Source organism: Aptenodytes patagonicus, chromosome 10 (genome assembly GCF_965638725.1).
Source record: "Aptenodytes patagonicus chromosome 10, bAptPat1.pri.cur, whole genome shotgun sequence".
In the NCBI taxonomy this organism is placed as follows: domain Eukaryota; kingdom Metazoa; phylum Chordata; class Aves; order Sphenisciformes; family Spheniscidae; genus Aptenodytes; species Aptenodytes patagonicus.
The window spans coordinates 16,373,253-16,513,668 of NC_134958.1; the positions used below are offsets into that span (position 1 = coordinate 16,373,253).

At 40.1% G+C, this 140,416-nt stretch overlaps 2 protein-coding genes across 7 annotated transcripts; one reads left to right on the top strand and one right to left on the bottom strand.

Annotated features, from left to right (window-relative positions):
- Positions 1 to 6,569: 6,569 nt before the first annotated feature.
- Positions 6,570 to 65,557, bottom strand: ALDH1A2 (aldehyde dehydrogenase 1 family member A2). Of its 5 annotated transcripts, none has more exons than XM_076348278.1 (13): positions 65,553 to 65,557; positions 39,697 to 39,801; positions 39,359 to 39,499; positions 37,651 to 37,780; positions 31,690 to 31,751; positions 28,817 to 28,945; positions 28,571 to 28,684; positions 19,105 to 19,207; positions 15,988 to 16,172; positions 15,091 to 15,255; positions 14,487 to 14,644; positions 13,602 to 13,676; positions 6,570 to 8,920 (listed from the first exon to the last, which is right to left on the bottom strand). In XM_076348278.1, the coding sequence occupies exons 3-13, from the start codon at positions 39,431 to 39,433 to the stop codon at positions 8,848 to 8,850; spliced, it is 1,269 nt and encodes a 422-aa protein (XP_076204393.1). In that variant the 5' UTR covers positions 39,434 to 39,499; positions 39,697 to 39,801; positions 65,553 to 65,557; the 3' UTR covers positions 6,570 to 8,847. The 5 variants fall into 5 exon arrangements, with proteins under 5 accessions (XP_076204393.1, XP_076204392.1, XP_076204389.1 ...); XM_076348277.1 differs by lacking the exon at positions 65,553 to 65,557 and adding an exon at positions 65,374 to 65,393; XM_076348274.1 differs by lacking the exon at positions 65,553 to 65,557 and adding an exon at positions 64,086 to 64,386.
- Positions 65,558 to 76,546: 10,989 nt separating this feature from the next.
- AQP9 (aquaporin 9) lies at positions 76,547 to 110,069 on the top strand. 2 transcript variants are annotated; one of them, XM_076348279.1, is made up of 7 exons: positions 76,547 to 76,725; positions 77,010 to 77,138; positions 89,779 to 89,905; positions 93,482 to 93,619; positions 96,222 to 96,340; positions 97,992 to 98,209; positions 106,390 to 110,069. In XM_076348279.1, the coding sequence occupies exons 2-7, from the start codon at positions 77,037 to 77,039 to the stop codon at positions 106,550 to 106,552; spliced, it is 867 nt and encodes a 288-aa protein (XP_076204394.1). In that variant the 5' UTR covers positions 76,547 to 76,725; positions 77,010 to 77,036; the 3' UTR covers positions 106,553 to 110,069. The 2 variants fall into 2 exon arrangements, with proteins under 2 accessions (XP_076204394.1, XP_076204395.1); XM_076348280.1 differs by lacking the exons at positions 76,547 to 76,725; positions 77,010 to 77,138 and adding an exon at positions 77,158 to 77,289.
- Positions 110,070 to 140,416: the final 30,347 nt, after the last annotated feature.

Here is a 140,416-nt window from a genome sequence, read left to right on the forward strand (position 1 = left end):
TCCATAAATTTCATCCTGGTTTATCAATTTTTCTCTCTGCTCAGCAGCGTCTGCAGTTGCTCAGATACTAATTTGCCTGTGATTGCAAAGGGAGATGGTTTGTGACTCAAGCTAAAGTAAGCAAGCATGCCTTCCAGAGCTTTAATAACATTCAAAGCAGGGAAAGACTCAACTATGGATAGAAACCTAGCAAGTCTTTGTGAGTGTTTATTTTTTATTTTAAAGGTTATAAAACATATTGAGTTCTGAACATACAGTAACTTTACTGCTGCTTAATTTCCTGATAAAAATAGATTACAAAATTATTTGCTGTAAAGGTTGATGCCTATAATTGGAAAAGAGGCATGTTGGACTGGTTCAGTTCTTCTGGTGCAGATGAGACTAATAATGACTTACTGAACACTGGCTGCCGTGACTGAGTCTGGAAAGTCAGTTATATTTGCTGCCTTGGTTCTGCAGTCTAAATCACCCAGGAACATAGTCTAATGAGGAGCTGCTGCCCGGCCTGCCCAGTGTTTAATGGCAGAGCTGGAAAATACTAGCAGAGACTATATGCACAGTAAAGTTAAACATTCAGTGCTTTGCCTCAGCCAGAACCTTTAGAGAGGCACCATTAACTCCAAGAGGAGTAGGAATTAAGAAGGGAGAAAGAAGGCCGTTAGGGAGAATAATGAGGTAGAAAAGTTGATTGTCCTGAAACTTTGTATAAAAAGAAGACAAATTGGAAGAAGCCCATCAATTTGGTTTGCTTTGTCAGGCAGAATCTGATGGTGGCTCAACACACTGCACTGCTCTGTGCAACATGGTCATTGCTGCTTAACACAGCTTTCACAAATAATGCATGAAATCTACCTTCGTTCTTCTGAGCTTTGTGTACAAAACAGCTGAGAACAGCATTTGCAGTGACTTTGGTTTGGTGACTATTACTACCCCAAAGAGACAAATAGTAATACAGAGGAAAGCATGGTTTTTTCATATGTAATTTTTCAAAATTCTAGAAGCAGCATGAAATCTCTTGGCCAGCCCATAATCCTAAAGCTTTTAGAAACTTTCAGCAAAATGCCCCCACCCAGACAGATTCTGCAGTCCATAGTATGAATTTTGCCTGAAAAAGAATGGGGCCCCAAATGTTTGAAACTGCACGCTAGAAGGCTAGCTGGTAATTAGTCTTCCCAGAGAGGACATTGTAAAAACAAATCATTGAGCCATTTGTTGCTGTTCTACCTAAGAGTGCAGTTAGTTAAAAGAGCCTTTTTGCCAAAACCCTGAGAAAGAGCTCAGGATGTTCTATGTGTTTTTAAAATAGAAATCAACCAGAAACCCTGTCTTTTAGCAGAGCTTTGCACCAGCCCTTCTATAATACATGCGCAGTTCACTACAGGGAAGAAAACAGGTTTGGCATTTTCGTAGGAAAGAGCTGCAAGGTGATTTGAAACACTGAGAAACAGTATCTGCAGTGATTTTGTCATCGTGGTTTTTTATGTCTGTTATAATGGAATATGAAATTAACTGAAAACATTTGTCCCAGAGCCTTGGCTATAAAGTTGCTACAGATGCAGGAGATGAGAGCATCTTTCTGGGTCTTTTTGAAAGGCATTGGGCAGCTGGAGTCTACTGTCATTTTCCCACTAGAGCAATCTGAAATAGTGGCACCAGAGAGGTTCACAAAGGGGAATCTAATGGGAATTGTGGAGAGGGTCAAATGTTCTGCATTCCCTAAGGAAACTCCTGTAAAAGTCTGTTGTACCAGTGGCATTTCCTGGGCATTTTTTCCCATAAATGTCTGGCAAATTGTGTTTGTCCTTGGAAGGCAAATGCTGCAAGGGGAAGACTGCTGGAGAGGCAGGGCTGCAGCAAAGACAGAGCAGGAATTGCTCTGGGTTTTGCTGCAGTTTCAGTTATGGGAGTAGGTGGTTCTGTATATATGTTGATGTGGTCAGAGGCCTGGCCAACTTACCAGTCCCCAGGAGCTCTCTAGCAATGGCTTCCCATAGCTTAAGGTGTGCAGTACATGCTGTGGAGATACATGGGACAGATTCTCAGAAAAGAGTCCGTTGCTCCAGTTTAGTTTCATGCCAGGACAGAAGGGGCATAATGCTCTCAGCAGCTTCAGTAGACTTACCTCCTCCCCTACATCGGATGAGGCAGCCCCTGTGATAAGGCAATGCTGGTGCAATGCAACATCGTAGTGTAGGAGCTTTCCTTGTACTGCTCAGGAGCTCCTGGCTATTCAGGAACCACAGATTGGTAGCTCTATGAATGCCCATTTCTTTGGAGACAATTCTTAATTTCACAGCCAGGTTGTATTTAAAAGAGAATATGCATGTGATGCTGGAAGAATAAGGCTGAAGAGTATCTGGTGACTTTTCTGGACTTTTTGGAATGCTTGATTTGAATAAAGGCTTAGTCCCCATAGCTGTACAACCTGGGGATAGGGCATCTCACTAGCCAGCTCTGAGTGAGAGCCACACTCTTGTGAATGAATGAGCTGGGAGTTCTGACTAGTGGCAGAACCATCAGATGTAAGGGGAATGCTTTAGCTGTCGTCCTTAATCTGCAGCTTCTTGGTGGGAGCGAGGAGTACCTTTCCATTCAGCGTCCTTCCCAGAAGCCTGAGTGTTTGTGAAGTTCAAAATTAAAAACTAAAAGGAGGCCTCTCTTGCCAGGCACTGACTGTGCTTGGAGATTGGATATCAAGTGCCAAAGACTCTGGGAGAGGTTTTGGACCAATAGAAAGCAGGAAATAGCAGAAACTTCAACACGAGATCCAGATCTATGTCCCATCTTGTGGTCCCAGGTGAGTGTGAGAAAACCAGTGGACCATGAGCTGGAGCCCTTTTGCCAGGGGAAGCAGTGCAAACACATTTTCTTTATGTTTGGCAGCAGGAGTGAGCTGCACACAAATGTCTTGCTAATTAAGCTGCTGTAGGAAATGAGAACTCAGCCAAGCGTACAAAGAGCAGGGAAAAACCCCAAAATGAACCGAGTTAATATTAGCACAAGTTACACCAACCTCATCATGAGGAACCATAAGGGAGAAGGAGAGGGGCTAAGCAAGGTCATGAAAAATTATCAAATTGTGTGTGAGTGCATATGCACAAACGCATGAATACTTCAACAAAAGCTAGTGGTGGATTGTTGAGAGGCCAATGCAGCTAAGTTCCTGCTTTGTTACATAGATAAATTGCCAAAGGAAACATTATCCAAACAGTTCTACTTCAAAGGCAAAACGACAAGCTTTGGGGAACTTGTGGTACTTTCAGTCTGGCCAATAACCAAGTGTAAAGTGTAAAATATACATGTTTAGGAAGTAGGACACATGCCGTTCAAGACAGGCCTTTCCCATGCTCTCAGACCAGTGCAGCTTCATTTGATGTGCAAATGCATGATGTGTGATCTGTCCTGGCAACGTGCTGCCTGCCAGCAGCACAAACATTTCACAAGCACCCTTTTGGGTTACTTCAGCCTGCTGTGTGCACAGCCTCCTTGGCAACCTCTGCAGCTGGAGCTTTTCTTACAGTCTATTGCTGTTGTGGTTGCACAATCCAGGTTTATTTAGCAGGTCTCGTCAAGAGACTCCAGGCAGATAAAAACACCTAAAAACCCAGCCTGGAATTGCAGGATTTGATGTTAAGATACTAGGATTAAATGACAGTACAAGGAATGGTTACAGTAATGCACTGGGGAACATACCAGTAATGCAGACTTCATCGATTCTTAGGGCAAATTGTCCCGGCAGATGTCCCAGCCTTTCTGAGCGTTGGAGACTTCAGGGCATTACAGCTGGTGGCAAGGGCCCTCCATAATGTGTTTATAAATGTCACCTGAAATCGGGTGAAATAATGTTCCCCGGAGTGCTTCCTGGCACTGCAGGCACAGCCAAAAATGTATGTACTGTGCACAGTACAGGACAGCCTCTGCTGTTTGATGAAACTCATCCTATAAACCCGTGAAAAGTAACAGTGCAAGTGCTCACCATATAGAAGCAGTGGATCATGGGTGCAGTCCCTCTTTTCAGTAGTGGCTTGAGTGGATTTAAATTTGTTGATAGCAGAAAAAAATATTGTGGTCTTTACGGTGCAACTGGGCTCTAGAGTACCTGTGCTAGGGGGATGAGGTTGGCTTTTAGTGAGGGTTCAGGATTTAAACTCAGCTGGCTGAACTGTTTTAGAATTAACCGTTCTTATGAACCAGGGGCGTGTAGATGTGCTTTTTCTCCCCCTCTAACAGTAAGCTAAGGGAATTAGGGAGATTATGCAACAGATCTGGTGACTTATCCCAGTTGTACCAAGAGGCAAGTCACCCTTGTGCCTCTACTCACTGTCTTTGTGACAAGATTCTCAGTCATACGTGCGTGCACAGCCTCTAGGCCTCAATCTTAGATAACCAAGCACTTGGCGCTGAGCACTACCCCAGTGTAGCAGCTGTGGCTACACAGACAGCTTAACCTGCTCTTCACCACTAAAATGACTGAACTTGCACTGCAGCCAGCTGTAATAATCTGTTGCTTGTATTAACCTTGAATTCCAGTGTGTCAGTTCCGGTCCTCTGAGAAAAATTAGGCAAGTGCTTATTGAAACCAGCATCCCAGCACTCCACATTGTGCTGTGTGGAAGAGGAAAGTGGGACCCCAAGCCCTAGTAGTAGCATATTCTAGCCACGCTTTAGTCTCATGAAATTATACCACTACTCTCACATCAGCCTAATCTATCCTTATAAATGGCCAAACTTCATGCTGAAGTCCCCCACTTTGCTTCAGAAGTTCCTGAGCTTTCTGGGAGAGCCACACATAGTTCCCAGATATCTGCGCGCTGTCAGTGGACACGGAAGATACAGTGAAGATACAGAAAGAATTAATCAACTATGTGTTTAACAAGGATGAAGAAGAAAGTCTAATGTGCCGAGAGAAGTCTGTTTGAATGGGTTGGGAATGCTGATGGCATCTAATAGCCACAGAGGCTTTTCCTGCTTCCTGATAGATATAGCACTGTATCAGTCATTGTGGTATGAAGTTGTTATGAGAAAAATAACTTCCTGTGTTGATGGACTTAGCATGCGGTAAACGGAGATGTATGGATGCAAATGTAAGGTGGTTGTTAATGTAGCTCTCCAGAGCTCTAGGTGTGACCATGCAGAGAGCCATAAGTAAACAGTACGGTGTATTGCTTGTTTTTTGACTTCCTCTCTAGCTAAATTGGTGCCCTGAATTCAGTGTTACTATGGGTTCTCTTTTTTTCCAGGACAGAACTGAGAAATAAGAGGGCACTGTAACACAGTGCCTCTGCATATGCAAGGCACGCTTTTTCATCCTGGCCTCTGTGGGGAGGAAGAGAAAGAGCATTCTTTGTAACATGGCACCAATATATGTGTGAATGCTATTCAGGTAGTATCAATATCCATTGCTTTGTCTAAAGGCCACAGAACTGAAATTCTTTTTGCCTTTCTTCACATCCTTTTCCCAGAAGAAATGCACAATTATTTCCAAACTCTCCCTTTACTACGCCCGTATACGCATTTATTGATACATTTACTTTCACTGGCTGGGGCTCCACAGAGTGGTTATTTACTATGGACTGAACTTTGCTCATTTCATCAGATGACAACACTCCTTGTTTTCAGTGGGTTCCAGAACAACCTTCCTTCATTCACTTTGCTTTCAGAAAAGCACTCCATTGCTTGTACCTATGTGACTGCTTGGAGTGGTGAGACAGGTTGCAAACAGGTCAGAGAGATGGGGAATATGAAGAGTGCTAATTGTCCACTCACAATCCCATGACAGTGTTGTCCATGCCACTAGTTAAATAGAAATGAAACTCTGCTTAATATATTCCTGATATCCCAGACTTTCAGGAACAGTACTCTTTTTTGAGAATGCAATTTCACTCCTATTATTAAGTGTTATTCTCTTTTATCCCATCTGTTTTAGTCAAGTTACTTTATCTATTGTGATTGCCTGTAGAGTGTTGATTAAACCAACAGTAGTATTCTGTGACACTGAGGTATAACCATTGCTTGCCATACAATGACGTAGCTTGGCCTTATTAACTGAGTAGTTACTTTAGCTAAATATGCACCATTTCAAAAGAGGAATGCTGTTCCTGGCAATGAAAGTAACCCTGGAATAAAGGGATTGCTTGAGGGAGAGTTGTATAGTACCTGGCCATGTGAATTTTACTGGCTGTCAAATAACATTGTCCTTTTCCCCTGTTTTAGCATTTTGAAATTAAAGACAAGTAGAATATCACTCTATAAAAGATCTGAGTGTTAATTTAATCATCTCTGTGACTCATCTACTAGAGAAAGAAAAGGCATCATGATTTTTGTCAAACATTATCCAAAACTCAAGCTGTGATGCAGCAGTTTGCAAGGGTGCCCCACTGGTTCTGATGATTTCAGACCTTCCCCAATAGCTAAACTTTATGACCATGAGGGTGAGGATGAACTTTGGCTATGACCTAGATCTGCAATTCACAAGTGTTTTTCATACAGCTGCAATAATATTCCAGAAAATGTAATTGGCCTTTTACTTCATTCACTTTTGCAAATGAAAATAAAGCTACTGTGAGAGCAGATCTTTTGCTAAGAAAATATTTTTTTTAATATTTTTATAGCTCTGTCAACAATAAAGGAGTCTCACAGTCTAAAGTCTTTCTCTAAGCCTTTTTAATGGAAAAAACTTCATAGAAAATATCCTTTTACTTTTTTAATAACATATAACTATATACATGATTAAAAACTGTAACAAAAAGCTGCAGGGACTGGAAAAATGTTTTGTTGGATCCATGCAGATGGTACATTTAAAAAAGGATTTCACAAATCCATGTACATCAAATGGAGCTGCAGTGACAGGGTTGAAAAAAATGGCGACTCTATATTATTTACCTGAATGTACTGGGAATAAAGCACAGACGTACAAAATACACAAAAAGAATACAAAAGAGTACATGGTGTAAATGCTGTTAGCACAGGAAGTTTCTTTTTTAAGTAAATAGGAGAAAAGAAGTAAAATCTCCTTTTTCACATTTTATATTGCAGTTTAAAAGATAACTAATCTCTTATTTGCTGTATTTTGTTTTTCTTCTCTCTGACATACGCTACAGTAGAAGTATATGGCAATTGCGTTTAACAACTCAGGAATATTTTGATTCATCTCCATGTCTGTGAATGTACTGGCATTTCTGAATAACATCATGTATACATATTGCTTTAAAAACACATACAGAGTTTGACATGAGTTAGAAATACAAAATATTGAGGGCCACCACGCTACAAAGTGCTGGATTCTCTTGTCCTGATCCAGCAGTATGTTTAAGGACACACACAACTTCAAATCTAAGAGGAATTCCTCAGAGAGTAAATGAAGTTAAGAACGTGCAGAAATGATTTGCTGATCAGGTCTGGAGTTTTCAACAGTTCGTAGTACAGACTCTGCAGCTAGGAAAACTGTTACACCTGAGGCCATAATTCTGTCCTTACACCCCAGATAATGTAGCTACACAGTGTAGATGATTTACTGTACTTTTAAAATAAATTTTCTTAATTCTAAGTTAAAACATAAAACCTCTTTTAAAAAAGTCTGGGGAATCGATGAGCTTTGCAGCTGGAAAGAACAAAGAGATGGTGTTTAGTTTGTTAGTTACAAGTTGGAAGAGATTCTGTAGGCAGCAGGCAATAATGTGACAGGTTTTAAACACCTCATTTCTAAAAGAACTTGCTCATATTTTTGTCCTGGGCCAAAAAAAGAACAGACGTAATTGAAAAGTCAGTACCAGCCAGTAAGCTCACCTGAGGCTCACAAGCATGGTGAAGATGGCAAATAAGAAACTAAAGTCAAGCTTACTTCTTGTCAGGTGGGCTTTTGCTGGGTTCTTCCTGCTGTAACAAATACTTAATAATTCCCAGTGTAATCACAGGCAGTTTAAGAGCAGACAAATAAATGGAGTCTGTGTGTGCATACACTTGTTTAAAAAAAGAAAAAAAGGTGAAAACAACAACAGTAACAACAACAACAAAACTAGACAAGCAGTGAAAGCTGAAATACTCTGTGAAGCCTTGGGATCTGTTCCTGTTCTCCTTAACACAGTCCCACCCTGTCTGGCCATGCTCTTTTGGCAGGCAGGTAAAACCTTTCAAGTTCCTGTAAGTGAGGGAGAATTTTTGCTTATAGCAAGACATAAAGTAATTATGAAAATAAGCTTTGAAAACCAAATCGCTGTGGGTCATGAAAGCCAAATCTCACTGATAAGTATTTGGATTTCATTGTCCATAATAATGGTTTGATTCCCTCCCCAGTTTGACCTCTTTATGTGAGCATGCTAATTGGAAAATTGCCAATATACCAGTTTGTGGCTCATTACTGTTCAGAGTCTTTTATTTTTTAAGAACATCAATGATACTTGTTTATGTTGTTCATTGCTAGCATTTTGGGTAGAATCTGGCTTGTAAAGCCCTGATTGAAACTAGAATGTCAATACAAGGCAGGTGTGTTCGAGAAGGCAACCTGAAAGCAGTAAGACTTATTTTGTTTCTTTAAAGAAGAGATAAATGTGTATGTGCATGCATTTGCATTTATCAGTTTTATAGCTAGAACCGTTATTAAATGATGCCCAATAGCAATTTTATCTCTTGTTATGATTTGTTTTATAAAGATGTAACGATTCTCAGGAGAGTTTTATGAAAACATGCAGAGTTGGTTTGCATTAGGTATGCAGTTATGTGCCCAGTATATAGGTTGCAACTTAACTTCTTAAATACATATCGTGTAACACTTTTTATTTCCTGAGTGCTGGTCTCCATAAGGAATAGAGAGGGTGGCATCATGTGCTCTTCTGCACGTGGTCCGTCATTTTAGGAGTTCTTCTGAGGGATCTTTATTGTCACAGTTTTAACTTCAGAATATTCTCTCAGTCCACATTCACCCCTAAAAAACAAATTGCAGCATCAGCTTACATCAGACATTAATTCTTTATTGAGCAAAAAACTGCAAAGTGATTCCTTGATAAAGATACAACGTAAACTTCTTGGCATAGGTTTCTGTTGTACTGTGATTTTGTACAGGTTTTCCTTTCATGCCATCTTTCAGAAAACCTGAAGATGAAGTTTCAGTTTATGTCAAAAGAACAATGGATGGCTCCAGCATTTGATAAGGAGATACAGAACGACATTAAACCCAGAAATACTCACTGTCCACTGATGGAACTGTTGGGAGTGAATTGATGTCCTCTGTCCTTTCCTTGAAAATGTCCAAACACCAAGACCTGCACCACCGGCCAGTGAAATTACTGCTTATATTTGCACTCAAGAAAGAGAAGGTCCAAACTGAGTACTATGGAAATTGAACTACTCGCAACCCTGGATAAAGATGAACTTGACTCCTAACCCCCTGATCTTTTTTCCCTGACAAAATATCCAGCAGCAGAAATCAGCATTTGCATGTACTGTGGAAGAGCGTTCAGCTTGCTCAGATTTCCACTAGATTTATGTAGAAGACCTCTTTTTGTCCTGGCAAGGCATCTTACATAAGATCCTCTATACTGCTAGAAGCTAGCCACTTGGTCCCAGTCATCTGACACATGGTTCTGAGGAGCACGTGTTCTGCTCTGGATAAATTATGCTTAAGAAATGGGCATTTCTGAATGCTATTTAGATTTTGTTGTAGTCAGCTCCAACCTGGCTCATCTCTTAGGCAACTCTGCTGAGGTTTAGAGTGGGTATTGTGTGGCTTCTTGGGAGTTATGCCTGTCTTCTCTGAAGTATAGGTATTTGCATTTTGCTGTGCATATTTTGAGTAATGGAGAAGTGTTCTAGTCAAGTCCTTAGTTAAATTCTAATACATCTGCCGAATGCTGTGTATGTAAAGCAAACAATGTCCCCACCTCTGAACACAGGTACAGTCCCAGTCTGGAAGTAGAGTATCTCCTCTATATGAACTCATATGAGGATTCTTTTGCACAGGCTCTTACAGACATTTGTTTCTTGATTAAATTCTTATCCCCACTCCTAAAACACACACAATACTGCTCCCTTACTTATATTAAAATCTAAAAAGTGCTGACATGCACATCAGTGTTTGACACTGCCTTCCCTCTGGATCCTTTTGTGCAGAATTTAATGCCGACTGCACCATAAAGAGTATTTCAGGGGAATTCCTCAGAACCTCCTTCTAATAAGTGTTGCTTTCAGAATGGAGTGAGGGGCCACTGTTCAGAGCAATTAAACCCCTCTGTATGCCCCCAGTGTTGCATAGCCTACTTTGTATTTACCTCTACCTTGTAAATTTTACACAAAATATAACATTGGGGGAGGAACTCCTTTAACCTTCCTTGGAAAGTTAATTCATTTGGGCAGAAATATCAGTATTTACCAGCCCATTTCACTCCACCTGCAGTTTTGAAAACTTTCTGATGTGCCTGTTGGCTTAGTAAGCCTTACATGTGATACAGTGGTTGATATTTAACTCAGACTGATGATTCAGTAGGCATTTTAAGATTTACCAGAGTCTAAGTACATGCCAGGAAATATATTAGTAAAGATTTTTTGACATGTGAAAGGTTCTCATTGATTTGGACCACCCCACCCCCAGCTTTCAGTAGAAAGTGGTAGATTTGTCTCCAAAGAATGACCAAAAATTTTAGCTGTTTATCAGACTCAGCTGAGCCCCAGAACCACTCCCTTATGGCTCAGTGGAAGCTGTCACTGGTAGCCGCATGGAGCCCAATAACTAATGCTAGTAAGTCTCTCTGTGTGAAAGTTTCTGCTTGACTCAGTAGGGCTGCGGCTTGGCTCCAGACACCTGTCGGACACATTTTTGCAAGTCAATAGATAACCTAGCCAACAGAGTACCCAGTGCCTTTATGTATGTTCCAACTGCCAGCTGATTTCTTATCTTGGCCTGGCAAACAAAATTAGATGTATTTATTGTCTGTTTCTTCACCTCAAGTCTTCAGGGCCTTACACGTTTTGTTTTCTGGCCAAAAGTTTGGAAGTGGACAACTCTGATGAATTCTAAGGCAAGTATTTTTCAAAAGTTAAGAAGTTGCTCATGCTGAATAGGAAGATGGGTTATTCCAGACATTCAGAGCAGAAGAGTCAGTGTGTGTTCAATTAAAAGGCTTGCTTGTCCCCACAGCCTAATACAGGGAAATAGGGAGCAAGAACATCCTGTTCTATGGCCACTTTGGGTCTTCTTGGATTGCAGTTCGGTATCAGGGTGAGAACAAGGGTTGTGTCTGTGAAAAGGAAGGAGCCCACAGGTCAAGTTTGCATGATGCTATCCCTTGGTTGTGTAGGTGTGAGGGAAGGGGAACAAATCACTCTCCAAAAATGAATATTACATACTCTCTTCCCTCCCTCAGTCTAAGAGAAAAAATATAAGGAGAAGAATTACAACTCCAAGTCGGTCTCCTGCTTGCACTTCTTTTTGGGAATGCAACTATGCACTGCTGTATCTCAGAGCTATCCAAACAATAATAATTCCTATGACATTAAAGGACAGTTCTGAAGTAGAATGGCACCTCCTTCCCTTGAAGACATTTGGACAGAGACTATAATTTTGGGGGACTCTAACATAAAATGGCCACATGTGGCTATCTGGGATGAATCACCTGATTTTTAGTTACAGAGGTTAAATTTTACACCACTCAGGTAGTGATAAGAAGCTTTAAAGAAGTGTAAATGTAAAAAAAAATCCCTCATTTAGACTCCTTTAAGAATACAAGAATATTGTAAGTAGCCTTAATGTAAACAGAAATCAGCTGTATTGTGTACATGAGTTCTGGATCTGTACTAGTATGCACATATCCTGCTACATTTTGTGGGAGTGTAAAATGAGTATAGCAGATCTCAACTTTCTGCGTTCATTTTTTTCCCCATGTGTGATAAAAATCTGTAAATTTAAATGTAGGAACAAAACAAGTCTCAGATAATACAGTGCTAGCACAGACAGCAAAGTGGCACAATTATGATCTGGCTGTAACATAGTATTAGCTTAGCAACGACACACATCTGTATGGACACTTTCTCTTCTTTTTTTTTTTTTTTGTTTGTTTGTTCATTAATTGCCTGACTCAACATTATTTATGCTGTAAAATGTATCCCTTAAAAACAGGGATCTAAGAAACTGTGGCATTTTAATAAAAAGTATGCAGATATTAATGCAGGGGGGAGCAGGTGAATTAGAAGGTGATATCTGATCAAAGAGGTTCTGAAAGGAGTAGAATAATTACTCATAAGTAGGTTTTCAGGCATCTTTGTGAGATAGAGATTATTGCCATTCCAAACATTTATTGTTTATGATGAATATTTTCAAAGCTGTAGATGGGAATCAAATGTACAACTACGGTAGATTTTTCCATGGGAGCTGGGGTGCTGCCTGGTTTCCCCCCCTTTCAAAAAATTTACAATATCAATATGTGAATATTTTGCTTGCACAATTAACCTCCCTGAAGTCAACGGGGTCACTCTTCGGTGTCAAGTTACTCATGTGCTCTATCGAGCTTAGTAGTTTTAGAATATTTTCACAATGATAAGAGTTAGATGAACTGACATATTTATGCCAGTGTGAGATCACCTCATAACTCATGAATGTGGAGAATAGTATGAATGTGTTATTCAAAGTACTCCCTAATGAGGGAAAATATTTCAGACTACATAGAGCTTATTTTATAGATCAAGTTGTATACTTCAACGTATTTAAAGTTTTAAAGAGTTTGACCTTACTTTAGTTTTACTGCAGAGTTTGCCATTAGCCATAAGCTATTTTGAAAGCTTAGGTGAGACATATCTGGTATACATGCCTCCTGCACAGAAATTAATTGAATCCTTTGTATGCGTAACCAATCTCGGGCTGATGCAGTTGCTAAACTTCCTTGTGATTGTAATGAGAATTAAAAACTGGTAAGACTTTAAATTAGGTGCATGGGACAGTATTTGAGTGTGGAGCTCCATTTCAAAATATTTGGCACTTAGTTCTAAATGGAATAAGAAAAGACAGAAAGCTTTCTAATGGAAGGTGATTTTTTGAAGGGGATGTAAACACATTTGCCTATCCTTCTCTAGGCCTGATTTCATTTAACATTGTTTATAAATCTGGAAGAGATAGATAGCATTTTAATAAAATTCAGATGCACCTATATTAATAAATGTAGGAAAAAGTAAAGAAAGGAAAAAATAGCAAGAGAAGCAAAATATATATGGCAAAACAACTTTGAAACAAGTACACCAAACCAGTCAACAAGCACACAGCAGTACCAAAAAGACAATCTTTCTGCAAAAGAGCTGGTTAATATGGCTAAGAAAAACTCTCAGAAAACACAGGTTACAAGTTCAGAAAAACACTCAGAAATTTTCAGTTCCTTTCAGAATAAGAAGGGAGTTCCAGTAATTTATTCTATGTCAAAAAAAAAAAAAAGGGGGAAAAGAAAATGGTCTTACCATGTAAATCAATTGCATTTAGAACTGGCAATGATTATCAGTCATCTTATATTATGCCCTGATCCTCAGATGGCAATATTTCCTGATCTTAATTTGCATGGAAGGATTCATTAATGTTTATTAAGCTGTAGAGCTGAAAACAGTTTAGAAGACAGCAGTGTAATACTTACATCTCTCTCCCATTGCCAGACATTTTGAATCCTCCAAAAGGACTTTGGGCATTTAAGGCATTGTAGCAATTTATCCTGAAACAGGAAGAGGCATTAAGTCCATCTGCGCTGTTAGAAAGACCTTTGGACAACTCAGGGAGAGGCTGAAACTTGTGGAGCTAAGGACACTGTATACCTCTTAGTAATAACAAACTTGTCTCGTGTTGAAAAGAAATGAGGGATTTATGCCACGAAAACAACATTCTGCTCCTTACTCATAAGGAGAATGGGATTTGGCCTGTGAGGAATGGAGGAGGGCACCGAAAACTTGGATGCAGCTTCAGTAATGAACTGTTAGTCTGCTGACAAACCTCAGTCCCAGTTTATAACACAGAGCTATTAGATTTGAATTTATCCTTTTTCTCCCTGATTTCTTGTGGATCTTTAGTTTATCCAGGCTTGACATACCAAATTGCAAGCTATTAAACTCTAGAAGTGGCATTACCTATTCCTAAGGTCTAGAGAGAAGAGGTGTCCCCTCAGTTCCTTAATGTTGTAGACAGTACATGATTCTTTGTGCCTTTAGCAGAAACCTCACAGGATTCCTCTGCTCCACAGAAAGGATCGTTTATACTCTGCTTTGTTTGTTTTCAGTAATGCCGTTCAGCAGTGTGGCTGCCATGCTAATGGGAAGCAAAGCGCTTTCCAGTTTTCAATAGCATTCACCCGCAGTGAGCAGAGTCACAACACCTCCCTACAGCTGTTCCATATCTTGGTTAGTGATTCACCACTAGGATGGTCTAGAAAAACATTTTTCAGACAAAGGGTGCAAAACTGAGGTGCCGTAACGATAGCGAGTCAAGCTCATTATCTCCAAGAGCAGGAGTGTGATAACTTCTGCCTTACCAGACTGTCCCAGCCTGCATTGCTGAAGAGACTGTCAGGGCCTTGTTTATGTCATTTGTAAAGACAGCAGCTACCAGCCCAAAATCAGAATTGTTGGCTCTCTCTATAACTTCATCCATGGTTTTAAATCTCAGTATTTCTTGAACAGGCCCAAAAATCTGCAACAAAGATTAATCATTAATTAATAAACCAGCCCACTCAGAGGCAGTTTATTCCTGTTTTATTCTGCTTTTTTAATTGTCTTCTCTCTCCTGTTGTACTCTTTATAAATTCCCATAGCAACATTTAATTGTGATAATAGCTGTCTGTAAAACGACATGAATTTCCCAAAGCAGTTGCCTCAGTGGAACTCATCCATTCTTCCCTTATCTTTTTGAGGTCTGAGACTTTACAGCCAATGACAAAAATTGAGCTTCTTTACCCAACTGATGTTGTCAGTTGCTGTGTGCATAAGGAGTTCTGAAAAGATTTTACTCTTTTTTTTCTTTTTTTTTTAAATATAGTGGTAATTTTCACTCTAAAGCTTTTGTTTCAGGAAGTAAACAAAAGAAAAAAAATCATTTTTAGGACATTCTAAAATGATCTTGCCCGTGTGTGTGAATACCTCCTCCTTGGCAATCCGCATGTCATCTGTTACATTGGAAAACACCGTAGGTTCAATGAAGAAGCCCTTTCTTCCTAGCCCTTTACCCCCACATTCAAGTTTTGCTCCTTCAGTAATGCCACTTTGAATCAGTTCCAAGATCTTGTTGTATTGTTTTTTATCAATCTGAAAGAGAGAAGAAGCCATTTGACTTGCAGACCGTGCACTTGACAATCAAGTCAAAATTGGTTTTTAGGCAAGTCATGTCCCAGTGAGTAGACTCATGCTTATATTCACTTCTCTTTGAGCTGGAGATGCCAAAGATCTACAAATAGCTGCTGACTGTAACCTAGGGCTCAGTCTTCTTAAGGATGTGTCCCCTATGTATGTGGCTCAACCCACATTCTTGCTAAGCGATTTGGTTTATAAGCACAAACAAAACAGATCATTATTTTTTGTCCCAGGTTAACTTCCTGAAAATGGTAAGCCCAGCTGGTTATTAGTGGCAGGAACATCTTCTAAAGACCTATTTCTAATTCTGCCCATCTTTTGCTTAGAACGCCTAGTGGTCTACAAGCACAGTTACGGTTGTAGACAATTCTTGAAAGTAAGCGCTCACAGATATTTTGAGAGCTGCTCACAATTTACAGCTGTATCTTGGGGGCTGAAGATCAGAATCTTGCTGTTAAAGCTGTGAGGCAAACTTATTGATATTTAAGATGAGAGTTTTTACTTAACAAGAAACACCTCTGAGCTGCACAGATTATCTGCTCCATTAGAATTTTAATTTTTAAAACTTTTATCATGTCAGCTACCCTGGACTGTGAGTGCGTATGCACTGACTGACCTCTGTCCTAGTAGAGTTTAAACGCTTCCAGGCACCTTCTGGGCCGTAGAGCCAAAGCACTGTTCCTTTACCTGTGGACCTTGTTCCGTAGTTGGGTCAAAAGGACTCCCCACAACTCTCCTCTTTGCACGTTCTACGCTTCTTCTAACAAACTCTTCATAGATTGATTCTTCCACATAAATCCGTGAGCCTGCAGTGCAGCATTGACCTTGATTGAAGAAGACCCCTTGGTGAGCTTGTTCCACAGCATAGTCCACTAAAAAACCAAGACAGCATATGTTGCTCTGAAACATCATAGACACATCTGCTGTTACATCAGTGTCATGTGTATTGCATAGTGCCACATTCCGAAAACTTAGAAGTAGGATTTGGTTAAAAAAACCAAAACAGTGACCAAATCAAAACATACTATTGTGTGTTGGGTCATAAATGAAGATGATTCATTTCATTTTGTGTCATAATCCCTGTGAAAATACAGAGTTTTTAAACATGTCTAAAGTTGATTTTTTCCCCATTTATTCCACCCTGGACATAGCTATACCAGAGGGATATTTGGCGCATTACAACTGTTTCAGAAACATTAGATTGCAAGGGACCACTTGGGACTTCAGGCATCGTCTAGGTAAAGAAGGGTCCATAGGTAATACATTCCACATGCTATCTTGTGACACAAGCCACAAAATATTGCTTAATATCCCACTGCAAAAATTAAATCAAGACAGTGCTTTAGCAGTCTATAGGAGTAGGGTATGCACGAACAACTTCACCAATGTCAGCAATTTGTAATTTATCAACCAAAACTCTTAAGAGACCCTAGGAAGTGGATTGTGCTGCACATTATAGAAGTCTGTCTGACTGGGGTCAGTAGAAGAGTGGAAGATTTGTCTGTAACCCCAAGTTTGCACTTGGTTTAATACTGCATATGTGAGAATTAGAACCAACCAAGTACTTGAGAGACTTTGACTTTGATAATGGCAAGACCTATCCTTCCCAAAAAGCCAGATTATTTTTCTGCAAGACAGAAACATCTTCTTGGCCTGTACAGGTGACCGAGTAAGGCTTTAAAAATATAGGTCAATTATAGAAAAATCAACCCTTGATTTCTACTCTAACTTCCTTGGAGGTACAACTAACACATCCACTATCCAAGCAGGAGAGAGGATCCAGTCACATTTAGACATTCAGAGCTAAATTCTCCAATTGGGTGTAATAGCTGACTAGACAAGAATATTGAATTCATCCTTAAACAGTGATGCTCTACAGCATGGTAAGACCTCTGTTATCAGTGGTAACACTTTGGAACATTGCTTAAAGTATAATCTTTTATGGAATAAACAAAGCAACAGTGCTTTACTTTCAGCACATCCTGGACAACTCCATCTAACAGAAATGTCTTATTCTGCCCTCAGCATGGTCTTGAAAAAAAATTATATAGGGTGTTCCCTGGACCACATTCAAATTTTCCCAGGCAGTTCCATGGAGATTGAGAACACTAGTAGATAGAACTGATTAACTGATGTTTCTTCCTCTATTGTTAACACAGTTTTTCACCATGAGGGGCTCTAACCATGCTTCTCTGGTTTCTTTGGTGCATTAAACTTTCAACAGCTTTGTCATGCTTTCTGCTAACTTTTGGCACACAGTGTCCCTCAAACAGAAGAAACGGCTCTTTTGGAATGGTGAGCAAATATTGCTGTTCTTAAATAATCAGAGCTTTGAGGTCTGAATCTCAGGTCAAGTGCTGGCGGTTGTAATTATGGGAAGACCAGAAAGCTTTAGTATGATATACTGTGGAACAGACAGTCCTGAAGAAGACTCTGCCCTCCTCTGTGCTCTGTTATTCCCCTGTCGCCTACAACTTCTCCCCAGGTCTTCAACTTTGTTTGGCAGATACAGCAAGTCACAGATAAACTACAGCTCTGTGTGGCAGCTAGGAGTATTTGTCCTTCCCCTGTGGAAGGCTGTAACACAGACCTGCCCCCAGCATCTATTACTCTACTAGAAGTGTTCAGGTGATCCAGTCTGAGTTAGTAGGTTAGGGACATTTGAGATGTCATGATTTCTGGTGGGAGATGGAGATGAGTAACTGGGGTAGAAGGCTGTAACATCTACATCTGGCTCCAGTTGACAGGAGCCTTTTTAGCTTACCAGGATGACTGTGGCTGTAATTTAGATCCCCAACTTGGTAAAACGTTTCTATGTGGAAAAGCTGCTGAAAGTTCTCAAGCTTTCCCTAGTCTTTCAGACATTGGTAAGTTTTGAAAATGAATATAGGATTGTAACCAACTCCTGTAATTCGTACTATTCAGAATCATTCTTCTATTCACTTTCCCCTTTTAAGGGGGAAGACCAAATCCTTATATGCCTATTTATTTAGGTTACAAAGTTCTCAGAAAATGCAGTGAGTACAGTGTGCCTGCGCACAGCCTGAAACAATAGCTCAAAGCAAGGTATGAACTGTCCCATTCATCTTAATGGGGTGTTAACTTCAAAACCTCCTGCTGACAATTTAGATATCAACATTTTTAACTATTTCATTGCTGATCATTTAAGCAGAAACTTCCAGTTTGTGTTTTTATCCTATCCTAAACGGCTGTCCTGTACCTTCTCAGGTGCCAAAAATCTCAGCTGCACAACATCATCCAGCTGCCAAAATCTTCAGCTCCCTGCTGACAGTGGCAATGAGGATATTTCAATACACAATGCTTAAATTGTGAAAATCTAAAAAATGGAATAGTCTCCATTTATAACTACTATCAAAACAGCTTAACAAAGGAATACTGCGCTGACTAGATTAGCAACTCAAGTGTAAACTGAAGCCCTCCCTTTTTATAACTGCTGCAAGGCAAAAAAATCACAGAATTTGCAGACTTAAAGCACTAAACCACCTTGCTGCAGAGTTTAGGATGACAAATGTGTATGGGAACATGACTGTGAATAACACCGTTCCTATATGCTTGGTTATAATTTTTTTCTGTTTTCTTTTTGTCTATGAATCTGGGTTCAAATCTTGTCTTTTTATAAAAAATACCACACTGTAGGCTGCTTCTGTAACATTAAAAAGTGCAATTAGATACAGCTATATTGGTCCATTTCACTTTGTACAAAAGATATGCCCTAAAATGAAAAAAAAAACCCAGGCACCACACAAACACGCTTTCAAGAAAAATATGGAAGTGCTGACTTACAATCAGCATCTGCAAAAATAATGTTTGGGCTTTTCCCACCCAGCTCCAGTGTAACTCTCTTCAAATTACTCCTTCCAGCTGCTTCTTGGATCAGCTTCCCAACCTGAAAGGAAATGGAGACACATTTTACAGGGAATGTAGTTACACAGTTCACTTTAACAGCCAGTGTTGGCTATCACTGGAACAGAGCTTTAAATAATCCAGCAGGTTCTTCGATCCAAACAGATTCTCATCAGCAGTGGACAGCTTTCCAGGTTTTTTTTCTAGAAATTGAGAGGGGATAAGGCACAGTACAAAGTGTTTGTACCCTTCACCCAATTGTATCTATGCTAAAACTGCTTGGGGCTTTCTTTTAGGGTGCTTTAGGAGGGCTGAATTAAAAATCTGAAACTGGTGTAAGTAGAATTACTTCCATCCAAACTAGTGGCATGTTCACAAAGTTTTACATACTATTATTAAGAGGTTTAGTTATATAATTTTTAGTGGGAAAAAATAGATCTGACATCTGAGTATATATTAAGCATGTGTTAAGCTTATTACTATTCATTAGCAATAACTGCTATCATACTTCTTTATATAGTCCAGGTGTTAGTTACCCCAGATGATCACTGCTTTTAGAATTTATTTCACTCTTACTACTTGTAGTTACTAAACTGCTAGCCAACCTGTTTGTAGGAGGGCATTTGTTCTCTTCAAAATACAGTTTTCAGTGCCCAAAGGTTTAAGTAATTTGACCATTAAATCATGATCCAGAATATGTCAAGTTCTGATGAAATCGTCAGCCTTTTCTGCAGGGTTAACAGCACACAGCAGAATACCAAGTAGGACAAGAAGTTAACAGAAGCACCATCCCAGACCTGACCCTCAGCTGCACCACAGATAATCTTAATATGGGTTGAGGGGGTCAAAGGCACCTCCAAAATGTCTTTGTAGATTGTGGGGTCAGCTGGAGCAGAATGCAGCCCTGTGGCTGGAGCAGCCGCAAATTGCAGATCTTGCCAAGAAACATGAGGGTACATTAAATGGGGTAGCAATCTGACAGCTACGTATTTGACATTTCCCTGGAAAACGTGCTCCCTGGAAATTCTCCCCTCCCTGGATCAATGAATCCAAAATAGATCAGATTTTATACTGTTGCAGTGTAACTATGCCCATTTTGCAGCTAAGGAAGTAATCACAGGTAGATTTAGGCCTCTACATGGTAAAACACAGGATTAAAAGTATCTATTGAATATTGAGAAGCTTGAGAACCTTGATAAGTGCTTTCTTTTAACTGGGACATGTTTTAAGGTCACACAGAAAGTTAGATGTGAAGTGAGATGGGAGTGAGTCCAGAGCTGGACTTTTTTTCCATGTAGTACTCTGGTCTCTAGCTGTTTTCTATTTCTAAGGTCAGGTGAGTGAGATTCCCTGCCGTAAGGGGTTAATGGATGAGGAGCTGAACCTCTTAGAGAACTGAAGGCAGTCTGCTAGAGAAAGTTAAGTCAGCACTGGAGTAATCAGAAAGCAAATGAAACAGAAACCAGGGCCCCCACAGAAAAAACAAAGCAAAAACCCCACAGTATAATGAGGGAATTGTCAACCACTTCATGTACTTTTGTGATTAACTGTTTATCTGGTGATACCACAGTCGAGTGTGACTGAGGTTATTTCTTAAAAAAAAATTAAAAAAAAAATTAGCTTCTTTACCCCTGTATTGATGGAATGGAGTGTTGACATTATCATGAAATTCCTTGCATATCCCCTTAATTGGAGCTGATTTTATTGCTATGTTTGACTGACAGCCAGAAGTGAACATGAAAAAGAAGGACCCTTTTTGCCCTCCACCCCCAACACATACATTGAGCACGTCATCTGGAAATTCCAATCTCTCAAACTGTGCTGAAAATGTACACTGGAAACCAGTGAGAGTGCTGTGTTTATAGCCAGTGCCAGCCAATGCCATTCACACCCTCACTGCCTTGAACCTCCCTCTCTCAAAGAACAACAACCACCTATTTCCCCTCAAAAATTCACAAAGAGCAGAACAGACCAAGGAAGCCAGAGCAATGTGTCCAGCCCACCATCTCTCCGCCTTCCATTCTACCACTTTTTAATGTCAAAACTCTTTTGTCCATATAAGTAAAGATTTTGAAAGGATTCTGTGCAACCAAGTGATTGGTAAATATGCAAAGTCCAAATATTATGTATATGGCAAATATTAAAGTCCAAAGAGCTTGGAGACAATGGTGTTAATTTGGAAGAGTATTGTCCAGAGTATTGTTAAGACAAAGAGGTTGTTGTCAAAGTATAAACTTAACAGACAGCTTCACTGTCCTTCTTGTTAGAAATCAGTGTAGACATCAGGATGGTAGGGCTCATGCTGCTCAGCATTTTTGTTCACTGTGCTCCTATTGTGCCCTATGCACTTACAGGTTGAAAAAAGTCTTAGAGAAGGCACCAGTGCTGTGATTATTTAGTGACAAAGGCAGCCTTTTGTGACTGACCCTCTCTTTATGGAGAAAGACAGCATGAAAGGGATAAGTGATAGTGCTGCAATCTGTATGGTCTTTCAGTACATGCTTCCTGTGGTGTCTCTCAGCTATATCTGTGAGCTCCCAATAGGCAGTACAGCCTTGCGAGGGAACACTGGAAGAGAGGACTCCCCCACAGATAATGGAGCTGTGTGATTATTCAGCAGGAATGTTGGCAGAGAAAGCCCTGACTCCCCATCCTTGTTTTGAATAGGCTTCAAGATTGATATCAGGAGTATCCCTGGATAGCTTGTGAAGTACCATAACCTTGTAAGCTGCATGGAGGGTGAGGCAGATGTAATTTGGCCCATCTCAAAGAAAACAATTTGTTATTCAGAACAACAACAACAAAAAAGATTGAAGAAGCATTTTGCGGCACCCCTGTGCAAAAAAGCTATTTGAAGAATAGTCCTGGAAGAGTCTTGTTTCTGGACTGTGAACTATATGACATTAGGCATTAAGAGTGTATCATGATATAAAGCATTTGATTGTTGCTTATTTATGCCTTCTGTGTTTGGAAGTTTAATGTCTCTTTCAAGAGGAGGCTTATGCAGTCACATTTTAAATACTTTGTGCAGAAATTCAAAACAGTCTGCGGCCTTTCATGTTCTCTTAATTTTCTGTTTTCAGACAGAAATCAATGTTTCTAAATGGTACAGGTAGGTTTGCCTGTTACTGTTAAAGCACTGGAAGTCTCATTAGTCAAAAGCAAACCTCCAAGGTTTGTGATACTTCCTCTACAGCTCTCTCAGAATGCCTGGCTTCTCCTCTGCTCTGAACCTTCCTTTGATCACAGATACACGTTAAATCATTAGGGAACACCTGAATGTAAGGGAACAGCAGTCTGGCTGAACAGCAGGTAGTTTTCTAGCACACTGCCAGAGACAAGACTGTGAAGGTAAGACTGCACAGGAAGCTATGTAGATTAAAAGATTCCATGAACAGTGCAAAATTTGACAGAGGAGACATACATCTTCAGTTACTTAGGCATTTTAGTTAACTGGGCTGCCCATCTTCGCTATTATACCTTTCTTGGGATATTGAGAGAATATCTGAAGAACAGTAAGTGTTTTAAGTTACAAGAGATTGATTAAGTTTTGGGGAGATGGTATGATCAGACAGAAATTTTTTATGTTTTTTGGAATTGCAGTTTTCTCTCTTCAGCTATTGAGGCACTGAATGTCAGTGTTTTGGCAAAACCTTCAAACCCATGCTGCTGCTTACTTTGTCTGATTTTTTTAAAATTCCAGATTGTATGCAAAAATCTTTCTGAGAAACATTTTAGGACTGCATGGCATGTTCAAGGTGTGTCTCCAGTAAAGACAAGTAAATTTTGAAATACTGACATGAAGAAGAACAGCTTTATTTGACTATGCAATGCCCTCTGTGAGGAGCAGCCCTGAAAAGAACATAGTGAATAGTGCAGCACAAGTAAAAAGGCAATCCCAAACAGAAATTCCTGGAGAGAATCCTAAGCTATAAATGGCTCATTCGTTCCTTGATTTAAATCCTGGCCCTGTGGAAGTCCATGGCTAAACTCTTAACTTTGACAGGGCTAATACACCACCCTATTTGTTTCAGTTTTAAGAAGGCAAATCCTTTTGACATGTATCTTTTATAGGCAAAGAGGCACAACAGTTGTCCAAGGACAGCTCCCTAAATTCTACCAAAAACACCAAAGGAGGAAAAGTGAAACAACTACTTTTCATTCAGGAGGCACAAGCTGTCCAAAATATGATAAAAAATATCAGAAGCAGGAATGAATGATAATGTAGCCTCCCTAAATCCTCCTTATTTTGAACAGGGCATGTTTGTAGCATGGTAAGCTAACAGACTTCTCAGAACAGGTCAAATCACCTTTGGGATTCTTGTTGCTAAAGTAGAAAATGCCAGGATGTAATTCTTCATGATATCCAAAACCAGCAAGAGATTGTGTGATCCAGGAGAGCTGACACAACTCGTTGCTTGTGCAGTAGCTAGACATTCTGTCTACATCATGCATTGTGACATTCATCTCACTTCAGAAATGAAAGGAGAATCCTGCTGAGTAAATTAGAATCAGTGGTAATACAGCTGTTAGCTACAAACATTTGTTTGGCATGAATCAATCTCGACTCTCCTGTAGTTTGCTTTGATGGTCTCTCTAGTATCTTGTTGACTAATGATGAGATCATGGTTTGTTAATCTAAGTGCATAAAGAAAACATTCTGCCAAGCAAAATGCAGACTCTTTTGCTGGGGTTTATTGCAGTTGTTTATAGACCTTTTGTTTACACAGGCATCCAAACCAATTTGTTGGATATTTATTTGGGTTACTCTACAGAACTGCATGAACACAGACCTGAATCCTATCTTTAATCTGTCTGCATTTTAATGGGTCATAGTTTGAACAAAGTGGAAACCAGCCACTTAGGATACATTTCTTGTTGGCCAGGGCTTCAAATGTTTTGTGTGCTATCTATAATTCTCATCTTGAGAGCGTTTAACAACTGGAGAGAGTTGTAAGCCACTCTGATTTGGAAGTAACACATTCATTTTTGAACAGAAGTTATTAGAACTCATTAAACTTTTGCAACACGCAAAATATAATTTTTAATCCAGCCAGTGCTTTAAATGCACATATTTTTAAATGTATAAATTCTTGTTCTCCATAATCATCTCTAAACTTAAGCCCAGAACATACTGCACCCAACTATTCCATGTGCACCCGGAACTTATGGGTATGCAGTTCCCATTCAAATGGAGCACACGTATACAGACATGGCCAGACAGCTCACAGCAGTCAAAATGGCTGTATTTGCAAAGCCTGTAACTGAATTCACAGATTTGAGTGGCAGTAAAGGCAAATGAAGAGTAAAGCAGCTTCTGATGGCTGCTTTTCTCTGCTGTTCCAAGGCCTCTCACCTTTGCTACTTAGCAAAAGTTCTTTCAGAAAATAAGAAGGTAATATGAAGAACCTCTCTGCATTTCTGATATGTGTGAAAATTGTCCCCTCATCAGCATTTGTCTTGGAAATAATTTATTTCCAAGGTCCACTGTTCATTTAACTGGGGAAGCAAAGAGACTTGTATAACCTCTCCTGTACTTCTAAGCTCTGCAGCCCAACAGCAGACACATGGGTCAGCCAGACATCCTGAGTTTGGATTTGTTCTTAAGCTCAGAAAATATAAATGACTGAGTTTTATTTTAATTAAATTGTTGCTAGTAATTTTTTAAAAGGAACTCAAATAGACAGGAATACATGAAACAGTGAAGAAGCTGAGGCAGAGAGGGGCAGAGTGAAAGGGAAAGGCATGTATAGTGAACAACTGGGATAGCGTGGGAGATAGCTGAGCTTTACAGAACCACTCCCAAGGTCCTGGGGAGTGAGAGTTTCACCCTATAGCTAGGAACCAGAAAGATCAAGGAGAAATACAGTAAGACGTAATGAGATATTTAAATTGATTATGGGCTTTCAAGAGAAGGTAGGAAAGGGATAGGAGCAAGTGTTGACATGGTCAGAGTGGCTGGAAGAAAGATTGGTTTTGGCAGTTTAAGTTTCACCTGATTGTGGAAGATGAGGAAAAAAATGTGTCAGTGAAGCCTGAGAGGAGATTGACGTAATTAAGGAGAATCATGGATTAGCCCTGGTTCACTAAAAAAACCACAGTAAAAATAAACACTTTTGTTAAAATACCCATACCAAACAAGCTGCTGAAGAGTATGAACCAAAGCAAGCAGAAAAGCCAAGAAAGCTGCTGGAATCTAAGAAGACACAGTATTTTTAGGCTTGCTTTCATACTCAGGATTATTTTCTTTCTTTCAGTGTGACAGTTGTCAAAGTGAAATTCATAGCCTGCCGGTGTCTGCAGAACCCTTCCTAGTGAGCTGTGGAGGGAAGAGTTTTGAGAGCCATGCACTAGCAGACTGGGAGAGGAGGTGATCCATAGGAGGGTGTTTCATAAGAAGCAGGCAGGCTAAGGGATGAAAGAGTTGGCAGACTACTCTTTTAATGTGCATGAGCTAACCCATAAAAGGAGGGGTCAGAAGGAAGGAGGGAGAGAAGTGAAATCAAACAGTGATGCTACCACAGAAAAAGAGCTCTTTACGATTTTTCACGTATTATTTGGGAGGGGAGTGTGTGCAAAGTAAATAGTAGTCCTTAAAACAATTTTCAAAGCACTAGAGAATCTAAGAAACAGAAAAGAGAGTGCAAACTGGACCAGCATCAGAAATCAGTATCATAAATTAGAAGTCATTTATGTGTTGTCACTGCATAGGCATGGGCTTGAGGCCTTACAATAGTCAGGAGTTTCAAGAGGTACTGGACTAATGCATGGATGACAAGGCCATTGGTTGCTATTAAATACAATTGTCCACATGCACTTTTGGGCTCAGGAAGTCTTTAAATTGTTGATTACCAGAAGCTGTGAGGCTACAGCAAGGAAAGGATCACTCTACACATGCTCTCTTCTTCTGTAAGCATCTGTTACTGGTCATGTTGCAAGATAAGGTGCTAGGCTGGATGGATCTTTGGTGTGGCTATGTCAGGCTTTATTGAGTTAAGGTCATGAACTTGGCCTTTTGGCTCATACTTCTATGGATTGGGTTCTGCACATTTTGGAAAACATTAGCATTAAATTTTTCGTAGGAAGAGCAGCCTGTTTTCTGCCTTTCAAAAATCTTTGCAGGAAATAGATAATAATAGCCTGTTTTTTGTGATTTTTACAGGCAAATGGGGAGTTTTCATTAGCCATAAGTATATACTTTAAAAGTAAAGAATTTATATTTTTTTTCCAAAAGAACCTCCTGGTGCAAACTTGAGAAAAACCTGTGCTTTGGACATCTAAACTTGAAGATTTTTGCTTTTGTACTGACAGGTTTTATCATTAACTTGCTCAAGCTGAAAGTATTAACTGCCTTAACTAGCACCTGAATGAAATGGGGGAATGGAAGTTAATATCATGGCATTTATATATCTGATGGCTATCGGAAATCCCCATCACGCGAGTTGACATGCCTCAGACAAGACCAGAGAGACAAAATATTTCCATTATTATTTCATTAGAAATTGAAATCTGTTTTGGAGAAGTCAAAGACACTATAGTACAGCTCATATCACAGCATTGTGTTTAAAACGTTACAATGTTGACTTGCTGTTACAAAAATTCAGTGTTACAGGAAATCAGAAACAATATGGAATAGTTTACACTAACTCTGCATTAAAACGTTCCATCTGTTCTTGCTTTAGGTTCTTAGAGAATTGCTTTTTCATCTCTGTAATGCTTTTCACTTCCTATTAGTAAGGCTTTTAAAGGTAGGCACTGAGTTAGTATAAAACCCACAGCTTTTGAGTTTAAACGCCTATTAAAACTAAAGCTGTCTGGAACTACAATAAAAATTTATTTTGGCTACAAAAGACAACTTTGAAACCTAACCCATCTGTATTTTTCCTCCTCCAAACAGTGCAACATCCTGTATAATAGAATATTTATCTTAAACAGAGACCACATATCTTTATGAAAACAATTGTTTCAACTTAATGTATGGGGGGTAATCAGCTCATATTAAAGTTTTCAATATTCCAGGATACTAATATAAATTGGTTACAGGAGATGTAATGACTAGAGTAATTCCACAGAATAATCTGAAATCTGATGTTGCCATTGACTTAGAATGTAACCTGTGTGTATTATAATCTAAAATTGCCATAAAAAATTCATGTACAGGCATATAGTAATTGCAGAACAACTGTGTGTGTGGAAATTAGGCATACGACTGCAGCTACAGTTTACTAGTAATTTAGGCTCGTGTATGGTGACTTCCAAACTCGATTACAGGATAATTCCACCAGAATAATTTATTTGAAATAATTGAGCTGGTCTCTGTAATCCCTGGGCCCACCAGGGAGATACCCACACATATCTAGTAGGGCTGCTTGGTCAGTGAATTTATCAACTCAAATCAAAAACAAATTGACTCACTGTGAAGAGCAGTATCCCTGGGATGCATAAAGCCTCCCACTGCCACGAGTGGGAGTCAAACATATCAAAGAGAGACTGGATCCCTGGGGTTTAGCTCCCTCCATACAATAGTTTGTCAGATTTTGAATTGAAAAGGGCCGGGTTTAGCACTCTCTAAATATAACCAGCCCTGAAACTCCCACTGAGATTCCTTTCTGTCTGCCTTCAGACGATGAGATAAGGCCCCTTCTCCTGTGACTTCAGTCTGGAGTACCTCTATCATCCCCACCCCAACCCTGATAACAGCTGGCTTTGCACATATTTGAGAGCAAGACACAATCTGAGTTTTGAGGGATTCGTTACTCTTTCTGTAGATTACAGCCTTCGTCTTCAGACCAAACCTCCGCTGTAACATCTGCATCATTGACTCATAGCAAGACATTTTGGCATCCAGGAGACAACTGACTCCCTTCATCTTCTGGCCAGCTTCTTTCCATCATTTTGGGAACAGACACCTTGGACAATCTCTTTTTCTCCCTGCACTCCTTCCTTTTTAGACCTCCTCCTCATCCTCAATATACTTGAATGCAGCATCAAAGTTGAAGTACATTTGCCCCAATTTGCCCCCTTCCTCTCCCCTTTTCCCCAAGTACGCCAAGATACACAAATTATGGATGCTAAAGTAGCGTTTATGTGTGCTGTGATACACACGGGATGTTCTGCCTACTTGCATGTGATTCACATCCTCATAAGCCCACAGGAAATCCCAGCAATATTTTTCCAGGCATATCTCCTGTGCCGAGGTGCCGAGCACAGCAGGGGCCAGAGGAAAGGAGCCATTTCTGCTTTGGAAGTACTGCGGTACATAAGTTTAGCTGGGAAGGACAGACCGCTGTTATTTAGATGTAGTTCTTTTACTCAGTGACAGTGAGAAATGTAGCACAAGGACTTAATACTATCTCCCTAAGTATTTACTCACATTTTACAGTAACATATCCATGAATCCTCTTACCTCAGTGGATCCAGTAAAAGCAATTTTATCAATGCCAACATGAGATGCTATGGCTGCACCAACAATTGGACCAAATCCTGGCAAAATATTGACAACTCCTGGTGGAAAGCCAGCCTGTCAAAATAGGAATGAATGAAGGGAAGCATGATTTATGAAAACTGACAGAGCACGTTAAAGCAGGCATGTGCTGGTAGTTCCTTCCCCACAAGGAGAGACAGAGACATTATTCCTGTCAATTATTCTTACCTCCTTGATGAGGGCTCCCATATAGAGAGCGCTGAGTGGTGTTTGTTCTGCTGGTTTAATAACTACTGTATTGCCACAGCACAGAGCTGGAGCAATCTTCCATGCAAACATCAGCAGGGGGAAGTTCCACTGTAGGAAAAAATAAAAGTTGATAGATGGAAAAATATTGCAGTGGTGTTTTGTTTTCAAGATGTCAAGCTGCTACCTCACTTATTTCTCAGGCTGATCCTCAACATAAATCTTTCCCAGCACAAAGCAAGGATTTTTTTTTTTTTTTTTAATTACTGCCATTAAGGAAGCAACAACAGTGACCTTTTAGTTCTTTCTCTCCTGTTCAAAGAAATACAGCCCCCACCTGCAGTCTTCATAAAAGAATCTTCTGTTATCTGTTAATTTTTTTAGTCACAACTTTTTATTTCATTTACTGTTTTGCAATTGGCACTTTTAATTCCCCCATGACAAATAGTTCTTGCTTCTGATACATTTGGAAAGAAATGTTTGTTCATGCTGAAGCATTTTTGGATGTAAATTTCCAATCCCTGAATACATCTTAAGATATAACATTTATGCTCAAAATTATATAATCCTGAATTGATGGGGCTACAATAAAAAAAACCATAAATGTCAATGCTCAGTCAAAGAATTTCATTTTCTTGAAAACTTCTTACTGAGCAATTTATATGGAAGATCTTAGAAACATGTTAAGAACAGTAAAAAAAAAAAGTTGAGAAACACTCTTTGCTGATATAAAATTTTGTATCATCAGTAATTTCAACTTTATTTAACTGCAGCAGCAGATGTAGTGAATTATATTAGTTTGATGCACAAACAAGTTGGGGATAAAGATAAGATTAACAAGCCTTTCTGCATCAAGGCCTGATCCTAACAGGTTAAGTGGATAGACCCGCTGATTTCAGTGGAAATGCCAGAGTAATAAAATAACTGCGTTTGCACAATCACTCTTATAAACGCATACAGTAATCTCCTTTGGAAAGAAAATAGAAAATATCAGTCACAAAGAGTCAGCCACTGGCCAGAACATGTTATTGCCTGATGCATATCAGCTGCCACTCTCATGGACATCTCTCTAGCCCCTGGCTAGCTTGAAAAAATACACAACTGTCTGTCCTTCACCGAACACCCAATTTTTTACTCCCTCAGTTGTTTATAAACTCTGGAGACAAAGTGATGTTTTAATTCCACCTCCAGTATATAAACCTGGGAGGGGAGCTATAGGGCCAACAGTGTGCTGACAGCCTGCACTTCTAAGGGTATTGCTCTGAAGAGTTTTAGAGGGTAGTATATAGCCCTGTTTATGCTACAAAGCCGCCAAAGAGCATATGTTTTGATGGAAGCTAGGATGTGAAAGAGGATGAGGAGTTTAGTGTTAGGCTTGCTGTTTAATTTTATTTTTGTAATAACATATTTGCTAGTGTAATGGCTAAGTGCATGCAGCGGCCCAGGGGCTGTACTCTGTGACTGGTAGCTGTGGAGAAAATACGTAACAGATTAGCAGCAGTGTTAGAATAGATGCATAAGCCATTTTGAAGTTCTGGAGGACAAACTTGGAGGAAGAACAAACAAGTATGGTAGATGGCTGGGTACCCTGAACAAGGAGTTTTACAAAGCTAAACTAAATAAACCCTGCTTTTGGCATGATCTTTAGCCTATGGCCAAGTTTCTTCAACAGATCTGTCAGTTAAGCTCAATGAGGCAAGCTTAAGAGATGTCCAGCAACTTTGGGGTTAGATGTTGGGGTTGTCATTTTGCATTATCCATGTGCTTGGCTGAAGAATGGGGACAGAGCTTATTCATTCATAAGGACCACTCGCAAGTCAAGTTAGGAGAGTGCGTAGGTGCTTGCAGGACGGGTGTAGCCACAGACTCTCTGAGTGGTTTGCATGTTTCTCTGAGTTTCTACGGAGTGTCAAACACAATAGCAACCCCTTAACAAAGACATGAAATAACAACAAATATAAATAGGGAAAAAGGGCTTAACATTGTTGAAGTATCTTTTCTGGCTGCTCCTCTTGTAATGGAATTGCTGCATGTTGCTGTTTAGTGGCTTTGTGGTTCACATGAACAAAATAAAAAAACAACATCAACAAAAATTGCAGAGAATGTCCTGATTAGTTCCCCAGTGCTTTGTCAAGGATAAAAGCTTCCACACAATATTTTAATAGCTGTATGTGAGCCTCCCATTGAAATTTCTGCCAAAGCCAGTTAACTGGTTCTCCCGAAAAAGTTAGCTTCTCAGTGTAATTCCCATGCAGTGTTCAGCAAGAGTATATTAAGGATGTATATTGGGGTGTAGGGGGAGTACTAGATTTGATGAAATGCTGTGTTCCTCTCTCATAACAAATAAAGCAAACATTTCATGTCTTTTATTAGCTACACAATGTTAATTGTAATGATATGTCTCCTGGAGTTTCCCTTTCTCCTCCAGCCTTGTAAAAGAAATAGCAGGAAAGAATGGAATTAAAATGCATCACATTCTCCCAGGAACTGAGGAGCCTGTTAAATCACAGTAAAAACTAAATAAATAAAAAGACTACCACAGCAAAGCATCAATTTTCCATAAGTTGTGTGAACATCCATAACCACTGACAGCATATTAACACTGTGTTTTGCTTTGCTTGTTTTAATCATGAGAATTCTATGACTTGAGAACTTAACTCCTAATAACAGAGCCTAAACCCTATTAGCATGTTCAAATAAGCATTTGCAGGGAGGCTGTTAAAGATATGTCAACAATATGAGCTCAGCTTTTTTCGTAATGGAAAACACACATAGCAGAGGACCATGTTTTATGTGTCTTTAAAGAGAGCTGGTTCAAATGAAAATAAATAGAAAGCGCTAGTAGAGATACTCACAGGGATGATCTGTCCACACACTCCGATGGGTTCGTGTCTTGTAAATGTAAAATAATCTCCATCTGAAACAGATGAGCATGGTTACTCTCAAGTGCAGTTTGACTTGGCAGAACAAAAAAAAAAAATAGAGGGGGGGAAAAAGCTCTAAGGATCAGCCTTTGATGGCAGTAAAAGAAATAAAGAAGTCATGGAAATGTTTTTTCATGAGCCAGCATGGGAAACCTAGGTTCAGGAGCAACCTAATTGTTCTTTCTATAGAACAAAGGAAGCAGGCATCCCATCAGAAAGTAACCTGCTTTGTTCCTTGGGAAAGAGGACAAACTGCACCACACAAAAAAGGGCAGTAGCAAGGAAGCCACTTACTGGCCTCTGTTGATTTCAGGGTAAGAGAAGTGAAGGAAGAGTCACAAAGGCAATTTCCTGAAAGGCATGACAGGAACACAGCAATATAAAGGTATATATACAAACAGATGTGGGATAATAGAGTAACATATATCTCACTCATCTTCCATTGAAGACACAGGCAGTTTGAAGGAATGATACACTGCACTGTAGATGTGGAATGAAGAGGGGAAGCCTGTGACTGATGTGTAATTGAGCATAATTTACTGCAGAAGACAACACTAAGGAGAATACAGGGGTCATCATATAGCCATGCTCTGATAGCTGATTTGTGGAACAAGACCTGTATCAGAAATGGCCTCAAGCTAAATAGGCAGTCAATTTAAGTTGATGGGGAAACGTTGGATGCAGCTAGAAAACAAGACACTGGAGAATAGGAAAAGTTTTTACAAACCTTTTGGGCAAGGTAGAGGTGAATAAATAAATGAAGGGACCAAGTCACTGGAAACTTGGAAATTATGGGCTTTTCTCACCGGACTTTTGACAGAAATAAGAATATGGACTAAGAAAGATCCTAACAACAAAGATGCAGGAAGAGCAGACTGCATGTTCACAAACAGCAGGTGTGGATGGTATGAGGCTAAAGGGAATTATTTAATTAACTCTCTGATTTGGTGATTATTTTTAAGATCCTGATGAACAGAAGTGGCAAAAAACTCCAGGGGTGAGAGGTATCATTAATTAAAGTGAGTGCTACGGTAGATCTGCAGTCCTTAACTAAAGCACTGTTGAGCTCAGGGCAGCCTGAGTCAGGTCATGGAATAAACAGATCTGTGATTTGGGGTCAGGCCTGTGGTCTGTGGGAACCTTTCACATGGCACGGCCTGCTCAGAGCGGCAGGCCTCTCTGCTGGCTCATTTTGCACAGATGGTATAAGTGACTGTCATGGGGGCTGATGGAGTTCATGCTCTTTCACAAAGCTGCACGGTTGTTGCTGCTTCAGCACTTGCCTGTGGTCTGGGAGTACATGCTGAGGTTATACATGCTGTGATACGAGGTAGGTTTCTTCCCAATTTATAAAGAGCAGGAAAATGACCTGCTCTGTGTGGGGACCGGTTAAGGTATTGTCTAACCATCAGCTTTGTTAGTGTGCTTGGCCTGCATCTGTGCAAAGTAGATTTACAGCACTTTTGTACCTAAATTGAGTCTTGTAGCTGTATAAACTAGCCCAGGCTCAAACCACCTCTGAATTTAGGTCAAATGTTTTTCAGTGAGGCTACAGCTGAGGGAAGGGCTACGCTAAAGGCATGCGCTGAATGTGCCCCTTGGCCTGTAGTGCTTGGTCATCTAGAAAAACCTGAATCTCTTTACTTAGAAAAATCATTTCAACTAAGTATGTGATAATGATGAGAAGGTTGCTTAGGATCAATCACAGGAGATGATTTACCAGGATAGGCAATGGTCAGACGGAGGAGGGGAGGAAGAAGAGGAGAGATTACAGTGCTCTTGCTCCCATTGTCACTGTCTGACACAGGGCATGTGCTTTCCTTCATGTGGTGTGAGAGCATGTGGGCAGCTGTGGCCTCTACCCCAGTCAGTCTGGAGCTGCAGCTATCCTTGTTCAATATCGGGGAAAGACCTCACTTCACAACGGAGAGTACCTTTTGGGAACCTGCTGCAATGTCCTGTACTATACATCTGGTAATACTAATGGGTTAATCCATAAAGCTTCTTGGGTTTAAGTAAAGACTTCAACTTGAATTTGATTAGAAATAACTTATTTTCACGTCTGCTTATTTCTGTACATCTACTTTACAGGATTTGCCCAGTAGAAACCTGAGCTAGAGTAGCTAATACATCAGCTGGGGGCCAGATACAGAATAATTATGAAAAAGGTAACAATAGTCTGCAACCAAAACCAGGGACAGAACAGAGGAAATAAAGTAGGGAGAGAGAGAGAGAGAGAGAGAAGAGATTCACATCAGGAAAAGGAGGAAGAAAATAGCTGATCAGTCAGTTTGCTCTGCATTGACAAAATGTCATTGCACCATTTTGATCTCTAGATGCTTAACAACTTCCCAGCGGAGATGAGAATATTTGTTTCACAAATTGAGATGATCAGTTTGATTTTCTAGGTTATCTTTCACAGACGCTAGCAGTGGTTCACAGACCATAGGAAGAATCATCAGACCAGACAGAAGTAAAGTAGAAGTCAAAATACAGAGAAGTATATACGGGCAAAACTGTCTAAGTGCTCAAGAGGCACATAGAAGAGTCGGCTAAAAATACCAGCTTGTACTTGGTAGTACTGTGAGAGGTGGATTCTCAGCCAGAAGGATGGTGACAACATAACAGTAACACAGTTATGTTAGCACTGTCTGACTTTAGATTGTCACTGCATAATCATTGCCACATGTCTGCGTGCTTCATAACATAAAGTTATAGATAACCTGAACCTGCTTGCCAAGTCAGACAAATGGTGGTTAATTCTACCGAATGTAGGCAGAACATTCTTTCCGCAGAGCAATACCTCCCATGCAGAGTTGCTTGCCCTGCTTTCTTCCACTAGACTCTAGACAGCTGCCCTTTTTGACACCTACTTCCAAAGTTCATCGTCCACAGACTTACTGTTAAGATGGGATTTTTGAGGTTGCTTTCTAACAATACCTTTGTGAACATATGTGACTTGAAGGTATTCAGAAGCTTCAGATGCCTCTGGACAGGCCAAAGATGTATCTAAGAGCCGCCTTGTCCATAATGTAAAATAAGCTGTTACCATGGCAAAATAACTCAAGATTGATGGAGTGAATCACTTTTTCAGAACAGTGAGCATAGAAAGCTCCCCTGTGCTCAGAAATTAAATAGGAGACTTTTAAAACGTTTTAGAGTTTTAAGATTAGTTTATACAAGTCAAGCTAATGACACTTATTCTAAGATGCTATTGCTGATGATTGTTACTCTTATCCTTCTACTAGCTGGCAGCCAGAAGAACATTGCCTGAGAAGGATCTGACAGTCTGATCCCACATCCAATCTAAAAATTTGTCTTAAAAGGCTTTTTTTAATATTCTCAGCTGATGTAAACTGGCATTCTTCAGTCCTCACTGATACTAATAGAGCCAGATAATTTGCAGCTGCTTAGCACCTGGCCCAAAGATTTTTATTTTTTAATCAGAAAGAAAGCCCCGTTTATCCAGGGATTTCACTTTGGGACAGCAATACCTTCCACAGATGTGTTTGCTCAGATTTCCATCAGGACTCTCTATTCCAGATATTTTATTTGCATAACAATCATAATACAGTCACATGCCTCATGTAGCAGGACGCAGCAAACAAGGGGGTGAGGAGAGCTGAGTTGGTTTTTTAAGCTGTATCATATCATATATTGATTTAAAGATACATTTTTGCTTGCATTCAGTTTATTAGTTTAACCATTTCTAGTCTAGCCTCATTCTGTTTTAATTTAAATCATCAAGTCTTTACACATGGGAGCAAGCAAAGGGCAGTCTGAAGGTTTTAGCAGCTCTGGGACCAAAAGGAATGTGACTGTAAAACGCACTGTTCTTCTTCTACTTGTCTATCACTTGCCTATTTTTATTTTAGAGGAAAAGAAAACCTCAACAGAAACAGATGCAAGATTGGGAGGTTTCAGATTTATTAGCACACTGAACAGAAAAAGAAGGAGATTTCATAGGGGTTTTATTTTGGTTTTGTTGTCTTGTTTGGTTTCCTTTGATGAGCTGATGGTAAGCGAATGTAAAGAGCACCATTGTTTAACACTGGCCTTGCTCTAAAATAGCTTTATGAGAATGACAAATTTATGGTGTGAAACTGGAGGAATACAGAGGAGTGTTAAACCAAGAGGAAGAACTAATTGATACCCTGAAAATCTGTGAATGGACTTAGATTCTACACTACTGATAAGTGTGTGTGTTAGCACTGAAGTTTGCATTTAGGAAGGCCTGCTGAAAATGTGCCTTCCGCTCCCCCAGCATAGCCCACCTCACTGAAAAAAATCAGGGTTCTCATCTGATACACTACTTGAGGACAAGAATAAGCAGAGAGTATTTATTGTCCTTAACTTGGCAATGCCTTTTGGTGACTGACCTAAATTCTGTGTACCTGCAGGGCTAACGAGTGAGAAGGAGGCATTCACTGACCAGGGAGAAGGGGATTAGGGAACAGGAAATTTGCTGAACGTATGAATTTATGGTCTGCTCTGCACTTTTGCATGTTGAAATGTGAAGTGCAAGCAGCAAAACCAGGATTTATGAATGTCAGCCTAAATGACTGTAGAAATCTTCAAGAGTCCTTACAAGAGAGTCTACACCTGAAATACTAATATTGTCATTTATTTGGTGAAAATATACTAGTGATGATAAACATCAGTCAGTACACACTGCAATTTTAATAAGCTGAAACACCATGATGAGTAACGCTGCAGAGTTACATGATCTGTTTTCCTCCTGAAGATTTTGGGGCCACACTTTCAATTTATCTGCTTGCTTAACTTTGATAGTTTTGTGCTTTGCTGTACAGAGGCAGGCTAGTGTACTGCAGATACCGTGTTACATAATGAAATTTTATGGAAATAGATGGGCAACAGCAAAATTCATTTACTTGAGAGCGTGCCCTCCTGGTCTCCTTCAGTAAAGTGTAATAAACATGCATGTGCAATGAACAGTGTGCACCATGAAGCCAGAAAGAATCCATAGAATAAATGTTGGTTTTCCTTACTGTTTTTCCAGAGATTTATTTTATGCAGGTAAAAGATGAATACATTTATCTTAATGACTGCACCTGCATAAAATCATTCTTTGCTATCATGTGCCATTTTGCATAATTATAGCAGTTGGTACATCTAGTCCAGACTGCAAATGAATATGTTCACAACAGAAAATGCAGCCTGTATTTGTTAAACAGCTGGGAGGGAGGGGCAGGAGGAAGAGACTTGTTAAATAAAAGGAATGCTAAGTATTTTTTCTTTTCTTGAAATCTCCTTAGCAAAAAATAAGAGCAAAATAACTAATTTCCCAGCACTCATGAAGATTTATCTCATACATACAATGTAAAACTCATCCCACTGAATAATTTGAAGAAGCATATATACAAAATATATCTGATATGTATGTACAGTTATCTATAGTTACATTACAAACTCTCTCAAAGTATAAATGAATTTGGATCCAGTGTTAGTCCCAAGTAAAATGATTTGCATAGGCAGTAAGACGACATATATAAACAGGATGTATACATAAGCATACCATTTCTTAAACAGGCAGCTAACACTATTTTCATGTGTTTCAAGGTATTTGTCAGGCTTATACTGCATCCATTTTTATAAATGTAGCAATATTTAAATGTAGGTATTGAGCTATCTCCTTCTCAGATGGACACATGCAAAAGAAGCAAAACTCTCTTTGGGATGTGCATGTAGGGCAGAACAACAGCAGGTCATCTAGTCCAGCCCTTGCTGACTTTTAAACATCTGCCTCAGCAACATACTACACACTGCAAGACCAAAACAAGGTTCTCTTCTACCTTTCACGAAGCTGTAATCTATTAAGCCATTTGGCCATGAGAAGGTTTAGGTGCATACGTGTGTTTTAAAACCCCTTACCTACAGGAATGGTCATTCCATGGATTTTGTCTGCCCAACCGGCATAATACCTCAGGGTTTTTATGACTCCCTGAAGATCTACATAGAAAGCTTGCAGGAAAGGTTTGCCACTGTTCAGTGATTCCATAGTCTAGAGGACAAGAAAAAGTTAAGAGGTATAAGCACAGTAGCATTTTTAGACTATTGTACTTAAGTATTCACTGTCTTAACAGCTTTTCAATCATGACAGATTTTAATGAAGACCAACCAGTTATGCCTTGGCATAGTCTTAACCCACAAGGTTCAGAACAACTGATCCCCTTTGTTACTTCTTTTTGCAAATGTGAACAAAAAGCATTTTCCTTAAAAAATCTGGTTCCTTCTGGAGTATTCTGGAATGGCTGTGATTTTAAGAATGTGTGCGTGCATGTGTGTGTCTGTCTTGTGGGTTTGTGTGTATATCCACATGCATGTACATGTGCCTGTGTGTATTTTGGACCTAACAGCCACTGTGTTTGGTCCAGATATATAAATGCTAAATTGCTTTAATCAGGAGCCAAGATAAAAATGCCTGTCAAACTAGGTTCTGTTATGTTAATGATAACAGCTGAGAAGGGGCTCCTTGTAACCCCATATTAATGATCTGAATCCATAAAGAGAAGAATGGACATATCCCCCTTTATATAATTGATGTGAATATAAAAATTTCTCTATATGGCTGCCAAGACTCCTGCTGAGGTCTGAGATATCTATACTGTACAGCCAGTTTATTTATTGCCATCAAATAAACAAACTCTCCTCTAGGGAAGCTCATAAATTAACAAGCTAATGTCCTTATTTTTAAGTTAATATTCCTATTTTTAAAAGCATCTTATAAGCTATCCTCTTAGGGGTTCCTAAGATCATTTAGCAAAAAGAGTCCAATAAAATACCCTAAGATGTTGAGTAGCTTAACTCATTCTCAATAGCTGTCTAATAGAAATCATTAAGAATGGGCAAAGTACGCCCATGTGTAACACACTAACCATCAAATGAGTTTCTATAGAGAAGAATGGAGGCCTAATTCTGCACTGACTTATATCCCCAAGAGCAATTAATGGCATTGCCTGCAGTGCAATTCAGTAAAGAACTTGGCTCTAGAAATACAAATCAAATGACAGGCAAAGTAAACTTGATTTGCTGTGCACTTCCTTCTCCCTGTGGCGATTTTACAGTATACACTGGTGGTAAGATGATTTAAGTGTTGACAAAGCTGGAATTAAGATGTTCACCAGCTTAGTTCAAAGCACTTGACATGCAGAAAACAACGCTAACAATGCCACCGTTTAGATGGCTTCATACGTGAGCGAAATAGTGCAATACCCAGAATTCATGTTACCAGTTGAGAGTAAGCGTTTCACCTGCCCTTTCATTAATATCTGCACAAATCACTTCACTCAGTCTTCCATTTTTTATTTTAGAAAAGTTACAAGCGCACATAACAGGCGTACATGTGTGTGCACACCCATTCATTTGTCTGATGTCCAATTTAAAGCTCATTTGAGTCAACTGGAAGACTCCTGTTGGCTTTTATGAGCTTTGGATCAGGTCTTAAGTAGACAGCCATCGTAGCCATCAAGCTGAGTGTAGTTTTCAAATATAATTCATATTAACACATTTATGAGCTAATTTGCTCTCAGGATGTAAAACTGACAGGTGGTTTGACTGTTGATTTTCATGTGCCACTTACAGCAAGAATTGCCCTGTCTCTTTCGACCAAGTCTGCTAGTTTATCCAAAAGATGGCCTCTTTCCGATGCATCCATTCTCCTCCAAACCGAACCTAGAGAAAAAGCAAGGCGAGCTGCCCTCACTGCTTTGTCTGTATCAACCTGTCAAGAAGGAAGAAAAAAATCAAAGGCACTGAGGTAAATAACATTACCAGGCTTATGAAATTTGCTGTTGTACAACCTTGGTCACATGATGGGTTTTGGAACTGTGATAAATAAAATAACCGTCCAACAGTGCTATTCTGGACCTGTTGCTTTGATCTAGTTATACATTTCTACCCATTCATGGGATGCATTACCTTATCAGCTTCCTGGATCTCACAGATCTGCTCTCCTGTTGCTGGATTATATACAGGGAATATTCTCCCACTTTCAGAATTTTGCCACTCATTATTGATGAAAATCTAGAAAAGGAAGAAAAGTCATCAGTCCTCCTGCATGAACAAACAGTAATGTATATAACAACAAACTCCTGGGAAAGGCTGCAAATTCTAATACAAAAGAGTTGAAACTTATTTATGCCTGTGAAAATCACAGTTTTCAAGAGTTCAGGCTAAGGGTCAGCCCCTGATGTCTTTCTGTATTCTGTGGCAGTGTTACTATAGAAGCAACATCAAACTAAATAACTTGGTTGACATTCAAATTTGGTTCAAAAACTGTAACAAATAAACTAAAAAAAGAAATACCTGTATCAGAGAAAAATCCTTGAAACTGCTGGAGACAAGACAAGGATTTGGAGTAATCATTCAATTCAGTAAGTAAACATTTGGTCACTGATACAACCCAGTCAAGGCTGAATAATCTCAAACATCACAGTTCTTCAATACGGTCAGTTGATTATGGCTACAGTGATGGCTGGCAGCACAGAATTAACTTGCTTATCTGCTTGGAACAATGGAAATTGTTAAATTCTCTCAGTGTTGACATCATTTTAATTGTCATGGGCAAACCAAATTTGAATTTTAATGGTGCTGACAACAGCTGCCTTGAGAGAGGTAATGACAAATGAGTTTGTTTAAAGTAGATTTTTACTGGTAGCTGCATACATGCCAGTTATTTTCTACTGAATGACTTTCAAGAACAGGATGTAATTATTTATTAGGAAATATGAAATAAGTCACTCTAGGAAAACAACTGAGCAAAAGGTTTTCCAGGTATTCAGACTTTTCCTGTCCTTGAAAGAACGAACGTGTTCACAAAGTCCAGGCACCATATGGGTCCCCTGGAGTTCAGGTATCAATGTTCTTTCATTGTATTCCATGAAATACAACTTTAAATGTGTAAGGGGAGGTTCTGGCCTCATTGAAATCAATGGGAATTTTACCACTGACTTCATTGGAGGCAGGAGTTCACCCCTAGATAGAAGGCATGTTCACCACCCTTTTTTACATGAGGGGTTAAGTTGTGTTTATAGAGACAGGGACCTTTCTCTGGTCAAAGCAAAGCCCCATACCCCATGCAGATCCTACGACTGTGGATGAGTAGAAAGCCAAGGGACCCTTTGAATGATTCAGGAGTCTCAGTTCCAGTCAGAAATAGTCAGGTGGTAGAAACTGGCCTATATGTTTAGATCATGGCTACGGAACAAGAATGAATGATACATTAAGTTTCGGTTCAGTTTCCTCACAGAACCACTGTAGATGCTGGGACAAAAACCTGTCCCACTGATTAGGCAGACTGAACATCACAAACAATTTGTCCAGAGTAGTACTTTGCCACCTCTTTAATCTTGCACTTTCTGCTGTCTTACGTACCGTGCAATAAAGAAGCTGTTACCTTTGTACTGGTACATGGCTCAGGTTAGCCAGATGAGCTCAGGGAAACGATGGAAGACAGTTCATATGTAAGGACTTTGCTTAAATGGTGTCAGGTTGTTGGTTCCTTTTTTGTTTGTTTTCTTTATAGCAAAGTTTGATGTGGCAAAACCAGGACAAAAAACCTACATGTTTTTCATATGGAAATGAATGGAATGCAATACCAGTCCTTTCTAGTCAAAGAACAGTGTGATATGATTATAGATCAGCTGCTCATTTTTTTAGGCTTGGAATAGTACAATGAGGATAGCCGCACCAGCCTGCCAACTAAGTAGCTGAAAACTTACTCTAACTTAAGTGTTTACAACTTGTCTGATGGCAAAAAAAGCATCAGCATCAAAATGCTGCATGTTTAAGGAAAGAGGATCACCAAAGCTTTAACATATCTGTAAGGAAGAAAGGAAACAAGTAAAGAGCTAGTCATAAATTGATGAGAAGAAACTGAGCTGGGAAAAACACCACCACTATTCTAGCAAAAAAAGCAGCCAAGAGAAAATACAGTCAGAAAGCTCAAGATGAACAGTTGCAACACCAAAGGGTATAAAGTGTCCGTAAAAGAAAAGAATGCGGTGAGGACACCGGTGTGCCTGTGCATTTTAAAGAAAGTAAAGAAATTGCACGCTCGTATTTGCACATGAAGGCAAAGATGCGTCTGTAGAGTTTTCTGTTACCAGACATGAGCTTGCTCAACCTATTCTCCAAGCCAAATGGAAGCCATGTAGCAGTGTCCTTCTCAGCAGGGCTTATTAGCTCAGGCTCAGTGCCACACTAACTGCAGTGACATAGCTTCTGGTTCAGAGCTGACTCATGTCCGGCTGACTCAGGACATGGGCAAAGGAACCCATGCCTGCCTGGAAAAGACCCCAGCAATACAACAACTGTGCATAGAAACCAACAATTACATGTGCTTTTGCTTTTATGGATGTGTTTCCATTGTGTTTCCTCATCTTCCCTGTGCCTCTAGCCTCAGCCACTAGCTTGCTGTGTGCCCTTCCATCCATTTCAGAGTCTGTCTTTTCTTTACTTTCCCCCCTTTTTGTTTTGGTTTTCAGAGGTAGCTGAACCCAGGACCTACCGCACCATTACCCACCTATGACTTTCTTTGCACACTGTATTTATCTTGAACCTGTTCATGTCCTTGGACTGTAAGCTCCTCAGTCCGTGGGTGGTGTCTTCCTGCTCAGTGATTGCACTGGTTTGCAAACCAAAGTATAGGCCCCGTTAAGACATTTTGGAGCTAACCCAGCCAAAATAAGATAATGAGAGAATCACCAGTATGATCTCTAGTGACTAACACCATAAGCCAAAATCTTCTGGTGTAGCATTGTCGCTTTTTAGACTAAGTGAAACAAAGAAACTCTGAGATCTGTGACCTGTGTGGAAGAAGGATTTTACTGTCATCCTTTCCATTGAGTTTGGTGGAGTTAACTCCATGCCCAGAGTGTGTGTGGGTGTGCTGAGGAGGGAAGGGAAGGGAAAGAGGAAGGGAGAAAAGCTTGCAGCTTCAGGAACAGATGGCCAAAGGAGATGTAAGGATGTTTGTTTAAGGTTACAGTATGTACATAAACACATAGGTTCCTCGTGTGATCTGTCTTGAAAGAATAAAAGAGTTAGGTTGAGTACAAGAACCTGAGAAGTGGAGGCAACCGCAAGTCAGTACTCTTCCCTTGTAGAAGTGGTCTGTTCTTTTTTTTAAAAAGATTAAAAAATGTTAACTACGTTCTGCTGGGATGAACACCTATCATCAGGTTTGCTAGTACACAGGACATGTATTTGTTCTTAACATAAATTTCACCGTAAGAATAAGAAAGAGTGCCTTGGAATTACAAGAGAGCATTGCAATTCAAATTGACTGGAACTATAAGGTGTATTATTTTATTGAATGCTCCATTTATCCCACAGATTTAGAAAAAGAACAGTAATAGCAAATATTTCAGATAGGACATGGGAAGGATCTATTTGGCATAAAGTTAGAGTTGAAGGCAAGAGAAATTGCTACTGTTAATGGTTAATGTTAGTTTCTTCCTGTTCCACTTTCTATAAACAAGGTATTGCCTATACAAGCTCATTACTGTAAACTGAGCACATTTAAATTGGCAGTAAAATCAGAGTATTTACTCTAGTGCACAAATAAAGTACCTAGTCCCATGTTTTGGAACAGTTTCAAGTCTTGAAATGCAGCAGCTGGCAGCTTTACAAGCAAAACCTTACACTTAAATAATTCACTTTTGAAAGTTTTAGGTGTTCTGTGTCAGGTAGTACCATTCAGCAGATATTCCTACCACCAAGACGCAGATTCTTTTGCAATAAATTTGCATTCACAGGGGCTTTTATAACTCTTCCAGCACTACTGACTCCAATGGCTGTTGATTAAACGTATATATCCTGTACATTTAATCTGACTTTCATTATGGCCACTTCGTAAAAATGCCATGAAATGGACAAGCGATGACACATTGCAAGAACAAGGAATCCCTGCAAAGCCTCAAATTGGGTTTTTTTCTGCCTTATTTATAGTGACCATAGTAAAGGCTAACTCTAAATCAGGGAGAATATTTGACAGCAAATGTTCCTATCTATGGATTATATATAACCCATCCTAAACACCAGATGAAAAAGGGGTAACCCTAGAAAAAAAAGAGGGCTTGCTTCCATGTAAATCATGCTACAAATTGGACAACACCCAGTGAGTTCATTGTTCAACCTCAATTGTGAAGGCTATTCACATTTACTATTCCCCTGGAATCAATGTTAATTAAGGCTGACTGGGGCTATAAATCAGCCTTTGGTTTTTACAACTTAATTCAGCATTAAGCACATATATGTAAATAAAAGGTAACTGATTAACCACTTGAGTTTTCCAGGAGTTACTGAGGTTATTTGTTTTTGTTTGAGTCCTAGTGTTACCTTTTGTGATTTGCAGTGAGGAAAAGAAAAAGTATATAGTATGTCATGTATTTGCTGTGCTGTATTGTGAGTAGTTAAATAATCTGGCCTGTTGAGTGCTATCAACAAAACTGTGCCAAAATGGAAAGGGAAGAAGGGAACACTTGAAAAATTTTGGAACACGTGAACATCTAGTTTGCCACCTACTCTCAGTAGAGCCAGTAACTGCAGTAATGTCAGAGCAGGAAGAGAAAAAGCAAACCTTCCTGTTTTACCTAGGTGTCCCTGTCAGTACAGTGATTTGGCCAAGAACAAACCCAACTGGCAAAACGGACAATGCCTCTTGTAAGTGAGGAATCTGGCTGTAGTTGGGGTACAATGGTCTAAGGAGGAAGCAAAATGCTATTTGTTCACCAGCAGTGCCGCCTAAGGCAACACGCAGAACAGGGCAGCAGCTGAGGTAGCGGGTGGGTGAGGTGTGTATGTCTGTGGAGCGGGGAAGTTTCAAACAGGCCTTACAGTGTAATAGGTGCGGTTGGAAGCTCCCGGTTGCCTCTGCGAACATGCCCTTGGAGTGCCATCATTCTCATGAGATCTCATCGTAAAGGTGTCTTGATAACTTCTGTTCCTTTCCAGATGAAAGATGGAGAGGGCATAGCATTTTCCTAAAAGAACAGGCACATCCCCCCTGGTACTGACAATAACCTCTTCCTCATACATACACGTTCTCACAGACCTTTTGATAGAACTTTGCAAGATAATGGTCCCACCCTGTATTTGCTAGGTTCAAATTCTGCCCGTGGTTAATTACATACAGCCACTGTTGACAGAGTTCCATAGGACTAATCAAGGAAGCAATCTAACCCATCCTACAGGGCACATGACTGTTCAGAGCCTTTGAGATACCATATCATACAAAAAAGTATACAAAGGAAAAGTAAAATTCAAAATTATCATGTAAAAATTCAAGTTACTTTAAGACTCTGCTGACATGTAGTTGGAAGGAAATTATATATTGCATTTTGCATAAGACCTGCATTTCAAAAGCATTATGCACTGAGTTCAATAGCATTTTTGGATGCTCATCAGTGTTGAAATCAAGCCAAGAGTAAATGTTTTTAGCATAAAGCAAAGTAAATTAAGCTTTGCAAATAAACAACTACAATATCTTGTTTAAGTAGCCATCTGTCCCAGTTGGCTTACTAATAATTAGCAACTTAATGCTCGTTTCAAACCATGCAGGTAATTGGAGTGATAAGTATTCAAAGAGAAAGGGATGCGTACAAAAGCAGGCTGAACAATCTAATCTGCAATGCAGTAGTAGCAAAATTTAGAGCAGGGAGAAAATGGATAGGATTTTGTGTTTTCATCGCTATTTACCACTGAGGAAGTACAAAACAACTATCTTTGTGGGTGTGTATATAAATATAATTAATTAAAATGCAGCACAGAACTAATACCTCCTTTGCAGCTCTTAGTCGAATGAGATTTGTTTTCGTGGCACTACAGATTCCCTCTGATGTTCACCCAGGGGCTAGCCGTGGATTTGGAAAATGGAACTGATTTTTAAATTCACTGGGGATTCCTGCATGCTCACTGCCTCTCTTTTTTGTATTGTCTTCTCTGAAAACATACAGAAAAAAAGTAATTTGGGCTCCTTTAATTCATAAGAATAATCAACACAGGTGGCAACAATGTAACTTTTCATTTCCTTTCTTGAAAATGTTCTCAAATGATGTGCGAGTGAAATGATGATCTACGTTCTTAATTTGATATTGCTTAGTGATGATGTCATCAAGACATTTTCTTCAGGCTCCCCAGCTGGATAAGTAAGAACTTCAGCCAGTGGACAGACAGTGGCCTAGCATTCAGCTCTTTGGAGGTGGAATTATTTTCCCATGGATTTAATAAACAATGTTTTTGTGCTGTTGCAGCTCCAGAAATGTTTTTTGGTACAGGAAGAGGATTTTAACATCCAAATAATAATGGCTTCCCACAGGAGATACGGTTCTGGATGAATGGAGGAAGGAATGGGAATTTCCTAACTCAATTGATTTAGTAGCTGGTTATAGTTTCATTCCATCAAAGATCTTTTTTTCATATGTGACTTTCTCCTTAGAGAGCCTTTGACTTTAAATCTGCAAGGATGGGGGATGGGGCATCAGATGCCAAAGTACTTTATAAAAGAATCACAGCTGTTCAGCCCTCAGCATCTTCTCATAGCTGGAGGCATTAAGAAATACACAATGGCACTTTTTTTTTGGTGGGGGGGACATACAACAATTTTAGAGGCATGCAAAAAATCCAGCAGCAGCATTTCCCTTGGTAAATACTGCATAACATCACAGATACCGGGCACCTGTGCCTCAGTCTGGTCAGGAAATTTCATATCCTTTCCCATCTCGGCAACTTCATTTCCTCTCCTTTGGAAACATTTCAAGAGTCCTAACGATTAGTACAATTGTAAGGGAATGAAGTAGAAGGGATTGCCAATCAGAGGTGCAGCTTGTTTATTTTCTCAAGCTTTGTTTTCCTTCACTTTTATGGCTGTCTTGATACAACAAATCGCTCACATTCTAGCCAGAGCGTGTTGCGGGGCACTCCTGGGAGTGACTGGAAACCAACAGCTGGCTACGGAATCAGCAAAAACCTGGTTTATAAGTAGGCACTAGGAAAGCAAAAGCCAACCCCAGCAGACCGATTGCTGACTGGCCAGCAATTGATCAGCAGTGCCATTTTATTTTATTTTTAAGAAGGGGATTGTTCAGGTGAACAGCAGGAGTCACTGCTCCTTGCTGGCAGCTCACAAATCATGAGTAACAGGCCACAGACTTTGAGGCCAACCTCCCCAAACATTCTCAGTGCAGAATCCTGCTTCTCAAGGCAATCCGCGAATGAGCCTTTCGTCGGGCAGTGCCAATGACTGCATCGCTTTCAAAAGATACACCTACATAAATCAAGGCAGGCTGGCTGGCTTGAGGATACAAACAGAAATGGTTATCATGTCGTTCATTATAGTTACCACAGAGCAGTATTAGTCCTGCAGGAATTACCCAGATTTTGGTTCTTGTAATGAGATGCCTTTCAGCTGCGGAGGAACTGTAATTGTTTTAAGAAGAGTAACAGTGAACTCTACATGAGTAACGCTGAACTTGGCACTGATTTAATTATGGCAAGCAAGCTCCTGTGGACATAGATGGTTTTCAGCCACTAGAGGTCCAATCCCACCCACAGTAAAATAAAAGGAAAAATCCAACTGGTTTCAGTGGGAGCTGAATCAGGCCCCAGTTGATGAAAAGGAAGCAATGGCAACAACCTCCAGAGGGATGTTTGTACTGGGAGACAAAACTGTTTCACTGGAAACTTGACACCTGCTCTAGATCCTGCAAGCTCTGTGAGGGCCAAACAAAAGCAGAACATGTTGATTTTTATTTTTCTTCTTTGGCTGCTGGGTTGTCCTGGCTCCTTCCCTCTCCTTCCCTCACCCCCCACCCCCCGAAAAAAGATTTGAAAAGGAAGAAGAGCTCTTTTCTAAAGCTGTGTGTGTTTTGGGGTGTTCGGGATTTTTTTAAAACTCATTTGGACCTCAGAGCCGGAAGAAGAAAGTCATGGCTTTTAGACATGGTCTACCATAAATGGGGGTTTCCTTCATAAACCCAAGCTTGAAATTCACTCAGGAAATCTACAAACTTTGGAGTGTACTGAGAGGGTTGGCGAATTTTAAACATTCACAAACTTACTACAGCAGGAGGGTAAAGTAGAATCGGAAAGAAAATGCACAAGAAGTGAATGAGGCTGCTCTGGTTTCGCTGTCAGCACAGCAGTACGTCAAAATCTAATAGAATTATGTTTATGCAACCTGCATCCCGTGCCAAGGGTACATGTCTGGATAAGAAGACTAGAGTGTTCAGCTTCTCTGGATGTAACTTCCAAGTAGCAAGGCCTGAGCCAAGCCTACTGAAATCAAAAACAGTCCTTGACATCAGTGGACTTTGGATCAGAAGCCAAGTATTTAAAATAGGTGAATACATCAAGGTCGCAGTGACATTTCAGCGTGGCAGACATAAGCTAGAGGAGGATTCATATGATCTAGCACCTAATGGGGACATCTAATGCAGAAGCTCAGTCTCTTTCCAGTCCCCGTGGGGTGGGAGGAGAGGGAGAAGCACTCCCTCAGGGCAGCACCCACCGCCTCAGGAGTGCTCAGTCACCACCCCCACCCCCCCCCCAGTAAGGGCCTGTCTCTCCAGTGGCTGTTGCACTGGCCCACTCACCTAGACATCATTTAGGTGCTTAAAGGTAGATACAGAGAGTCCCCCGCTGAGCCAGCTCACAGCTAGTGTAGGTTTGGGGAACGGTATGCTAGGAAACGAGCATGACTCAGAGGAGAAACTGGGGGAATCTGGGGTCTCTGAGCAGCAAATGGAATCGGAGAAAGGGCTTGAAGCCTTCTGTCAGTCTGCTGTGAAAGTGGAATGTAACATGATTTTTTTCTCCCCTATGTCTCAAATCCCTCACACCAAATGTTTGACCTGCCTGTCTTCCTGTCTTAATTAGTCTTCTGTCTTTCTGGGAGCTGGGTCTGTTCTTTTGCAAATGGCAGCACATCAGACAGGGGAAACCTGTCATGTTTATTTTCCAAGCTGTAGGGGGCACCCATTTGAAAAAACTCCCAGCTTATCTAAACGTTTTTGTTTGTATGATTTTGAATTAGGAAGTGTGAGTAATTAGTTAAGAAGATTAAATAAGTCTTAACAACATGCAGTAGCATGCTTACTTTCCTCCCCCCCCCAAGTATTTCCTGCACAAAACCCAGGCTGCCAAACTGTGATGATACCCTTTTCTATTTTAGTTTCTCACTGTGCCACATGCTGATATAGCATCCGTTATTTCAAGTCAGTCTCATTAAAGAGATTATTTTGCGCCTGGTTGTTCAAGCAAATTAATCTAAAGAGAAGAAACTTCAGATTGTATTGTCTGTTGAACTATACCCACCACAAACATTTTACTCCTTTTGGCTGCCTTATTAAACCTGTGGGAAGAAACTTTACTGACAGCACATAAAGGCTTCCTCAAAGTAATTTCTACTTTTTTTCAGTTCATGAAGAATTTATCTGCTGTTAGTAGCACAATACAGGAGCAATAACACTTTCCCATAGCTCAGGTAATATTTCATGTATTCCTAAGAAACTAAGCTCCTAAGCTTTACTTATCCTTTTACTTGCAGAGCTCTCTTTAATTGCTGGAGAAGAACATTTACTGTCTTGCTCAGCACTGCATCAGAAAACATTGTTTCTGAAGCCGGAATGACTAAAAAATTAAGTATGCTCTACATTTCCACTAATAACAAAGAAAAGCCATCACTGAATGATTTAGGTAAGGATGGCAGTGTTTTTTATGGAGTATGATCCTTGATGTCAGTTACTGCAACTTAAAAATGAAATAATGAAAGATTTCTAAAAATCCATTGAATCAGGAGTGGAGAGGAGGGAGTATTTGTTTACAGAATCAATTATTGGGCTGTCACTGGGTATTAATGAAGTTGTGGCTATTAAGAACTTGATCCTGGAAACCCTTCCACAAGCACTCATTTGAAACAGTGGGAATGAGGAGGGGTTTGTACAAACAAGACTAGTATTAGTCTGTATAGTTTTGTTGTGTTTTGCATTGTTTGTGCATTGCAAGTTTTGTGTGTTCATTATGTGTGACATAAAACAGCATAGTCTATTTATTTGTACATGGGAAACATGTTCTGCCATTTAAAAGAATCTAGCAGATCATCATTTATAGGTAACTGCCATTTTAAATGTTCATCACCAAAGAACAAGCTCTTACTTAGAAATTAGCTATGTTGCATAAATAAATACTCCTAACTAGGATTTCGGACACTATAGGCAACAGAGGAAAATACAATGGACAAATTTATTTTGACTTAAAAGCTCCGTCTGAGAAAATACCTTATAACTACACATGAGAAATTGCTGGAATGTCAACTTCATTTGCAGTGGCCCCTTATGGCCTGATCACCCCTCCCTGGCACGATAAATCACTGGCAAGATCCTTACCTTAACACGTTTGATCTGAGCTCAGCAAGACTTGGTTTTGATGTGAAGAACTCCAGATCTGTTAGGTCAGAGACAAATAGCAGAGCCACTGACCTGCAAAGTGCTAACTCTATATTAGACCCAAGTGAGCAGCTTATGCTCCTGGAGAGTTTGCCTTCACTTCTACTTTGCATCCTGAATATTTTCAAATATTACTATTAGTATGTTTTGCTAAACGTTGCCAGTGACATCTCCTTTCATGTCATTCTGCACGTACAGAATCCACAAAAAGTCAAACAAACAAATAAGCATGCAGTATGAGAAGCGTTTTCTTGGATAAGCTGTTAGAATTATCTGCACTTTAGGGCGACATGAAATAAAATTCAGTATTTATCAGTTTGTTTCATTTACATAAATGGCTTGCACTGGCCCTTTTCTACCTAGACCATGCTTACTAACGTAATAAATAATGATATTCACCAGTACGCTCATTAAGGTGATTGAAAGTGCCTGTACGTACATATCTGCACTTACAGAAATTCAAACTACTGCTTAAAAAAAAAAAAAAATCCAGCTTGTGACATTTGCATTCAAAGTCTGAACTTTCACAAAGACCAGTTTTGTGGCCACTCAGTTTTGCGGCCTTGGTTTGAAACTGTTCCTTATTGTCCTGGTTAAACAGTCACTTATCTCTACGATAGTAAGCAGGAGTGTTAGTCTACCAGAAAATTGGATGTTCTTAATGGGCTTTGGGGGAGAATAGCTTTGCATCTTCAGCATTAAGTTAAACCACATTAAGTACCCACTTACAACATAGGGATTACCACTTATGACATCTTTGGTGAAAGCCTTTAAAACAAATTGTTGTGTTTGTTAGAAGAAGCTGTGAGATAACAATTCCCAGAAGTCTGATTTATAAACCCTTTTTGCTCTTCAAGAAGATGCAAAGGAACCCAACACCTTTCATTCAATGCTGCAATGAAATCTCTCAGGCTGGAAATTCTTTTCAATAAGAAGTCTTGGGAAATACTGATTTATTTACTTTAGAATATTCTTCTGGAGAGAAGAAACCTTTAGCTAGATTCCCTTTCCTCAGAGTTCAGTTCTGATTTCTCCTCCAGTTCTTTCTGTTGATAAGCCATTGACTTTCCATATACAAAACTGGAACAGGTCTTTCTACTTTTTATTATTCATAAGGCTGATTGGGGAGAACTGGGCTTAAGCTGTCAAAGTATCCTGCTGTGCTTGGCTACCTGACAAATTTACACCCCAAAGTACACTGTGGTGCTAAGACTAAAATTGGATGTGAAGCGTTCTTGCAAGAGCTGATTACAGTCCCAAGCAAATAAAACACTTCAGGGTATAGCAAAATAATGCCAATATTTAATAGAGTTTAACATTTTTATACATGACTGGCAAGCTATTCTGTATAGAGGTGTAGGCCTGCATGAAAAATGAGCTATTTACCTTTAAATAGAAGCAGACTAATAACTTTGAGCGTGTAAATTAAAAACATGACCCTCACCTTTTGCCAAACATGCAGTATTAAAAAAACAGACTAAGGCAAAACCAAGACCTAACTATACAGAGATTTCCTTAAATGAGCAAAGTACGTTATAAGTCTGTCAATAAAAAGCCTTCCTTAAATGTTCCTATATGCAGTCCTGAGAATTTTTTTTCCCCATTTCCTTTAAAATTCATGTTTCTCTTCCCCTTTCTAACCAAATTCCCTTCTTCTCTGCTGGAACCCCTTGTAATGATAGCAGAATGTGGGCAAACCTCATTAGTCTCCCTGCTGTTTACAAGACAGGATTTATGCTCAGTGTAGTGAACACAATGACACATGATCACTAAATGGCTAAAACCACCATCAAGACTTTAATCTGAGAAATTTTTCACGCAGACATTGCAAATAGTATTAGCATGTAAAGGTATGAAAAACAGTATTAATTACAGCTAACATATGTCACCTGATGCCCAGCTTTCTTCAAGGAGTATACCAATAACTAGCCGTTTGTGAAGGTTAATTTCATGCAACCTTTGGCAGTTATCTGGTATAAGGTATGTCGCCAATTCAATCCATTAAGTAATAACTAAATTCTCATGGGACCTGGCTGAAGTCAAATGTTGTTATTCTGGGTTCACTGCTTTTAGTCTCCCTGAAGACCATTTAGGCAAACAGCTGGAAGAGCTGACTACAAAGGCTCCCAGTCACAGGGAACCACTCTAGGAAGGCAGGTAAAGGCTTTTAACCAGGAAATAAGTTACCAAGGATTTGTCCTGTTGCTCCCTCAAGGAGAGCAGTGAACTGAGACAGAGAGCAAGAGCATGAACACATTTGTGTTTCAGCTAGAATCCAAACATTAAAAGCTGCTGGGAGGAAAAGCTGTGCTGCACCAGTCGTTGGGCATGTTCTGCACTGGGCTCCTGGTTGTCATCTACATAGCAGGGCCTTCCTTCTCTCTCCATGTTGGAGCACCTTACTAAAAGAAAACCTTTGAAAAGTGAATAGAAACAACACCAGAGGCAACAACCTGGACTTCCAGTACTGTCAACTGCATTGCACCAATGGAAATTCTCCTCCTCCTAACAGAAAAGTGCACAGGGGAGCACCACTGCAAGCTCCAGCTTCATTTGAACTCATTATGCAGATCTTCCAGCAAGGAAGGCACTGCCTCCCAGACAACGCTCAGGGGAATAACAACAGAGACAACTCCTGATAAAGTGACACAGAAAGAGAGCAAAGAGCACAAAGAAAGGGGTCTTTTCCTCTATACAGTGTGTGGATATATAGGTGAGTGCACAGAAAAGTGTGCAATTAATACCATATAGAATTGCAGATATGCATTCACATGTAAACACTGGCTCTAAAGTTCATCTGTATTTCCATTTCCCAGAATAGTAATGTACAGAAAAAGAGGTTTTATCTTCTAGTAGTCTGGCTGGTTTAGCAAGAGATCCTGCCTCTGACACTGACCTACTGTCTGAGTTAGTCACGGTTACACTCCCACAAATTTAAACTCCCCCATCTGTGAAGGAGCCTTGTCACCAGTTTTACAGTGAGACTGAATCAATTAATGCTTTCTAAAAGCTTTGATGGAAGGAGCAGAATATTAACACTTGCAGTTGAGTGACGCTAGCTAAAAATATCTTTAGTAATGTAACAAATGGATTTTAAAATCACTATCAAAGGGCTGGACCACCAAGACTAGGTCATCATCAGCACAGCTAACCCGTTTAATGTTAGTCTCATATCACAATTTCAGATGGACAAGTGAAAAAGCAGAGCTTCATTCTCACCTCTCAGGAAAACAGCATCCCATAGACATCACAAAAGACAGAAGAGGCCGTTAAGTAGCTGTAGTAAAGAAAGTGTGATAAGGACAAAAAGAGGAAGACCAACAAAAAAGCCCATCAAGCACTGATGGGCACTGATGGAAAAGTGGGTGAAGGCTTAGCCAGATGTCCTGAAAAACATGTGTGCATGTTTCTCAAGGTCAGTGCAGGCCATTCCGGTACAGGACTGCGGCAGCCATACGTCACAACTGAAGAAATTGGAGAGAATAAAATAAACCCCTTGATTTGGAAAGGCAGGTACTAATTTCTTGGTAGTTTCTCAAGAATAAACAAACTATTTCTGTTACAGCTGAAATAAAACTGCATAAGCAAATGTAAAATGTGTATGGTGTGGTATACTGGTAAGTTTTGAAAATACCCAGTGGAATCAGGACAGTGCTTTTATGCCTGGATGCAAAAAACATTTTAAATAAACTCCAAATATGTTTCAAAAAACAAAATGAAGTGGTTCCTTAAAAAAAAAAAAAAATAAATCTATGTATCCAACTGGCAGTTACATAAATGCCTTCTCAAATCAATTTGACAGTGCAAGAAGTATTAAAAGCCAGTTTAAATCTAATTTCTATTTTAAGGACTTTTTACACCAGCAGAGTAGTAAATGAGAGTGAGGTGCAATGTCATGGGAAGTGCTTTAGTGGTTGAGCTGAAAAGACTGTACGGGGGTTTTCAACTACCTACATCACAATTTTCATCTAGGTCATCTTACAGTTAGGAAATAAAAGCGTAAGTGCCTATAAACCAGCGTAAGAAATCTAAGTGTGAAAATGGGTGGTCTGGATTGTATCAGGGAGAGGAAAAAGACTAGCATTTTTTGAGCATAAGGGGGTGAGAATTATCAGAGGCATACCACGATTTCTAGGTATAAGCTAGGTAGGGAGGACAAGTCAGGCTGCAGAGAGGGGGGAGTAGCTCTGTGTGCAAGGAATTGCGTGGGTATTTCTTGGAAGAGAAACATAACACATAACGTAGACCCGCAGATACCGAGGCAGCGTAGATCATGAAGGATAATAGCAGGAGTGAAGTACTGACTTCTGGATAAGAGCAACTGAAGTGACATTGAAGTGGCACTGAAGTGGAAAAAGAATATGAAGGTAATAAGACTGGTGCAAAAGTAACTGCGTATTAGTTCAGTGAGAGCTCCATTGAGATAGTGTCTAGAGAACATACAGTTTTCTGTATCCTAATGTAAACAACATCTGACATAGTCCCGTCAAGGACTAAAAATTGTGTCTGAACCCCTGAGAAATGGTTACCACATAAATAATTTCAGCTTCATTGCAGGAGAGAAACACATGAAGAAGCCCTACTCTCTGGGATACTAAACTTCAAGAAGCGATTTTTTTTTAAAAGGGGAAGTAACTTAGAAACTCCCTGCTTGAAGCTAGGAAATTAAAATCCATAGAATCAGCATGGAAGCTTAAGAATGTGAAAGAGTCAAAGAAGATTTGCATTCCCAAGGCTAAAACCGGGAAGCACAAGCAAGAAAATAAATGGGGTGACTAAGCAGGAAGATACAAGAGGTAATGTAAGCCAAAAAAAAAAGAAACAAAGTGCTAAATTTAAAAGGCTGCAAAACACAAAATGAAAATTTAAAATTGCCACTAAATATTCTGAAGAAAAATACCAAAAATGTAACACAACTAAAACAGCCAAGAGAAGCCTAAGTTTAATAAATAAGCAAATATAGGCTGTGGGTCAGTCAGTGGATTCCGAAAACAACCTGGCTATGAAAGGTATAAAAGGGAGACTGAAGATATTTCCAGAAGTGGCTGCTTATTTGGGGGGATCTTAATTTGGCTATACCAAAGTAGATTATATTTCTGGCCAAAATTTAATATGTGTTGTAGGGCCAAGGGAAGAAAAGCAGAGCCACTAGTCTGAATGCTACAAGAAGGACAGGTAAAATATTTGTTCTGGGGACTCATCTTTACTAAAACTCTAACACCAGCAATAGACTGGAGATCATTTAGAGGCCATGTCCAAGACAAGGGTGCTTCAGTCCCAATTGTGCTGCAAAGAGTTGAAATAAAGTTCCTGAAGGAAATCCCAAATGGTAACGCATCTCAATTCTTCCAGTTTTCAAAAGCTGAGGCATTAGGAATTGCACAAAAGCCACTAAAGATATAACAGGGGGGTGGTGGGGGTGGTGATGATGTATTAAGTGATGTTTTTCCCACTGAAGCATGAGAACACGATGCCACAGCACAGACCTGGAAGGACCTTCCAATTGGAGAGATCATATTTCAGATGAAATGTAGACCTGAGGTTCTGACCAGCTCTAGTCACTTGAGGCCAAATTTAAGGCATGCTGACCTATTCACAAGAGGATAAGATCAGCTTTTACACAATAGTCAAATAATACCTGTATTTACCTAAAATAGTAAATAGCTCTGCTTTGGAAATAAATCAGTTCACTTTAGAGTGAAGCCTTTACCTGTGTAAATACATGTGTTTGGAATTTCTGTAGGGAAAGGCACTTTCTGATCACTTCCGAGTCAAAACTGAGGGATTTTGCGTAATCATTGCGACATGACCAGAGCATAGTGAGAGGACGGTGTCTCCCTGGCATCCTCTTCCCATCTGAGTTCAGCAAAGAGGCTGCAGCCTGTTCTTCTGTGCAACACCTCCTACATCTCTGTGACTTTCCAAATGGATTTTTGTAACTCACTTATTTTAAATTGGGGCATACTGGAAATCCACATGGAAATTAGCAAAGTATATCCTTTCTGAAACCACAACACCTGCTGTAGGCCTCTCCACAGCTGTCCCACCGGCATCCCTTTAGATTCTGAGTTCAATTCAAAGTCTTCATTACCTATGAATCCCTCACAGATTAAGGTCTATATACTCTAGTGGTCAGTGCGGTCCCTGTGTTTTAACCTCCAGCTGAGGTTGACTGAGATTGAGTTGACCTTAAACATTTTCATTTGGGTCACAGAATTTGATGTGGATGGTTCTCTGCTCTGAAGTATTTTCCCACTTCAGTCCAACAAAGCTGGAATGTATTATGTTTCAAGTCATAAGGTAAAAATCTAGTTCACTAGGCTCTCTGGGAAAGGAACTGACTTCAAGTGAACAAGAATGAAGTCCTTTTTTTCTTTTGTCAGTTGGAGACTGTTTCAGCAATGCTATTGGAGCAACGCTTTGATGTGGCTTCACGTATCATACTTTTAGTAATGAAGTGCTCCTATATTTAAAGCTTAGTTACACTGCGTAACTTGAAATTGATGTGTTGCATTCATGTCGCAAAGGTAGATTGCTATTAAAAGTAACAGAAAATGCTGGTCAATAGAAATATGTTTTTAGACAAATTCTGAAATATGGAACTTGTGTTTTGGAGTAAAAACAGTTAGGTGTATGTAGTCTGAACAGGAATTCCTCTATCCATTTGAGTAAGCACAAAAGTAATGAATGATTGGGCCCTTAGATGGCAATCATTTTTTAGACTTCATCTTTCTCCATATACTACTTAGTAGTAAGTCTTCACATAGCTATTTATGCACTTATTTGTGCTTGAGTAGGGATGCCAGCACTTGTCTGAGGATTCCTCACTAGAGGACTGCACAGAACTGCAACTTTCTGAAGATTTTTTTTAAACCTTTACACATCTGTGCTTATATTATATTTCCTTATAATGTTGTTTCTGTATAAATGCATTTTTTGTCTCTCATTTCTTTCAGCTGAACTAGAGTTGATGTTTTGGTTACTTGTTTCAGAGAGTGAGTTCTACTCTTTAAAAAAACCAAACAGATAAAAAGATGTGTTTTTTAGAAGTGGAGAGAATTAAACAATTTGCAGAAATAAAAAGCTAAATGTTACAGTTCAGTCTTAGGAAAGATAGCTGCAAAACTGTAAAAGAAGAAATGTGACTTTATGCAGGATCTGACTAAGAATTTATGATATGGACCACTGAACTCATCTTTTGTCATTTATCTCTGTAAACCTGTGAGATTTCTTGGAAGATAGTTAGTCAAATGAGGAGCCGAGATGAATCAGTGGATATAATTTATTTAGACTTTAAAAAGGCTTTTGATGATAAAGTCCTTAGCAAGAGGCTATTAAGGAAAGTTAGTAACCATATGGTGAAAGATAAAGTCCTGCCATGGATTAAAAAGTGGTTAAGAGATAAGATAAAAAGACTGGAAATAAATGGATAATTCTCCCTGGAAAGAGGTTAATAGCAAGGTGCCCCTTCATTACCGTGACTAGCAATCAATATCTTGGTTCACCTGCTTTTGCAGATCATTAATAGTAAGGTACATAGTTTGCAGATAAAAATATTGAGACTAATCAGAGTACTGAAGAAAATATCACTGGGGCTGAACTTAAAAGGCATTTGGGCAACTCAAGGGTAGATGAAATTTGCCAAAGGTAGTAAATGCAAAGCAAAACCTGTTGGAAGGAAAGGTTCAAGTTACTTTTAGATGCTGATATGTTCCCAGTGACTTGCAATGTCTATGGACAGCTTATTGAAGGCAGCTGTTAATGTGCATTGTAAAGAAGGGAAGACAAACGGATACAGTGGTTCCATTGTGTGGTGCTCCCAGGAACAAAGCAGTTTATGGCAGCGAATAACTTCAAACTGGCAGAGCCCATTAAGGTCTGTGGGGAACAATTCTGTATGGACAGGGGAGATGGACAAGCTGAGCAGAGATCATCAAGAATTTTTGGACTGTTGGGATTTTTTTATCAGAAAATGTGGATACATCAAGACAGAAATTTAATATGGAAATGTACCAGGATTGGTGAACTTCTGTGGGAAATGTTTCTGAAGGACAGAATGGAACGGAGAATTAAAGAGGGATTTTTTTTGTCAGAATGAAAGCGTGTTTTCAAGACACATCATCCCAACTCAGTAGTCCCAATAGGGTCAATGCCTAGACAGCCATAGATCTTGGACCAAATCATTGCTCTGTCCGACATCATGAGTATTCTTGGAGCAAAGACCTGAATCCTACTTTTCCTCCATGAGTGTCCTGCCCACTGGGCTATCAAGTTGATATCTCTCAGGCCTCATAAATACTTACAAGTGTATTATCCAACAGGAGAGAATGTGAGACTCTTTCCAAGAGAAGCCAAAGGTGGATAGCATCCAAAATTGGGACCTATCCACCATCAGAAAGTAGGGATCCATATTCAGGTTTCTGCTCTGTTTGCTTCAGAGCAGGGGTATGAATTCGGCTGCTCTTCAACTCAGGTAAGTGCTCTGATTATTACCGACCTTCCAGTTTCGGTGTGCAAATAAATATATGCATCTGTTGTATTGGAATACTTGAAATCATAAACATTTTTGCAAAGATGAGAAAAACACTAATAGCTCTTGTCTTTCAGTGTATCATCTGACCTTATAGACTGGACAAAGAGAAGAAAATTTACCTCTAGCCAGCAATGTAGTACCGTACAGCTTGATGCATTAAACCAGTTTGCATTTTCCCTAAAGATTCGGTCTTTCCCTAAAAATTCAGCACAGTAAGAGGTCACTGCTACAATAGTTACCTACTCAGTAATATAGTAATTTTCTGCCAGTAGTTATCTACTTGTTGCCAGTTTCAGCCTGGTAGTTTCTGTATTTTTAATGCTCTTGAATTAACATGGTTATAGCAGCTGTACTGGAGTAAGCAAAGGCAGGGGACTGGATATGCATTAAGACTACAATTGTTCCTTGATCCCTCATGCAAAACCTGGGTAAATTGGGCTTGTGCAGAAGACCTTAAAGGTTTGGGAGGAAAGAAAGAATCCTACATTCAGGCTGTTAATTGGAAGGAAGTGCATAGTTTGCAATTGCTATATGGGTTCATGGATTGTAATAGTAAGCACAGAGTATGAACACACTAGAAGAGAATTCAAACTGCAGATTTAAACAACAGTAAATCTAAATACAGTACATACCCTAAAACTTCATATATGATGATAGAGAGGGACATATCTAGTGTCAGCATCAGATGCTGAAGTGTTCCACAAAGGGGAAAAGTAGCTGTTCTATTTGTCTGCTCTTCATGCAGACACTCTGATTTTCTGTGCTCCATCTTTTGTAACTGGACAGCGCTCACTGAGCTGACCCAAAAGGCTAGCTGATTTCTTCAAGTATCAGTCACTGAATCTGACTTCAAAAGGCACTGAAGTAGTGAGCTCATTCAGGGAAAGACAGGTGGGAAATAGCACGTATTCATCACTTACCTGAGTTTTGCCACAGCTCGTCTTCTGTTCAAAAAATGACAAAGATTCTGCATATTATTGTAAATAAAATAGATTTCCTACCTCCTATCTTAATGTCAGTCTAGAATTTTATCTGGGAAACACATTCTGGAAATTCTCGTGAAAAGAATTTATAATAGTGTTCTGCAGCATTCATTTCTGGACAATGCCAAGAAAGCACAATGGGAATGAAAATACAGAAGCGTAGTAACAAAACACTTCAAACCCAAATGCTTATCATGACAGAATTTGAAATGTATTTGTTAGTTCTTGTCTACCCAGAAGCAGTTTGCCTACACTTAATACAAACTGCTCTATACAGTTTTCTCTTGCAGTGCTGGGTAGTTTACCTGGTCTGTGTTTAGAAACTGACCTGATACTAGCCTATGGTGTAAGAGTAGAGGCAAACCCTTCTACACAGGACAGAAAAATATGGTTGTCAGCCAATTCACAGGCTATTACTACAGAAACATTTCTGTACCTCTTCACTGCCACAGCGCTGTAACTTCACACCTTTAGAGCACCTCTTTATAAAAAGCTCTCAAAACCACAATTCCTCAACTTTTCCTTATGCTAAAGTTCTTCAGCTCTTTCTCAGACTTAAATCAGTTGGTAAGCAAGAAACAAAACATCCAGCTGGATTAGTGACCCCAACATGATGCAAAATGAGAACGTTTGTTCACTCAGTTACATGATGTAGTGACAGAGCTAGGACAGGACAGAACCCTAGGGTCCTCATTTTATACCAAGCTGTCTTTTGAAGTCAAGATGACTTACTAAAACCACTATGAAAATACTTTGTAAAGCAGATTTGATTATATCATAACAAAGGAAGGATAGCCACATCCTGCGGAAACACCTTTAGCCCCTCAAACAGAGATATCAGGAGGAAAACGCTGCAAAGGGCTCAATCCATTGGGCTGATTCCATGTCTACTGTCAGATACTTGGGAGACGCTCAAGTCTCAGGGGGGAGAATAGAGTTTCGTAAGAGCATGAAAGAGGGAGGCATCAATGTAACACTAAGCTGAGAACCCTCTGATCAGCCTCAGAAGCTATCAGGTTCTCAGAGCCATCAACTCAGGGGTGTGCTTCCTATACAAAACATGCTGATAATGTGTCCTTACTGGACATCATGCTACAGCTTGTCACACATATCTGATATTTCTGGAGCAGCCCATTCTGGGAGAGTTTCTGGCATAAAGTTGACATTTGCAGAAGTATGACTTGTTGCCAAGGAGAGGGCTGGATCCCCTTCCTACCTATGTGCTCCCTTACGCATGGAGCATAGCACTGCCAACACGTTCCTGACAAGTCTGAGGAGGGCTTGCTGTGCCACAGGGCTGTAGAATAACCTAATTCCATGCAATACTGGAAGATCCCCTGTTCTGCAGATGCAATCCCTCCCCAGATGTTAATGTTAAGAAGTAGAGAATTAGAGTCATCACAATGAAAAGAGAGAGAATCTTGCATGTAGCAGTTTTACTACTTGCCAGCCACGCAGAAAAACTTAACCCTGTGTGCTTGAACACTCATCTTCATGTCTGGTTCACATTCTATTCACCAATTCTTATTACGCAGATCTAAAGCACTTTTCACAGAGACAAGGTATTAAAAAGCTGGGAAAAATATTTCTAATGGCTGGTTTTTTAAAGAAGTGTAGGCTGACTCCCAATATTGAAGTCACAATAGATGCTGCTGCACATCTTACATAAAAACATGGCATCATGTAATTTTCATCACTAATTAAATATATTTTTTCTGACCAATGAAAAACTACATTGCCTCTGTGCGCTGCATCAGGTGTACAGATCAGAAGGACTTAACACACAGTTTTCTGCTCGCTTCAGTAGACCTACCAGAGGAATATTTCACAAGTTTCAATAATTCTGCTAAATAATTGAATACATGAAAATTACATGGGTAGTATTTCTTTTATCTATGTTCTTGGAAGGAGCTTTTATAGTAATTCCAAGGGTAATGTAGTGTTTTAAAGATTAGTGAATAATAAATTTACTTTTTTCCGGTACATATGACAAATCTTTAACAAATCTCATTTAGGGATTCCTGGAATTTTAACATGTTCTATCTTAACAAAACTGTCTATTTCCCAATTTTAGAATTCCAGAAATAGAATTGGCAAAACATATTTTAAAATTACTTCACTTAGTTTAAATGTTCACAGGTACCTCTATTTTTCATAAAGAATTAACTCCCAAATGGTTAAGATTTTACATTCAGAGACAGCTGTAATAAAGAGTTCAAGAATCCTGTGTCCTGGTTGTGTATTTAAAATTCTCAGCTAATAAGCAGGAGAGAGGCTGCTAGGAATGCTTACAGATGTCTGATTTTACAAGGTTTGGGGTTGTGGGGTTTTTTTTTGCTAAAGTGCTTTAGTGTAATGTTATTTATTGTTTATGGAAGTTGTTTGTCATTTAAGACATGAAGTGACCACTCCCCCAAAAGAATCAAGTTACAATCCATTATTTCATTTTTGATTGTTTTTCTTTGTAATAGGTGGGAAAGTAGATCCTGGATAAAAGTCCTGCCCAAGACAAGACTCCAAGCTGAAGCCTCCAATTATCTATAAATCACTTGTATTTCCTGCAGAGAAAGAGAAAAAGGAGGGAAGAGCGAGACAGAAAAACAGAGAGAGAGGATATGCCAAGTGAAATATTCGATACCTGTCCTAAAGCAAATTTCTCTCAAAAGCAACCAGGAGTTACCTGATACCTCAAAACCAAGCTTAGAAGAAACACGTTGCTGTTGATTTTGGCTTAATACTGAAATAAAATAACTTTATTTTACTTGTTCCATTAGTATAAAATGTGTAACCTCTTACATATTGCTGAGATGATGGAACTATATATTCTGAATTATTAAAGGTTACTAGCCAGCTTACATTCTCACAGATAGAAAGATATGATTGCTGATGACTGTTACCTTTTTTGAAGATTTTTAGAACTAATTCTCTAGTTTTAGAACAGAGAAACACAAGCACACTTATTATGCAAACTGACTGTGATACTACTCTCAAGTATTATCCACCGAACACTCTGGAAGCATATTTTACACTGAAACCAGCAATAAACAAAATTCACACCAAATACTATTTGAACAGTATGATTGCTCCCAAAGTGTAACACCACACAACATCAAATAACTACATTCCTTATTTATTTAAACTATTTTCAAAGAAATTATATGCAAGAAACCATATGCATCTTTTAATTTGCATATTGCAGTTTGCATTAAAATGTAATGAAATCTAAAATAGTTGACTTTCCTCTGAAAGATTCCTCTAGAACATGGAATTGCTGTAACAAATCAGGGGACAAATTAGTTTTGGCACCCGCTTAAAAAAGAGAGAAGATGAAAAGCTTTTAAAGTGATGATATGGAGGAAAAAATTACACTACATCGGCCAAAATGAGTTTCCTATCAGCTTTAAAGCTCCTGAAATTGTATTTCCAGTAGATAAAAATGTTATCACCTTTTTCCAGTGCTGATGTGCTTATTTTCCTATTAAGTTACTCGGTAATTAGAAACAAAGTCTGACACATTGTAATCTGTTTATACAATACATTTGAAACTTCTCCAACAGAAATGAAAACATTCTTTAACTAAAGATACTAAAGATGCAACGTTTCAAAATATATAAATGAATTTAAAAATTCAAATTGCATTTACAAACAAGTGACTGTTCTTAAAGCCCATTTTAATCAACAAAAAAAATCTAGTCCCATAATACACCATAGAAAAACAGCAGATTTTTCTACATTGACCCAATGGGTTTGTTCTTAACCCTCTCTTTCTGAAAATTAGTCTTAAAGGTTAGTAGGAAAAAATATGCCCTCTTGCAATATTGTTCAAGGGTGTATTCAAGTATCACGGAAGTTAGTAGAGAGACCTGTTCCAGTGCTGTAACAACCTGGTGGTATTAAGAGTCCTCCAGGAGTTGTAAAAGAGTCCCTTGGGCACACAGGGTAATTCAAGAAAGAAAACATTTTTATTTTCTGATTGAGATATACAGGTATGTATAGTAACTTCCTCTGAAGTACATCAAAAGCAACTGAAGCGTATTTGAGAACTACTGATTCTGCACTGAAAATAAACCCCAACAGCTCTGTAGAAAATACTACATTTCAAGAGAAGTAAAGTGGCAAAGCCAGTCCCAACAGATCTAATTTGCTTTTCTATTATCCTGTGGTTTTTCAGATGATTACAGGGTAAAAATCTGTTTCCTTCATTACAGATTCAAGGCAGTCTTTTAGTAGGTTTTTTGTCTCTACACTCAAGTTGGTTAGGGCAGAATTAAACTGATTTTAAGCAAAATCCCTCCTTTGGAGGGAAAGCCGTGAATTTCCCTGCCAGAACAAACGAACACAACTTACCTTGGTGTATTTGATTTCAAGGTTGAGAGTGGGAGAAGGCAGCAGATGCAGAGATGCCATCAGAGCTGCAGGATCTGCCTTCACCTCCCCTGGCATCTCAATTTTACTGGAAGTCATAGTCTTGGGGGGGTTTTATAGTACCACCGAGCCCCCCGCTCTGACCTGATGTGTTGTGTTTTGGATTGGTGTCCCCCCCCCCCGTTCCAAAGACCAGCGCTGAAGATGTTGCTCTCGTCCTCTGTATATAGGCAGGTGTCAAGCCGGGTCTCCTCTTATTGGACATGGGGGCAGAGGCAGGGGGGCAGGTCCATCCTACCTAGGGCGATAGCGGCACAGCCCCGCTCACTCGCGCGGCGCAGCCGCGGCGCCCCGCAGGCCTCCGCCGGGCCCCCCCCCCCCCGGCCCCCGCGTCCCGTCCCGGGCGCCGGGGATTCCCCTGCCACCCCGCGGGAGGATGGAGCTCCCGGGCGCGGGTCGCTGCCTCCCGCCCGAGGAGCGGGACTGAGGAACCCGGTCAGCGCCGGCGGGGGAGCGGGGGGGGGGGGTCACTAAAACTGTCGTGTTCCCCCTCGTCTCCCTCGTGCCGGGCGGGGGCCGGCGGGGAGGCGCCGCGTCCGGGAGAGGCCGGCCTCGGCCCCGCGCCGCCCCGCCCGGGCATCCCGTGGGGAGCCCTGGGGAGCCCCGGCCGAGGGCAGCGCCGGGGGTAGGCTGGGCCTCACTCGGGAAGCCCTGGCGGGGCGGGGGGGCCCGGGAGACGGCGACCCGCCAGCGGCATCGCCTCACAGCGCGGGCCCGGGCGGCCGGCTCCCCCTCGGGCACGGAGCCGACGCGCAGCCGGCGGGGCGGGGGCGGCCAGGCATAGCAGGGCAGGCAGCCCCTCACGGGTCCCGGGCCGAGGCGCGGTGAGGGCACGGGGCCGCCCCGCGGCGCTGCCGCTGGGCCGACAGGGCGAAGCCTCCGCCTCTGGGGCGGCGTGTCCGTCCCCGCTCCCCGGCCGTCTACCGCCGCCCGCTACTTTCCCTGCGCTGCCCGCTCTCCTGGCCAGGGGCTCCGCGCAACACCTGGCGGCTGCGCTGCTGCCCTCCCCCGCTCCCGCCACCGGACGCGCGCTCCCTCGCAGCCCCCGGGCGCTCTGCGGAGCGCCCGTCCCCGCCAGTTTTGCTCGCAGCGTGCCCGCTGCTCCCCGGACCGCCTCGCTTTTATTTTTGCGGCAACTGACATCAAAGTGGCTGCGCGTCCCCGGTGACAGTGATGGATGCGCGGAAAACACCCCCCGCACCGACTCTACCTGCCGCACCGGCGGCGCCATCCCCGTCCGCCTGCTGCCCCCTGCCGGCCGCGCGCCCGCCGCCGCCCGCCGCTACGGCAGGGGGCCCCCGCCGCCCGCCGCGGGGCCGCCGCCGCCCTCGCCTCGCGCCCGCGTCCCGCCCCGCGCCGTGCCGAGGGTGGCTGCCGCGCGCCCCTCACCTCACTCCGACGTCCCACAGCGTCTCCCCCACGACATGGCCGCTGCGTCCCCCGGCGTCCCCGCGCAAGGCCCCGGGCTGGGCAGCGCTGTTCCCTCCTCCTGGCGCCAAGGTCCCCGCTCTCCTCCAGGCCGGCAACGCTGGGCGCGCTCCTTGTCCTGCTTCCCGCGGGCCCGCGCTGCCGTAGGGCTGGGAGCGCCCTTCCCCTTGGTCTGCGGGGGCCATCTCCGCAAAGTGGGGTTCTTGCTTGTCCAGGGTTTCTCCTTCATGGAAAACCGCTGTACACCCTTCCTCGCTTTCCCCTTGCAAGGTCCCACACTTACTCCCTTCGGCTATGGGCTGTGCAGTCCTGCCTCTCCTCCTTCCTGTACAACACTCTCCCATCTTCCAGTGCTGAGGGCACTGCCCCTGCAGCCCCTCCCGCCGCTGACGGTGCATGGCCATGGGCACTGCAGCTGCTGCAGGCATGGACAGCCTGTGTGGAAGCCCAGAGGTTTGGGACTCGTCCAGTGAGGGCACCCAGGTGCACCTCTGTTTCCGAATTCCTCTCAGGAAAGAAAGTGACCAGGAGGAGCAGGTGCTTACTGCCAGGGCAAGTCCTGCAGCCCAGCTGTGGCTTTCTCTTTTCTTGAAAGTTCATCGCAAAAGGAAGAAGCCTAAAGAGCAGAATAATTTGTTCAAGCAACCGCCACCTGTTCCCAACTATTATTTTTTTGGGGGGGCCCTCTTAGTGGGGGGCCACATCATGCAAGATGTGCATCATGCAAGAGGTTGGGTGTGACGTACAGTGGGTTACTGGGAAGTCAGCAGCCAAATAGAGCCAGATGCCATAACTCACTGTCTCAAACTCATCACGTGTGCAGCAAGCAGCGCATATGCGGTGGACATCTGTCCTAGCTTGCTGGATGAAACAGCAGGTGGCTTGAGCTTGCGCCCTGACTGGGCTGATGGACATCAGAAATTTATGGTCAAAGCCCTACGTTCACTCTGGTCAAAACTTCTAGGCAGAAGACATATGAAGCCCAGACCATTTTTGTTGCTTTAGTCAAAATCAATAAAGTTCTGCTTACTGATGCAAACACTCCCAACATTTTGAAACCGATCAGATGTCATGTTTTTAAGTTATCACATCCCAGATAGATAAACAGAGAAAGGACACCAAAGGGTACAGCTGTCTAAAGTTGGCAAAACAAAGCAGCAAGAAATATGCCATGTGACCTTTTTATTGACATAGTCAAGAATAAACAATGGGATCTGGCTGTGTTTTGATTTTGTTACATTATCCATTTGTTGATTCCATAGATATTCCTTGCTCTGTGTTTTATAAGTTCACAGACAATTGAAAAGACTGTCCCAGCGTTCTCTTAGTGTTTGTACAGGAGCACGGGACAAAGGTTGCTTCTGCACAGACAGGCAGAATAGATACAGAGTGCCATTTAAGTCATTTCAGGGTTAACTTGCATATTTCTGTAAATTTCCAACTCAATAATGAAGGAGACTGCAGATTTTGCTTTCTCTCATTTTTCATCTTTCCCCCCCCCTTCCCCGACAGAGGAAATGGATCCATAATACTGTGCAGTAATGTGACATGCAGAGCTGTCAAACTGTGACACTTGGGATGAGTGAGACTTTTAAACGTCAGAAATTCAATTTTTAATGGCACACTGGCAACACAGACCTAACACTTCATCACAGGGATGACACTTTCTAAAAGCTGTTTTAAAATAAATCAGAGTGGGGATGTGCTCCTTCAAAAGGGGACTGCATTTAAACAAGTTTCAGGAATGAGGAAACTATAACAGTTTCATTATTAAGTCAATAAAGTTCAGGAGATTTTGGTGAGAAGAGATTCGAGTGCATGTGGAGATGCAGTTCAAACCCACATAATCTGGAGCTGCTTAAGCGACCTCCATCAACTGCTTGTCATACAAACCGCATTCCTCTTACATCTAAAAGCAATCCAGTTTGCAAAAGTACTTGAAGCCGACCACCTTTAGACTGACTGCTACCTACGCCTCGTTGGCATTCCTCAAGTGGAGAATGGCACTGCACTTACCACGCTGCAGGCTCCTGGTCTACAGCCAGCTTCAGAGGGCTCCCCAGAAGAACACGGTGGATGCGTGCCGTTGCTCTTCCCGACAGCAAGTGACCAACCACAGTTCCTCTTCTACCACCTGAGAAGACAATGATGCAATGATGGTCTTAGCGCCAAGACCACAAGTGGGTTCTCATCAAGTACAACTGTAGCTTTGCCGAACAGAATTAGGAGCAAGGTCTGTAATGCTATGTTGGACACACTGATGAATCCAGCTTGGTGAGCGGCTTCAGTGATTCAGCACTACACTGGCTACTTCATGATACCAAATTGAGTCATGGCTTCAAATCACACAAGTGAATATTTAATATTTAACGCAATTTCTTTGTGGAAGGGATTACTACCCTTATTGCCTTGGACATTAGGATAATAACTCAGTAATAACAATGAATACAGAAGTAAACTAATTAATTTGTGAAAGAAAAAAAAGTGAGTCCAACAATTGCTAAGAAGAGAAAGAACAGAAACAATACCCCAGGTTCAGCCCGAGTTCTGCGGTCCCTAAACACCTACATACGGCAGAGAAACCACTCATTCTTACTGCAGTCCTGTAGTTTCTGGGGGTTTTTTGTGAATTGGCAATACTAAATCAACTGGCAATTAAGTCAGACTGGCTTATTTTCTCTCACATGAATGGGTTTTAATTAAACTCCTACTTAGACAGCAAATCAGGAAGCAAATATGTTCTGTTTCAGATTGTAATGACAAAGATATTACTGTCTTCACACTTTGTGAAGAAATGGCTGTCAAAAAAAATGAAGAACCACCAAGTGACTCTGTTTCTTGCTTCAGTGTCAGAATTTAGGCTGGTATATAGCCAAGATCAAAATAATTCCTGAAGAGTTTTATTTTTATATTTAAATCAATCTGAATGGATAATTTGAAGAAAAACCTTTGTTTCATTTACAAGTCTCAATTTCTCCACCCACCCCCAGCAACTGGTATTATTTATAGACAAGGACATAGACGTTGCTTATACAAACACCATCTGATGGAAACAGGACCTTTGGTAGCTAGAGAGGGTGCAAAAGGCAGAGATGTGATGTTGAAGACAATACAGATGTAATTAAGGCATTCCTGGGTTGCTCAGTCAGAGTACTGGTATTTTTCTGCTCTATACTGCTGTGTCCCCATTGCCTAAAGGAAGTCATAAAACTAGAGGATTGGGTGAAACTATCTGTATCTCAAATACCTCTGTTGGGCAGAGTAGCTGTACCAAACCATATACTGATACACCACTGAAACGGACAGTGGCTACAGCAACTCCAACAACACAGAGCGCTTCGTTCTTACTGCTTCAAATCTGTGAATATTTCTTATGCTCCTTAGTGAGCTCCAGACTCTAAGCACTTTGTCACACACACGAAGAAACCGAATCACATCATTCTGTCAGACACTTCCAGTGATTCATTTCAAGATCAACTTCAAAACCTGCCCCAAAATGATTTCGGTCTGACCCATAAGTTCTTTTTTATATATATTTCTCTCAGCTGTCCCGCTACCATTTAGCAAGGATATCCCTGGTTCCTCATACAAATTCAGTATTGACTGAGAGCGCCTACTCCTCTGTACCCTTTGCCTCCTGCCTCAGTAAATGTCCCTTCCTATTTCTTATGGGCTTTAGAAATCATTTGTGGAAGAAAAATAGGGACCGAAAAGGAACTTCCACTAAGTTAGTTTCCAGCTCAGATTTCCACTTACGAAATCTGAACTTCATTTTCTCATATACACAGTAAAAGCTTCAGCCTCAGGTGTCCTATTTTAATTGCCTGCTATTTTCATTACTGACCATGATGGCAGCAAATGCTCTTCAGGAGATACTTGTATTTTAATTTATCTGCAAACATAAATCACACGTTATAGCACTTTTTTCCTCTAGGTTAATTGAATCAATTCTCTAAATGTCTCTAAGCCTGATCATCTGAAAGAGGCTCACTGTTTGAAAACTCTTAAGAATTATGGCCCTTGAATTGTGTGCAGGATGGTATCAGTCCTTGCTCCAAAGATATTTTATACATATAAGGTAAAAATACTGTTATACACTTAAGCAATATTATCTGTAAAGCAACACCCACAATACTGTGATGATCCTATAAAATATTATTTCAGAAAATTTTCAAATATTCCAGTGAATGAATTGTCTTAATATTATAAATCTTATTAATGATTGTTTAAGAATGAGTCTGGATATATTTTAAGTTCTAAAGAAACAAAAGAAAATCTACTTTTATTTTCCTTATTTCTACATTACCTTTAACGTAAAAAATAAAATAAATGCTGATATAAAGAACAACCATTTTTATTACTGAAAATCCAGGAATGGCTAATGAAGAAAACTTGATTTTTACTAAAAATGAGTCAAACGGATCAGTTTTCTTACCTGTGATATTGGCCATTTTATACTGTAAATTGCTGCTATGGTAAATTCAGTCCTAAACTGAAACTCAAATTTAAGGATTTAATTAAGCCACAAATAATTCAGCGCCAGTGACAGTGATGAAGCAGAATATGCTTGGAAAGACTGTTAGTGTTTGACTCACTTTATACTTGGGTCAGTTTCAAAAATTAGTATGATAGTTTAAGTCGACAGTTGAAACGTAACATGTCCCTCACTAGACTGTTGTGCAGAAGGCTGATTTTGCCAGTTACGGAGTGAGCCTGAGGTGCCACTCCTTTAGACTGAAGATTTCCTGAAACCATCCAGCTGACAGCTGCTCCTCGGCTGGTCACCACCCTGTGCACAGCGACGCACAGGAACACACAGCCACGGGGTGGTTTAGCCCAGTCTCCACAAAATAGCACCCATCTTCTCCTGCAGAGCATACATGGCAGTGAGTGGCAGTGCCTCAGGAGAGTGCTGTAAAGAACGCGTGCTGTTAACTGTGAAGTTATAGGCAACATGCTCTTGGTTGTAGGGATTCTATTCTGAATTTAAATATATAAAAAACCCTTTCTATTTTGAATTTCTTTTCAATTTACCTGTTTGAATTTATTATTTGTAAAACACATCAAGCCCTAAATGGATTGACCTTCTGCTAATGTATATCACCTAATGAATGGATGCAATTAACTAATTCATATTGGAATATTGCACTTTCCAGATCACATTTATCATCACTAAATGTGTGATCTAGTTTGCAAGTTTAAATTTTTTATTATTACCCTTTAAACTAAAGAAATAAGTCTTATATTTAATTACCTGAACTTACATATTCAATTAATAGCTTCATTACCTTAATGAATATAGGTACCGCACAGAAGTAACAAAAGATTGCTGCCTGGGTCTGCTCCTAAGTACACCCTATAAAGGGTCTGCTATGAACCTCAGAACAATTTTTTTTAATTTAAAAATCTTGTCTGGGGAGTTCCAAAGGAACTGGGCCTGGCAACCCAATATCCTTATACAGGGGCCTGAGATAAATTTATCATCTATATTGTTAATATTTAATATGTAAAAGGAATCCCAGAAGCAAAGCTTATGTTTCTGGAAAGACAGAGGATTTAAACATTCAAATGTGAATCATTCTGAACGAAAGGGAATTAAAAGAACGAAAACCAGGCAGACTAGCACCTCTCCTACTAAAGGACAAGGGATGAGTGTTTGGAGAATGGAGGCAGAACAAACAAATGCTTTTGTTGCGGGAGAGAGGGGACAAAACACCAGGAACAGCAGCTCTTACAGAAAATGCTTCTCCAACAGAGAGGCAAAACATGGCTGGATGGCATCCTTGGGGGACCATGTCGAGTGGGTTGGCGAGTCAGATGCAGGAAACTGTCACTTTCCTGATGGTAATTAGGTTTCAGAACCATGAATCGGGTGTCCTATTTAGCTACAGCTATTTGTTTGCCAAACACGCTGCTTGGCCTTTGTGCATCAGTGGAGTCAAATCTGTCATTATCTTTGGCTTTCATGTTAAATCTCTTCTATTAATTAGGTAGGCTCAGATCTCCTGCTCTTCACAACCCTACAGGTAGCCATAATGAGTCGCAGGGTGTCTATTGCTATAGGGAATCTGTGCCCTGTAGAAAGATGAAAGGTTTTGACAATGTATCCCATTCGGGTTAAGAAAACATAGGGCTTAGATCACTGCAAAGCCCACTGGATATACTTTGAGGTTTTCTTCATGCTGTGTGGATATATTTACCAAGATATCTTTTGTTTTTAATAGCAAAGCTGAATTTAAAATTTTGATCTCCATTTTGAGGGCTTTTTATAAAGAATTCAGAAAAGGAAAGAGTTATTTTAAAAAGAACATGCTGTCAATAATCTTCCCTTACATTCACTTCTCATGTACGTTAACTGTTCAAGAAAAGGGAATACGAAGAAAAAAAGAGCAGGGAATTGGCTGCAACAAAACGTTTGTCTGTAATAAATTGATCTATTCCTTAAAAGCAAAATTCTTCTTGTACTGAAACAGTCTTTTTCCAGATGCATGCAGAAAGTCAGACCTGCCCATACTGTAACCTACCAGATAAGCTTATACTAGAACCGTATCCAGCACATTCAGAAGGAAGAACAGCCTAGCGCAGCAGATAACACTAGTGCACATAACCATCTGTACAGCATTTCCCTAACACTTTCACATTTTGCCAGCACTGACAGTCCTGTCACGGAGCCCTTCGGTGTGGAATGTTATCTGTGCCCCACTATGCCAGCGCGGCTATCGCAGAGATTAAACTGGCTTGGAAACTCTCAGGGCCTGTGTTATACACAGACATGTCTGTACAACAAATTTCAAAATTTACTATCATCAATTATATAACTATATATAATATATATACCTGTAGTAACATCAGTTATGCACTGAGGCCTGATGGTGTGCCCAGCAATCAAGAGCAAAGAAAAGTTTTGGGTCCTGTTTTAGAGAATGTCCAATTTAATTCTCCCTGAAATCGGTGTCAGCAACAGCGGACTTCAACAAGCTTTGAATCGGGCCTTGAAGATTACTGGCAAAAAGCTTGAAAAACACATGTGGTGTGGTTTTGATCTCATATTCATGATCTGGACTGAAATGTTTTATCTGGACACTGAGATCACAGAAACAGAGAAGAAAGAACAAAGAAATTCTCAAGGGGTCACCTCGTGTGCCCTGCCCCTCCTCCAAGGTGGGCTCAGCTAGACCTGAGCTGCACATTACAGATGTTTGCCCCCGTGAGCACTTTTTCACCAGTGTCTACAGCAGAGACAGAGGGATGATCAGAAAACACAAGAACTAAAGAAATAGGGTTTTTATGTACTCAGAAAGCTTAGAATGCTGAATTACAGTGTGTTCAGATCTTCCTCACCCGAATTTTTTTCTTTGAGTTCCCCAGCAGCAGGATCAATCCATAAAACAGAGAATGTCCTTTAAGAACCATGCAGCAGTTTCTGTACGAAAACATAAATATAAGTTAGGCAAAGGCATTTGACCAGGGACATGAATTACAGTAGATGTACACATTCAGGCTTTGTCTAATTCAACTAAAATCAGCAGATTTAGACTTAAAAATAATTTGGCCCATATTATTACAATACAAAAAAATATATGGTGTATTTATAGCCTTGGTCTCTCCAGCTGTGTTGGTTTAGGTTTTATTACATCAGTAATAACAATTTATGTGATACTCTGAATAATGTGCTATTAAAAATTCAGTACAGTATATACTGTTACCCATGGGATTTAAACTGTGGGAGCTATGTGTATTATTCTCTACTTTGCTATTTCTATAGGAGTGAAGATTACTATAAAAATGGTTAGGTTATATACACTGTGTGAATTCCTGCTCTGCTTGAATCCAGGTGAAAAGAAGAAATAGTTGAGTGCAGACTGCCTTGGGGTAAGGGTCCCAAGGGTCTTAGTCTTGCAATCTAAGGTTACACTGATCACATGTTCAAGCATGAACAATAATATCAACGTGCTTTTGGATGTCTTTAAAGAACGCCAATAGATTTGTGAGGCATAACTTCCCTTAACAGAATCCATTTGATGCTTCTACAGAGTATCAGCTTTATCTGTGTCTATTGATTTTATTCTTTACAACAGTTCATCTAATTTTCCTGGCATAGAAGTCACATTGACAGTTTTGTAGTTCCCATGATCACCTTTGGAGGACTCTTTTGAAAGACCAGTGGATCAGTGGTACGTTTCCTATGTTCGATTTTGCTGGCACTAGGATCAGGTTCAGTGAAAAAACAACCCACTGGCACTAGCACTTCAGTAGTTGAACGTTTGAATCCCTTGACAGAAACACTGCACAGCTCCAGCAATTAGTTACTGTTTAACTTATCAATTTCTCTTGAAGTCTTTCCTACTGACAATTCATTTTAGGACAGTTCCTCACACTCAGCCCACCTAGCATTTGGTTCTTTAGCAAGGCAAATAATTCTTTTAGCTTTTTAGCTGTGGAGTTAGCCACCTTGAATGCTTCTTCCACACTTTCATCCTCTATAGCTTTACTTACTGTCTTGCAGGACTCCTCTGGTGATGGAATTTGAAAAAGGTTATATTATTACTTCCACATTCTTGGAAAAATCTTAAAATCTTTTTGGTCAGCTCTGTTGTGGTTCTATATTTAATATGACAGAATTTATGCTCTTTCTATGCTCCTTGCTTATATACGACTTCCATTTTTGAAGGATGTCTGCATTTTCTTCCCTCAGATGCCACAGTTGTCGATATTTATGGATGGCACTGCCAGTATCCTTACCATTATGACTGTGGGAGCAGGGCCCAGGTGAGGAAGATCAGTAGAAAACAGTAATCACAGTGTATTTTCTTTCCATTGTTCAACCAGGTGGTCCATTCCATGTGACTAAAAGGCAGTAACACAGAGCATGGATCACATGGGTTAGTAATTAAGGTCAAAGCTTTCATGGTGTTTATCTTTACATTTTACTTGTCTTTCTTGTAATGCCACGTACATATTTCTTAGATTTGGGAAATGTCTTTAGAACCTCTTTCTGAATACAATAAAAGGAGAAACAATTCAAATTTTCTGTGTTGCCCCCTCTTCTCTTTGAAAATGATTCCAAAGTGTAGCAGTGACTTTAAATTGCCAATTGTCAAAAGCGGAAAGGATTTACCAAGGGAGCAATCATGCCCTATGTATTCTGTTCTTCTATACTTTCTTAGAGCATCTGCTTGAATCTGGTTATGGAGCTGAGGAGGACCTTTGGTCTAACTTGGCATCACAGTTCTTATTCATGGAGTTAAATCATATGAGTTCTATAAAGCATTGAAGAAAATCCGAAGAAAGCAAACGTAAAATATACATATTTGTGTCAGTTCTCCACCCTGTAAAGACAGAAAATTGTTATAAGGAAGGCAATGTGATCTGGACAAATGAGTAGGGGTTTCCGTCTCGGACATGTTATCGCCCTATTGTTAGCTGAAAAATAACGTTAATGCCTTCACACCTGTTATGAGACTAAACTAAGAGGTATCTGCATACTACTTTGTGAGGGAGACCTGCATTTGCATAAGAGGAAGAACTGCTATGGACAAACAACTAAAAATTGCTTTCATAAACGTATTTGCTTATTTCTCATTTTCCTGGAAGAGAGGAAGTGGTTTATCTCATTGCTGCTGTAATGAATGGCCTCCCTAGCATCCTCCCTCAGTTCTACTGTATACACAATTCTGAAAGACTTCTCTCACAGACATAATAAACATATACTTTAGCATGCTGTGATAATTAAGGTCCTGAATAATATCTTTGTTTTGCAGTGGTGTAGGGTAAAGGTTTTCAAACTGCCGTACACAGGCTATTTTCAGGGGCTTCCCAGAGGCAGCTCCCAGCTGCCTGTGCAAGTGCAGGCCTGCGCTACAGGCAGGTCCTGTAGTGCAGGACCTGTAGCACTCCTACAACAGAGCGTGCCTGCTGCTGCATAGGTGCTCGCCCTGACTCATGCAGCACCAGTACAGATGCAGTCATCTCATAATTCATCAGTTATGTGGCTTTCCACAAGCCAGCATTTTCTGAATCAGCTAAAGGCAGAGTGGTATTTGAATGCAGAGGCAGAGAAAGGTGAGTAAAAGGACACGGAAAAGCAGTTAAGGATTAAAATTGGGTGGTGGGGGTGAACTGGGTGGTTAAGGGATAAAACTGGTGGTGGTAAGGTGACTACAGCTGCAGGGAACATGCATCAGGTCCTAGCCTGAGGCAAGGAAGAGCACTGACGGGATAACGGAAGTGGCCCCTTTGCCCAATCCTGTAAAGCTCTGTCCTATTCACAGCAGACAACAGTTCTGAGAGACCTAAACATATTTACCACCAGTGTGAAAAAGGTTTAGGACAGATACAAACCAAGGCACCGAGCATCTACAACACATGCCAAAATAATCTACCAGAACTGGGCTAAGGTTTTGGTGTCAAGTCAAATGACAGAAAATACTTGTAAATCAACCAGGCAGCATGTTAGTCAAGTCATTATCACCTCTGATAAAACCATTCAAGATGCTTAAGAGATTAAGAATGTAATATTTTTCTCTAGGAGGCCCAATTCTTTGAGATATTCAGCAACTTCATGTCTTAAGACCATGGAAAATAATATTATAATGCTTCATATTGCAGCACCTATGCACTTTTAAGCTAAACATATTGGAGACATATAGGCACTCAGTGCCTCACTTACTATACTGCATTATAGGGAGCCACTGGACCGAAGCAGATTTCATTAAATGTTCTAATTTATTCTGCCTCATTGCTCTTTTGTAAATAGGGCGGGTCACTAGAGAGCAAGGCATTTAGTCCAAAAGGAGTATTGTGAGTGAATATACAAATTCAACATACTACACCAAGGTAAGATTCCTCATTAGCCACTGAAATCCCTCAGAAGTGACAAGATAGGAGCTGTTGTTTACAGGGTAGAGCACAGCATTCTCACAAGCATTCACTCTCTCTTACAACCTCCCCTTGAAAAGTTTCTGGACAGCCAATAGTAGCATGGTTTAAATCCCAATCTAGGTCAGAGAGAAATTTTCAACCATATTTTGGTTCCTTACTTTGTGGTTTCTCTTTTTGCCTTTCTTTTTGATGAGGGTGACAGGAACAACGTTTTATTCATTTTTACCAGAAAAAAAGTAACATAGCAGGAAAGGTAATGATTAATCCATTCTACAAGAAAAAAGAAGAGTTCTGATTGTGAACTTACTGGTATTATCTAACCAGTATAAATAGAAGCATGCTCAGAGAAGGCACAGGATGGAAAACTCATGATGAATTGTTAGGGCATGTTGAGTTGGTTCTGTCAATGCCTGCAGTCAGATGATTTCACTGGCTGTACAAGATGAAATCTCATATTTCAATGTATAAGTAAAAGTGTCAAAGTTCAGCTGAAGCAGGGACGAATACAGAGCAAATTTTGTGTGTATTTGTAACTAGGGCACCAGAGCAATAGAGGAAGCCAAAATGAGCCGGAAAAGCAAAAGGAGTTTAAAGGAGAAATTTGCCTTGAAGAACAGCTTGGTTAAAGAAGCCCTCTCAGAATTCCTGGGAACTTTTATATTGATAGTAAGTGTCAGCTGCTTTCCTTTCTTCCTGCTAATCTGATGTTGGACAGTGCTTGTAAGGGGACATGTATGCTTTTTCTTGTACTGTACCAGCAGCGTGTTTACTGCCTGACAAACATTGTACAGCCTTGAATGAATTGCTTCTATTTATGGTAAGTTTGTAATTCCTTTCTTCACCTGATGTAATTATCACTGGCTATTAAAAACAGGTAGCTTTATATATTACAATTGTCTGATAAGCATTTGATTTCATATAGGAGCAGAATTTCAGTGAACTACCACATTCTGAAAAATCCAGATATGCACAATGAACGTTGATAATACTCTTGCTATTGTTTTTAAAAAACTCAGCAGTTTATTCTACTTTCACTTCTATGCACAACTTCTATTTGCTTTAACAAACATACCGCATTGCACATTAAGAGAATTTTAGCTGAGTTATTTTCCTGTGCAATATGGAAATTTAGCTGTGTGATTTGTAGTGAATTTATTGGGAGTTGCATTGCCAAACCTTCAGAGATTTTGTAAGTTAACTATTTTTGTTTTGTTTTTAACTGTACTACATAAATTATGCAGTTGCTTGGTTCTGTAGTGTTGCTACAATTTAGGTAAATACCAAAACTCCCCATTTTCATCTCCCCAGATTTTTTTTACTTAATTTCTTGCTCAATTTTCCTGTGCATTTTGCACTGGGACACAGAGCTGTTTGGTGTACCAGGGTAGAGAGCAGGCTCAGTAGCAGAGCTGGAAGTCAAGCAGCTGGAGTATTTATGCCAAACTCTTTCTTCCTCCTTTTAGTCTGAACAAGACAGTCTTGCTTATTGCTAAATATTTCATCACAGTGAAAGGACAGAAAAAAATAAGAAGCAGGCATAGTACTGACATAGTATATTTTATAACTGTAACTATATTAGCTAAATTTCAAGTAAGTCATCTAAAAAATTCCAGTAGCTCATAAAATACATGAAAATAATGGTCTTTACTACACTTCAGCCAACTGAAGTGCACAGGCACTAAAGTAACATTATTCTCAAATTTAATACCATCCATAAGACATTATTACAGTAAGGAGCACATTTAGAAGCAAGGAGCACAAAGCACTTTACAAACATTAATGAATTAAGTGTCACAACACCCTGGTAAGGAGGGGAAATGTCATTATCTTCATTTTATATATTAGCAAACCTGATTACAGCAGACTGCACAGGAAGCCTGTGGCAGAACTCTGAATATAACCCAGATCACCTGACTTCCAGTACTCTGTCCTCACCACAAGATCATCCTCCTTTTTCCATTAATACAATTAAGCAAGTGAAGAAAACATATTAAAGTACAGATTAGACCACAAATGCTATTATTTAATGTCCTGCTGCACAAGACTAGAAGGAAATGCAAACCCGGAGCCCATTTTCTAGTATATTCACCATATGAATCTAGTAGAAAATGAAGCTACAAAATTGTTGTTGATAATCTGACTGAGTTTCTCAATTCTATTTTATCCTTTCTAATTTCAACCTTGGCTTAAAGCAGAGAAGAGCCTCACGTGGATTAAACTGCAGCTTTCTCAGTGCTTGGATACCTTGATTTATGTTTAGACTGCTCAAGTTAGCAGCAGTACAAAGCATTTATTTTGAAGAAACTGACTTTTCTGCTGTTATTTATTGCTATTGCTTTTAGGCTCTGTCAGCTAGTAAGTAGTTTCTCTTTAAGAACAGATAAATATTAAACCCTTAACTTAAATCGGAGCTAATGAAAGGGGCACCCTCATAACTCAGAGGGCAGAAATCCTTGAAAAACAGACACCATGTATGCAAAAGAAGTGATAGCTTTCTCCCACCATCCTATTACTATGTCTTAATCCTGTTACAAAGTGAAAGTGAGATGAGAGTTCACAGCCTATAGCACAGTTGATTCAGATCTTTGCTGAAAGCCATTTCGTGTCACTGTGATGGGTTTTACAGCCTGTGGGGAGCACCTGCGCCAGGGAGCAAGGCAGGGACAAACCTTTCTGTTACCCACAGGCTCTGTCTGGAAGTCAATGCTAACTGACCGTACCTAAATCTGTGACCAACCCAGCACCTCTGGAAGTTAGCCAGGTGAAATTCTGTCCCCCCAAATCACCTATTTCTATTTTTTCTGGAGAACAACATCACAGACCACATACTATTAAGAGCTTAAACTACCATCTTTGGTAACTCTCAAGCCTTGCAACATTATTTTCCAAACTGGAAAATGTACAAACAAAAGATAAATTTCAGGACATCTAGAAAGTGAAATCACTCATCAGGCAAAAACCAAGCCTTCACCTGGGGCTCTGCCTCCTATGTTGAAGAGATTTGAGACAACAAGCCTTGAGAAAGTCACTGGGTATACAGTTTGGATAACATCTCTTGGTCATCCCTACTTAATATGCTGTGGTTTGCCTTGCAGCATGGTCTCAGAGCATGTAAACTGAATTCTTTTCAGATGAAACTGAAGTGGAAGGTGAGCTCCAGAATCACAGCAAATGTGCTGACCATTAATGGATGCTCAGTCCAGTGGATCAGATTGGAGATACTCCTAAGTAATCCCTCCTGAGGTATCCATAGTCAGGTTCTCTGAACCAGCTGCTTGCACTGCATGACTTGATGATACAGACATAGCCTGTGTGAGCCCCCCTCTCTGTTTATCAAAGCACCTGATTTCAAACTCTTTGAGGGTTCAGTGGGGAACACTAAACTCTAGGACCCTGGAAGTGCCCTGCTGTACAGGCAGATCTGATGGTATACAGAGCAGCTGCTGTTATCACTTGTCTGGGTAATCCTGCTGGTGATTAGGCTATTTTACTCTTAGACCTATTCTGCTGGAGGAACAAGTATTTCTTTCAGTATCAAGCCTTGAATTATTCCCCAAGGCATAGCACAGCTTCTTGAATTACACTCTACAACAAGAATTGGGGCAGAAAACCCAAAATGTACAGTCCATAACCAAATGCAAATTGCATGTGGTTTTGCTTACACTGAGGTTTTGGTTACTGTCATATTCACTTTTGGAGGTTCCATCAAGCTGAGAAAAAGAAAATGTTGCACTTCACCTCTTACGTGATTTCTATAGAACAAATGGAGTGATGCAGTTTTAGTGTAACTAAGTTACATTTGCAGTACAGGCAATGAGGATCATGCATTATGCTGGGTATTTATATTTGCAGATTTGTAAACTCCTGCCCATTTCCTGCATTTACCTTGGTGCTGTCACGTGGTAAACCCCCAACCTGCAAAGTTTAATTGTGTCATTTGTAATTTAGAATAAGCATCCACAAAAGACACAATCTACCCATAAAGTTTTCAATGAGCATTTGAAAAGGAGGCAACTGTTTTCCAGGAAATGGATAGAGTAACGTGGGTTTTACACAGTGTGTTTGGAACCAACTTGTGGGACTGGTCCCTCCAGCCTATACCCGTGCAACAGGTACCTGAGGTGGGAGAACACCAGTTTGTACCATGGTGGCTGAGAGGCCAGCGTGCACACACATTTCCCAGCCTCTGACACAGCCTCAGCCTTCTGTAGCCGGGGCGGCCCCTGAGGCCTCCCTTGAGAAAGAGCTCTCTGGAGAGCTTTTTGTTCTCCAACATGTCTCCTGATTCAGTACATTTCCGCTTCGGGCTCCTGTGGGTTACTCTGGGGAACAACATCTGGGTGCCAGCACAAAAGAGTCAAGAAGGCATGCTGCATCAGATAGATGGTTTATGTGACTTTTCAGTGTGTGTCTCTGGAACTCATCTATCCAACTGCCTCTCTGCTTTTAGTCATGCTTCTCTCCATATTTCCCCTTTGGAACTTGGCTGCATTGTTCTCAAACCAAATGGGATTTACTCTGGCTTACACCATTAAGTATATCTGAATTGGAACTGTTCCAAAAAGAGAAGCCAAATGGGCCATGTGGCTTCCTTTACTGGCTACTGCTCACCTAACATAGTTTGTATTTCATTTTCACTCTCAAGAGCATCTTACTAAACAGAGTTTCCCAGAAAGGAGCTGCACAGGAGCCAGTATCTCCTGAGTCCAGAGCAGTGTACGCTTCCTTGCTGAAACAGAACACAAGCTTCCATCCAAGCATATAAAGACAAGTGGGTAGTATATAAATTCCTCTCCCAAAGCTTAGTCTCCAACTGGAGGTGGGGAGCCTCTTGCAAAACTCCCACTGAAGCGTTTGTGTGTACATAGAGGATGCAGTGCATGAGCATGAATTGAATGCATGACACCCCACGCTGCAAATAGTTCAGCTAATGAGAAGGAAGGCTATTTATCTTTTGCTCATCAAAATCTTTTTGTCTTGTTTTCATATTCTGACCGCTTCATTATGTAAGTTATCACTCCTGCTTTGTTGGGGAGTTTAGTCTTGCCTGAAAAATCTTGAAGTATGACATTCCATAGATTTGCTCAGTCCAGAAGATTAAAATTTAAACAACTTTTCCATATCTTTCTTTTTGTGGCCCTACATTCCAATGCACGTTAATTACAATACCATACAGTAATATATATCCCTTATTCCGAACATGCGTTAAAATCCTCATTACATGATGTTATTACCTGAAAGCAAATGCAGCTTTTGACCATTTACCCCTTAAATAAGTGTTTAGTGTTAAATACAAAATTACTATTTAGAAATTTTAAACAAAGATAAATTCTGTGTTCTAAATTTTTGTGAAAGGGAGACTCTTTCTTTGTATAGGATGAAATTGCTTACAGCGAGTTTTGTTTAAGGTACAAAATTAAATAGCAGTAGCCTCTAACAGCTACCTTGTTTGCCATCAGCCATGAATTTCCTGGAGTACAGAATCTTGTCTAATTAGCTCTCAGACAGTGAATTTAAGTTTGTCAAACTAGATAAAAAAGGTTATTAAAACATATTTATGATTGGTATTTTGATATGTCACTCAACAGCTTTTTAAATATTATATAATGCTACAAATACCATGGGCCTTAGCAATGTTTGCACTCTGAAAATTGGCTCTTATGTCACAGAGATCCATACAATAGGGACTCTAGCAGCAATACTATAGTACAACCAATAAATAGTAGAAGTCACTCATGAATCTAATGTAATAGAATTTAACCCTGCACTTCCAGAACAAAACCACTCATTTTATGGGAATAAGATGCTTCCTTTCCCTGTCATCACCAACTCAGAGTCCTTTCTGTTTCTGCAAATGTACCAGTTGCATATATTTTGACAGCATGAAATTTTGCTAATGATTCTGCTGAAGATGTGCAAACTTCCTCTTTCTTGCTACTGTATTAAATCAGCATTAAAACAGAAGTCAAAGTGGTAATGAAGACCCTTAGTTGTGCTGAGGTTCAGGAGGTGTTCTTGCACACTGGGATTATTTCTATAATTTTACTATTATCAAAATCAATTAACTTTTTTTTTTCTAGACAACACTTCTGTTTCCCTGAAGTAATTCTTTAATTCAGCTGAATAGTTAACTAATAATAGCAATAGTTATTAGTTAACTAATAGTTAGTTAATTCAGCTAGCAATAGTTAGTGTGAAAGAACTGAAAGGAAGGTTACCTAATTGTTCTTTTACTTCAAAGTGTTTATTACAGCAAATAATTCTGAAAAGTCACAGGAAATCTTTTGTTTTCAATACAAACTTAAGTTTTCCAGTATATGACATTTTACACTTTCAGGTGACTCAGATGTTCTGTGTTGCATGACAGTTTTAAATAAGAATTATCTTCATCTCTGCAACATCAGCCCCAACACATAACTCAGCTCTCATTGTTTAACCAAGTGGTTACAGTAAGTTGAACTTAATTTTCCAAGACCTTTTTCTAGAGATGCATTTTTTTCCAGAAAGTTTGCATCTATAGGACTGAAGCGTAGGCACTCTCCCTGAGCCTCACTGAAGACTTGCATCTTTCCAACATTCAACTGTGAGTGCAAAACTTGAATTTATGTTTTACAGACACAAATTTAAAGGCTGTTTTTTCAAAAGTTTCACCAAATAAAAAAAAGGGTAATAAAAGTAATGACTTTTTAAAACTGTCCTAAACAGTTGGAGAACAGAATAAAAGATGATAAATGCAGTTCATGCCATACAGTGAGTTTATATCTTTGTGATCTCAACACTTCAATAAACCATTCTGGCTAAAAGTGAATTCTAGTGAGTTCTCCAATCCATGGTCTGGTTCAAAGGCAAACTTGACTCAGTTCCTCTAATCCATTCCTCAAAGGCTTCTTTACTATTAAAAGCATTCAGCTTCTTTTTTCTAACAGAAGACAGCTTACTAAGAGAACATACTGAGGCTTTAGTTACACAGAACCATGCACCTCCAACCATGAGGGCACAGCAAAGATCCAGCCACCCTGTTCCTGCACCCAAAGGAAAGAGTAAAAGAAAAGATACGTGTACCCTTATACTCCTAAGAGAGGACAGAAAACCTCCTTTCTCAGAAACTGCAATGCCCGCTCTTGCTCTCTCTCTGAATGGTACAATTCCCCGAGCACCGTTACAGAGACTAAACACATTGTAAGAGTTTAGATTTTAATCTTTTCAGTTGGTATAGGAAGCAAAGCAGAGAAGCACAACTCAGCTCAAGAATAAATGAGTAACCTGGGAGGGAAGCAGCACCTGAATAGGCTCTTTTTCTCCTCAAGAAGCTACTAGGTAGGATTTTCTTCCCTTGCCCAGTCTTTTCTTCCTAGCCTCTTTGCAAGGGGACGTGTTTCACTCCTGAAAGTTTGTATCTGAATATGAAACGTTTTATTTCCTTTCTCTCCTGAATTTTTAAAACTTAGTAAAAAAATAAAAATAATCTTCACTGAAGAAACTGACTCAAGCCAGTTGCCCTGTATAATTCAGGAAAGAAAAGCATTTTAGCATTTCAGGATGAAAAGTGCAACATTAATCATTAAAAAATAGGAGAGAATGCAGACCTTTGCATTCTCTCTAGGTGATTTCAAGCTTTTATTTGTCTCCTATTGCATGTGCAAAAGCAATAATAAAAATTTAAAAGCATCAGTTTATATAACACAGCATAGTCTGTCCCTCAATATTTTCCCTGTATTTTTTCCCACAGAGCAATCTGAACCAGATCTTTATATGTTTTAAAAGCTTTATATACACAATTCATCCAAAGCCTTATTAAATTTACATTCATGTCTCCAAGTAGTAATGCTTTCTGTCATTAAAAAAATGGTTTCAAAATGGCAATCATTTTAAGGCTTATGTCTATACTATTTAATTAACTAAATGATAAGTTTTTTTTTTTTCAAACCCTTATTTTATTAGATAGCAAGTCTGAAAAAAATAAAGGGAAATCCATTTGAACCCAAGAGGATATTGGTTGTGTCCCAGGAGATCATCAGGAGAACGGATATAGCGATTTTTTATTACTCCAAGTTTGATTAAATCGTAATGTACAGAAATCCCCCCTGCCCCCACCAAAATATTTAATTAATGATAAAATAAGAGCCATGTGTTTTTAAAGTATCTAAAAATTACTTGACTGGTAAGCTGTATTTTTATCTCACCTTAAAATTTTTAAGTACTATCTGATTTAACAAAAGATAGCAAATATTAAACATGAAATTAGATGAAGATTGCTCTTTCCTGGAAGAACAGGAGTTTCCTGCAACTTGAATTCTTGCAGAGCTAATGCCCTGAATTTTAGTAGATCTAATGTGTCTCTATTTTCGTTGCTGTTAGCATTACCATCCCTATTGAAAGAATGCTTAGGAGCCCAGTCTGAATTAAGGCCCTACATAATACACAAACATAGCAAAAATATGGCTCTGAATGGAGAGAGTTTCTAATCCATTATAAAACACCTTATTATGAAATGCAACAGATAAATTCTTAAGCAGATTTGCTTTGTAAATAAAGAGATTGGAAATGAAAGTGAGTTCTAAAATACACTCCAAATTAAAGACCTTTAGAAGGACACCAACAATTTAGTAATCAGCCTCTTATCTGAAAAGTTTATTTACTACTTTTATAAGCAACAACCAAACTAACCATATATGGAAATATTAACGGGGGGCCGGAGGAACCGTACAAGACTACAGAAAATCACAAACAATCCTCTAATGTTTTCACGGGCAGTTTTGGTCAACGAGATCCCTACCTGCAGTGAAGGGCAAATGCAACCACTTCTCCCATCCCCAAAGGACTCTCTGACTCTTCCTGCCTGTATCCCTGCTTTTAAGGGACTAAATATGCGGTGCTAAGTCTGGCTGCTTGGAGGAGTCATGGAGGTTTCCCTAAGAAGTGAAATACCAGGGCTTGCTCTCATGTCCCCGAGTGTCCCAGCAATATCGCTCTGCTTCCGCAGACTTGGAATGGGTAAGTTTAGGATAGCAGAAGGACACTCACCACAAGCACACAGCTTGAGCCTAACGCACTGCGCTGCCCCTGAGAGCCCGTCCCCTTCACAGCACTGCGCAGGAACATAGGCACGTGCGGCAGAATCCAGAGCAGTACTGCAGGTCCGTCCAGTCTGAAAAAGGGGAGCAGACGAGTCGAGTCGCGGGCGAGCAGGAAATGCCTGTCTGGGGAACTGTAGGAGAACATAGGTGGGAGTGTGGCGTGGGAAAGGGGCAGAGTTGCTGCCTTCCCTGAACAAAGGCATCCTTACAGAAAATTGCGAATTGGTGGAGGGATCCTTGGAGATTCTTCATAATTAGCTCTGGTTGTTTAAGTATGGTTCTGTCCTGAAAACTGACTACAATAGAAATTCTGAATTATTTTTCTAGTGTTTCCTGATTGAAAGTGTACAACTTATAATTAAAATACGATTTTTTTTTTTTTGGTAACTGCTGAGTCTGTATTCCTTGTAGCATGCTGAATTCTTGTATCCGTGTAGAACATCATCAGTTGTGTGGCCATTGAGGCCATACTCTGCCTGCAGGGACATCTATTGTACCCCACTGTAGGTATGTAACTCACCAGAGCTTGGCAGCTGGTGATATGAGATATAACAAAACACATGTCATTGTCTCCACACTGCTAAAAAGCAGGAGTCTCAGCTGCTTTTTTAATGTTACAGTAAGAGGGTATGGCTATGAATGCACACTACCACTAGATCTGTTCAATAAGACGGGGCCTTTTTTATATAAGCATTCTGCTTTAAGTTGTCTAAAGCTTTACAGGCCATGTAGAAAAATAGATTCCCTAAAATTCTGGATTCAGATCTTGCAGGAAATCCTATTTACACTGAAAAATGCTGTTACAAGCATTTGCAAAAATCCTGAAAATAGCATAGATGGAGGCAAAATGATCTTTAGTCTCTCTGATGAGCGGGATAGAGATAAAGTTCTGCAAGCTTCCAGGGAGTAACAGGACATTATGCTCATTGGAGGCTGGTTGTTTTCCTTTCCTAACATTAGCCTTGTTACCCAAGACAAAGAGAAGGATCTAATGCCTATGAAGCAAGTTTTTTGGCAGAGAATGTGCAGACAGCTATTCCACACCCAAACATGTTATTTATGACAGTAATCTAATTACTTTGTGAACAAAAAGTCAGTAATGAAGCTACTCCAGTAAATTTAAGCAGATCAGGTTATAGACAACTGCTAAGATGAAAACCTGGTAACATAAGATAAGACAAGATAAGATAAAGAGATCTGGCTATATTCTACTGTAAATTAAACTCCCATCGACTCCACGTACTTCAGTCAATGAGTTTGTGTGGGTGCAGCTGATGGCTGAGCTTGGCCTAGAAACTTAGAATATTTAGTTACAACTTGATGATCTAGTTGGTCTTAACTCCACCAAGCAAAGATTCACAGGGTATTAAATTGCTGCTCATGCAATTACATGATTAGGTGATAGTTTCCAGTTATGTCAACCTAACTACAGTAGGTATAAGAAATTTTTTTTCTCTCCTTCTTAAAATGACAGCAGATGGAGAAAATACTACTGTAACATGGTTCAGATTTGCAGGTTCAGTTCCCAGTTTCCCCATCCCAGAATGGGCACACACTGACTGTGCCTGCAGTAGGTTCATTCATCGTACATGCGCAGGCAGTCATTCACCAGCGTCCACCAAGCAAGAAGCCAGTGCAGCTGTTGTTCAAGCTGGCTTGTATGCCTTCTTGTTTGTAGATTCAGTTTTCTGAGACTGGCTAGCACAAAAATGGAGCGTCGAGTTGCATATTTCCCTATGACGTGCAGAGCAGAAGCTATTATGCAAGAGGACTACACAGTTGTTTCTGTACGATTCTCCTCAGTTCTGGTAATCGGGGAAGGGAGGCCACAGCCTCCCACTGTTACTTCCTTCCCTCTTCTTGTGAATTTGTAGTTGATATACACAGATGTGGTTACTGTCCCTTATCCTTTTCTATACCCATCTCCCCCACTCCTGTTCTCTTTTTTCATCGTCCTTACAGAAAGGGGTAATATTTTCAAAAGAATGACCTTTTTTTTGTATCTGCAAAACTTTTGTCTATGCCATTTCAGAACACAAGTGCATACTTGTAGATCTAACTGCTTGCCTGAATGCAGACTGCACCCCAGTGTACACAGGGCCCCAGACCAGCCTACTGAACTTGCTCCACGTCTGAGCCGTATCTTTCACTAAATCTTGCTTGGTGCAATTTCTGGAATATTCCCTTTGAGAAGTCTGGAAAATGAAGGCTAGAGCATGCTAATTCCACCTCCTCTAGACTTGTGCCCCAATGTTAAACTTTACAAATTCCAGCATACCCATTCTTTCCATATTAATGAAACATATAAATACATGATGAGTAGAATTGTCTTATGTGAAGTTTTAAAAAAACATGTAATTTCAGCTGCGAACAACTAAAATGTATTTTGTTTTGGTTTTATATCTGTATGTGCCTTTGTGCTTACCACTTGAATTTTTAGGTATGTGATACTAATAGCAATGAGAGAACACCCAATGTAAGCATATGTCATCCGTTGCACAGCAGTTGACTGCAGCTTGGAATATGTCTTGTAACTTTCAATTATACAGTCCAATAAACTACTGCTATCTAACACCACCCTACCCTTACGTAACCTGACAGCTGTAACACTTTGGCACCAGACAGTGTTTTGTTTGCTTGCATGATTATAGCCTCAAGGCAAGAACTGCACCTGGGTATATGACACAGTCTCAGGGCACTTTTATAACAGAAACTCTGTCTGCATTGCAAAGCTGGTTAAGAGCGTAATTTTATTGAGAGCTTTTCTGTCACATTTTGGTATTAGTTAAAACCCTTGGGGAAATAATGGAAACAAAAGTATGATTTTGCCTGTTTAAATGGCATCTATTCTAGCAGGACTTGCTTGTTAAACCTCAATCACCAAATCTTTTTGGTACAGTCTATTTCTAAGGCAGGAGAGATTTTCCCATTACTTTGCAGTTTCTGAATGCAACTGCCTTGCAACTGAAAATAAGCATTTCTAAAAGAACTATATTTTATGTATTCAAATATGCATAGTTAGGAAGACTATTTGCAATACAGTCATTGCTAACACACAGTAATGTCAGAACTCTAAAGCAAAGCAAGGAGATTAACCAAAGCAACTACATTGGCTAAGATGGAATGATTTTATAGGAAGAAAAAAAGTCAGATTCCCATGTACCATCAAAGGAGGAATATATATATCCAATTTAACATCAAAGTAATTAAGGTTGCTCAAGATAAATCTAGTCACATCCCAGAAATGGTATGATTCGGATCACTTACAGTTGCAGAGAAGCAAAAGTTTTCAGACTACAGATATTTGATATCTTCCATAGTGTGTTGGGTCCTTATTCAGCAAAGCACTTAGGCATATATTTAAAAAGGAGATTTTCAAAGACACAAATTGATTTCTGGCAGAAACTGATCAGCTAGTCTATCTTAAACTAAAGGCCTTTTGTACCTTTGAAAATCTTTCCTACCAACTTTAATAGGATCTAAACGTATGCTTGAAGCTAAGCAGAAGCTTTAGAACTGAATAAACATGATCTTAAGCATACATTCAAATGTGTTGCTGAACATCATTCTGAGGGGAACCAAAATAAAATGGAAGCTAGTTTAAATCCATTGAGAATACTCCAATGTGAACTATTCAGGTATCCCCACTTCAGTTAATTGTTCAAGCTGCAGAGCCAGTGAAATATTTTGATAGAGCAATATATGGTATCAAGGCAGCGTAACAGTAACACACACTCTAATCTCCAGAAAGTTGTCTCATTCCAGAGTTTCAGCATTAAACATTAAAAGCTTTTTGAACTATCTTTCATAACTTTTATAATAATTTTTTCATTGCTTATAACAACAATCTGGAACTGAAAACTTACCACACAGAATTAACTCCCTCTTCACTTTCAGATGTAGAGATTTGTTGTAGAGGCTGCGAGATCTTATTTAGGCTCCAAGTTCTGATCTGTACCCCATCATTGTACTTGAAAACTATTTTCTAGGGAGAGAGAGGTCCTTATTAGCAGACATCCTTCCTAGTCACAGAGCAGGGGAAAATAAAGAGCAAATGTTCATTGCAGCAAAGGCAACAATGGCACACATGCCACTAATCTCAAATTCTAGCTTTGTTTCAAAATTTAACAACATTTTCAGCTATAGCTGGACAGCAGCAGGAGTTGCAAACTAACCAATAACATTTGACAGACACACTCATGGTTTTACCTTTCTTTTTTGAAATACAGGCACTTGGATGTGGGTGTGTGGGACAGGCTGTCCTTAGCCGAGGAGCCCATGGTGGGCCCATGACAGTATCGGTTGGATTTGCAATGGCAGTCACCATAGCAGTGTATGTGTCTGGGGGGGTTTCTGGTAAGTGACTTTTTTTTTTTTCCTTATATAGCATTTATTGCCACGGTTTTAAGGCTACCTTATTAAATTACTTCCATTTCATGGTATAAACAATTATGTATCTAGCAATAGCAAGCACCACTACAGCAGAGTCTGCATCAGAGTTTCGCTAGTAAATCTTTTGCATTCTTCTTGTTTCCTTCTATTTTTTGCATTTGACAAAATCTTCCACCAAATTCTGATCTGAACTACAGTGTGCAAACCTTGGCAGACCTCTGGCCTTTATGGAAAGTGGTCTGTGCAAACCAGAAATCTGCTTGGTCTTGCTTTAAAAATTCTGCCAATAGACATGATCCTGGACAACATAGGCACTGTGTCTAAGGAAATAACCATGAAAAGCTTACAGAATCCAGCAGTCACCCACGAATGGGTAAAATGAGCAGGACTCACCTTACAGAGTGCAATTTGTCTCTTCATGTACTATGACAAGCAGTAGCAAGTCTGCCTCTGTCTGTTTGCTTATTTGCAGAAGCAGGAGATCATAGAAAGCAGAAACAGCAAAAAGATTCAGTACTAGAGATACATTCTGTGATACACTGTCAATGTACTGTCATTGCCCCTTTGTTTCTGCTATAACATTTCCTCAAGATATATTGGTCAGGAATCTCTCTTTTGTCTGTAGCTGGGCTAACTAATCAGTGTCTACACGTGCCATATTGGATGGTGGTTTGTCTCCTATTTCCACCATTCAGTTTGGCCAAATTAATATCAGAAACATTAGCATAACTGCTTTTAACATTTAAATTCTCCCTTTAAAATATAAAATGATGGGTTGTAATAATACAGTGTTGTGTACTATAAGACACAATACTCCGTGTTGTATGTGGAGTTTATATTGCCTTCTTAAAGCAAACGGTGCCCTTGTACTCCAGCTCTCATAGAGGCATTTCTTACCCTTCATAAAGAGGGTAAAGGCGATCTGGGCAGATATCTCTAGGTATAACTAGGCCATTATAAATAGTTGCTATAGCAGAAATTACTGTGGCTATTTCTCTTCTCTTTTACAAATTCTTTTACAGAGACACCATGCATGAGGAGGTTTCTAAGTTCACATTAGCATGTGCTCAAGGTACTGCAAAACGGGCAGTCTTGTTACTGTCATTGAAACAGAGCAGAATGGTTCCTTAACACCACACAAAGTTAATTCAGCAGTACATTGCTATTATCTGAACAACTTTAAGCTACAGCTTTTGGTTTACATGTAGGCAGGTAAACTCTTCCAATGCAGTATCATGAAAAAAAAACGTGTAAAGATACTAACGTGTCCTACATTTGCATCTTTAAGGGATATTCATCTCTATTATATAGAAGATTAGAGTTCAATCCCAGCAGGGCAGAGCAGTTGCAGATGTTGCAGTATTGTGCTTCCTGTGTTCTTCCCATGACAAAAGATTCTGCATGCAGTGCATTTTCTCTGTGAAAGAATAGGAACAGCTATTTCAATAGGCTGTGACTATCCAACATAGGATTACTAGTGGACACTTTAGAATATCAGTTTCTATGTAGAATTTGTTAGCAAATTCTGTGGCTCTTCGGCCATGAAGTCTCATGTTTAAGTACTGCTAAAATATTTCGCCTCAGTTCTTTATGAAATTCTAAATTCATGGTAACATAAAAGATATAGTCTACACACTTGGTGATTTGAGCTCTTTTATCTAGGAAAATTCCCATTTTTGCTTTTCTTCCATCTAATTTTCCTCAATGCCTACATAATTTCCCACCATTTTTTCCAACTTAACATTTCAAACAAACTCATGACTGTGATCACTGCAACTACAAAAGAATGGGGAATGCACTGCCCAAAGCACACTTTTTTTTTCTAACCAGGAAACTACCAGTGGCACAGGAACCAAGAATCTTTTAACTCCCCTGTGTCAGCATGAGAGCCTTCAACTAGACTTTTCCTTTCCAGATTTAATGTTAATCAGACATCTCTAGTATTATTATGACTTGTCCCGTCCATCATAATCACTCTGTATTATATACAGGTGGGGAACAATATCAGGTGTTGAAAGAAAGGAAAATGATTCATTCCAGCCAGAGTAAAGAACAAAAGACAAGACAACAATTTATCAAAATTTACATGAAGGGCTGTTAAATAAGGTGCCATCCATCTCTTCGCTCTGCACTGAAGAATTCGAAACACAGTGAGGAATTCAAAATTAATTCAAGACTGGTGCTACTAGGTCGGAGTTTTGGAAATGGTACAAAGAAGGTTTTATCCAGCTTGTTATCTGTGTTTGTCAGTTCATTATGTATCAAAGGTGCCTGGATTTCATAAGATAATGACTCACTGACCTGAAGTGCAAGCAAACACAGAAACTGTACATAGAGGCCCTTTCTCCATAACTACCCTTTGACAGACAAAGGTCATGCTCTTTTAGTTATTTTATTAAAGACAAAGGCCGTTTTTTTCTGATAACCATACAGGCTGAAATGAGACTTTACCTGGAAGGTAAGCAATGGATCTGCTATGTCCTTGCAAAATTTGGGTTTTACTGTATTTTTACTGTGGAATACTGTTTCATCTGTTTCTTTATTTGGCAATTAGTATTTCTTAAGTATCAACTACATATTTGTAAAAAATGAAGTTTTCCAAAAGCATTCAACACTTCTTTTCCATGTTGATAAAAGATGTTGAGGGAAGTGACTAGCATGTGACATAATAATAAATATATTTTAGAAATTAAAATTGTCACAAAGAGTTCCAATGTTGCTGAAATCTTTTCCATGTGTGAGTTTAGGTGTAGCTACTCCTAAATACAAAGGAAGGAAATTCCACAGGAAATAGAACTCTCTGTTTCAGCACAGCTACTTTATCAGTTTCCTTATCGTGGACCTTTCTGGAGGGTGTAAGAGCTTGATGAAAACGTGTGAAGAAGAACTACACGCTGCTGTCTCCAGATCCCATCCAGGCTTAGCTTACCAACAGTCAGCATGAAGCTGGACAGACCTAATATTATTTTATTTTATGTTCATGAAAACTGAGTTCCTAAGTAACCCCAGGTTGAAGACAGGGACATAAACATGACTTAAATCCAGGGTACTCCAGATCTGCCTCAAGATATATAATCAAGCCAGTAATAGTCCTTAATGTTAATACATGCTTGCTAAACTGAATGAATGTTCTCCTGCCCCAATCCTCCCTTAAAAATAAAAAGCCAAAGCCCTTGAGGAGAGAGAACATGCGCAGAATGATGGACCCTCCCATCACAACTGATAGGGCAGATTTAGGCTTTTTCTAGAAAAGTAATCTATAGATCTATGGATTATATACTGCAGGACAGCAGTCTGATAAATAACACAATCTGCAAACATCAAGAGGTAAGCTGGATCTTGGTGGATACTGGCTTCCCCTCCCCCCCCGAATGTCATCCAACTTGTTTCAGCCTAATTGCAGTCAGCATTTAATTGCAAAATAACATCTAGAAAAGCATGTACTAGTCTCGTGCTTGAAAGTGCCCACATTTTTACAAATCCTTCACCTATTCTCATGTATCTGAGTCATCCATATGACTTTTGTGATTTATTCTTCAGGTGGTCACATAAACCCAGCCGTTTCATTAGCCATGTGCGTGACTGGAAGATTAAAATGGACCAAATTACCAATTTACATATTAGCACAACTCCTGGGAGCGTTTGTTGGAGCAGCGGCTGTCTTTGGGATTTATTACGGTGCGTACACCTTAGACATGCTTACAGGACAAACTAGAGGTCAGGCAGTCTCTAAGGCCCCAATTTTTCAGTGAATGCCAAGCAGGCAGAGGACTCTGTTCACACAGGGCTAATGGCAGGACTGAAGCTAAAGCCATAAAGAAGAAAGGAAGAAGCATAAAGAGTTTGAAGGAAAAAAAAAAAAAAAAAGACTCAAACATTCCAGGTATCCTACAACATTTCTGAAACACAAATACTCCAGGAAATGTTCTGAAATTTAGAAAAATTATTCATGGGAAATCAGATACTCTGAGATCATGTATTTCTCAGTAAGGATTTTAAATTGCTTAATAGCCAGGATCTAGGGCTATTCATCTTCCAAGCAAATTAGAAACATTAAAGACCTGGTCCAAGTGCCTGTAGGCAAGTATCACCAATGTCGTTCATTGAGGTTACAGGATATGAGATCAAGTCCCTCCTGACTAAACTTCAGACCACCCTAGAGAGGTAGCTCTCCAAGGCAATGAACTCCAGGTAGAGTGATAAAGGGGTCACATATTAGAAGGGGAAAAAAAGAAAAACCAAAAAGGATTACCCCTATCCTTGAGGCATGTTTCTTTTACACGGTGTGCCATAAAGGGAAAAAACTTAGTAACAGACTCCCTGACTTGATGAATCCACTCAGTCGGATCAGTTGCTTCAATCACCTACTCCAAAACTCTGCTTATACTGTCCCAGCCCATCTCCTCCAAAGCCTCTCTCTTATGGGCATTATGTCTCCAGACAGTGCTGGGTTTAGGTGGAACAGAGAAAAAATGAAAATGGAAATGCCTATTGTATATCAGCTAGGTGCTCAGTACCAGTAGTAATCACGAACAGAAAAATCTTTAGGAGCTGCAGTAACTGTTCTGGGTTTGGTGGAGCTTTTTTGTTTGTTTGCTTGGGTTTTGGGGCAGGGTGGGTAGGTGGTGGTGGGGAGTTTTTTCTCTGTTTTAAGGTTAGTGTTAGAATTTGGAAACTGGGGGATTCCAGAACAGGATTTCCATCTGAATCTAAGTCCTCCTCAAGCCAGACAGCCAGGATTAGGGCTGTGGCCAGGATGCAGCAGTACATCAACATGCACATGGGGTTGGGGGTGGGTTCACTGTGTTCTGCCAAAGGGTAGCAGTAGGATAGGGAGCCAAGACAGGGAACTTAGGGCTAGGGTTAGAGACTTCTTCCTGTTATTCAGGAGTGCAGGATTTTCTCATATCCCTATCTCTGCTCAAGTACTTTGCCCTCCTCTTGTTCTTATTAATTCCCAAAGCTCTTCTGTACTTTTTCCTTCCTGCAACTTGCAGGAGTGTCCTGTACTCATTGAGGTCCACTGAAAACACACTGGTAGAAAAACAGACATAGGAGCTCAACACCTCCATCTTCCCCATACACACATATCTGAGCTAGGTGCTTTCGTTTTCAGCGATACCCCTGAAAGAGTGAGGGAATATATATGCTAGGCTGCTAAACATGAGGCCTTTCTGAAGGTGTACAAAGGAATTCACAGATGAGAAGTTTTCTTTTCCTTAGCCTTTTTTTTTTTTTAGTTAAATGCAACAAAATAATCCGACACTGCAAATGAGAGAGCCTGACCAAAGTAAACGACTAAATATTCTCTGCACCCATGTCATGGCCTTAAGCAAAGCTAGTAAAAACAGGGGCAAGGAGAAATAGATTTGTCTGCTAGCTTCAGGAGAAGCTAACCATCCTCACCATGACGTCCATGGGAGACGGGGAGCTGTTTCTTCACTCACAAGTATCACCTCATCACTGGATCCACTAGTGAAATAAAGGCAGAGCATTTGTTATTCATGTCTGTCCATGCAGATTTTTGAGTGTTTCATCTTAGTGTCTTCCTATTTCTAACACTTCAGGGCTTGCCAAGGCAGCAAATTATTCTGACACCGAAGTCATATTATACATTTAAAATACGCTTTAAATATACTAACATAAATATACATGTATTTACAATATACATAAATCTTTACAATATATATAAAAATACACTAACTTAACTATAGTAAGAACTGAAGTTTTGGGGCTAGCCTCTCTCCTCACATCTTGGATGACTAACATAGCAGCTGGGTGTTAAACCCAAGCAGAGTGAAAAATTCAAACTCCTTTAGAAGAGGAGGTCTCTCAGGAGAGTTCATTCCCAGAAGAAGTCATTGCACAACTGTCAAATGGAATAGCAGTAATTCCTGGTGGCTGGGAATCCACAACAGTACAATCAGGATGCTATGCATTTTTCAGGGCGTCGTGGCAAATATAGCACCTCTTACAGAATAACGCAACTGTGTTCAGAATAAGAAAATGCTCCCTGCCACTGAGTTTGGAGCAATGAGCAGGGGAAAAAACAGCCCCACTTTGAAAGCTGTGATACATAAAACAAGTACTTCAAGGCACAGGAGGAGAGATGAGACAGGAGGGTATAATTAGTACATCACCTCAAATCTGTTAATTATGCTCCCAGGAAAAACATTGTTTCAGTTGAGAATGTGAAGTGCACAGACCTATCATATATTCTAGTCCTAGAAACCCTAGTGTTTATGGAGAAGTGCAACCAGGTAATGGCTGTTTTCTATAGATGCCTTTATGGACTATAGCAATGGAACACTTGAAGTCACAGGACCTAACGCAACAGCACATATCTTTGCAACATATCCAGCTCCGTATCTGTCCCTCATAAATGGATTTGCAGATCAGGTAAGTGCACTTGCTGTCTTGATTCTACAAATTAAACGTACTGAAAACTGTAAAACCAAGCAGTAAAAAAATACACAGATCTCTAACGAGTGTGATGAATCTCACCGTTTTGGTCATACCTCACTGTGTACAATAGCAATGAGAATGCAGCGCTGTTTGTGGGGGTTACATTTTAGTCATATTTTAAAAGCAAGATAATTTCAAGTTGTTCTTTCCACATACATCATATTAATTGTTGCGCTCTACTTGTCTTTAATGCAATATACATAAGAGGTTTTCCACAGCATAAATCAGTGTTTATCCATAGACTTCAGCAGAACTGTGTCCATTTACATCAAAATCCAGCCCATTTTGTGGACCTATTATTCCTTAAGTAATCCTTAAGCAGCCAGATTAACACATCTTGAACAAGTGAGTTTTCTGCTACCATAAGCCTCCTCTCTAAACTTCTCTTTGCAAATAGATTTGTAATATTTGTTATTTTTCAAGTAACTGAATCTGGAAAAATCTCCACTTTATTTCCAATCTGTATCCTCTAATCCCACTTATCCAACAGTGAAAAATGATGTTTCATATCTTCTATCTACTTCTAATCAATTTACCCGTCTTCTTCAGGCATACATGAAATGAATATACTGTGTAAGTAAGCTATGAAAAACTAGGGATTGCTGGAGCACAGGAATTCCTTATGTAAAGGTCTTGAAGACTGTGAAATCCAACTTCAAAATATCTGAACACTGTTCTAAAATTTTGTAAGAAAGACAATTCTGATTTTTGCTTTGGATCAGTCAACAGACTTTTCCATAAGATCTTTTTGCCCATGTATATTTTAAAACAAAATTAAAACCAGATGAAATAAAAATAATTTTTAAAACCCCAAAACTTAAACTTCTTTAAATCAGTATAGAGATTGAATGTTTTGACATTGCTGAAACTTTGGTCTGTTTTTCCCCTAAGTTAATTATTAGCAAAATTGACATTTACAAAGCATTTGATTTAAGCAGAGCAGCACTTCCATCAAAGCAATTCCAAGAAAATTTCCTTCATCAGCTCAATTAGCATATGCAATACAGAGTTCACAGTACAATTACACATACAACCTTAATTTAGGTAATTCCTAATTTTCTAGCTGCTCAGTTTTGACTTTGTAGACTTCACTTTTTTTCCTTACGTTACGCAATACCTGGATAAAGAGGTCCATATTTAGTCTAATTCATCAGCATGAGCTACAGTCACATAAAACACTTTTATATCAATGTAACTGATTGTATTGGCACAGTAGAACTACCAAAAATCAAGTAAATGGAACTGTTAAATTGGTCAGAAAAAAACATGGAAAGAAAGCATCAGAGCTCACACAGGAGATGCCTTTTAAACCCTCTATTCTTTCCACAGCAGGTTGTTGCAGATTTTTTTTTCAAGTGTCCTCAGCACATTTCTTGTCTTTTTCTTTCAGCACAGGTATCAAAACTTCTCATTACTGTGAAGTAGACAGGCACTGGGTTCCAAATTTTGCTACTCTGTATATTGGGATAAATCTAAATACCAGCTCTAAGCCACCACAATCTATAGAGCTGCCATGGCCCCTCTTTTCATTATTGGAAGGAATCTGCACATATTTATTCAATATTCTTTTCTTTGCATTGGCCAGGTGATGTCAACAGCTGTTCTTCTTCTGGCTATATTTGCTATTTTTGACACCAGAAATAACAGCGTACCAAAGGGCCTGGAGCCAATTGCAGTAGGCCTTCTTATAATTGTTCTTACTTGCTCCTTGGGAATGAACAGTGGCTGTGCCATGAACCCGGCCAGGGATCTAGGCCCAAGGCTCTTCACAGCCATTGCAGGATGGGGGATGGAAGTATTCACGTAAGTATGCCTGGATATGAAATAAAATGCTTTTGGCTAAAATTACTTCCTAGGAAAGTAAGATCCTGATTCAACATGGTACCAAGTCGTATTTATATACATATAGGTAATTCTTTGCATACCAGAAGAAGCTATTCATGCACTTTAAGCCAGACATCCTCTAGGAACTGGGCTTTAAAAAGGATTTCCTGCTCCTAGGGCAAATCAAACATGCATTATCTCTAATATCAATCATTGTTTCAAGCAGACCCTTCCCAAAATATTAGAGATTCTTAGAGGTCACTGAAAATATAAGAGTGCTTTCTTCTCTTGTCCTGCAGCTTTCAGAAAAAAAATGAAATCGTGAGAGAGTTAGGTGGGAATATTTATTGAGCGCTGTAAAAAACATAGACATATCAGAATGATTTAGCCTATTATTACTACTGAGTTATTGCAGAAATATACAGCAATCTAAAAGCCTGACTTCCTGCCTGGGAGTGAAGGAAAAAAAGCTCCCTTCTTTTTCCCACATTTCAGAGCACACTCTCAAATCCCTGTGCATGCGTGTGCACATGCACACTCTTGGCTGGTCAAATGCACAGCTAATTAGTTGCACATCAAATCCACAGCTTACACATATCCAGTGTAAGAGGCACTCTGGGATATCTAAGTAAGAGTGATCTGTCATCAGGAGGTAGATCTCTTGGTTTATTTTTGTGTAGTTTGTTTTTCCAGTTATTTACAAGTAGGAATCCCCAGAAGTACTGTAGACCACTAGAGAGCTCTGGTTAATAGAGATTTCATTTTAGCTACTTCACCAAGTACAAATAATCTGTATTTATTTAGTATGACTTCCACCTACACAAATCATGTGCCTTAGTAGAGGAAAGCAGTAGCAAAGCTTTTCTTGTACAAAAAAGCTAGGCACGGCATAGAAGAAATGGGCACACAGTCATGCCATAGGCCAGATCCAAAGCTTGGATGTAACACAGCTCTGGCGAGCCACTGGTGGGAGGTCAGCTCTCTAGCCCTGTTACCTCCAAACTTTTCCTCCACAGCAGCTCTTACCACTGTACCATTAGACTGCACTTTTTTTTAAAACAGCAGCACACAGAGTGATATCCCACACCTAGGATTCTCCTCTCTCATGCCTATTTAATTAAAAGTTGTTGACTATGATGTTAATTATAGTGTCATGTGTTATAATCTGTAATATATTATGAAGTTGGCTATTACGTTGCTGAAAAAATTTGGAAGCCTGATTGTACTGTGGTCTACTCACAGAATACCTGTGAACTCCCCTCCTCTCCAAAAGTAGGGTCTTACTCATTTACATTTAAGAAGTTACAAAAAAACTCTACATCTGTACCGATATGGGCTCTTCCCTAATTTAGTTTTAGGGTTTATCAAAGAATCATAGAATAGTTTGGATTGGAAGGGACCTCTGAAGGTCATCTAGTCCAACCCCCCTGCCGTGGGCAGGGACATCTTCAACTAGAGCAGGTTGCTCAGAGCCCCATCCAACCTGACCTTGAATGTCTCCAGGGATGGGGCATCCACCACCTCTCTGGGCAACCTGGGCCAGTCTTTCACCACCCTCAGCGTCAAAAATGTCTTCCTTATATCTAGTCTGAATCTACCCCCCTTTAGTTTAAAGCCATTTCCCCTTGTCCTGTCACAACAGGCCCTGCTAAAAAGTTTGCCGCCACCTTTTTTATAAGCCCCCTTTAAGTACTGATAGGCTCCAGTAAGGTCTCCCCAAAGCCTTCTCTTCTCCAGACTGAACAACCCCAACTCTCTCAGCCTTTCTTCACAGGAGAGGTGTTCCATCCCCCTGATCATTTCTGTGACCCTCCTCTGGACCTGCTCCAACAGGTCCGTGTCTTTCTTATGCTGAGGGCTCCAGAGCTGGACGCAGGACTCCAGGTGGGGTCTCGCCAGAGCAGAGCAGAGGGGCAGAATCACCTCCCTCGACCTGCTGGCCACGCTGCTTTTGATGCAGCCCAGGATATGATTGGCCGCCTGGGCTGCGAGCGCACATTGCTGGCTCATGTCCAGCTTTTCATCCACCAGTACCCCCAAGTCCTTCTGGGCAGGGCTGCTCTCCACCCCTTCATCCCCCAGCCTGTATTGATACCAGGGGTTGCCCCGACCCAGGTGCAGGACCTTGCACTTGGCCTTGTTAAACCTCATGAGGTTCACACAGGCCCACTTCTCCAGCTTGTCCAGGTCCCTCTGGATGGCATCCCGTCCCTCTGGTGTGTCAACCGTACCACTCAGCTTGGTGTCATCTGCCAACTTGCTGAGGGTGCACTCGATCCCACTATGTCACTGATGAAGATATTAAACAGTACCAGTCCCAATACGGACCCCTGTGGGACACCACTCACCACCAGTCTCCATCTGGACATTGAGCTGTTGACCACTACCCTCTGGATGCGACCATCCAACCAATTCCTCATTCACTGGACAATCCACCCATCAAATCCATAGCTCTCCAGTTTAGAGAGAAGGATGTTGTGGGGGACCATGTCAAAGGCCTTACGGAGATCCAGATAGACGACATCTGTAGTCCTTCCCATGTCCACTGATGTAATCAGCCCATCTTAGAAGGCCACTAGGTTGGTCAGGCAGGACTTGCCCTTGGTGAAGCCATGCTGGCTGTCTCGAATCACCTCCCATGTGCCTTAGCACAGCTTCCAGGAGGATCTGTTCCATGATGTTCCCAGGCACAGACGTGAGACTGACTGGCCTGTGGTTCCCCGGGTCTTCCTTTTTTCCCTTTCTAAAAATGGGGGTTATGTTTCCCCTTTTCCAGTCAGTGGGAACTTCTCCAGACTGCCACGACTTCTCAAATACGATGGATAGTGGCTTAGCAACTTCATCCGCCAGTTCCTTCAGGACCCGTGGATGGATTTCATCGGGTCCCATGGACTTGTGCACCTTCAGGTGCCTTAGATGTTCTCCCACAGTGGGTGACTCTTTATTCTCCCAGTTCCCACCTTTGCCTTCTGTGGCTTGGGCAGTGAGGCTCAAGCACTTGCCAGTGGAGACAGAGGCAAAAAAAGTCATTGAGTACCTCCACCTTCTCCGTGTCCTGGGTAACAAGGTCTCCCATTTCGTTCTGGAGAGGGCCCACATTTTCCCTCGTCTTCCTTTTATCCCTGACGTACCTATAGAATCTTTTCTTGTTGCCCTTGACGTCCCTGGCCAGATTTAATTCTATCAGGGCTTTAGCTTTCCTAACCTGACCCTGGCTGCTCAGACAATTTCTCCGTATTCCTCCCAGGCTATCTGTCCTTGCTTCCACCCTCTGTAGGCTTCCTTTTTGTGTTTGAGTTTGTCCAGGAGCTCCTTGCTCATCCATGCAGGCCTCCTGGCGTTTTTGCCTGACTTCCTCTTTGTTGGCATGCATCGCTTCTGAGCTTGAAGGAGGTGATCCTTGAATATTACCCAGCTTTCTTGGGCCCCTCTTCCCTCCAGGGCTTTGTCCCGTGGCACTCTACCAAGCAGATCCCTGAAGAGGCCAAAGTCCGCTCTCCTGAAGTCCAGGCAAGTGAGCTTGCTGTGTGCCCTCCTCGGTGACCTAAGGATCTTGAACTCCACCATTTCATGGTCACTGCAGCCCAGGCTACCCTTGAGCTTCACATTCTGCACCAGCCCCTCCTTGTTGGTGAGAACAAGGTCCAGCATAGCACCTCTCCTCATTGGCTTCTCTATCTCTTGGAGAAGGAAGTTATCATTGACGCATTCCAGGAACCTCCCGGATTGCTTATGCCCTGCTGTGCTGTCCCTCCAACAGATGTCGGGGTGGTTGAAGTCCCCCATGAGGACCAGGGCTTGTGAGCGTGAGGCTGCTCCTATCTGTCTATAGAGGGCCTCATCCACTTGGTCTTCCTGGTCAGGTGGCCTGTAGCAGACCCCCACTGTAATGTCACCTGCCCCTGCCTTCCCTTTAATTCTGACCCATAAGCTCTCGGTCAGCTCCTCATCCATCCCCAGGCAGAGCTCCATGCGCTCCAGCTGGTCATTGACATAGAGGGCAACACCCCCTCCTCGTCTCCCCTGCCTGTCCTTCCTAAAGAGCCCGTATCCTTCCGTTCCAACACTCCAATCATAGGAGATATATACAGAGAGGGAATGCATCCCCACTGTAAAGACCATACTAAGAAATTTAAAAATGGGAACATAAAAAATGAGATATGAGACCTCTGGTTATTGCCAGAACAAACTTACAGCAGTCTGAGGGATGTATAAATTGAGGAGGAAGTCCTCCTCCCTGCCTTCTGTTATAAGGCTACAGCTATAACCAAGTTCAAGGGAATGATACAACAGGAATATGTTCTCATCTATTTACAGCACAGATCCAGGTGGGACTTAGGAAGAACTTGATCTTTGTTAGGTAGCTGGAAGCTTTGGATCAGCTGCAGGCCATGGGAGAAGTCTGAATGATTGTAGCTGGAATCCTGAACCACCTGAAGTTCTGCTGGCATTACGTGTGCATGAGAGACTTAAGCGATGCAGTTTAACAGTTGACAGCTAGACCTTGGCTGTCTCAGCTTAACTGGAATTCACAACCTTGAGGCAGGTGCTTAAGCTCTCTAGAAAAAGGCATGCCCAGGAACTGGGATCTAAGCCTGAAACCCCCCCAGTGACATAAGGGGAGTGCTGCACAAACCGAGCAATAGGAAATACTGAAGAGACATTGAACATTCATTGGAGCGAGGATAGAAGCATCTCACAAGGTGACTGAGTCACTCTCTGTCCAGGTCAGTGAGTTTTTGCCCTGCCTACAGAGCAGCCAGAGACCGCCAGGAAAGCCTCACTTTGGAACAGATCAGATACACAAGGATGAGACTCTTTACACCCTGATCCCAAGCAAATGCTCTAAACATTGAGATAATCAGTTCACAGGGGGGAAATCCCCTCTACCCTTCTCTGTGCTTGCAGGCCCAGTAAATTCTGGTTTTATCATGTTCTCAGTCAGGGAACTGCGAGTAGACTGGAGGGGAGCTCTTCTGCTGGACCATGGAGTTGTCCAGACGATAGGGAGGCAGTTGAGCAGGGGTCTTCTAAATGTTGCTGTTACTACATTTTGCACAAAGGCACCTGAAGGAGCAGTTTCCCTGAGAATCAAGCCGGGGACACAGGCTACGGTGTGGTTTCCCTAGCCAGTGCAACTGGATTTGTTTTGGTTAAAGGCTCCCATTAGAAGCTGTTCTGACCCACTGCAGCTGGAAAGCGGGTGTCTGCCTAGCACCCTATAGAGAGCAGCATTTCACACACAATTGATGCAGTCAGCACTGTGGCCTGCTCCTGCAAACTGTTCCTCAACCTGTTGGGAGTAGGTGTCACAGATGGCAACTGTCCCCATCATTAGAGACAACTGCTGACTTTAGAGACCTAAATGTTTCTAATTATTTGTCCTAAAACCATGGAGATAACCAGGAGTATTTCCTAAGCACACGCTTAATATTCTGATAAGCTTAAGAAAAGTTTTGGGTAGTGAAGTTTTGTCTGTAGTGAGAAAACAGCCAGAGCTTTGAGTACAAATACCAGACTGGATTTTGACAAGCATAACAGCATGAAATGGCAATGAGAAAGTGAGAAACGGCTCTACAGAACAGTATTTCGCACCGGCATTTGAAGCTAGCCATAGAATATTTCTCCCCTGGTTTATTACGGGTTCTTTTGCACCTTTGCTGAGGCTAGGTCTGGCTGGCAACGGCAGCAGTAATGACACAGCATTTGCCTTGCTCCGTGGCAGCGCACCTCCGCCGCGGCGAGGCGGGAGCTGGGGCGGGCAGGGCCCGGCCGCCGCCGAGAGCCGCCGGCGCGGTAACGCTGACACCTCGTGGCCGCCGGCCCCGGGGACAAGTCGCCCGGACTAAACTAAACTGCATTTTGGAAAGGGTCAGGAGACGCACCTCTTGTCTGCACAGGGATTTGCATGGCAAAGTGGCCTCCGAAATATTTTGCTTTCTTCCCGGAGCGTAGAACAGTAGCCAGACACATTCTGCACTGCTGAATGCTTGAATTATCCTGGCATTTCTTAGAGCAAACAGTGAGTGCTACCTCACCGGCCCGCAGCAGCTGGCTAGGTGAGAAATGTACTTGCAAGTCTAGGACTGGGAACTTTGGCCCATTCATGTAGCTTATACGCTGTAGTTTCCTGGAAATTTTTGCAGTTAACCAAAGCGTCACTTGCCAGGCCTGTGCACTGCCTCCTCCTCCTCCCGCCTGCTCTGCCCAACAGCAAAAACGCCTGATGATGACAAAGGCATAGCTGGATGTTTTCCTGCTACCTTGGCAGCAAAGCTGTAAGCTAGGGTATAAGGGAACTAAGGTTACTTCAGTGAAGCTATCTGTGCTTGCCACTAAGAGTTCTTGCTCCTGTGTCAAAGAAGGAGGATTGAGTGTCATGGAAACTCGTAACTCAGCTGTGTCCTGATCTCATTTCAGCTTTGGCATTGCCCTCTATAAAGACTTTACACCCATCATCTTAGCAGAGGGTGTCCAAAGCACAGCTGATAGCAGCTGCTGCAAATACAGGCCATGACTTGGAGAAGGTCATGCAGGAGCCAACGAGGCACATGTCAGTTCATGGAACAAGCCGAGAGAGAAACCTGCCAAGAAACACCTTCATTATATGCCCACGTACACACGTGGGCACACGCAGAGGAATACATGCAAATACTTGATAGAGATTTTGTTGGGCTGATTAATTCAATAAATCCTTAGTCCATGCTTGTTCCAGAAATTCAGAGGCTCGACAGACTTTCATGACTCAACAACAAACAGATCTATAAACTCAGTAGGACAATATCAGGAGTTATTTTATATCCTCAGGGCAAAATATAAATAATTCCAAAGGCAAAACATACATATCCAAGGCATTTCTGAACAAGGAGTAATATTATCATCAATAGGGCACTGTGAGATTAGCCCTGTTCTATTCTTGTGTTGTGACTCAACCACAAGCTCGCTTCTGCATAAATCTATACACAACAGAGTGCTGAATAATTATCCTTACAGTTTAAAAATTCCCCTGGCAGCTTCCTGTAAAGTTTCTCTCACAGATTAATTTGTCCCTTTGTATTTCTGGGAGGGAAAAAAAAAAAGTTACTTCTCCATTTTCAACATGCATGAAATTGAGGTGTCTGGGTTTTCACTGCAGACTCGCATATTCAATTAACACAGCATGTTATCGAATCAAAACACCTTCATGCACCAGTACAGTTAAGAAAGGCTGTGCTCTGAAACCAATGCTCAGTAATTTACTGTCTGAATGTGGACCTCCAGGAAAGGTAGAGCAATTCTACAAGCCCAAGTCTCCTGCAAAGAGGGGTTATTTATTGTTTAATGGTGGACTTATTTCTTTAAAAATGTTCATAAATCTACACATTTAAAACTAAATCCTAGTAATTGTGCAAAGTGAATGTAAACATTTCAGCGGAGCCAATATGCCGGACTTTCTTACTGAATTCAGCAATTCTAAAAAAGGTCAAGTTTTAGGTGGATAAAACTTCTAAATGCTTATTTACCTCTTACTGAAAGACCCCACATTTTAAACAAAGAGATAAGACACTACATCATGAAATTTGAGTCTTGACCACTCTAGTCAAGTATAATCCACTTTGCAGTCACTGTGTTTTATTACATTCCTTGAGGCAAATATACTCAAAATCAAGTATAATCTATTATACTTGTCAAGAGGAACACCGTATATACTATTGCAGGCCTGAACCTGCAAATCTCCATGCAGATGAGATAACCCATTTTTGCAACATACATTTGCATTAATCACTCCTGAAAACCTATTCATGAGCATCTGGCAACAGCATCAGTCAGGACTGCTGTGCAATAAATATGTGCCTGTTCATTTCACTGTAAGTCAATGTAGCCCATTTCCACAAGGGAGAAATTATCCCCTGCCCCCAAAACAGGCATGCAGTAAAGAGGCCTTGTTTTCAATGTGCAAGTACAGCATGTAGACCAACGTGCCTGGTGGTTGTTACTTAGCATTTCAATCACATCATGGGCAGGACAGAGAGGGGTGTCATCCATTTACAGAAATAGAAAGGTCTACAGTACAGCGAGTGTCATGCCACCGTATTTGTTCACTGCCAAATATAAGGTAGGGTGTTCACTAGACTAACAAATAACGATACTTCTTGTTCATTTTGTTTTTTGTCTTACAGGGCTGGAAATAATTGGTGGTGGGTCCCTATAGTTGCACCTATGCTGGGAGGTGTACTTGGAGCAATAATTTATATTATTTTCATTGAAATTCATCACTCAGATACTCAGCCAGGAGAAGAAAATGACGTGTATGATAAATACGAACTGACCAATATGGAGTAAGAAGTGAAGAATTTTCTCTCTCATTTTGTTGTGCAGTTTTTATGCAAATGATTGTTTGGACCATTTTATAAAACCTGTATGCCTCAATTAGAAATTCACATTTCAAAGCAGAAAATCTATATAGAAGAGAAGTTCAAAACTGAGCTCTTTCCATGAAACATCGGGCTGATCACATTCAAAACTGGCAACTTGGGGGTGGGAAGGGTAAATTGTTGTTCTTTTCATATGGCTTTCACATCAAGTTATCTCCTAGATGAAATTGTAGTGAGATGATGCACTGACCTGTTAATTCAACATATATGATCTTAATCATATTGCCTAATTAACTGAAAATAGATTAGCTATTGTTATGAAACTGCATGCATAGGTAGTTGATTGGTTCAGTGTTGAATTAACGTCTAAAAGCATCGCTCATTTCTTATAGCCATTATTTAAGAATGGCTTGTCTGAAAATTAAAAATAATACCTGAATTGGCTAAATGTCAATTGAAGTAGTTTTAAATAACTTACTAAATTTTTTATGGAGCCACTAGTTGAACAGCAAGGAATCAACTCATCAGTAATGAGGGTTAGTAACTCAGAATATGATGACAAAAGTTAAAAACTGTGTGTTAAAGATCAACACCAAAAAGACAAAGCTGTACTTCTGCACAGGTTCTTCATAGCAATAATGTTCAGTTAAGTTAAACTATTTACTTGACCTTTATGCTACCCAATATTAAAAGCCTAACCTAGAATATTAATCTGAACCTCTTCCGCTGTGCTTTCTGGATAAAATTCATTCCTGTGGAGATGGGCCAGCAACAGAGGCTTATGCTGTGCAGAGGTCAGCACAAGGCCTATGTCTGTATAAGCTTTAAAGAGGCCTTCTGCTGCTGATCTACATGGGGGGATTTCATCTGCTTTGTGGGAGTAATTTTTATTTTGGTAGCAGTAATTAAAATTAGAAACTGGTCTCAGACCTAGTCCTAGATCTGAATTCCCCAAGGAAAGCCAGCTCCACATCAGAGTTCTGAAGCATGGGTTGTCTCTCACTAAAGAGAAGTGGTTGGACATACACCACTTCCTAAATATCCAGCCTTGAAAAATGAAATTATTTCTGCTTAATCATTGTGAATTGAATGTATCTGATTAAATCAAAGTTCATTTCTAATATGTATAGATATATATGGCTGTTGGTGGTGATCATGAATAAATGGACATCCTATTCAGTGATGCTCCTGAGCTATTTTCATGACAAAACTTCAGGGTACCAGTTCAATGCACTCATTTTAGGGTGCTTTTCCCTTTGGATTCCTACAATTCTGCTCCCTAGAATTCCACACTATTTTCTGATTTCACTCCTGAAGGGAGGAACCCTTTGTGTTGCCAGTAATAGCCTGTGCACTTAGGTGAGGTATCCACAGGAGTGGTTTGGAAAATACTGTGGTCAGAATGTGCCTCAGCATTTGGGCAGATCAGGCCTGTGCCACTGAATGTCTTTATCACGCTCCCTGGTATGCCACACCAAATTCATGACAGCAAAGGGATAGAATTAGCAGGTCAAGCAAAGCTTTACTTGCTGCAGCTATAAGTCAGATGATGCTGTATACTTGAGGGAGTACAATTCCAATTTTAATTACGTTTTCGAAGAAAACTTAGAGAACAGTAATGAGCTCAGGTTGCCCAGACACCATATCAACCTTGTGCAAAATGTTCATTTGATTCAGCGTTTCTCTGCTGTGGGTTGAAAACTGGTATAGCTGTACCCATGCACATTTGACTGCATTGTATCATTATCTGGAGAGTCGCAATAAGAAGGGAGGGTTTACAGAATTAGTCCTCAATCTGAGCAGAGGCAGATACAGGATAATCGAGAGTACAATGTGGAACTTATTCCTAACTGTAGACCTTATATTGGCAGCACAGACAAGCTAGTTCATCTGTCCTGTATATTGATAAATTGCAGTACATAAACCAAGATGGTGTGTAAAAGCGATTGCAGACTGAGCCTCCTTTTTCTCCCCCTTGCAATGAGCACTGTCTCTCGCCCCTTGATGATACCTGGCAGGAGCACTCCTAGGTGGCTGCCAACTGTCTGTGTCTGGAGAGGGATTACATAGGTAGGAACAGTCAGAGGGCTGCCCTCAGGTCTGAAAGGCACTTACTCTTCCACTGACTCCAACATCTAACGTGAAATATCTGTGCAGAAAATAAAAATAGACAGCTAATTAACCAGAAGTAACTGATTTTGTCCAAAATGGTAGGGGCAGGTTATCACTTATTGTGCTAGAATTTTGCATAATCAGTAGGCTTCATATGCCTCACGATATTGCTTCCTTTAGTACACCATGGAAAACATGGGGAAAAGCAGAATACAGGTCAGGAATGAGAAAGGAAGGGACAGTTTATTTACACAACCTACTGAGTGACCAGCCCACACTTGCTGTGTGTCTGTGCATTGGCCAAGGTACATAAAGTTGTACATTTTCTCAAAATCCTTCTGATCACAACAGGTTCTGCCTGTAAATCAACATGGAATCTTGTTTCTCCTACTTACGCCATTCCTATGCACTGAATTTCTGCATAAGTGATATTTACTTGTCTGAAGTTATCAACATGCAAATTGTAAGCAGTGACACACTAGCGTGATAGCATAGCAATATCTAAAATATGCTCTCAACAAGTTGTTGTCAATTCTGTGTTTGCTTAAAGAACATATTTTTAAACTTTAATTAATCATTGAATATGTTTGTAAATTCTTTGAAGACATATGGTACTAATACCACAATTCATACTGACTTCACAGAAGCCAGAATTTCATTCAGGAACAAGGTGTTATAGACCTGTCTCAGATTTGACATAATTTACATTTATAAGTGTAAGAATGAATTCCTGCTTTAGGGACAAAACTTAGTTGAGTCTTAACTACAGAACCATGACCAGTATCTCCATAATATAATGGGAACAATAATAATCATCTCATGCCATAAGCTTACACAGACATCATGATCTGTTTTGTGCAAAACAAAAAAGTATTTTTACTTTGCATAAATGATGCAATTTTCTAATATCAACTGATATTCAGTGGTCACACTCACGTTGAATTAATATAATACAGTTGGCAACAAGAAACAGTTTTTCCAGCTGTAAGACGTTCTGGTTAATGAATTAATAGTAATCAGGCTTGATCGTTTTAATGTTGAAAAAAATTCATTTTCAGAGCATTGCTCAACTTTCAGTCTGGGTTTGTTCTTTTTCTTTTTTTGGGCAATGTGTTTGTTCTTTAGAGCTAAACTTAGTACTGAAGTAATCTGGAGAGTGATCCTGCAAATAGTACTGGGTTAAGGGTTGGCTACTGCATGTTGTTTCATAGAAGCCAGCAGAGTTATTCACAACGGGAGGCAATACAGGCAAGGATAAGTGCTCAGACAATCAAGCTCAGAGTATAGTGGAAACTGTACTTTCTTGTAGTTTTGACTGTGGATCTGGATGAATGTGTTGCGGTTCAAAATAAATACAGTCAATCCCTAATAAATGCATTCCAGTACTATTTTTATGAAAAAAATCTCCCCTCTGGCACCTAAGGACATATTAAGAAATAAATAGCTGCCTATTATGACCTACAATGTTTTATAGCCTTGTGCTGGAAGAACACATTGACTAACAAGCCGTATTCCCAGAGCGCAGACCCTGTTGCAGATTTCGTGGGTCTGAAGCAGTGCCAAAGCAGAGAAATGCTCACATATGAGTAATGGCCACTGCCGGGCCAGGAGGCACCCGTGCAACAACAAGAGGTCCAGGCCCCTCGCCTCTGGACCTTCTGTTCCTGTCTACAGCCTGCCTAGGGACGCTTTCTGCCACAGCTTTCCCACCGGTCTAACGATAGCCAGAACCTAGGTGGGATATTTTGCTTAAGTCCCTCTTCAGAGATTGCTTTTAAGGCATGCATACATCACATCAGATTTGGCCTACAGTGCTCACAAAATGCCGCAAGCTAATTTATCTATCTTCTACTCCACAGATTTGTAACAGGGACATGCTTTGCTCATTCCATTGAAAAAGCACATGAAAACCTGTTCTGTGGGGGTGAGGGGAGAGGTGAAGATTAGGAGCTTCAAATTTACTCAGGAATCCACAAAAAAAACCCCAAACAATTTGAAGTGGCAGCAGGCATTTTATTCTCCATCCATCCTGATGACCCTTACCTTCCCATCAGTCTTTCTGATTTTCTGTTCTCCCTTCTTTCTCCTGCCAACACTGTGTGCTGTGCTCTGTCTCTATACAGTACAATACATCTCCAGAGATTTAAATACAGCATGCTTTTCTCAGTTACTTATGAATCTTAGAAAGTTCTCATGAGAGCAACTTCAAGTTTCACCTCACACGCTTGTTTTTTGGCAGTTGCTTGCATTTTTTCCCCACTGTTCCCACCAAACAACCTTGTGTTGGAAAATACAACAATTAACTGTAACTTCCAGTAACAGCTGCTCTTTTTCTGTTCAGCACAATAGTTATTGCATAACAGATTAATTCTTTCAAACTTGTACAATTTTTAAAGCCTTCCTTTTTCAAACCACTATTAAAAATAGTGCAAGATCATCCAGAAAAAAATATTCAGTGCACATCAGTTAGTAGTTTGGATTTTTATCTTCTATTTTGCACTTACAACTTGTTAAAAAAACATTTATAATTATTGTACTGAGAGTGTTAGTGTCTTTCTTCTTATTTGCACACTCTAATGGCATAGTCTCAGAGGAGAAAGTAATAGGTAAATATTTTTAGCTATTGGCGTTTCTTTGTATATTTGAATCAAATATTAAAGAAATCCATGTCATATGAAGCTAGACATGACACATTTATGTCATTTTTCTCTCTTTGCTGACCACAACTTCCTTCAAAAGGTGTTACTAAGATAGGGAATATGAATATTACAGCACCTTAAATCAGCTATGATCAAGCTTTCTGGCTGGATGACCCAGATAGCTCCTTTTCCATGACAGGGGAGGACAGACTAATACGGTCCCTCCCTGACCTGCCTAGGGACCGAGCAGTCTGCTTTAAATTATTAGAAATCAAGCTTTCCTTTCACACTCCAAACATTTCTCCAACTGTCCAGAAACTGAGAGTAAGGATCCCGATACATGCTACACTGACAAATAAAGTGATAATAAAGAAGAGAGGAAACTTCAAAAGCTGGTAAAACAAAGCAAGCCCTTTTGGCCAGAGGTCAGCCAAAAGGCTGACTGATAAATTCTTGGTTACTTCAGAAAATAGCTTACATTTTACTGGGGAACACAGAAGTAAAGAGACAACCGTATGAAGTAACACCATCAGAAGACTGTTAGAATTTGCATCCAAGACAGATGTGAGTTTTCTGATAGGTGAACAAAAAGACATTCTCAGTATCACCAAGAGGACCAATTTGGGCACATTAATACTATTATTTCCTCAGCATTAGGCACATAATAGTCTAATAGGTGGAGAATACTTTCCACACCCTCAGAAATAACAGTAATTTTTTTTACTGCAAAACTCTTCTCGGGCAACCTTGCCTGCCTTCCAGTTAACAGAGCTGTGAATGAAAAAGCAACAAAGCAAACAATATGTTAAGACTTGAAAAGTCAGCATCTGAATAGAAGGAAATGAACAATCTCAACCAGAATTGAACAGATGCAACACTTTCTGCAGCATGACCGAGGCATCAAATAACAAATATGAAGCCAAAGAAGCAGCACATGCTTGGCAACAAACATTGCTAAATTAGACAGTTCGGTGTTTTGACAATGCCTTTTAAATAGACTTACAAAATAAATTATATTTGAGAATAAAAGGACTAAACTGCAGTGGTGGTGTTTTCCATAGTAAAGGAGCAAAATTTGAGGATTTAAACACTTTCAGATTATTGAAACAATGTAAAAAAAGGAAAAAAACCCGCAAATCTCAGTGGGAAAAAGGGAAAGCACAGTAGTAGCTTTCTTGAATTAATTTCCAGCCCTGTGAACCCTGCTGCAGCCCCCCACAAGAGGCAGTAAGTACTTTTCCATTAAAGCTGCACAATACCAAGACCAGAATTGTTTTATCTTCATTTCCATCTCAGATGTTCAAGACATTGGCAACTGATGGCTACACACTGCAGAAAACTTCTGCTACGTAACCATTCTGCTGTCTAAGGAAGAAAGCCTGTTTGGCTTCAGTGCAGAGAGAATTTCATCTCATACACGTGGAATCCCCAGTGGGTTGATGTTTTTCAGGCTATAGAAACAACACATGTTTTTGAAGATGCTAGCACTAAAGAACAAAGAACAGCTATCAGAAACACAAATAAAAAGAGACATGAATCCAGCTGCCAGATTACCATGGAATCCCAGGGGATAAAGCAAGTACAAAGGTTACTCCAGCAAGTCTTGGGGGAGGAAAGCAACAACAGACAAACCTGGACTCAGAAACACATTGTCTTCACACCTATGAATAGTCTTCACAGCAGAATGCTTCAAAGACACAAGCCATTTGCAAATGTAATGTATATGCAAACACCACTAGCACTTCAGAGGCTTCTGATTGAAGAAAATATGATGGCTCAACAAAATATGGATATGAACACACACACACACACTTCAATCTGCTCCGTCACAAAAAGACAAAATAGTAAAAGCTACAGAATACTGGAAGCCATTATAAGCCCCATTTGCTATCACAGGTGGTTCTTTGAAATTAGAGAAACACAAGAAACCAAACAGTACAGCTTTAAAACAAAGGACAAAAATCTACCTAAAACATTTACCCTGCCTGCAAGTGGATCTGTAGCCTTTTCTTCTTCCAAGTCATTTACCTGGTTTTCTAGTGCAACTGGCAGCAGGCCTCTGGTTCTCTCTCTCAGGTTCCTGTCTTGACTGTGTGCCACTGGTCTTTCACATCCATCGAGCACCAGGCCCCATCCAAAACATTCCATTTCCATGAAGCCAAAAAAAGCAGTTTCAAGACCTATTTTAAAATGCATATGGTTCCATACAATTTCAAAATGTATACTGCTAGTAATTGTTGGTCTTCCAACAATTCATCTGGCAATTGCACTCTCTTTCCTTGCTTTTGATCAGATGTCTGGCTTACAGCAACCTGGCAGGACAATAATTGTCTCACTAAGGGAGATCTACAGTACATGGGATTTGGATTTCCCCCAGGGGAATCCTAGAACAAGAGACATAGCTCAGGCATTGGTGGATTTTACTTGTTATACAAGATTGACCCTGAGAAACTGGGTAGTTACCTACACCGTGTTACAGGATATGATGCATAAATCAGTAAGAATCAGCTTGTCTTCCAAATTCTGGATGAAAAGTGTTTAAGGTTAACAGAGTTCTTATTTGTTAACAGAGTTCTTATTTGTACATCAGGTTTCAGGTAATTTCATTAGAAATTAGAAAGTCAGAAACTAACATATATCCCTAAAAAAATATTAAGTAAACTTTAGAGCACAGCTATGCTGGGGGGTGGGAAGCTCTTTTCAGGTGTAGAAGCTTCACTCCATTCCCAAATAGCAAACGTGTACAGTTCATAAAAATGAAAAGTTGTAAAAGAACTCCTATGATCTGAGCCTTTTTGGTGGTGTTTTAACGTTATCATGACCGAGATAACCATGCTCAAAAATAATTAGTTTGCTTTACTTTCAAACTTATTTTTCCTTAACAGATTTGTAACATCCTAGCCTCTGGCTATGAACTTTGCTTCTGTCATAGTCTTTCTTGATGTTCCTGAAGGTGTTCTGCTCTGTTCCAACTCTTCTGAACTTCTCAATTTTTTTTTTTTTTTTTTAATAATAAACACAAATGCAGTCCTTTCTTTTGCGCTTTTATTCGGTCTGATAATAAACACATCCTCCTTCATAACCATCTCACTCCTCAGCTTTGGTATACACAGTGAAGCTCCCTGACTCCATGCACGTGGTGTGTGACTGTGGAAGAGCAATATGTTACACACCAGGCTTCCAAAAAATTGCAGCTGCTCAGTCAGCCCTAGAGGGCTTCATCCCGCAAACCTTCCTCCTACAGTGTCTTTGGGAAGATTTTCACAGTCAGAACAGTCCTTTATTCTGTAGGACAGCTTTCTCAAAAGCAACGTCTAGCACAAAGGCTGTAGTGGTACCTCAGCTTCACTGTTATGAGAGGAAGAGGACAGCCAGCCTACCTAGAAGGGGTGCAGTGCTGACTAAAGGTGTCCAGCTGCTCTGCAATAAGGGACAGAGAAAAGCTTAGACAGAAAAAAAATCTATTGTAGCAAATGTAGCACTGAAGCTTAAGGAGGTACTTCTGGCATGCAATTCATCTGCTGGGCACCTTTGACCAAGGGGTGTTACAAATACATACAGAAGAGGTGAATATAAGTTGCTGAGGCTGCTGCCATAAGCATTTACCCAGCAAAGAGCAGTTCCTGGCAGAAGTCAGCACTTTAAAGAACCCTTTTTTTTTTTTCAGAACATCAAGACTGCAACACAACCTAGAATACTTTCAGTCAGTTATGTATCAAAAACCACAGCACTTGTAAGTTTTAATAATGAGCTCCATACTTACCAGTAGATTTTTTTTTCCAAACAAAGTCTGTTTTTGAAAGTTTGATTTGGACAGGATGCTGTTTATCACCATTACTTACTATATTATTTTTTGAAGACTGTGACACAGTGATATAAATGCTACAGAAACATATTATTTTGATGTAAAGTATACATAGTAAACGTGATGAGTATGGCAAGATCACATTAATTCAAAAAATTTTATTTATCAGTCTCAGTCTTGAAATACATGGACTATGTCTGTACTTTATTAAGCCGCTTTCTTCTTTGAATGTCTTAATTAGAACATTTTTCAAATGTTAACAGCTTGTTAAAAATTAATTTGCAAGAGCAAGGTCTATTGATCCTACTGTTTTTACAGAGGTGGCTTCTGTAGTCAGCAGCAGTGTAAGTATAAAGCGGACTGAGCAAATGTAATGCAAATAGGAGATGCCACACTAAGGTCACTCGGGTCCTCTGTGCCCAGATGGGGAGGACAATGATTAGACCTTCAGGTCTGAGTGCAGACATTGTTTTGTTACATGTTTGTATGATGCTAAGCACAATGATGAGGCCCCATAGTATTGGAGATGACAATATGATATGCAGCTTCTCTGTGCTGCCCCACAATAATCCTTGACCCTGAAATTAGCCCTTTATTGTAGGGGAGATATATTAGCCTACACCAGTTGTGCAGTCCACCTCTCTGCTGAGACTGCTAATAATATAGTTTCCAACGAATGCTGAGAGTGATGGCTGGTTTTTATGACTAGATAGACTTCCAGTAAACTGAGATCACCACACTTCATGCACAGAGCTTCAGAGGCAGATTCTGGTTCCTTGTTACACAGAGAAACGTTTAGCTTACTAAGAGAAGAAACTGATTCTTTATATTTAACAGTGAAAGCACAAAACTTACTTATATCCAGAGATATAAAAACCCTTGCACTAATTGCACCAATAATTGCAATGTTTGACAACTGTGGTATACTCAGAAAGGTGATTTGAGCAGGACTACTAGGTTCATATCCCATTACCAGGCTCAAAGTGGCCTTAATTATATTGTTTGTATGAGACTGAACTACTTTATGCTGCTTTTGGACAGTATGACTAGTATCTCTGGGGAGTATCATGAAAAGGTCATGTGTATCTCACAAGACTATCCAAAATCCCTAGATTTTTAATAAACACATTAATCCATGCTAAGTAGCTCACATTCCAGCTACAGTTCTATTTTTAGGTTATTTGTTGTACTTATATTAAAAAAGCATCACCAGTTTTGAAGTATTTTTAAAGATAGAAAAGAACAGCTACCTTTGTATGCAAGAGGCTGTTGGGGGAATGGGCTGCTTCCATTACACCACCAGCTACCAGCTAATGGAGCTGCAGGGAAGGAGCCAGAATGTGGTAAAGTGACCCATACAGTAACATGAGCTAAATGCTCCGGAGTGAGCTGGAGAGCTCATCATTAGCTGATTGGTTGTTTTGGCCTCCTGGGAACCTCAATAAAATCTTTAAAGCAAAGCAAGTGCTCGTTATTGAAATAGCACATTGGAATATCTCATGTCAGTAGTGATCTGATCTAATGGTTTACTCCTTAGTCAATATCTGAGATTTTCCTAAGGGATAACTACTTTTTCCCTATTGCAGTGTCGAAGGGCCAAAAAATTACAGACAGATTTGCCCATGAAAAACAGAACAGCCCCTTAAAAAGACTTCCATGTCCCGAACACTGCAAAAGTAAGCTCTCTACAAAATGGTGGTGAAAGCTATCAGCCATAGCTGTGACAAGGAGGGCTATACAATCTGTAATAGTTGCAGACAAACTCCAAAGACATTCTGAATTTAGCATCCAAGTTACAGAAACCTACACACAACTCTTTTCCTCAAGATTTGTACTGGAAAAAAGCATTTTCCTATTAACCCTGAGTGATGTTCTGTGTACCCACATTCAGAACAGACTATATATAAAACAGTAATAAAGCTTTGCAGGTATAGAGCAGGCTGCTGGCATGAATGAAGCATACAGAAGCATGACTGTTTAAATGCCAGCTAGGCCAAAATTTTGGGATCAACTAAATGTGCATTAAAACTGGGTCTTCACCCAGAATTACATTTTTTGATTTATTAGAAAGCTCCAAAATAAAACAAAACATTTTCTTGTTCAATTTTTCAAAAAGAGAATATTTAAACTGTAATAAATTTGAATTTTCCTCTTTTCAGCCTCTGAAGATAACAGAATTAAAGGCACACATCATGTGATATTTTAAACTTTTCCCATATTAATTTTATTTTTCCCGCCTTTGCAAACTCTATATCTTCTCAGTATTGAAGAAGTTTTAAAACAGTAGAGGAAGCATAAACACTACATCCTCGAGGACAAAAAGTTTAAAAGATGTCAATGTATTGAAATTTTCTCATTTCCAGGTGGTCTATATATAGGTGTTACAATAAGCAAATTCAGAAGCCCAGGAATTGAAAATCTAGTCCAAACAAAAGTCACTGGGTTAAACAATAACACATGGCCAGAAAATATCTTGCAGAGACCAAATAGAAGAAAAATTATGTAAACCAGGCAATAAAGAGAGATCACTTGGGCTGTATGTTCTCTACCCTTGTCATATCAGGAGCACTATGAAAATTGGAAGCTATATATAATACATAGTCTTAGTACATTGCCCAATGTTGCTACAAAATGGCATTTGATCTTGTGGGACCACAAATTTCTCATCACTCTAATGTCTTTCCTATCAACTAATGATTTTTAATCAGAGCAATGTTTCCACAGTACCATTTACCAACAGAGAATTATATATACTTAAGCATATTATTATGAGAAACAGGATAGCAAGTTCATTGCTTAATTACTTAATAGAAAATTATGTTTTGACCAAAGATATAATGAGAAACTAATGAGTTCCCAGGATAGCTGAAAATAATGTTACAATACAACCTGCATATTTGTGTTCCAGAAGTTCTTTTTGTTTTGCATAACGTTCAGAGAAAGACTTAAAACTCAAACCAAATCATCTTCTCACAAATTTGCCTCAGCTTTAATAACAGTGATTAAAAGCAAACTTATTAATGGTTTGAAGTACACATAAGTGTGAAAACGTACTCCAGAGTTCTCTAAATTCTGTAAATTATTAAAAATAAACTTACCCATGGCTTGAAGTTCACATAAGAAAATGAAAACACACTTCAAAATGCTCTAAAACTTGAGTCATACCAAATGGACTGAGCACATCTCCAAATCCAAGACATGCATTAGAATTTTCAATTCCTGAAAAATCTCCCCAACCACTTGGAACCCGCTGGAGGGTCACAGTTTTGAACTGCAGTCATCATTAATTGACTAGGTCCTTATTTGCTATAGAAATAAATGCAGTGCATTAATTTAGGACTTTATTTCCACTGAAAGTAAGCCCACTGATTTTAGCGAGTTCTGAATCAGGTTCTCCATGGGCACACATAAAATCTACCTACTTTCTCTATCTCAATACTTCCTAGGATGAAACTGCATTTTCTGAGGGATTCACACATTTCATGGATAATTAATCATTCCTTTCACACTAGTTTGTTTTGATCTAGACTTACAAGATATACTTGCATACTTTAGTAGTTGCCCACTTACAATCATAGCAACTAAAATTATGTAGCCAGTATTTAACCTGTTTTAGATAATAGCCAGCACTGTCAGCAGTAAATAATCCATTAGAATAGTGTGCTTCAGTCAAACTCTTTGGAAATGTGTACTATTTAAAGGAGTTGCCTGCACTTCTGTTAACAACACAGATTTAGAAAACTATAAACATAGAAGTAAACATTTTTAAAAGCTAACCCTCAGCGGATAGCACTCATTTGAAAGTAATACATACTTTCTACAAACGTTAGCCCATAAAGACCTGATGACATGTTGTATTTAGTCTCAGTGAAACATGTTGCAAAAAAAAAAAAAAATCTTGACACAGTTTACTTAACCCTCCTTACATATGTAAACCATATTTGACCTCCTCCAAGACACTTTTGAATATCATATTAATCTTCCCCATCTGGAAAAGAACAACCAGTACTCTCAGGATTATAATTTTCAGGTCCTTATGAGTGCAAAACCAAAAGATGCACATATATTAGAAAATCTAGTCAATTCAGTTTTGAAATATAAGTTATATAAATTTTTATTTCCTTTCACAGTTTGAATTTGATTTTTAAAAAATAGCCTGTAGTTTACTCTCAAATTCCTCCAAAGTCCAGGCCACCAAATAGCCACCGTCTGTGCTACATGAAATGACAAATTTATCAAAAGCTGGGACTAAGTCTTTAAAAAACAATGAAGTACTCCAGGCACCGAGTACTTTTTAAAAGGCATACCTTTTATCTGAGGGCACATCTGCGAAGAAGACACAGATACATCTCCTCAATGTTGGGCTGCCTATATTGCAGAAGGCAAGTCACAAAGGAGTCAGGTACCTGATAAAGTCCGTGGGACCCGTGGAGAAAGATAATGATCCCTAAAATTATGATTGCTTATGATGAAATAAAGCTCAAAAGCTGTTAAGTATTTTGGAAGAGCTGTCAGAGCATACAAACCCAGAGAAACACAAGGCAGATACCCTCATCAGACTTAGCAATTGTTTTGTGAATACAGGAAGCCTCCTCTCTGCTTTTTTAGGCTGACCAGCCATACTTGCCAAAAGGCAAAGAAAACAAGATGCAGCTGTGGCCAAAAGGGAGGGAGGGAGACGACTATATGACTTGGAGCAAAAATTCTCAAAAGTGGAAGCACTAAAGACTTTGACTGAACGCACATACCTGTGTCCTCGGGTAGCTGAGCAGGATTTATTATATAAAAAAAGCTGCAATTCTCCAAAGGCAGTGCCACATTTCTTGCATGCCTGGCTGAAGATACTAGCTTGAGTGCCAGGAGTTCTATAGACATATTAATAAGGCTTCAGCTGGGGCTAATTAGCCTCACCTCTTCCTGAAGTTAATTGGCCAAGGTGGAACACCCTGCTGACATAGTCATTTTGCCCCAGTTTGGGGCTGGCTGTCCTGTGGTAACTTCTGTGTTCACTTCACAAAGTAAAAACATGCTGTAACTTGTTGCTACTATTTATAATTCTTGATTAAGCAACTGGGGGCTGAATCCTAATTACCTTACTCTAGCACATGGCACTTCTCAGCCCTGCACTGGTTTCAAAACCAGTATCACGGAGTTAAAAGCCCCTCTCTGCAAATGCATCTAATTTCCATGAAAGCTTCTTTTCCTGAAAACTAACATCTGCAAACTGCCATGGCAATGCCTGCAATCAAAGAACAAACTTCCTCCCTCGCTGTCATCACCGTGGCCTACTTAAGGGAAACTTTATGATACAAACACCAACTTTAGATCCCAGTTTTGGTTGTCTCAGTGAATCTTGTGATTCTCAAGCAATTCTGCTAGTTGAGTGGCACATTACATGTGGGGGAGCTCAGTCCCAAAAAGCCACTTGCAGTGGCCTGTTCTTTTGCCTGAATTTCACTTGATCAAAACACCATGCTAACTATCATAGTCTCAGCACACAGGCAGTTGGTTAACTTTGTGGTTAAGGTGCACATACATTAGAGCTTTTGCTGGCCTGACTATGCTGGCAGGTAACGTGTGATTTGTTAAACTTAAAATCAATACAACTAGTCTGGCAAAAGCATTTCAATGTAGAATAAGCTACTTCACCCAAATAGACCCATCATAGGAGGAAAAAACATAGCCAAGTGATAGTTCCTAAATTCTCTGTATCCTTAGCCATGGTTACTTACTGCTGATGCAGCTGTGCTGTTTTCTGGGCAAACACGTTGGGCTGCATTATGCTGAAAGTAAGTGTTTCAGCCAAGCAGAGAAATGTTTTGTCAAAGCTACGCAAATCTGCAGGGGGAAAAATGGTCTTATGCAACAGAGAGCTGTCCTATTATAAAACTTGGGAGCAGTCTACAAAGCCTTATGTCAGTATAAAATGTCACTGAAACATCACAGAGAGGCAGCAGATCTGCACGGTGGGTTGTCATTTATTCAGAGAATCACATTCCACAGGCCATACACGGGTGAATCAGCATAGCATTTGTGGCCTTAGATGTGGACTCTGACCTCTGAATCTACCCAAACCTTGCAAATGCAGGCCAAAGCCCCAAGTCAACAGAGCATAGATTTAGCTTTATGTCAACCTGACTTACACTGTTTACCTAAAATTTGCTGAACAGGAATAGTCTTCAGAAAAAAGATGAGATTCAGTACAAAAGGCTGTGCCTTCATCTGGCATCTGAAGATTTCACAGGGTGGAAATCTGGAGAATGTCTTAGAAGAATAATAAGATTAACAGTTCAGCATCAGACATAGAACGCTCTGCTGGGACTGTGTTCACGCCTGTTGCTCTATGTTTCCAATTAACTTGATTTTTGAGCAATGGATGCTGTCCAAAGATTTACATAAAAAACAAATACAGTGAAAAGTACAGATTTCCTGGGGTGTTTCAATTTAACATTAACCAGACGCGATTACAATAAAGGCTGAATTAAAAGTCTGATGCCTTAAAGCAGGGAAACCATTTACAATGGGGAACTTCCTATCTAGAAGGAATATGCCCCAAGAGATTCATATGTTGTCTTGTAACTATTCAACATAGCCAATATTTTAAATGCTTTTAGCCAGGTCAAGCCCCATGGTGCATTCATCAGTCATTGGTATGAAAATCTGGTTATTAAGTTCCCCAAGGAATACATATTTATTAAATGTTCACATTAGCATAACCTGTGGGGCCTGCTCAGGAACAAAGTCTATTGAAATGAATAGAATTCTTCCTGAAGCAGGTATCCTTCTATTTAGTTAGCCACCAAGTACTCAGATAGTGCTTTTCACTCACAAATCTCACAGTGCTCCGCAGTGGTTGGAGAGCTCTGGTTAAATGGGAAAGCAGACACAGAAGTAAACTGAGCCGGTGAAATTCATGCTTGGAAGAGCACAAGCAAGAGCAGGGCCTGGCAGAGATGCTGTCAGGGGCCCAATCTGCTGCGTCATGCTATTGCGCGAGAACAAAGGGAAAAACATTTCAGTCAACAAAACTTTGGAGGGTAAAGGTAGGGATGAATTTTCATATAAATAGATACCAAGTCGGGTCTAGGCAGGTACTACTTTGAAGACTCATCTTTCCCTTCACATGTCTCCATATGTGATTACTATTTTGGCACCCTCCTAAAGCATTTCAAATCAGACTAGTCATGTATTTTGCACAGAAAGTCGGGATATTATACACTGAAAAAGAGACAGTATATTTTAATAGATTCATGTAATTCATTAAGAACCAGTAACTTCTCATGGAAAACAATCTCACTGAGCCTGCTGAGAACCTATATTCTTTTTTCCTGCTTCCCTGTTCTTCATTTATTAAGATGATTTGCATGACAGCAAGCTTTTTTCCCTTGAAGTTCATCAGTTCCAATTCCTTCTCCTTCATCGGAAATCACAAGCTGCTAACCGTGAAATCTCAGTTCCTTATGATGAAAGAAAGAACATTTGCAATAAAACAATTAAAAGGAAGAATGTCTAATTAGGTTATTTTACAAAACATTTAATATAGAAATTATTCAACGAGAGTGCTTTCTAATCCTAGAAACGTGCCTGCATGAGCTACACTGAGTAGGTGTGCCTGTTTCAAACCCTGTTCCCTGCTATTCATGAATACTCTTTTGGATTTCCTGGACTGACTTTGGGCGTGACTTGCTACCTTGCCTTTGTCTGACTATGCACTGCTTGCCCCAACCAGGTGCCATGGGTTGCGGTCCTGTCTGTGCTGTGGTTGCTCACAGCTTCCCTCACCAAGCAGCCCTTCTCTTACTGCTCCCTGACAGTGAGTTCAAGAAAGGATGGAAAGATTCCTATAAAGGAACAGGGGAATTTCTAGAAAGCTGCAAAAAAATTCATGGAAAGTGAGGGGAGAAGTACTAAAAAGCATCGGGAACATCCCCAAAAAGCAGCATGTGAATTCCTAGAACACCGTGAAAGTTCAAAGTAAGTGTAGGGAAAATTCCTAGAAAGCAGACAGGACATTCCTAGAAAGTATCAGGATTTCTAGAGTGTAGATGGGGAAACCCTAGAAAGTAGTGGGGAAATTCCTAGAAAGCAGTGAATGAATTGCTAGAAAACAGATGGTGAATTCCTAGAAAGCATCAGGAATAGTGCTAAAATGGACTGGTGTAATTCATAGAAAGCACTAGGAAAAATCTAAGAGAGCTCTTGAAAATTTCCACAGTAAGGATTTCCCAGCAAGCTGCAGAAGTCGTCCTTGGAAGTGCCAGAAAATACCAGCATTGGTTAAAGATCCAGTTACCTTTATAAATCTTCAGAAAATATAATTTTTATACCTTTAAGCACAGTATCTTGTTTTGTTTGAAAACTTGATGCTTCATTCTGGCCTGTATTCCCTATCAAATGATGAATTGCTATAGATTTTTAACATGAGAAATTCTGAAATGTTAATTTCAGAATTTTCCATTTATAATACATTACAGAATTTATTTAGTAATGGGATGTAGGCAAATTGTTTCTTCTCCCCTCCGGAAATGCGTGAGAAGTTATTCCAATACAAAATTATTTCATCATAAACTTAATTTAAAGGTATGGTTTCTCGGATTGTACTTTCTTCTGTTTAGTACATTACCCACATATCTTACCAGTCCTACAACATTTAAACCATGCACTACAACTTATTTTCATCATTCCTGTTTAGTCCATGTGGTAGAAAATAACTGTTAAAGGTTCCGCTACAGGATTCTTACACCTGCTGAAGTTTAAAGTTGGTTAGTACAAATATTTGATAGGGTTTTCATTACTACTGATGTGTTATTCAGTTCCTTTGCTAATTATAGACAGCTGGCCAGCCAACGTTTTTCAAAATATGTTTGAATGCCCTTGGATTCACACAAAGTCCAAGATAATGTCTAGTGTGGGAGTGAAGATTAAATTTTAAGTCCTGTCTTGACATTTTAGGTGTATCCTCATTGCATAATGAAATATGAGACACATTACAGAAAAGCACATTTTTCGTTAGAGCTTCTACTACTTTAAATTTCATTATTTAGTATTCCATATTTAAAAGGTGAGGACCAGTAAGTATTTAGCACGTACATGGACAAGAGAACAAACCTTCCTACACATCATTTGCCAGCTGCTACACAAGCTGTTGAAATACTTGCGCATATTATTTTCATTGCTCTGTGTTGGATACTAAAGGTTGGACATTCCTCACTACAAAATCACTACAAAACTAAGGTAGAGACAGAATTCTACCGTGGAGGACAAAATTATTCACTGTCCCTCAGTACAAAATATACTGCAATTGCTCTTGCAACTCAAATGGTGACGCAGAAACTGGGACTCCATAAACTTACTGTTCCCCTCAGCCAGGTTAGCTGAGACACGTTATGCACTAAATCCATCTTAAAAGGATACTTGTTAGCTTCTTTAGATCTCAGACTCTGTGAACTATCTAACCTACATCTGAGGTCCTCCAAACAATGCTAAGATGTGAAACATAAATGTTCTAATGAAGGATTTTTTTCTAAAGTTTTGCACTGATTGTGAAGGAACTAAGTTATTTCTTTCAACCTCCAATATAATATGGATTTGGAGTTTCTCTTCAGGGTATGTCATACATATAAAAACATAAAAATGAAAATGTAATCCATGTAAAGTACTGATACTTTAAAAATACCTGTTCTAATAATTTTAATGCTATAGTCTTGGAGTCAGTTGTTCATACAGTGTATGGGAAGGTGTTTAAAACTGTTCATGTAGATATGGCTTATGAGTCATTCACACTAATCTTTGCTACAGGTGCTCTAGGAGAGAAAAAAATCTGAGAGAGAAAATCCCTTTGATTCAGCATATGCTTACGGCCATATAGAAAACTATGGCATGGCTCAGTTTTACTATCACCAGGCTCTTGATGTATTTGCAAAGGCAGTTAAGAAAACTGCCTTTAGTAAATACAATTTCAAATTTCTAATAAAACCTCATTTCCAGCTCTTTATAGATCATTTGTATTAGTCTACAGCAGACTGAAACCCAGAGCACACATCAGCCAAGGTGCCAAATAAGTTATGAGAAATGTCTTCAAGAAATTGAGATGGTTTTGGTAATGACAATTTCACTAGTATTCTTCTGAGATTATGGCTCTCCAACTAAATCAGCAACCTACCAAAAATCAGTGAAAGTCTGCAAAAGCATATAGACCTGATTCTGTTTTCATTTGTAATGCGGTGAATCAGGAGTCAGCCCAATGAAAGCATTAAGGTTGCACTAATGTAAAACTCGTATAAGTGAATGGAAAATCAAGGCAACATTTCTACTGAATTGGGTATTTTTTCTTCAGAATGCATACTGAGAAAACTTTACGTTTCCAACATGTACGTGTGAAATAGCTGTGATACCTAATTTTTTAATCCTCTGATTTCATATTCACATGATGAATCTACATTCTCACAACAGAATAAATGTCCACAAACACACATGTGGGTATTTTCTGCTGTCTACAGAATTCAGAAAAACGAAAAGTAGACAAAACAGCGTTTTTGGCATATGAGCATGCTTGCCAGGATTTAGAACAAAACATTTCCTTGCCAAGCTCTCCTCCTTTCCCAAGTCAGAAACAAACATCATAAAATAGTCTTACATAACTGCCAACCAGATTTTCTTTTTAAATATAATTCAGCCTTTGTGTTATAGCCAAAACCATCCTGTTTGACACGTATCTTCTCATCCTCTCTCCATGTTTGATTACACAAGCTCCTGATTTAAAGACCATTGAAATCAATGGAAACATTCATATTCATTACAAATGAAATGTTTTCCATTTGAATTACAGAGATGGAGTAAGAAAATCCTATATAGCGTGTCCTTCTGTAGATTATCAGTGCAGCCAGTGGCAGATCTGTGAAGAACTGGGTGCTACTTACTTCTCCCTAGGTGACATGGAGCTGGCCGTCTCCTATTGCAAATAAGTGCTGCCTGTATCTGAAGAGTCAAAGGTACTTTTTGTTTGCTCTGCCTGTTTGTTCTGCAACGCACATAGAGGATGGAAGGTGGAGGGGTTTCTGTAGGCATTGGGAAATAACATGAGCTACAGTGATCTAAGTGCTCCCTTGCACAGGACTCCATTCACTTCAACAAAATTGCACACACCTAACAGCGCGCGAACTGAGCCTACAGCTGCACCTTTCTAAATAAAACCCTTCCTCCCACACAGTATCAATCAGCTGAATGGTGATGCAAAGAACTTTCCAGGAGAGGTTAGTTTAAAGGAATGACTATACCCTCCGGCTTGCCTTTTTTTTTTTACAGAATTAATTATTTGAAATTCTGTTTACTGAAATGCATTCTGCTGTCCTTAAATTTTAAGACAATTGTGTAACCATTTTACTTCAATCAATTGATTTCTTAACAGCCAACTAGGAAATCTCACAGTCCATTATTAATTAGCAAAAAGTATCTTATGTAGAACCTAGATTATCTGGAGCATCAGGTACTGATTTAAAAAAATAAAACCATTGCAGTACTTATTTTTTCAAATTTTGCAAGGCAGAGTTATAGTTCCAAAACTCAGAGGTAGTCTCAAAGAGACAACAATGCTCATCAGAATGGGAAATACATGCCCTGTATTTCAGAGAAAGGGTGTAACGTGTGCTGAAAAGATGAGATAAAAAAGTAAAAAGGGGTTGAGACAAGACCATAGCTGGCAGTGTGGCTTTGGCCTATTCCACTTTACAGAGCAGGCTCTGATCTGTGCTTCACAGAACAAAAGTACGAGTGAAAAAATTACCTCTCTCAAACGCACTTGAGCCTCTGCTGGTTGTAAAGCCCTGAAGTCAAACAAGATGGATTTTTTTTATTTTAAAAAATCTAAAATTAACTTCTCCACAATAGCAATTACACTACTGTGATCAGTAATGAGGCATTTTATGTTTGGATTTACCTCATAAGAAACATTCAGCAATTTAGAAATTCTCATTTCTTTCTTTTTTGAACAGGAAACAAGATGGTTTTTCACACATAAAGCTGCTCTAACTCTAGGGCAAGGGAAAGAATTATGGGACAGACATTATATAGAAAGGACAGCACATTATGGTTAATTTGCTGGACCTCCTGTCTCCTAGCAGTTGCTGAAAAGCAGGCTGTGATGCAGCACTGGTGCTTAGGAAGGGTAGGTGAGCAGCAGATGCTCCATCTGGGTTCCTCCACGGTGCCAACAAGAGGTGTGACTGTAGCAGATGCAATCTAGATTTTGTATCAGCTGTTTCGGATACTAATAGTAGCAGTGGTACAGACCACATAAGCCTTTTGGGAAGTCAAGTGACACAAGCAGCTAACCTGTGCAAAAGCCTCTTGATTCCTGAGTTTGCTATACAGAAAGCTTGTGTGTGCTGCAGTCAAAGTTCCTATCTGCAATGTAACCGATCATTGTGCTGCCCATTACCTTCATCATGGTGCAGAATGAGAGTTTGGAAGGATCCCTGAGAGCTCCTAAATTGATTTCTTCCACTGGTTCAACTTTCACGTGAGTGAGCCGATGCCACCAAAAATTAAGAAAACAACTTGAACATTGACACTCAGTATCAGTTAATATAAATTGAAATGTGTGTAGCTTATCTGCATATCTAAAATTTAATCTCTTTCAGTGGACCTATGACTGATGTGACAACCTGAATAATACATGGGGCAAATTCTGCCTGAAGAGTAATTGCAGCTGGGCCATAAAACTCACTGGATGATACTTATCCCTTTGTGAAGCATGTTCTATCATACCATTTGGCCAGTGGATGGATAAGTGTTTTGTCCCGTCTTACTCATCCTGAAGAAAAAAAAACTCAGGAGCACATTCTTCTGATTACAGCAACTTTCTAACACTTGCATTAATTATACAGACAGTGGAGGTTATGCTTTCTACTGATCCGTGATTAATATCAATAATTAGTATCCCATGCAAAATATAGACTACCTAGGAAATTCACTCTCACAGAAGACAGCAGAAATGAACAGGCCTTTTTAAGAGTTGGATTTAGAAGTTCTATATGATTGAAAAACACTCTTCTTGCCCTAATGAATGAGTTGCAATTAAAAAAAACCCAACAGAAAAGTAAAGATATAGCGAGAGAATGATCCACCTCAAAGAAAGCTTTATAAACAAGAGTTTCTGGAAAAGAAGGTTTGGAGGCATAAACAAGGAATCTGCCCACTGTGTTGAGGGGAACAGTGTTTTGCCTACATTTTTTGGTAAATAAAAAGGATTTAACCAATTAACTATCTGGCTTCAGCATCGATTTCTTTTTGTGATGGAAACAGCTTGTAAAACCCTGAATATATGGAGAGTGCAGGCTGATGTCTACAAGTTTCAATAAAATACTCAGTACTGTTATATCTGAGAACTGAATATTTGTCTAATGACAGAATGCAATAAATTGCTTCTCCCTCTTGTTTAAGAAGGATTGTGAAGACTGGATTGTGAGATGTCCTTATTTGCCCTATCAGGCAATTTGTCAGTATGCTTCAAGTCCTTAACACAGTAGTCGTTGGCTTTCTGCTTTATAGAAGCGTTTAAAAGACTGTGGTAAACCAGGAAATAATTTCTCTGTGTTTTCCAGCATTAAGTTATTCTCTGGCCACCGCTACAACATATTCTTTACAAACTGATCCTCCTGCCCTGTTTTCATAACACTAGTTAAAAGTGAATGACTCACCTAGCACCCCAACATATCAAGCACGAGGCCAGAACCAAGAAGTAAAATCCTGACCCAGACTTCTTGAGGAACTGGGATTGGGGCATTTGCTTAGATCCAGCATGAAGCCTTTGTTTCCATTTATAATCTGATACTGGATGAAGGGAGAGAAGGAGGCGTTGGAGAGGGGTCAGGGAGCTGAAAACCAATGTCTCTCTTGGACTCACACTTGAAGACAAAACTCCACGCAGTTTGGATTCTCATTCCTGTGAAGTGGGTGTTTCCAGCCCTTCTAAATTTTCCGATTCCTACAGTCTTACCTCTAAAACCCCATGGATTCACAGCTGCACGAAACACTTCAACCTGTGTCCAAGACTGAATGTAATTATGTGGTTCAACTAGATTAATTCTATACAAACACAACCCTATCAGTCAGTTCTGAAGTGTCATCAGATATTTTTGGCCTATCAGGAAATCAGTTGTCTGTCCATATAAGGCACAATTCTATTTTCTGTCATTAAAGCTTACTGTCAAATCTTACTGATTATCATTGAAACTTACTATGGACATAATAATTCTTTAAAATAAGAGATGTACCATGTAAACCACCAGAAATTGTGATCCAATCTTTAGTGTGCAAGGTTATTTAACAATTTTGCTTTCTAGGAAAAAATACATATGTTTTCCTATAGAAACTATCTCCAAGACAAACATAGTTCTGTTATATACAAACAGCAAATTTAGTAAGCTATAGTCATATTTTTGTTTATTATATTCAAGAGCCCTGGAATATCCATCTTCTGTGTGAAACTGCTCTTGGCAACATACAAACTGCAATGCTCCTGGCAAATGTGACTTATTAAGTTGCCATTGTTGAAGAGACTCAAAGCTGATGAATGCACATGGAGTGAAATAAAACCAAATAAAGATACTATATATTCAAACTAAGGAGCAACAGACATTTCAGATATTGCTGAAATTTGTACTATTTCAGCACTTCATACCGCCAAATTCTACTCTCCTTATATTCCCTCAAGCTGGAATTGCATTGAAAAAAACTATTAACTTTCAAGAAAATATAAAACACAAAATAAAAAGGGAAGGGAAACTTTGATACACACAGAAAATGCCAAGAGCAGCAAATTTTGTGCTAACAATTAAAAATGAAAAAATAAATATTAATTTTTAATAAAACTAGGAGAAAAAGTTTTCAGCAGAATACAAAGATGGGAAGCATTCCCATTCCTGGCAGCATCATACTGCTCTGTGCATTGGTGAGAGAAGAAGCACTATCATTCCAGGTGTCTATCAGAATAGCTGTGTCAGTCAATGTGATCCTAACTGATCACATCTGCTGGCTGTTGCTCCTCCAGTTTACTTGTGTAAACTTGACTTTGGCCATAGTCACTGTCTGAAACACAGGACAGCTCTATTGTACTGGTACACAGTGCATTACATGCTTTCACTCCTGCATGCTACGGAGAAAGATGTCTGGTTATGCTGATTTAGAAAAAAGGCTACACAGCATGACCATGTCAGTCTGCCTTTAAAAGGTGAAACACGTTGGCTAACAAATACCATTTGTGCACGTGGGACAGTGGTGAAATGAGAATTGTCCTATCCAAGGTCTTCCAAATGCACCACTTCTGAGAGAGAAAGACTAAATTTAACTGTTTTAACAATACTTGTCCTCACTTTCTTTCCCTGTAGTCTGAGCAGCATACCAGCTTCTCCATCTCCTGTGCATGATCAATTCAATTACCTGTCATTAGAAGACTGTTTTTAAAACACCTGACAATATCAAGCTCCTTAGTAACATTTTCCATCTGAAAATGGCAAACATTTTGTAAGAACTGACCTAATAAAGCACTGCTGGAAGGCCACGCTGAAACAAAAATATTCCCTATGTTGTCCCCAGTTTGCAGATAGAGAAACTCAAGCCAAGGGGAATTACGTTCACAGAGTTGGCCAGTATTAAATCTGGAATTAAAATTTAGGGTCAGGAATCCTTGCCAACTGAAGTAAATTTTAATATTTCACAGACTGCAGTGAGACCCACTTCTCATGTTAGAACATGACTTGCCCTGTGTTCCAGGGATGCACTGTTCTCTGAGACACAAGTGCCAGCCTAACAGCAGAGTCTTTAAAAAGCCACGTTCAGGTATTTTCCCTTCAAAATTACATGGCATTGCTTTTATTGCCGCACCTGTATTGCCTTGAACTTCACAGGCTGTGCACAGTCTTGCTCTGGGGCCAACTTCCCTCAGTTTCAGTCATGTCGCTGTGTAGCCACTAGATGTCACTTTATTAAGATTTTTTCCCCTAGTCTGTGAGTTTTATTAGTGTTAGTAGATAACTTCTTAATTTCGTTCTCATTGTAAATCGTTTTAAATAAGAACTGGTGATGCTGATGAATATTTTACCTAACTTAATGATTATGATTACTCCATATTACAAAATCTGAGCTCTTAAAACACTCTGGCAAAGATTAAATCACCCCCTTTATCAGAAAGTGTCAGAATTGGGACCGGTACTGTTTAATATCTTCATCAGTGACATAGACAGTGGGATCAAGTGCACCCTCAGCAAGTTGGCAGATGACACCAAGCTGAGTGGTGCGGTCGACACACCAGAGGGACAGGATGCCATCCAGAGGGACCTGGACAAGCTGGAGAAGTGGGCCCGTGTGAACCTCATGAGGTTTAACAAGGCCAAGTGCAAGGTCCTGCACCTGGGTCGGGGCAACCCCTGGTATCAATACAGGCTGGGGGATGAAGGGATGGAGAGCAGCCCTGCCCAGAAGGACTTGGGGGTACTGGTGGATGAAAAGCTGGACATGAGCCAGCAATGTGCGCTCGCAGCCCAGGCGGCCAATCATATCCTGGGCTGCATCAAAAGCAGCGTGGCCAGCAGGTCGAGGGAGGTGATTCTGCCCCTCTGCTCTGCCCTGGTGAGACCCCACCTGGAGTCCTGCGTCCAGCTCTGGAGCCCTCAGCATAAGAAAGACACGGACCTGTTGGAGCGGGTCCAGAGGAGGGTCACAGAAATGATCAGGGGGATGGAACACCTCTCCTGTGAAGAAAGGCTGAGAGAGTTGGGGTTGTTCAGCCTGGAGAAGAGAAGGCTTTGGGGAGACCTTACTGGAGCCTATCAGTACTTAAAGGGGGCTTATAAAAAAGGTGGCGGCAAACTTTTTAGCAGGGCCTGTTGCGACAGGACAAGGGGAAATGGCTTTAAACTAAAGGGGGGTAGATTCAGACTAGATATAAGGAAGACATTTTTGACGCTGAGGGTGGTGAAACACTGGCCCAGGTTGCCCAGAGAGGTGGTGGATGCCCCGTCCCTGGAGACATTCAAGGTCAGGTTGGATGGGGCTCTCTCATCTTCAACCTGCTCTAGTTGAAGATGTCCCTGCCCACGGCAGGGGGGTTGGACTAGATGACCTTCAGAGGTCCCTTCCAACCCAAACTAGTCTATGATTCTATGATTCTATAAAATCACACTTTTGCTTGTTTTGTAATTCTGTTGCAACTTAAAGAATTAAACAACTAGGAAACGCTTGGCCCTTGGCGTGCAGGGGCAGCATGGCTGACGAGAGTGAGCGTGTGGTGACTTTGGAAGAAAAGCATGAAGCCTCAGGTACCAGTTCCCATTCTTCTTTTGCTCAGTTCATACGATGAGTCAGAAATGAGGCACCAGAGAATGAAAAGCAGAGAAATGAACACACTGAGAAAAAAAGCAGTGCTACTTGCAGAGCAGATGGTGTCATTTTGGCCTGCTGTAAGTAACAGAGATGCTGTCAAGCAGTGTTTATGGTTTAAAAGCTCCATATATTTTATCCTCAGGGTGATAACTCTCAGCTTTCTGATGCTTTTGACTTTGAATTTGGACTAAAAGTTCACCCTTGCAGAGGGTGACCCAGTTTGAAAAGCGTTCTCGACAGCCAGACAGAAAGCTTTGCACAATTTTGGTACCAATATTAAAGCAAGCTGAAATCAAACTAGAAATAATAATCAGGGGAAAGGTGAGTCCATCTTACAAGAGGAGGCTCTAACAACTCCTTTGCTTATCCTGATAGTACAAAGAGTATGCTTGTTTTCTTTAAATACATCAGGGTGAGGGGTAAAAACCTGAGCAGAGAAGAAGCTATAAAAAATGTTGGGAAATCAGAAGAAGGTTTCTACCTGGTAGGCCAGTGAAATTCCTCCCAGGAGAGTGCAAGAAACTTTACTCATTATTAAGCAGACCTTGACAGTTATAGATAGGAGAGGGATAACACGACACGAATGCCTGCAATGATCCAGGGGTATCATCTAGTCTGTACTTTCACCTGATGACAGTTTAGACACCACTATGAGGGAGAGCTGGCGTGGAGATTTATTACTAAGCCCTGGGGCTGGCAGACAACAGAAACATAAAATATTGGGAGAAATTCTAAGGGCTATAGAATATTCAAAAGACATGCAAAATTAAGAGATCTTATGTTGCTTTTATGGCTTATTCCAAAACATTGTGCACTTCAAAGTAATGACTATGCTAACTCTCTTAGGATGTTAGTTCCACCCTAGCAGCTGTAAACTCCTTTCTAAAGAGTTAATTGTCTTGTCTGCCTCAGTTCGGCTGATTATTCTAGTTTCTAGTAATTAAGATTGCATTTCATGATTCTCAGCCTTATTAAATTAATGTTTACAGTTTTGTATGCTACAAAAATAATACTTGTCATTATTTTAATTAAATTATTAATAAATGGCATTGGTTCCATTTCAGATGTATGCATAATGAGAACAGGACCAAGCAGACGTGTCATTCATCATAAATTTTGATGTATTTTTTCTGTTAATTGGAGATACATGGAACTGTTCACATTAGATGCAAATCTTTCTAATTTTTCTTCCTGCTTTTGGAAAAAAACCTTTCTTCTTCAAGCTAAAACAAGGAAATCATTCTTTATTCATCTTTACACCTCATTTCAAGCATTTTTTTCCAGCCCTGCCATGGTTCTGAGAGTCTCCTTGCCCAGAGGCCTTGGTGCGCTGCAAAACGCGCTGAGAATAATGAGGAATCTGCTTTTTTCTCCAGTGCTGCCACACATATGTTGTCAGCACTGTAGTGCAAAACAAGATTAAGTCTGATATTCTATCCTGTTACAATGCTATCCAGAGCACATCCCAACATATGTGAATTTTAATTTCTTTTATATTATTCCTTGCAGCCAGAAGATTGACTGTTTTAATAACACAGTTGTAAAGCAATGGGCCAAATTCAGCCATCCCACTGAGGCCAATAGGGCTTATCCAATTTATGCTGTTGTAACTGAGCCATTTCTGACTCACACCAGGGAAATCAAGCAAAATTTGGCCCACAGTCCGAAACGTAAAATGTTTTGGGACATTTTCTGTCCTGCAAATTCATCATCTCACTGGTAGAGAATAGGTTAGTGAGATCCCATGCTTGGGTGCACTAACCTCCACCCCGCAACAGAGTCTGCTTTGGGAGATAGGAAAAGGGACTGTAACAAGTCTGCAGCTAAAAGTGAGTTTGTGCCCTGGCTTGTCAATTTGTTGTAGGACTAGGACAGAGCATCAGAAAAGCTTCCCCCCTGCATAGTCAGAACGTGATGCGTTGATTTACTGTTCTTTTAGAAGTGGGGGATGGACTGCCATAGAAATACACTGAAGTATGATCCAAATTTAAAATAACGTGGAAAGCTACATCTTGAAAGGCTGGATTTAAAATTGTTCCCCTTCCTTTCTGAGCACACGCTAAAATGCCTTCTATTATAAATAAATGTAGTGATCTTTCTTTGCTCCTTCTTCCTTCTTAAATTCTCCTTTCCACTCTGATCTCTAGTTTAGGTCCAAATAGTTGCAATAAAACTTCCAGGCACAACCCAAAGGAACAGTCCAACTGCATAATGGAGATCAGATTGCTGAGTGTTAAGCAGAGCTTTGTTGTGGATTTAGTCAAAAGCTTTGCTGTCAGAGTTCTTATAGCACAAAACACAGTGTCCAGATCAATAAAGATGGGCTTTAGCACAATGTCAATATGCACCGTGGATCTACGGGAATCTAACTTGCCAGTATATCTGAGGTGCCATCTAAAATTAATACATGGTAGTTGAGTTCTTTCATTAGAATTTATCATTTTCATTGATGGTGGCTTGTGGGAGGGAGGAGATAAGCAAGAATAATGGCCATCTCTAAGGAATAAAGGTACATACACATTTACACGCATCACCTATGAAACTACAACATAAAGCAAAAACAATCCACAGATATCTACAAATTCTAGGTAACACCAAAATGTATGGCAGACTCTTCATCTTCCTGCCACCAGATTACTTCCACAAATGATGAATGAAATGTACTTTCTACAATGATAACTTATTCATTGCATAGTTTAGCCGCAAAATCTCATGCATCTGTCTATACACCTTTCACTGTGCAGGGCAGTTATCCTGCTACCAGCTCTCTCCGTATGTTTCTGTGTCCAGTTAATTGTTAAACTTTGCTAATCCACTTTTGTATTTGTTGATAATCACTGTGATCAAGGATGCTAGAAGCACTTGTGGCAATCTGCATATAATTTAGCATAGAAGGAGACAATAAGGAACATTCGAGCGCACTAGTGGGAAAGGGGACTGGGGCCAACAATGGGGAGCACTGGTTCGAACACAGGAAATATGCAGAAAATTAGGGAGGACAAATAGAAGAAGAGCTGTAAAATCTCTGTTTTCACAGCCATGTATTTCAGATGCCTTCTTTTCTGATACAATTGGAAAGTACAGATCATTCCTATTTGCAAATTGTATTCTCTCCAGGTTGGAATTCTCTTTAGAGGGAGTTGCCAAAATCCAACCTTCTTTCCACAAACCAGTTGTTATCAGATCATCTTCAAATAATTGTACCTTCATTTTTATGACTGTTAAAATGTTTCCTCATTGATTAATTAGGCCCTATATACTGACAATCAGGGTATGCTGGGTAGTATTTTATTCTATAATGGATGCACTGTTGAGAAATCATGACTCATAACTGAAAAGGAATTTTTTTCACATTCTGTTACTAATTTCTAAGGGTATTGCTTTCATATATTCTACCAGCACCCTTTGCCTTTTCTCAAATGTGGAAGTCAGAGCACGGGGTGTGTTGCCATAAGATCACCATGCCTTTTCCCTCTTGTAAAGCTGTAAGAACTCTGCCTGTTAGCAGAGGCATTACCCAGTTTTTTCTCGGAGTTGCTACAGCCTGTTAAAGATCAGACTGTGGTTTCTCATGGAAAAGTTACTTTTGTTCTTTCTGCTTTCTTTGTTGTCTCCCTTAGACCAAAAGTACATAGCTGTTACTTGTGTTCGCCTAAACAGAAGAGTGCCTGAACTGAAGGAAAGGGGCATTCACTAACAAGCAGAAAAGGATTCAAGGAGGCAGCCAAGGTCATGTGGCCCAACAGGCCTCATCAGATACAGTTTCACAACACTTGTTTCTTTTATCCATTGCTTCTCTTGAGATTTTTCTTCAAATCACACACAAATGAACTTCCATCAGTTCACCTCTCCTAGGAGGGGTTGGTGTGAAATGGTTGCTAGGACCTGCTGTTGTCCAGATCTGTTCTCTCCTGTTCTGTTTTGGTGGTGGGACAACAGCCTTCAATTAGATCTGTGATGTGAGCAGTTTTTGCAGTCCTCACTCTGCTACAGCCTGCTGGTTAAATTATTTCTTCAGACAGGCTTATGGCAATTTGATGACATATGAGTGAATGGCAAGGTCAAAATTTGGCTCCCGAAGTCTACAGTAATAACAGTTAATTCTTACATAGTGCATTGTAGCTATATAAGCACTTTACAAGGGAATTTCAGTACTACTATTCCCATGTGACAGACCGCAAAACAGATGGAGCATGGCCGTGGCCGAGCCAGGAAGAGAACCCGGAGCTCTGGCTGAGTGCCCTCTCCATGCTGCATTTTTGTATTAGTTAAGGCAGCAGTTAAAGTAAAACACTGCCCAGCAAATCACTGATGTAGAAATATTTATAGGCCACAATTTGGCATAAGCCAGCGCATTGCCGCTGGCTTTATTAGAGTTACATTTGTCTGTATCGCAGACAATGTGAGCCTTTGATCCTTGGGAAGGGTGGTCCTTACTTCGGCAGCAGCTGGGTGCAATACAGTAAAGAGCACAAGGCAGGAAGAAGAGGTGACTTTGAGAGTCAGGCAATGATATCTTTTTAAGAGAGGAAAACAGCCTGCAACACTACACAGAGCCACAACCGGTTGGCTCCAACTGGCTATAGTCAGATCTTGTTCAGACATTGCTGGGAGCGAGGGGGAGCACAAAATCACCCTATAGTGACTGATGGGCAATGCTACAATAAACAGTTGCCTCCTGCCAATCTCATGGAATTTCCTTTACACTTCTTGGCAGTTTAGAGCTTTGAAAGGACATGAGTGTTAGAGACCAAAACTCTTCTATAGATCAGTGAAACATACTCAGCACATTCTATAGTTAGGGGGATTTCTGACTTCATTAAATAATGACTCAGATGTAGGAGTCACGTCTGAGAGAAAGTGGTGCAGTCCCACTACCCCCAAAGCCTTCACCTCTCTGTTTCAGAGATCTGATTGTGCTAATCATGCCATTTGCTTGGAGATACTGATTTTCATGATATAACCACGCATCTCCTATGCATAGGACTGGAACCACCAACTCATTTCACACAAGCCACACAACAGCAACCAGGAGACATAAACCCAGAGACTACAATAGGGCAAGAAACTGGCATTTAAATCATAGTAAGGCCCGCTCTCAGAGCACAGGGGCTGACAATCAGATTAAGAACCACTGTTGGGATCAGATAACAACAGATTCTAATCTTCAGTGTGATATTTTAGACCAGAACAGTAGGATTGGTTAAAATATCCTGAATTAAGCACCTGAATCAGGTCCAAAATCTGATGCGACTGGCTTCACACTACTCCAAAACCCCAAGTGTCATTTTTTGTGCTTCTAGCACATTTTTTGTGCCGGAACTAAGACCACACGAGGGCAGTGTAGGGGGGGAGTAAAATCCAAGGATATGAATTAAACTATAATCCTGAGTTTCCTGCCTCTTCATGAAATCTGGAGAGGTAGAGCTGTGTCTACTGAGTAGAGTGGCCTGCATTTATCCCACAAACTAGAGATGAAAGTTTAACACTTCTGTTCAGCCTCCTCTTTTTTCCCTCTGTCTTTTCTCCCTCCTCACATTTTATTTCCTTTTCACCTGCTGTGAATATTCTTTTCGCTAGAGAGTTGTGGCTTTAAAGTGCCTCAGAGATTGAGACTTCAGTGTACTTTGCTCTGCAAACGTACAGTGATTGGGCTCCTAACAGGAGGAAAACTGTAAGAGATACAGAAAGTGATATGCCAGGCCTGCAATTTGGAGAGGTGAACATTTTGTGCTGGAGCAATGTCTCCAGAACTGTGGTTAAACACCCATGAATTCCCTCATCTAAACCAAAAGGTAAATTCCCCTGGCAAAGCAAACAAGAGCAATATCCTTGTCTTCGCCAAGCATCATTTTCATATTATTTGCCTAGGCTAGGAAATATATTATTCAGAAACTCTCAGCTAAGCCCCTTTTCCCCCTCAAACCCTCTGCAGGGTTCATTTCTCTAACTCACTGGGACAGCTGTTCAAGTGTTTTTTTCAAGATGAAAGCAGCCAGAATTCTTAAAATCCTCTACCTCAGTTTTACTGTGAACGTGCTCTTAATACATGCAGTACGTACTTATGTAAACTTGAGAGTATTAATTTAAGTTTGTCTGCGTTGTACTTGACTTATCATTTAGCTCTGCTATAATCTTAAATAGATAAGTGTCCTAGGACATAGTTGCACTATTCTGCAATTTCTTTACCTTCAGTTTTGGTTTCATAAGCAATTGATTATTTTAAAATTGATATTGCCATCCCATGTAGTTAGAAGCAGTGATAAACAAAAGAGGTCTCTCTCAGATCCTTAAGGAAATGTACCATTTTCTAATAATCACACTCAGTATCCTGTTCAAAGATAGATTTTTATCCATTACATGCTTTTTCTCCTGCTGTGCAATTCTCACTAAAGCATAGAATCATCATCTTCTGTTTCAACATGCACTGCATAACATCCCCTGTATCATCCATGCCAGCCACAGCTGTCACACCGTATCCTTGAAGAAAGCAAGAAAATTAATGAGGTAGAACCTTTCTGTCTGAAACCCGGGTTGATTGGCTTCCACAAAATCATGCTTTTCAGGGTATTCCTTAATGAAATCCTGTAAAATAGACATACAATATTCTCAGTCACAACTGATGGTAAGATAACAAGCCCACTAACTGCTTCTGTATATCATATAAACCTTTCCTTGAACAGTGTTTTTGTATTTGTCCCTGTATCTGATCAATTAAATCCCATGTTAGGGCTTAATTTTTATTTTTATTTCCTTCAAAATTCGTATCTTATTACATGGACCTGTTTTTCTGTACGAGATCCAGCATTTAGAAGACTACTGTGCACATTTTATCTGCACACCAGCTTATGCATCCTTGGTCATAACAGGAAATCTGATCTCCCTCATACACAATTCCTTATTCTTTCATTCAGCCATAAAGCCAGCTTCAAAGTAACTGTTCATTATAGACAAAATACTGGTCTCTTTTAGGGAATGACAGATCAGCCTTTGACTTAAAAATGGCCAGGATCTGGGCCTAAATCTTTTCTGTTTTTCTCTTCTGTCTCTGATAGTTTGCTATAATTTAAGAGAAGCAGTTCTGCTGAGTTTGGGTAGATAAATGTTATGGTTGTCTCACAGAGAGAATAGCATTTAGCTCATAATAGAGGCTTGTTATTTTACAGTTAAAAAAAGCCAATTCTGAGATCCTGTTCTGGATGCCTAAATGCATATGTGACTTACTTATATAGTGTATTTTGGCACAAGAATGTGGTACAAAATGACCTTATTTAGCAATATTTTGAAGAACATGCCAATTTTGAAAAACCAGCCATTCAAATATGTGACAGAGTTGTGCCTTCTGTTGAAGAGGATATAAAATTGAGAAATGTTTGCTTGTGATATCTATCCGTTGTTTCTAAGGACAGAATCTTCATTAATATCTTTTTGCAATTTTCATTTTATAAAATAGTTTATGCCAAACTGGAACATATCATCAAGTAAGGCGAAGTTGGGTAAGCACGTTTTGTATATGATAAGTACATTGTGGTCCGAATTCTGTTCAGGCTGGAGTTGTTTTACTAAGCTGCTTTTTTCCAGAGAGGTTAGAATGAAGGCTTAATATCAGCGTAAGATCCCTTGTTGCTTATGAATGAGAATAGTAGTGAAAAGACTAATTGGTTCATATGAGAGGTTTAGGAATCTACTGTTATTCTTAATATCCAGGGCTGGTCCTTCAAGTCAAAAAGAATTGACTCATCCTGGGACCCAAATATTGCAGTGTTGAGTCTCCATTATCTATTACATTAGAATGAGAATTGCTGACATGTAAACTTTACTTAGGTTTAGTAGGTTTTCCAATATAATTTAACATCAGTGAATTGGACTATTATTGAAAGGAAGGAAAAGGCTGTGG

Bases quoted from the DNA above. Each gene is read 5' to 3' on its own strand.
- ALDH1A2 (XM_076348274.1), bottom strand. From the start codon at position 64,202: ATGACTTCCAGTAAAATTGAGATGCCAGGGGAGGTGAAGGCAGATCCT. The intron at 39,802-64,085 runs GTAAGTTGTGTT...TTCCTTTTCTAG, and splicing joins TTGAAATCAAATACACCAAG to ATTTTCATCAATAATGAGTG. The intron at 19,208-28,570 runs GTAAGAGGATTC...ATTTCCTTTCAG, and splicing joins CTTTTACTGGATCCACTGAG to GTTGGGAAGCTGATCCAAGA.
- AQP9 (XM_076348279.1), top strand. From the start codon at position 77,037: ATGAGCCGGAAAAGCAAAAGGAGTTTAAAGGAGAAATTTGCCTTGAAG. The intron at 89,906-93,481 runs GTAAGTGACTTT...TTTATTCTTCAG, and splicing joins TGTGTCTGGGGGGGTTTCTG to GTGGTCACATAAACCCAGCC. The intron at 96,341-97,991 runs GTAAGTGCACTT...TGCATTGGCCAG, and splicing joins TAAATGGATTTGCAGATCAG to GTGATGTCAACAGCTGTTCT.